The sequence below is a fragment of the Natator depressus genome, chromosome 24 (assembly GCF_965152275.1).
Source record: "Natator depressus isolate rNatDep1 chromosome 24, rNatDep2.hap1, whole genome shotgun sequence".
NCBI lineage: Eukaryota > Metazoa > Chordata > Testudines > Cheloniidae > Natator > Natator depressus.
The window spans coordinates 7622574-7749049 of NC_134257.1; the positions used below are offsets into that span (position 1 = coordinate 7622574).

The following is a 126476-nucleotide window of genomic DNA, read 5'->3' on the forward strand; positions in this document are numbered from 1 at the left end:
AAGGGACCATTATGATCATCTAGTCTGACCTCCTGCACAACGCAGGCCACAGAATCTCACCCACCACTCCTGTGAAAAACCTCTCACCTATGTCTGAGCTATTGAAGTCCTCAAATCGTGGTTTAAAGACTTCAAGGAGCAGAGAATCCTCCAGCAAAGTGACCCGTGCCCCATGCTACAGAGGAAGGCGAAAAACCTCCAGGGCCTCTGCCAATCTGGGCTGGAGGAAAATTCCTTCCCGACCCCAAATATGGCGATCAGCTAAATCCTGAGCTTATGGGCAAGATTCACCAGCCAGATACCCAGGAAAGAATTTTCTGTAGTAACTCAGATCCCACCCCATCCAACATCCCATCACAGGCCATTGGGCCTATTTACCATGAATATTTAAAGATCAATTAATTGCCAAAATCATGTTATCCCATCATACCATCTCCTCCATAAACCTATCGAGTCTAATCTTAAAGCCAGATAGGTCTTTTGCCCTCACTGCTTCCTTTGGAAGGCTATTCCAAAACTTCACTCCTCTATTGTGTATGTGTGTATACTTATACACAAAGAGTCTGAAACAGTTAATTAAAAAAATTAGTACAATATATTAAAACAGTTGTTGAGGGGCTGGAAGTGCTAAAGTGACGGAAAAACCCCCTTACATCGCTGTAGTCTGTGTCTATGATACAGTGGTATACCTGTGGTGCTTTTAGCCTAGAGATACCCCAAGACATTAGATCAGTAGTGACTCAGGAAGCAGACACCATCCATGTTTGTCATTCAGGCTTGACAAAGCCCTGGCTGGGATGATTTAGTTGGGGATTGGTCCTGCTTTGAGCAGGGGGTTGGACTAGATGACCTCCTGAGGTCCCTTCCAACCCTGATATTCTATGATTCTATGTTCCTTCGAGGTCTCCCATCCCACCAGTGTCCCAGGCTGACCCTTCAGAGCGTTAGCAGAGACACCGGCCTGGAAAATTTAGCTGTGCTTGGGCACAGCTGGCATTAAGTTTGAGAAAGAACTAGCTAAGTGATGGGCACATACATACACGCTGGTGCCAGCTCTTGCAGTTTTGAGTGTCATGCAATAAGGTGCGTCACTTAAAGTCACACCCACATACAGTTTCTAATCCTGTGGCTGTGGAGAAAAGCTTCAAAACGTGGACTTGATTGAAACCTAGAGGCTCAAAAGCCAGAACGCAAATAGAAAGAACCCAACTTAAAAAAACCGCAATAAAACCCCCTAATTTTTTAACATTTGGAGTTGCCTATACTGGATAAACTTATCTATAGCAGCATCCTCTTTCAACCTGAGTTTCAGGGTCACTCAGCATCCCCACTGGAAATCCCCGGTTCCTGGGGTTTACGCTTTGGCTGGAAATGAATCGCTCTGCGTCAACACTTTGCACTGAAGAGATCTCGCTCAGGATGGATTTGTGCGTGAGTGGGACACAACACTTAGCTCTTAAAGAGCCCTCCTCCTCCATAGGGCTCAAGGCACTGTTCAGTATCATTACGCCCCTTTTTATGCATGGGCAACTGATGGACAGGGACCTGCTTCACGGAAATAAGTTGGTGGCAAGTTTGGGAAATAGAACCCAGGTGTCCTGAGTCCCAGGTCAGTCCTCTGCCTTACTGGGGAAACACACACACACACACACACACACACACACACACACACACACACACACACACTCTTTCTCTCTCGGGGGTGGATATAGCATGCATCCAGGTGATCGAGGGACTTTTGGACACACATCGCTGGCCATAACCCAATTTTGAAGCCTGGAGCTGTGGAACAGGAAGGGGTGCAAAGCATCAGGGGTTTCGGAGGCACCTAACCACAACTCCCGTCTCTCCCTTGAGCTAGAGCCGTTGCTCCGAGAGCTAACTTTTGCAGTGTCTTATTAATTCCTAACGTAGACTGGGGCCTTTGGGTGCTATGGAGGATACATTGAAAGTCCCAGGTCTAGCTGAATTGCTTCATTAGCAGCACTGGGAGCCCAAGGTGGGCTGGGAACCTGGCCGGGGTCGGGGATATGCTCCCCACTGCCCCCACCTCCCTCCTGCCCTCTTAGGGGCAGTATCCGCCTTTGGCTCTGATGATAGGCCACTCTGACACGCTCCCCCCCCCCCCCCGTGCCCATTAATACCACCTCATGGAGCCCACAGAGCCCTCCTCCATCACCCCCTCCCCGAGCCCCAGTCTAGTGACCTCTGCCCTCCCAGCTGCCTGCCCAACTCACTAGCCCCCATCTTCGATGCTGCGGTCTCCTAGCAACCGTATCTGACCCGGCGTCTCCAAGAAGTGGCCTATTGATTGTGTAGATAATAAATGGACAGCAGCGATGTGCCATCCCCAATCCATTTTTACTCTTCCTTGTGGTTCCTTGATAGATTCTTGCTCTGAACCTCGGCTGAAGGGATAAGTGGGTTAACTCTTTAGGAACCAGGCCTTCCGGAGGGCTCCCTGTCTTCTGTCAGGTCACCCACTCCCTCTGACGGTGTCTTTTCACCTTGTTCGCCACGCTGCCAGGCCCAGATGCTCCTGCTTGCAAATCAGCGTAGCTCAATCGGCTCCAGTTTACACCTGCTGAGGCTCTGGTCCTAGGCTATGTTGTTTCTGTGATTTGCAGGCAACTTGTATATGTTTATTCAGGGAGATGGGGAGATCTTTGGGTTATCAACCCCCTCTCCTTTGCGTTCTCGCTTTCATAAATTCTTAGATTCTAAGGCCCAGCAATCCTTTAGTCACATATCGCGGGCTGGAGACCTTCCCGGAAATAATTTGTGTTTAGACTAGGATACATCTTTCAGAAAAGCAGCCAACCTTGCTTTAAAGATTCCCACCACGAGCCTGGGGAAGTGGCGCCAAAGGTTAATTTCCCTGGCCATTAAGAATTCCCGCTGTATTTCCAGTCCGCATTTGTCTCGCGAGACCACAGGTGAGAGGACCGAACTGACGCACACTGAGGAATGCAGATCGGAATCCCCATGACACTGGAGGGAAACGGGATGACTCTGGATTTATACAGGTGTTGCTCAGAGCAGGACCCTGCCGTCTGAGAGGAGACAGAAGCAGAAGGAGGTCAAATGAATCAGTGGGCAAGGCCCAGATTTTCAAAAGGGCTCAGCACTCAAAATTGGGGGCAACTTGTCAGAAGAGCTGTGCTCCCAGTTAGCCACCAGACGTTCAGAAATGCTCTCACGTTGGGTGGCTAAACTCTTTTGAAAATCTGGCCCAAGTGGAGCCTGTTGGGGGCTGAGTACACAGGGAAATCTGGCCATTGTTTAGGTGCCTAAAGGGTGCAGAGCTGGAAAAACTGGTCGTAAAAGAGCAGTTCACAGACTTTAAAGCCAGAAGGGACCGTTACGCCCGTGTAATCTTAGCACAGGCTGGAGAGCGTCACCCAACAATTTCCACATCAAGCCCATCACTTCAGGCTGAACTATAATCGATCTTTAAGAGAAGCAGCTAGTCTTGAGTTAAAGTCTGCAGGGGATGGTGGACCCACCATGACCCTAGGTAAATTCTTCCAATGGCCTGTTACCATCCATGTTAAAATTCGGTGCTTTAGTTCTAATCTGAGTACATCTAACTTCAATTTCGAACCCTGGAAGCTCATTGGGCCTTGGCCTGCTAGATTAAAGAGCCATCTATGGTCAGAAAGCCCTTCCCCATCTGTGTAACTTTAAAAGATTGGTCTCTTGAACCAGGCAAAAAAATAACATCCAGGGTGTTTACAGCACCCAGACCCTCTGGAACCAGTCTGGCTCATGTTTCCAGATTGTCCTGCACAGGTAAACTGAGAGCAGCACAAAAACTGTCCACTTCTCACTCCAGGATCATGTCAAAATTCATTGATTTGATCAAAGATGAGACTTGCAGGTAACATTTAAAAAACAACAACAACAACCCTTCGTTACTTAGGAGCTCAAAGTCCAACTATTCAAAAACACCTAAGTGATTTAGAAGCCTCACTCTCATTTTCAAAAGCCACTTAGGACCAGAATGTGGCAGGTATTAGGGGACTTAGGCACCTATCTGCATCTTAATAGGATTTTAAAAAGTGCCTAAGCGACTTAGATGCCTAGCTCGCTGTGATACGTTCCCCAGCACATGAACCCCCACCACGGCCAGGTCCCTGGCGCATGGCTACTCCCTTCTTGTCTAGCCACAAAGCTAGGCCTAACCCTTACTGATGTTTGACAGACTTTGATGGCTCGGAGATCCACCTAACATCACTGCTGGGTTCAGGGCGGCCAAGAGAACGTTCCATCCCCTTGGGGAGTCAGGGGTGTGGGCCTCTTCACCTGCGCCAGCTCTTCCACCCCCATTGGCTGGGAGAGAATGGAAATATTAATCAAGGCCTGGGGGTATCCATCCGCTAGGACTGCCAGCCCCTCACCCTGCTGTCTATGTGATACTCTCTGCATCCATGATGTTTGATTCCACCTAGCACCACCAAGCTTGAGGACAATTTCAAAAAACAGCAGCAGTGCCAAGGGCCGGTTGTTGGGTTCCTGCAGTGAGCTGGTCAGAATGGGCCACGGGCAGAGGGCAGACGAACCACTGCCTTTCCAATGGGTATTATTCTGTGTATTGTAGTAATGCCTACAGGCCCCAGCTGAGATCAGGGGCTTATTGTGTCAGGCGCTGCACAGAGAGTGAGAGACAGTCGCTGCCCCAAAGAGCTCACAGTCTGAATAGACAAAAGATTGGAGGGGAAACTGAGGCACAGAGCGGGGACGTGACTTGCCCATGGTCACACAGCAGCTCAGTGGCAGAGCCAGGAAGAGAACGCAGATGTCCTGACTGCCAGTGCCTTACCCACTGGACCACGGTGCCTGTCAATAAAACACAAAGCCAAGGTCCTCACCCACCTGTGATCACTACACATCCCAGGAGGCTGGACATGACCCTAGAGACAAATGAGCTGGGGTATTGCCCATTTGCTCTGCCACTTCTGTGCCTGCTGGCTAGAGCCAGGGCAGAGACAGGAGCTGAGAACACTCCACCAGAGAAGCTGTTTGCGGTGGATTTTCCTGCAGCAAGGGCCAGGAATCAGGCGAGACAAAAACCTGACGGGGTGAAATTTCCAGACTTAGGTCCCAATCCTGCAAACCGCCCTGTGTCAGCGGATCCCCCGCTGTCCCTTGGAAGATTAAAGCTGGGGTCTTCAAAGGAGGTTTGGGGAACCAGGGGAAATTTGAGCATCTTGCTCCCTTAGGCTTCTTTGCCTGACGCAGTAACGTGTGCAACAAATCCAAAAAGGAAAGGAGTACTTGTGGCACCTTAGAGACTAACCAATTTATTTGAGCATAAGCTTTCGTGAGCTACAGCTCACTTCATCGGATGCATAAAGTGAGCTGTAGCTCACGAAAGCTTATGCTCAAATAAATTGGTTAGTCTCTAAGGTGCCACAAGTCCTCCTTTTCTTTTTGCGAATACAGACTAACACGGCTGCTACTCTGAAACCAATAAATCCAAAGGCACTTAAGCAAATTTTAGCACCTAAAGTCCACAGGATGGTTCATGGGCTTCAAGTTAGGCACGTGCTTAAGTGCCTTGCTGAATCGGGGCCTAAGTGGAAAGCTAAACATGGCCTTAGCTATGGAGTTGGTAGCTCTGCCTCTTTAACACACACACTGCGGAGTATAAAACAGCAGGTAAAAAAGGGTTAAGAGCCAGGCATTTTAAAAAACACATTTTAGGGAGGCAAGAAGGGGCTGTATCTTGGGAACCCCTTTGTCAAATGATCCCAAATTTTCACCATTTACTCTACCCCAACCCTTGATGTGGCAAACAAATTTTCAAGGCAATTTGCCCATTCATGTGCCTTTTACAGCGTGTTGAAAAAAAATCAACCCTTAAAAAGAAACTGCTACAACCGTAAAAGTGTGATAACTCCATAGTTCAGTTCAGACTTTCACTCTGTATACACACACATACACAATTGTGACCTCACACTCACTGCATATATGCAGCTATACAAACACACACACAGTCTTAATCTTACACATTCACTCACTGCATATTCACACGCATGATCTCACAGACCCACATACACACACGTATGATCTCTCACACACACTCACTACATATACACACGTATGACCTCACACATGTGATCTCTCTCTCACACACACACGATCTCACTCACACACACGTATGATCTCTCTCTCACTCTCACACACACACACAATCTCACTCTCACACGTATCTCTCACACACACACACACGTATGATCTCGCTCTCTCTCTCACACACACACATACACACACACACGTACGTACGATCTCACACACACATTCTGCATATATAAACACATGTACAAACAACCGTTTCCTGGCGACGTCACTGAAACACACACACAGGCCAAGGCTACAAGCCAGAGCTGTTGCCCAGGTCTCTACGGCATGCCTCGCACCTGATGAAAGGGGCGGCTGGGCTGCTGGCGAGATCCATTACAGACCTGCTGTTAAGCACTTCAGCGCTGGCATGGGTCACTGATGGAGCTCCCTGGGCCAGCCACTGGAGCCCAGCTGCGCTCGCGGGCGGCAGGGAAGAGCACATCATTAGGAGCGAATCGGCAGAGTTACGGTCACCAACGCTGCTATCAAGATTAAAGAGAGGGCCCCGGTTAGCTGGGCTAATGGCCACTCCGGCTCCAGCGCTGTGCAGAGTGGGGTTTGGAGGGCTTCTGATAAAAGGCCCAGAGATGACACAGACCTGCCTCTGAGGGCGCTTCAGAAACACTCCAGCCTTCGCCTGGGGGAGATGGGCAGGCGAGGAAGAAACAGGAGCAGCACAAGGAGCCTTTCACTCAGGAATCAACACCCACCCCCCTGTTGCTAAAGTGCCTTTCGCAGACAACAGCGGCCAGGCCTTCTTGCCTCCCTCTCTCTCGGTCTCAAAGCCGGCTCTCTTTGCTCCCAATCCAGGGCTTGATCCTTCCAGGCGCTTCCAGCCTCCACCAACTCCCATTGAGACCCCTCCCACACCTTGCAGGATGCGTCAGGTCCACGGCCAGACGATTGGGATCACCTCATCTGACCCCCTGCATGGCACAGGCCAGAGACCTGCCCCCAGATAATTCCTGGAGCAGATCTTTTAGAAAAGCATCCAATCTTGATTTTAAAATGGTCACTGATGGAGAATCCACCATGACCCTTAGTAAATTGTTCCAATGGTTAGAACCCCTCGTTAAAAAGGTTTCAGAGTAGCAGCCGTGTTAGTCTGTATTCGCGAAAAGAAAAGGAGGACTTGTGGCACCTTACGAAAGCTTATGCTCAAATAAATTTGTTAGTCTCTAAGGTGCCACAAGTCCTCCTTTTCTTGCTGTTAAAAAGTTACTCCTTATGTCCGGTTTGAATTTGTCCAGCTTCAACTTCCATGCCATTGGTTCATATTAGATCTTTCTCTGCTGGATCAAAGAGCCCATTATTAAATATTTGTTCCCCATGTAAGTACTTACAGACTGTGATCAGATCACCTCTTTATCTTCTCTTTGTTAAGCTAAATAGATTTAGCTCCTTGAGTCTCTCACTATAAGGCAGATTTTCTAGTCCTTTAAATCATTCTCGTGACTCTTCTGTGACCCCTCCCCAATTTATCAACATCCTTCTTGAATTGTGGACACCAGGACTGGATGCAGGATCCCAGCAGCGGTCACACCAGTGCCTAATACAGAGGTAGAATAACCTCTCTACTCCTACTCAAGATTCCCCTGTTTACACAGCCCAGGATGGCATTCGCTCTTTTCACCACAGAGTCGCACTGGGGGCTCATGTTCAGCTGATTATCCACCACAACCCCCTAATCGTTTCCAGAGTCCTTGCTTGTCAGGACAGAGTCCCCCATCATGTAAGCATGGCTGAATTCTTTGTTCCTAGATGTGTACATTTACATGTAGCTATATTCAAATGTACGGTTGCTTGTACATAGCTCACCAAGTGATCCAAATCGCTCCGTATCAGCGAGATGTTCTCTTAGTTATTTCTCTTCACTCGCCCAGTTTTTCATCTGCAAACTTTAGCAGTGATGATTTCATGTTTTCTTCCAGGCCATGAATCAAAGTGTTAAACAGCGTACGGCCAAGAACCGATCCCTGTGGGATCCCCCTAGAATTGCACCCAGTCAATAACGAGTCCCTGTTTACAATTTCATTTGGAGACCTATCAGTTAGCCAGCTTTTAATTCATTTAATGTGTGCCATGTTCATTTGATATCATTCCAACTTTTTAATCAAAATGTCATGTAGTACAAGTCAAATGCCTTACACATGTCTAAGTCTATGACATAAACATTGTTACCTTCATCACTCAAACTTGTAATCTCACAAAAAAAATTGGCATTAATTATATTACCCTCCTTATTATTAATCAAGTTCCACCTCAGCAGCTCCATTATCTTGCCCTGGAACAATGTCACCCTGACAGGCCTATAATTATCCAGGTCATCCTGTTTACCCTTTTTAAATATTGGCACATCATTAGCTTTCTTCCAGGCTCTGGAAATTTCCCCATGTCCCAAGACTTATTGAAAATCAACATTAACAGCCCAGCAAGGTCCTCAGACAGCTCTTTTTAAACTCTTGGATGCAAATTATCCAGACTTGCTGATTTCAAAATGTCTAACTTTAGTAGCTGCTGTTTAACATCCTCCTGAGATCCTAGTGAAACAACAATGGGAGCACTCCCTAGACATTCCCTGGCTGTTCCTACTCCATACCTGGGAACATGGGGGCATCGGGGCAGAGGGATTAGAACTCAGATCTTCCTGCTCCCAAAGCCCAACCCCCCCGAGCTACAGGACAGGCCCAATGACACATAGTGGAAGATCTCTGATTTCCTCCAGCAGAAGGCAGTGGTGCAACCACACGTCTAGCTAGTAAAAATTCATTAAAAAACTCACCCTTCTCTAGGAACTTTTCAGCCACGGATCTCAATGCACTTTATAGATGCTCATTAATTAAGACACAAAGATATACGTTATTAATCCCCTTTTGTGGCAGGGAAGAAGCTATGGAGCGGAGAAGTGACTTGACAAAGGTCACACGGCAAAGTCAGGAATGGAAGAATCCAGGAGTCCTGGCCTTAACCACTAGAGAACACGCTCTCCCAGAGCCGGGAGTAGAACCCAGGCATCCTGCCTCCCAGTCTCCTCTGAGCGCTTGACATTATCCTTTTCCAAAGCAGCTATTGAGTGCTGTTGAGCTCTTTTGAAAAAAAAAAAACAGGCCCCAGGTGATTCGTCCATGCAACCCGAACAGCAGACAGATGCCCACAGAGACCTTCTCTGCAGATCAGGGCTGTGTTTACACCCTGAACGGCTGGACGAAAACAGCCCTGAATGAGACAGGTCAGCTCTCCCGTCACCCAGCGTGCCCTTCCTACCTGAGAGCCGACGCGGCTGTCTCGGAGGCCCAAGACTGTGAACGGTCAGACGCATGCACCTTGTATTCCCGACAATCCCTCTGATGGAGGCCTGACCAGTGGGCACAACCCCCGGCTAACCAGGCAGAACTAAGGGTGATAACACAACACACCACAACAACACGGGAGGGGGGGTGCCGTTGCTGCTGCTGAACGGGGACCGGGCCCCTTTAAGGAGCCCCCCGAAGTGGTAGCCCTTGTATCGATTTGCAGCCGGGGCCGGTGACCTCTGTCAAACCACAGGGGTTAAAGGTCAGCAATCCCTTCTGCTCCCCTCCAGGCCAAAGGAAGAGGCTGCCTGGGCTCGTGTGGATGAGGCCAGGGAAACAACGTAGAGGAGAACGGGGACGGAGAGCTGGGGGCGGGATGGGACAGTAGGGAATACAGTGAAAACACACGCACACACCCCGTTTCAGTTGCACGTCCTTGGTGGCGGGGGGGAGGTCAGCGCTGACGGGGAGGTTACCCCCCAGTCCTACCAGCAGAGGGACCCAACTGAGACGCCCCCCAGCACGTGCTAGTGAGGGACGCCGAAGTTTTTCAAGCACTCGGCACCCACAATGTGGGACTTCCTGAAGTTCTCCGCTCCCAGAGCGTCCCTGGGCATCTGGCCCCGGCTGTGGGTGTTGGAAATCTGGCCCAGGGGGACATCAGACTTGTTTAGGCAAGAGAAGCATGCGGTGTTAGGATCACGTTTGCTATCATTCTCAGCCCCATGGCAAAACTCCCATGGACTACAATGCAGCCAGGATATCACCCCAGGTGAATTCAGTCACTGCCAGTCTTGCCTGTGTCACCTGATGTTGCCATTTCCCATAGGCTGTCTCGGCACAGATTATTATTCTGGGGTGTATTACGGTAGCACCTTGTCACCGCGCCCAAGATCAGGGCCCCACTGGGCCAGGTGCTGCACAGACACAGAGGCAGTCCCTGCCCTGAAGAGGTTGTGGTCCAAGACAAGACAGCAACTTGTGTCCGGGGACAGCTCATTGCAACAAAAACAGGTCTGTTCTCAGGACTGCAGGCTGGGAACCTGCCGTGGTATTTAACTGCATCACAACAGAGGGGAGGGGAGGGTCGAGTTGGGGGGCGAAGACTCCCATTCAGTAAGCAGGAAGTAAGGGAGGGGCAGAGCATGGCTCCAACCCATAATACGCTGAGTAACCCGCTTCCTCAGACCACTTTGCCTCTTCTAGCCAAGCATCCCGATGGGCTAAGCTTTCCCACCCCCCTGACCAGGTGGTACAATATCACTGTTGTCGTGCTATAGATGGGGAACCCAGGGGCCCAGAGAGTGGAAAGGACCTGCCCAGGTCACCCAGGGAGCTGGGAATAGATCCCAGGAATCCTGCTCACCTATTACCTATCTCCTCTGCATTTCTGAGGAGCTTTAGGGGATCTAGCCTCAGGGGTCAACTTCAGGAGGAATTCTCTGGCTTGGGCAGGGCTGGATTTCCAATTAAGCACAGTAGTCTAGGGGCGCCTTACCTCTCTAAAAGTGTGTGCAACACAAAGGTCAGCTGTAAGCGGGGGTGTGTGTGTGCTGAAAATGCTGTGGATAGGGGTGCGTAAGGTGAAAATCCGGCCCTGGGCCTGTGCTCTGCACATCAGACTACTGTATTTATCCCCAAAATCAGATCGGGGCCCTATCGCGCTAGTTCTGCATGGACGCAAAGCGAGAGACAGTCCTTACCCTGTAGGGGCTCACAATCTAGAGCGTGGGAAAGGAAACAGAGGCACAGAGAGGGAAGTGACTTGCCCAAAGTCATCTAGCAGGCTGGTGGCAAAGAGAGGAACAGAACCCAAGTCTCCTGGCTCCTATTCCAGTGCTTTAGTCACTAGACTGCACTTCCTTTCTATTTGAGGTTCACCCAGGGCTGTTTTTAAAAGGGCCTGGCAGAGGGACGGCTACTAGCCAGTCCCTTCTGGCTTCTCCTGTCCCCGGAGCGGATTTACCGTGAAACAAACCGTGCGGTGGCACAGGGCCCATAACGACAGGACAAATATCTGACATCCTGAGTCCCGGCCAGTGACATAGCAGAGCTCAGGCAGGCAGGCTGCCTGCATGCCGTGGCCGCTAGCCCCACACTGCTCCCAGAAGCGGCCGGCTGCTGGCACGTCTCTGCGCACCCCTGGCGAGGGCAGGGAGACAGCTCCGTGGCCTGCCCCTGCCCCAGGCAGCACACAGAGACCTGCTGCCCCACTCCCCCCAAGGGGCACGCAGAGACGTGCCCGCAGCAGAGCCAAGGCGGCTCCATGCCCGCTCTGCCTCCCTCCTGCCAGCATGTCCCTTCAGCCCCAGGGGGTGTGTGTCTCCATGTGCTACCCCCACCCCGAGCACCAACTCCACAGCTCCCATTGGCCGGGACCTGTGGCCAATGGGGGCTGCGGGGGCGGCACCTGCGGGTAGTGGTGTGTGGAGCCCCCCCCCCACCTAGGAACCACTGCCAGAGGGGTGTGTGTGCCGGTCGCTTTGGGAGCCGTACTGCCCGAGGTAAGTGCTGCCCACCCGGCCCCCTCCTGCACCCCACCCCCCTGCCCCAGCCTTTGAAAAATCTGACATGAAGCGCTTTGGAAAAATCTGGTCCATACTGTGCAAAAGTCACGAGCAACCAAAGTATCAAGGGCATTTCCTGTCTCCCACACCTATGTGCATGCTACACAGATGTCAAGCCAGACAGAGCACCTGCTCAGTACATCCCGGCAGGGATATGGGACAGGATGGTCCAACAGGTGTTTCCCAGCTCTGGCTCCTGTGGTTTAGATGCATCATTGCAGGTGAGAGCTGTGCAATAACTTCCACCACACGGCTCTGCACTCATATATTGTGTGTCTTTGACTCTTTGCCCCTGCATGTGCCCTCTCTTGCATCCCCACTTTTAACATTGCAAATCTCTCAGCAGCTTCCAGAGCAGCTGTTTAAAAAGTCACCTGCCAGAAAAAAATATTTCCCTTTTCCAAATGTGGAAATTCTCCTCAAAATGACCCTGGCTGCAGATGGGTCAGATTCTATCATATGTGAGGCATTGCACTGACACAGGTGCGTTATAGCATAGGGAAAGGTCCAGTTTCCCAATGGAAGCTCCAACAGGTCCAGCGATATTTGGCTCATGGTGCTCAAGAAACTTAGGTGGAAAGGTGAGGAAAAAATAGTGCCAAGAGCCACTTTAAAAAAAATAAGTCTCTAACCACCTTTCTGCAAAATCCATGGCAAATCCATGGCGGCAGACTGAAAATTTTATCAGAGTGTATTCAGGATTGTAATGACCTGTTTACATGCAGTATATTATTCAGTCACTAGATGGCTCTATGTGCTGTGTAGAGTGTAGTCCCTGGTAAACAAATGTAACAGAGCTGGAACACAAGCTGGGTAGAAACCTGAATTTTTATGTATTTAGTGTGTGCGTGCGCCTGTACTTTGTAGGTCTTTTCTTTAATAAGCGCCTCCTGTTAAGGAGATCTGGGATTCTACATATCACAACATAGGTAAAGCACATATCACAGGCCCCAGGAGATGAAACCTGTATGCTCTCCCATCCCATCGTGTATCTTCTGCCTACCCCGTCTCTCTCCGTCACCTGGCTGCGCTTCATTAGAAATTCACAGTCCTGATAACCAACAAACGTTTCTTAAAGATTGGCTGATTTTCCCCACTTCCACTCCTGCCCACGTGTTTCCATGGTTACTCCTGATGTATTGAGCTATTGATTAGACACGCCAACATATTCTGTCCACTCAGGGTTCTGCTGTGCTGGCACATTCTTCTCTCTAACCATAGGCCTAAATCAATATCAGACTCTGTTTATTCGGGATGACTATTCTTCCCCCACTGGCCCCCTCCCCTCTGCTACTTTTCTACTGCATTGGCTACGCCAAAGGTAAAGTTCAAGTGACTATTTGGATCCCAGCTGCCCGTCTTATTGCTCATATGGGAAATCTGCATTGTCTAGAAGCCATTGTGCAATGGGGGAAGGTGATAAAGACCAGGATGTGTTATGACATAATTTTGTTGAACCTCAGTACCAATAGGATGGGCGTGGTTCCATAGCGGAGGCGAGGAATAAAGCTTCCACCTGTTAGAACTAGACAAACATTGCGTATGCAGAGATCACTTTGCCAACTGCAGGGATGCGGCCACCTCTGGCGTGGAACTTCACAGTGCACAGTAACGTGAAACAGGGAGCATTTGCCCAGCCCTGAAATGCAGCCACCCCTGGGATGAAATGCAGCCGCTGCTTTACAGGGCACAACAATGCCACACGGGAAAGTTCACCCAGCACTGAAATGCAGCCACCCCTGGGATGAAACGCAACAGCTGCTTCACAGCCACACAGCAAGAACCATGTAAGCAGAATACCACAGGCAATTGATACAGCAGGGGGAATTAGGGGGATGCAGAATGTAATGAATCCCACACCCCCCAACTGGGCTCAAATCCCCTTTCCTACAAGAGGCAGGACAAGGGTTATAATCAGCACAAGCCATTCAGTCTCCTCTGACCAAGGATGCTTCCGGCAGCACAGCGCCCCCTTGCACCATGGAGGGTGATAGGTTCAGGTGCCCACGCAGAGCAAAGAGCACCCGCTACCGAAATAACCAGCATAGCTCCCTGCAGCACATGGGCCCAGCCGCTGGCCTGGCCCTGATGAAGCTGTTTTGGACGTGGGAAATCTGAAGGTCAGATCTCAGGGTGCTCTCCTTTGTGTATAGTGGCCCTTGCTCCCCTCGTCATCAGACTGCCCCCCCTTCCTCCCCCATGCACCCCGCTTGCCCTCCAAAATAACTCACTCACCCTATTGCTAGGAGTCCAGTTCCTTGCTGCCTGCTGGCCTGGCTGATGCTGGGACAATGACAGGCAGATGACCGAGCCAGAGAACAGTACAGCTTGGCGGGATATAAACAGGATATCCCCAAGCAGAAGCAGCCTTTTCATCTCGGCTCACGGAAGCCCACACCTAGCACAGCTCCCCTCACCCCGCCAAATTAAAGTAGCTCCTGCATGGTGCATGTGTGACCCAGAGAAACAAGTGTCATTGATTTCCCCCCCACCCCCATCCCTCTTCTTCCTATGGATCAATGCAGCCCCAATCAATACTCGTAGTGGGAGATTCACCCATCTGGCGTGTGCGCACACACCCCCCCACACACACAAACTAGCCCTTGCAGCTCTGGAGTGCCAGGGTAGGAGCGAGTGAGCTGACTTCGGTTACGTCGCACGTGCTGGGGGAATGCGACGCCCAGGCAGTGCCCCTGGATGCAGTGCAGCCGCTAACTTAACGGCTGGGGCTAATACCTTGCTCTTCTACATCACCTGCTTTTCATCAGTAGCTTTACGAACCGGGTCAGTAGCATTATCCGCATTTCACAGATGGGGAAACTGAGGCACAAGACAGGGAAGTGACTTGCCCAAGATCACCCAGCAGACCAGTGGCAGAGCCAGGAATAGAAGTCAGGCTTGCCCAGTCCAAGCCAATGCTTTATCCCGTAGGCCGCACTGCCTCTCAGACAGCCAGCTCTGGCAGCTGGACAGCCGAAAAGCCCTTGCTCCTCGAAGACTTTAAAACTGGGTGCCAATGACTTCCTTGCATGGTCGCTACACAAAAGCGGGATCTCACACGAGTGGCATGAGCTACATTGCTCAGCTTGCTGCAGCCAGGCACTTCTCCTCTCCCCTCCTCCTCCTCCCAGGGAGCTGAGCGGGGCCCTATCCTGGTCTCCCTCCCCTCCCCAGGGTCCTGATCCTGCCCCATCAGAAGTCCCAGAACACCCCCTTTCCTTTGTAACGAATTACAGCTGCTCCACACTCTTCAGGGTCAGGACTGGTCTATCAAGGTACTTCTGGGGCCCCCTGTCCCATACATGGCCCCTCCGTTACACCCCCTTCTGGGGTCACTTGGCACTGCAGTCACTCCCCCTCAGCGTTCCCCACACAGTTCAGGGTTGATGTGGCTGCTTAGCCCTGCAGCCCAGCCACCCAATAAACGTAACCATTTCCAGGGTAATGAGCGTCCGGACAAACAGCCGGTTCTTCTCTCCCTCCGGGGATACTCTTCACCCCCCCGGGCTTTTTAAGTCTTTCCCTGCTCAGAGTGCTGACCCCCCGGCTGCTTTCCCTGGAACCCCTCTCACCATGTCCTGCAGCCCCTATGTCAGGCCCTCGCAGACACCCAGGTAGTTCCCTGCAGCTGGCGGAGCCCTCTTATAAGGCCCAGGTGTTCCTCAGGCTGCCATCTGACCCCATTACTCCCACCCCCGCAGGCTGGGAGGCTGCTAATTATGGCACAGGCCAGGCTAACTGAACAGGGTCGGGCTGCCCAATGACACTCCCATGACTACGATATCTCAGTGCTAGAGACTTCGGCTCCTAATTCCCACCCAAATCAAGGGGAGCTAGGCTCCTAAACCCCTTTGAGGGCCTGAGCAGCTTGCAGCCTGGAAGGTCTCTTGCCCCGCTCCTCAAAGGCGCCTCTTTAGAACTGACCCTCGTCCCAGAGAGAAGGGAGTCAGAAAAAGCCACGGCTCGTTTGAAATGAGATCAGGTTGATTTTATTTAAAAAGCCAGTTCGAGCCGGTTCCACAACCCAAACTCTCTCCCGGTCAGCTCCCGATGGCCACGGAGATGCTTTTCCAGTTTTATTAATCCGTCCCCAGCCGCGGGCTCCATTTCCAAGCAGTTAATTGAAATTATCCGTATGGATACGAGCGACTACGTGTATTACGGTATCGCCTGGGAGCGCTGGCCAGTCACTGCCCTGGGGCACCTCAGGGCGCTTGGCAGCGTACAAACACAGAACAAAGAGAGGTTTCAGAGTAGCAGCCGTGTTAGTCTGTATTCACAAAAATGAAAGGAGGACTTGTGGCACCTTAGAGACTAACAAATTTATTTGAGCATAAGCTTTCGTGAGCTACAGCTCACTTCATCGGATGCATTCAGTGGAAAATACAGTGGGGAGATTTATATACACAGAGAACATGAAACAATGGGTGTTACCATACACACTGTAACGAGAGTGATCAGGTAAGGTGAGCTATTCCCAAAGAGACAGTCCCTGCCCACATACAGCCTTCTTTTGCCATCAGTTCTGAGGATGTGGGGCTTGATTTGCAGAGGGCAGCTGGAAATCAGAGCCCAAGTTGGGCTCCCCCCTACAAAAAGCAAGTTCACCCCAAATCACTTGGGAAACATTTGGGCCCAAAATCTTCATGTAAATGAACCCCCCCCCCCCGCTGACATCCCGAAAGCCGTAAATTGGACTGATCGTCAAAGGGTTATTTTAATTTGTTCCAGATCTCTCTCTCTCTCCCCCTCTCGCTACCCCCGAAATCCATCCAGCAAGTTGTAGCAGCTGAGAAGTTAGGAGCCATCTAGCAACCGCTCTTAATTCCTGTCTTCCCAGTTGCCATGGCTGCAAAGCAATTCCTGTTGTATTGACGTCCTCATTGATCCGTGCTTTGGTGCAGTGCCTGCCTGGACATGAAGCACGGCCATTGTTCTTCAGTACTTGACAGACACCAATCAATACCAGGCTGGATTTTCTACCTTCCCCTGCATGGGTAATGCGAGATGCTTTGCTTTGGGGCTTCTTACATTTTCTGTTCCTTACATAATTTCTCCTCTCTAGTTTTCTCCACCTCTTCCTGTTTTCTTTCTTTTCCTCTCCATCTGCCTACATTGGGGACGGGTGAGCCGGAGGATAGCTGGCATGGGTGGGTGGAAATCTACGAATTCTACCCTCCCCGCCCAGGAGATCTGAAAATAAAGGTTCCCTAAAGCGAAGAAGGGGGATGTTTAACCCCATGGCTGCTGGTTCCTGATGCACAATCCGGTGGCAGCCTTTTGTCTGCCCCAGTGTCTGGTCCACGTGCATGGAGCAGCACTGGAAGGCAGATTTTGCCCCAATTCCCTCAGTACTGAAATTAGGGTGACCAGATGTCCCAATTTTATAGGGACAGTCCCGAATTTTGGGTCTTTTTCTTATATAGGCTCCTATTACCCCCCACCCCCATCCCGATTTGTCACCCTTGCTGTCTGGTCACCCTAATTGAAATGGTTAGAAAGTTATGCCAACCATGACCTAGTTGAGGGACACGGATCAATGAAGCATTGTCCAAAGAAGCTGATTTTATTTTACAAGTTAAAAGAAAAAAAACCCATAAAACAAAAAGGACCAGATGTTTATGTAGCAGGTTTCATGCTACATGAGTCTGGCTAGGGGAAATGGCCATGGCGGGAGGCCCTGGGCTAAGAGACAGGAGACCAGGGGTGAGTTCCTTGTTCCGATGCAGAGCTCTTGGGTGAGCTGGGCTGAGTCACCTCATCTCTCTGGTTTTCAGTTTCCCATCTGTAAAATGATAAACTCTGTGTTATCTAATCAGCTTGTGAGCTCTCTGGGGCAGAGACCGTCTCTGTGCAGCACCTGGTCTTGTCTGGTCCCAATCTCAGTTACTCTGTGTCTGTGCAGCGCCCGGCATGATGGAGCCCTGAACTTGGCTGGAGCCAACGGGACTGCTGTGCTGCAAAAGAATGAAGTCCTATATGGAGACAGATCCTCAGCAGCTGGAAGGCAGTGTAAGTGATTTACTCCAGCTGAGAATCTAGCGCTCAGTGCGTAACGCCCCCTTCCGAGCATTTGTTTGGACTTTTGCAATTACGGATTTTGTTTTAAAACCAAGCCAAAGTAGCCCTGATCCAAACCATCACGGCAGGGAAAACAGGGGTGTTTTTTCTTTAGTTTATGGATTTTTGCAGCCTCAACCCCCATCAACCCTCCCCCCCGCACCCTTACACTCTCACTGCCCTAAGCCAAGCACATGATTTACAGGGTCATTTCTGAAGGGGAACGGCTGAGCATTTGGGGCCGGACTGCGCTGCCTTGTTACTCCAGATTTACACCGGTGGAAGTCCATCGGGCCTAGTTTGCCTCCCACTCAAACCAGTTTCACAACCATTGGGGCCTGATTCTCATTTACGCCAAGGCCCCTTTACGCTGTCACTGGTGTCAAGCAGCCTTAGTGTAAATGAGAATCAGGCCCAACGATTTGCACAGAGTCACTGTGGATTTACACTGAGCCCTGCTAAGCCCTAAACCTTTTTGACTTACACACTGCAACATTTCGGGCCCAGTGCCGCAGCCCTGATTCACAGCTGATGGACTGGACCATTATTTCCTAACCAGGGCAACACTTTACACATGGACTTCCCCTGCAGTTTAGGTTGGGTGCCTGGGTGTGCTAAAGAGAGGCAGGCTGAAGGACGGGTATTTTTCCCACCCCTCTTAAAAAAAATCAACAGTTGTACACTCTTTAAGCTCTGTTTGGGGGGTTTTAAGGAACATTTCAGACTGTCCTTGCTGGCCGGGCAAGGGAGAGACACACACAGGGTTTTAGCAGCTCCCAGCTGCATGGATTCTGTGTAAGTTCCTTACCTGGCCCCCATCACTGGAGTAGCTGAGAATGGATTTATCTTCACAGCCCCGTGGGAGGCAGGGCAGGGCTATTATCCCCATTGTACAGATGGGAAACAGACACAGAGCAGCTAAGGCCACGTCTACACTAGGGGCATTTCGCTGGTGTGGCTATGCCACTGTAGTGCTCCTAGTGTGGACGCAGCTTAGCCCAGCAAAGCTGTATGTTAACTTATAACATATATATATATATAACTTATATGTTAAGTATAGCTTAGTCCAGCCCCTACCCCAAGCAAAACAAGCAACACCAGTAACGGCATGCGGCGTATCTGGGTCTACACTAGGGGCTTCTGCTGGCACAGGTGCGCTGGTGAGGGATCGCACCCTGATCGACCAGCAGACCTGGCAGCAATCCTTCCTCAAGGTCGAACTCCCATTGACTTCAGAGAGTTGTAGAGCCTGATCCATGACCAAAGGCAGAATTTACCCAGTTAAAGCTCCCTGCTCTGCTGCAGCCCCCCCACGGCAACCTAGGGCCGGTCACTTCCCCTCTCTGGGCCTCAGTTTCCCACCTGTAAATGGAGAGAACAATCCGTCCTGCGTCTGTCCGATCTGTTTAGACTGAAAGCTGTTTGGGGCAGGGACTGTGGCAGTACAGGGCCCAACACAATGGGACCCTGATCTCAGCTGGGGGGGCCCTCTGGCAGCTACCATAATACACCTAATCATGAGACAAACAAGCCAGTGAGGAAGGCTGACTATTAGCCTCAGGAGAGGGGCCCGGATGGACAGACCTTCCCCTCTCGAGCGCAGAGCCCTGCCGCCAGACCCCTCGCTGGGTGTGCAGTTCTCATTTCCCTGGCTAGCCGGGGTGAGCGTGGGACGCTTTGAGGAAATCAAAGTGCCCTCCCAGACTCCAGCCTATTGGGAACTGCGGCAGGGGGCTTATGCTAACTGCCCACCACTGGCTCCTCATGTGCTCCCTTTGTCTACGGGTGTGTCTGCACTTAGATCTGGGTGCGCCTGATACATAGGACAAGCCGGGATTCTGGCAGGCAGCACTCAGCCCCGGGCTGGGCACTGCCAGCTGCCTCCATCAAGGCATCCCAGATACGAAGGGCAGCTGAGATTACACAGGGGATTTTGCCATTGTGCTCCAGGGTAGAAGCTGAACAAACACCAGCTGGAGGATGAGTCCTTCCCCCTTTCACGGGATGGGGGGTCAAACAGGGCTGTTTCTTAACAGCTCAGGAAGCCAGGGCTGGTCCCTGGAGGAGATTTGACTTTTGCACCTGAATTTCAGCTTCCATTCGTATATATATATATATATATATATATATATATATATATATATTTCCAGCCCTCCTGATTCCAAAGGAAACCTTCTCAATGTGCCTGGTGCAGCCGTGTCTGCCGGAGTCTGCAGAGAGCCCGAAGCAAAAGCTTCGAGGCCGGTGAACGGCCCCATTGGGGTGTGTAAGCTCTGCAGTGCAATGGTGACAATTGCTATGTTTATAGTAACTATTTCACTGCCAATCAAAGCATGCACTAAAGAGGAGGAAAGATCTTATTAAGAAGCTCTCCACAACCTACTGGGGCCCCAGGACAAGGGAGCGCATGGTTTGGGGGCGGAGTATCACTGTTCTCCCCCAGTTTGAGGTCTGGAGAGCGGGGAAGGGTTATACCTCCCTCGAGCCTGGTTTCAACAGTTGCTTCATCTGGCCCCTGTTGCAGCACCGCCTCCCCGCACCCAGTGTGTGTAATGCTACAGATCACTGCTATAGCCCCTTCCAGGTGAGGCACTCAGAGCGCTTTACGAACTTTCAGCCCTCCCCCCCGCCCAGCAGCCCCGTGATATGTCTGTATAATCATCCCCCCCTTTACAGTTGCAGAAACTGAAGCACAGAGAGGTGGAGTGACTTCCTCTGGGTCACACAGATAATGGGACCCAGAAGTCCTGACTCCCAGTCTACTGCTCTAATCACTAGATCACATTCCCTTCCCAGAGCTGGGGATAGCACCTGAGTCTTGACAGCCAGCTCCCCTGCTCCAACCACGAACCCTCCCAGAGCTGGGAAAAGAACCCAGGAGTTCTGATTCTCAGCCCTCCCCCACCCCACAATCTAACCATGAGACCACATTCCTCTCCTATAGCAGGGATGCGAAACCCGAGTCCCCTAACTCGCCAGCCCCTCTGTTCTAATTACCCTTCCATACTTAAAATTAAACTTGGGCATGCTGACTCCCAGGCCCGGTCAATAACCATTTGGCTGAACTCCTGCCAGAGACTAACGCACCTGGGGAAGGGCCCAGTCCTGGAAAGAGACACTCATCTGTATTTCAGCGGGGTACTGCCTGTCTCTGGAGGAGGAAACAGCTGGTTCTTGCCCTGCTGGGCAGGTAAGGTGTGAGCAGGCACTGAGTCCTCATCAAGCCTGACCCCTCTGACCTCCCAGAGCCCAGGCCTCCGAAGAGGGAGGGAGCCCAGGCCCAGCAGAGGGCGGCTCATGCCCGCATGGGGCTCAGCTACCATAACAAGGGACGTTGTCATTTGTCTGGTCTGATCTTGGAAGATGTACTCAGCCTTCCCCCCCGGCTCCTGATACTGGTGGCTGCACTGGCTCGCCGGGCTGACGGGAGCTGTCAGCACTCATGCTGCTAATCAAAGCGGAAGGGCCCAGGCTGGAGCAGCATGAGCTAAAATCATCACCCACTAGCCTTTTAACTTGGGACTAGGTTGCAATTAGAGCTTCCTCCTGCAATCAGGGGCGAGTGGTGTGTGCGGCTGGAAATGGGACGGGGAGGGAATTTGTTCATGGCTTGTATTCATCCACTTTGCCGTGGGCTGTGATTCCAGCTCTGCCACTGATTGTCTGGCCTTGGGCAAGTCACTTCACCTAGCCATGCCTCTCTGTGAAAAGGGGATGATAGTTATACACCTTGGGGGAGGGGGGGCTTATTATGTGTGCCTAGAGGCCCCACTGAGATCAGGACCCCACTATGGCTACCTTAATATGACTAATAATGCTCAGGCCAAAATGGGGCCCTGATCTCAGCTGGGGACTTTAGGTGCCACCATAATACTATTAACAATGCACATGCTCCTAGAGCCCCCCAGATGAGAGCAGAGCCCCATTATGGTATGTGAGTAATTAGTAGTACGAGAGTAGCATCTCACGGCCCCACTGAGCTACGTGTGAGAAGGTGCTTATGGAAGACAGGCAGTGTGGTCTACTGGGTCGGGTACTGGATTAGGATCCAGGAGACCTGGCTTCTATTCCCTTCTCTGCTACTGTCCTGCTAGGAGACCTTGGGCAAGTCACTTCCCCTCTCTGTGCCTCAGTTTCCCCTCCAGTCTTTTGTCTATTCAGACTGTGAGCTCTTTGGGGCAGGGACTGTCTCTCACTTGTGTCGGTGCAGCACCAGGCATGAAGGGCCCTGATCTCAGTTTGGGTCCCCTAGGTGCTACCCTAGGATGCATCACAGTCAACTGATGGATAATTCAGACTACTGGAGAAGTCTGAGACTCTTGATAGCTGAGGGTGGACAGGGAAAATCAAGGTGAAATAAGCTGAACACATTCTTCGCTGCTGCACTAGCCCCAACCAAGATTGGAGCTAGTTGCTGCATAGACAGATCAGGCATGTGTACACAGCCCGCGAGCCTCCCGCCTGGGCCGACAGACTCGGGCTTGTGGCTCTCCAGCTAGCTGTGTACACAGCACTTTGAAGTCACAGCTCCGGCTGGAGCTCAAGCTGTGAAGCCCTCCATCCCCTCACGCTGCAAAGCCCAATCTGCACAGCTAATTATAGCATGAGCCCCAGGCCATCAGCCTAAGTTGGGAGGCTCGCTGGCACCATGGGCTGGGTAGGCAGACCCATAGCACCAGGCAGTGCCCGGCCTGAAGAGCTCACAGGCTAAACAGACAAGGTGTGGGAGTGGGAATGGAGCCCCAGCCAAGGGAAGTGACTTGACCAAGGCCACCCAGCAGGTCAGGGGCAAAGCCAGGAATAGAACCCAGGTCTCCTAATGCCTAATCCAGGGCCCTATCCAACAGGCCACACTGCCTCGCCACACGGGGAGCAGGAGAAACCAGGGGCTTCTGCAGTGCATTATGGGGGGATGCTCCCTACCTGAGATTCCACTGATGAGTCACTGCTTGCTTCCCCCAGCTAAGGAATCCAAACGGAAAGAGAGAGACAGAAACCAGCTGATAGGGTGAGGGGCTCCCTCAGGCTAACAGCCAGGAGCACCCACACGCCGCTACAGGGGGTGGGAACCCAACAGCATTTCCAGCCCTGGAAATAACCCTACTAATGCTGATAACCAGACATTAACCAGCTCAATGCAGGAAACCGGGCGTATTCTCCACCCTCTCTGTGTTTTGTTCTGAAGGTTTTAGGCTACAGGTATCATCTTCAGGCAAAGCCTTTCCTTTCCTGCCAGCAGAGCTCCTGGTCATGCGTAGCGACAGGGCCTGTGGCTTTCCTCTGATTCTCAGCCGTGGCAGACGGCTCAAAACAAGACCAAAAAACGCACCTTTAGTTAAAGTCCTCCCCACAAGAAGAGATCAAGCAACAAAGTGCACACTCCCCATCCATCTTCCCCTGTGTGATTCAGCCTCTGGGCTAGATCCTGCTCATTTACACTGGTATAAATGCAGAATAACTGCAATGGGGTCAACTGCAGATTTGCACAGACGGATTTGCCCCCTGCACTAAGGTGAGTAGAGGTGAAATCTGAGTCTCGTGGCCCCTGAATTTGCCCTCCTCACCCGAGTGTCCCAGGGTGTAAAAGGACATTAAGAGCCATTGGAGGCTGTGGGGGGGGCAGATCCGCAGCTGGTGTAAATCAGTGCAATTACAACAAAGTCAAGGAAACGCTGCGGATTTACAATAGCCACTAGCTGAGGATCTGCCTCTTCATACCAAACCCCAGCCTCCTCTTCCTCATCATTGGGATGCCAGCTGACTGGAGTAGCCAGAGCAGGGCAGGGAGTACACTGAAGCACTGGTAATTGACTGGCTGCTGTCATTTGTCAAGGCCTAAACCCAGCTCCTCTCAGCCTGGCTTCTATCCACACTGCGGGGTAAACCCCACTGGGTCCTCTGGAGCCGCTCCCAGCTGCCAGCTATGTAAGTGCAAGAAGCAGCAGGCCCTAGGGCGGGAAAATTCAGACTCAGAAGGTTAGTTTATGGTTCAAGAGGGAGATGGAGAAAGCCAGTTTCTGGCCCAGGCACCTGTGACAGGGGATCATGCTCCAGTTTCTGATTCTTCTCGCTAACACCAGGGAAACTCAGTGGATTTCAGTTCAATGGGTCATCTCCCCCACCGGCGTGAACCGGCCATAGCACTATTGAGTCAATGGGCCAGATCCTCAAACTGGTGTAAATCAGCACAGCACCACTGGAGTCCAGTCACTTCTTTACACCACTGTAGCTGAGATCAGACTCTGCCCTGGCTGGGTCTGGGGAAAATGAAAATGATTTTTAAAATCAGAATAATAATAATAATAAAATCCCATGACTGTATCCACTGCTCCTCTCAGTAACAAACAGGTATTTTATTCAAGTCGTGCATTAGAGATCTGGAATGCCAGCTTACTAGCAGGGTTCTGTGCATAATGTTACAGATTTTTAACGGCTGTCTTGAGCAGACCTAAGTGTTAACAGGGACATTACACGAATTCACATGGCTCAGGGCACTCGCAGTCCTTGAAAGCGAGAGGTTGCCAGTGTAGATGCAGTTTTCAACTCACCTCCGTCCCTACTAACTTGTCACCAGCACGTATTACATAGGGGGGAGGATGATGATAGAAGGATCTGGGCTGAGACCTGACCAATTAATTGCACAATAAGCCACTGAGGGGGAGGGATAGCTCAGTGGTTTGAGCATTGGCCTGCTAAACCCAGGGTTGTGAGTTCAATCCTTGAGGAGGCCATTTAGGGATCTGGGGCAAAAATTGGGGATTGGTCCTGCTTTGAGCAGAGGGTTGGATTAGATGACCTCCTGAGGTCCCTTCCAACCCTGATAGTCTATGATTCTATGACTGAACATAGCTGCAGACGCAACTATCTGAGTATGGGTTTGCTGTGCTGTCATCTGAGCCTGAGACTAGGATCAGGACGCCTGGGTTCTATCGTGCCATGGGGTCGGTGTGGGATCCTGGTCGATGCATTCCACCTCTATCTAAAGTACTTATCTGACCCTCCTCACCGTAGCCTCTGAGCACCTCAGTGTCTTTGATGTATTTCTTCTCACAACAGCCCCATCAGGCAGGGCAAGGCTATTATCCCCATTGTACAGATGGGGAAACTGAGGCATGGGGCGACAGCACGATTTGCGCACAATCACACAGGGAGTCCGTGACAGAGCAAGGAAGTGAAGCGTGGTCTCCCCAGCCCCAGCTGAGCAGCCTAACCGCTGCTTCTTCTTGGGTCCTTGTCACAAACGAGATGTTTTTCCAGAACCGCGCACAAGCAACGGCTCTTTCCATCGCTGCGGCAAGCGACTCCTTCGTACAGGTCTCGCCATGGAGTCAGCAAATGAGCAGGCGGTCTGGCCTTCCCTGCACTCGCATGCGTTCGTGGCATTAGACCCGAACCCCTGGGCCCTCTTTGCCATGCAGGTCACTTTCTCCATCCATAGCCCCAGGAGTGCAGTGTTGACTCACAAGTGCTTTGAGATCTATGGGTGAACGAGCCCTCGGCCAATATTAAAATGTGGATGCCTGGAGCCAGACCTCTACATAAACCGTCCACCGCTCCCACTGACAAAACGGGCACCTCTGATCACCCTCATTAGGTGCCTCATTTTATGCAAATGTTTTCCCAGACCTCCAGTAATTAGACCGAAACACTCATTAAACTTTGTCTCTGCCCAGTTCTCCCCCCACCTAACTTCTGGCGTGGTTTTGAAAGGCCATCAGCGCCCCCCAGTGGCAGGCTGAGAGGTAGCAGCATGCCAGCCCTGTATCTGCAGGCTGGTAGTTCTGCTCAGGCATTGAACGTGTGGGAATAAATCGTAATTTAAAAAAACCCAGGCGCAAAGTCTCAGCTGCCGTACGTCCACGAAGCCGCGCTGTTGGCCATGGAGCTGAACCCGTTTACATCCACTGAGGAGCTGCTCTGGGGTTTTTGTGGTAATGAGGAGCTGTTACTCAGTATTGAGTCAATATCAAGTGTCGAAAATTAGGCTCCCAAAGCCATATTTAAGCTCCTAAATTCAGGCGACGCTTTTGTAGACACCCAAGATGGAAAACTCGGGCCTAAACTCCTGAAAGAGGCAGCACAATTTACTGAGCTGGGTCTCGAGAGACAGGAGAGCTAGTCCCACCGCTGAAACCAACCTGCTGGATGATCTTGGGCAAGTCACATCCCTGCCCTTGGTGCCTCAGTTTCCCCACCTGTAAAATGGAGATGATGATACTGACTTCCTTTGAGATCTATGGATGAGAAGCACTGGATAAGAGCAAGAGATTATTATTAAACACCTAGCACTTTTCAGGCCTGATTCTGATTTCATTCACACTGGTGTAAATCAGAAGGGACTCCACTGAAGTCAATACAGTCAGCCTGAGAGGAGAATAAGACCCAATGTACATGTGAGGCAGCTATTAATCCTGTTGTGTCCTGGCTCTTTACCCCGCAGTAAGAATATGGGGAAGCCTCACTGGCAGGACGAGACTCCAAATAACCATGTTTATTAACTATGTGCAAATATACCAGACTCAGGGCCTGGCGCCAGGGGGCCATTTGGGCAAGCTAACCGGAATTAATGAAAGGGGTGAATATGAAGTGGACTAGTTAAGCTGCTGTGTGTGACCACCCTCATTCCAAATTAAAGTGGCCTTAGTTGGGTTTAGCTTCATTCACTTCCAAAATGAATTAAACAAAACCAAATTCTGGCCTCTGTAATTTTGAACAACAGCATTCACACAGGAATTTCATGTGTTTTAAACCAATCCAAATTCACACCTTTAGTTAATTTGGATTAATTTTCCGAGATGGTCGTGTGTAGATAAGCCCCGAACTACCTAGGTACACGGCTGCTCTGGCAGGGTGCTGGTAGCTCCAGCAATGGAAGACAGCAAGACCCTTTAGAGGGCTCCCAAACTATTTAAAGGGATATTACCCAATTCTTCAATACTACAAACCCCATTGTAGGGGGTGGGGGCGGGAAATGAGACCCGGGACTGAGCATCCGCCATTCCCCCTATGGTCAATGGGATTTGTGGGTGGCTGAGGTCAGCCCGTAAGTGACTAGCCCAGATCGGCAGCATGAGGACTCAGATTCTGAGGTCAGAGGGGAATCTGATCATCCAGTTAGACCTCCTGTAGAGCAGGTTGGAATCACTGGGGAGAACCGTCCGGCACCGGGTGCCTTTTTGGGGCAGAGTCCATAGTTTTGTTCTGTCTGTACAGCACCTAGCACCCTGGTGCATGGCTGGGGTTCCTAGGTGCTACGATAATACAAATATAATAAAAACTATTTGGCTAACCTAGTGAGGAGGGCTTTAAACTAGGTTCACCGGGGGAAGGAGACCAAAGCCCTGAGGTAAGTGGGGACGTGGGATACCGGGAGGAAGCACGAGCAGGAGAGGGCTCCTGCCTCACACTAAGAAGGCAGGACAAACAGCGAGTTATCTCAAGTGCGTGTACACAAATGCAAGAAGCCTAGGAAACAAGCAGGGAGAACTGGAAGTCCTGGCACAGTCAAGGAATTATGATGTGACTGGAATAACAGAGACTTGGTGGGGTAACTCACATGATTGGAGTATTGTCATGGATGGATATAAACTGTTCAGAAAGGACAGGAAGGGCAAAAAAGGTGGGGGAGTTGCATTGTATGTAAGAGAGCAGTATGACTGCTCAGAGCTCTGGTATGAAACTGCAGAAAAACCCGAGAGTCTCTGGATTAAGTTTAGAAGTGTGAGCAACAAGGGTGATGTTGTGGTGGGAGTTTGCTATAGACCACCAGACCAGAGGGATGAGGTGGACGAGGCTTTCTTCCGGCAACTCATGGAAGTTACTAGATCGCAGGCCCTGGTTCTCATGGGAGACTTCAATCACCTGGATATCTGCTGGGAGAGCAATACAGGGGTGTACAGACAATCCAGGAAGTTTTTGGAAAAAGTGTAGGGGACAATTTCCTGGTGCAAGTGCTGGAGGAACCAACAAGGGGCAGAGCTCTTCTTGACCTGCTGCTCACAAACCGGGAAAAATCATGGAGCAGGTCCTCAAGGAATCAAGTCTGAAGCACTTACAGGAGAGGAAAGTGATCAGGAACAGTCAGCAAGGATTCACCAAGGGCAAGTCATGCCTGACTAATCTAATTGCCTTCTATGACAAGATAACGGGCTCTGTGGATGAGGGGAAAGCAGTGGACGTGGACTTTAGCAAAGCTTTTGACACGGTCTCCCACAGTATTCTTGCCAGCAAGTTAAAGAAGTATGGGCTGGATGAATGGACTATAAGGTGGGTAGAAAGCTGGCTAGATTGTCGGGCTCAACGGATAGTGATCAATGGCTCCATGTCTAGTTGGCAGCCAGTATCAAGTGGAGTGCCCCAGGGGTTGGTCCTTGGGCCGGTTTTGTTCAATATCTTCATAAATGATCTGGAGGATGGTGTGGATTGCACCCTCAGCAAGTTTGCAGATGACACTAAACTGGGACGAGAGGTAGATACGCTGGAGGGTAGGGATAGGATACAGAGGGCCCTAGACAAATTAGAGGACTAGGCCAAAAGAAATCTGATGAGGTTCAACAAGGACAAGTGCAGAGTCCTGCACTTAGGACAGAAGAATCCCATGCACCGCTACAGACTAGGGACCGAATGGCTCGGCAGCAGTTCTGCAGAAAAGGACCGAGGGGTTATAGTGGACGAGAAGCTGGATATGAGTCAACAGTGTGCCCTTGTTGCCAAGAAGGCCAATGGCATTTTGGGATGTATAAGTAGGGGCATTGCCAGCAGATCGAGGGACGTGATCGTTCTCCTCTATTCGACATTGGTGAGGCCTCATCTGGAGTACTGTGTACAGTTTTAGGCCCCACACTACAAGAAGGATGTGGAAAAATTGGAAAACGTTCAGCAGACGGCAACAAAAATGATTAGGGGACTGGAACACATGACTTATGAGGAGAGGATGAGGGAACTGGGATGTTTAGTCTGAGGAAGAGAAGAATGAGGGGGGATTTGATAGTTGCTTTCAACTACCTGAAAGGTGGTTCCAAAGAGGATGGATCTAGACTGTTCTCAGTGGTAGCAGATGACAGAACAAGGAGTAATGGTCTCAAGTTGCAGTGGGAAAGGTTTAGGTTGGATATTAGGAAAAACTTTTTCACTAGGAGGGTGGTGAAACACTGGAATGCGTTATCTAAGGAGGTGGTGGAATCTCCTTCCTTAGAAGTTTTTAAGGTCAGGCTTGACAAAGCCCTGGCTGGGATGATTTAATTGGGGATTGGTCCTGCTTTGAGCAGGGGTTTGGACTAGATGACCTCCTGAGGTCCCTTCCAACCCTGATATTCTATGATTCTATGGTTCATTTCTGCCATTCCTCCTTCCGGTGACACGAAGGCCAGGTAGCTTTCCTGGCCTACATCCCAGCCTAGCAGCACCATCTTCTCCTTTGTAGCAAGCTTAACCTGAAAAGGAGACTAGCTGTCTCCATGGCCCATCCTTGACTGCTCTGCTAAGACTAGTTTGAAACCTACCTGGGTGTACCAGCAGCAACAGGTCAGGAAACAGGCTGAGACCCAGAAAACTCATTGCACAACGTGCTACTAAACATCACCATTCCTTCATCACCAGAGCGAGTGCCTGCCCTGCTGCTATGAAAAGTGTGGAGGCTAACAACCAGCCCGACACCCAAATTTAAATGTTTATTATTCAAGAGCAGTTTAATCCACAGCAGCTAAACGCTACATCTGAATTACCCCACGTGTCCTTGGTGCTGCAAAGAAACTCATTCACAGTCACGCGATAAAAATGGAACAACAAAGAAGGGATCAGGGAGAAGCATTAAATTTTGTTTTTTCCCATAGAATTTGAGTCACTATTATGTCTGCAGAGTGAATCTACTACATACGGAAGGATTGTGGCCATGTAGGGATAGGAGTCACCCAGAATAGTCCCCGGCCAGAGGGGGGGGGCCAGAAGCACCCCAGAAAGCAAGAAGGTGTGGATGTAGATGTTAAACTGAAATCAAGTCTCCTTTACACTAGAGCAGAATTGGGAACCTACTGTTGCAACGAACCTACAATTACCATGTTTCGTAGATGAACACTCAGCCAAGAGGAAAAGTTATTTAGGTACAGGTTGACTTTAAAACACAAGCCAATCAGACCCCTTTGTGTCTAATCTATAGTCACAGGTTTAGGGGTTGGGATTTTTAAAGCACTCAGAATTAGTGTAAGAGTTTGGTCACCCCTGAAAATTTCACCTTCAGGCCCAGAGCCTGCAATCAGCTCTTTGGGGCAGGGACCAGCTCTTCATTCTGTGTTTGTACAGCCCCAGCACCATGGGGTCCAGGTCCATGCCTACAGCCCCTACCTAGGCACGATCACAGTACAATTAATGATCCCCACCTCTTATCTAGCGCTTTTCACCCTCGATCTCACAGCACTTTACAGGTGGGGAAACTGAGGCATGGGGTGACATGACTCTCAAGGTCACCCAGCAGGCCAGTAACAGAGCCAGGAATAGAACCCTGGTTGCCCAACTCCCAATTTGGTGCTTCACCCACTAGGCCACAGACTTCAAGAACCACACAGCTCCATCCGTATGGATCTGATTGTGGGTTGGGGGCCTTTGCAACTACACATTTTGATGAAGGCAGCCTGGACTCGACAGTCGTTTCCCTGCATTTACCATCCCCTCACCAGCTGAAGAGACACCCCGCAGCCTAAAATATTAAGTCGTTTCAGAGCTTTCTCCCTCCTGGAGCGCTAGTGTAAACTGGGGATGTTTTACAATCCCTCTGCTATTCTGCAAAAGTTCTCTCTCTGCTGTGCAAGAGACCCACATGAGGAAAACAAGGGCCTGGATCCTGCAAATGGACCCATAGGGATGGGTCCAGGTCGAGCCCCACGAGCTCCCTGGGTGGATCTCACTGCAGAGTCTCAAGGCCAAATTCGGACAAAAAGTCAAAAAAATCTTAAAAAGTGTTTGCAAACTCTGAAAAAACATTTTGGTTTAGGTCAAAGTGTTTCGTTTCCATTTTGACCAATTTTAACTTTTTTTTTCCCCAAAAATTAGAATTTGCGTGTATTTCAAATTGGAAATCGAAAAAAAACCCAGAATTTTTTGTTTTAAAATGCCAAAACATTTAGCAATCGCTGCTACGCCCCCCCCCCCCCCCCCAAATCTTTTCGAGGCGGCAAGGTTCCTGGGGAAAATTTTGGTTGACAAAATTGGCATTTTCCAACAAAAAAGAAGCATTGTGGAAAAAGTTCCTGACCCAGCGGTAGTGCTCACACCTTCACTGGAGAGTGTGCATGTTGTTGACATCCCTGCTCAGTTTTTGTTAGATTTTGATGTTAAACCGGTGTCAGCAAAAGCCAGACTGCTTGAAAGAGATGGCCTAAAATAAAATCCTTCTGCTTGCAGCTGCTCAGTCTCTTGCAATATCATAATCAGTCATTCTCTCTCCGACCTTCATCACCAGAGCAAAAACTTGTAAAGTAAGAATCATTTTAATACAATGCATTCAGGCTTTCTTCATCCATCACTAAGCAGCCCAAAAGGACACAAATCCCAACTTCCCCCTGACTTTGCAGATCACCTTTAACTGCAGCGGCACGTCCCCTTGCTGGTTTGCAGTTATCCTAAGGAATTACACCCGGATCCCCTGGGGTCGCTTAAAAACCCGAAGGAAGATGCTCAGGTTCTCAGATGTGTGGCTGCACTGGAGGTAAAATTCTAAGCAGAGTTCAGGAGGCTATTTCAGAGGAGAAACAAAAATATATCCATGTGGATTATGCATGTGCTCTGCAGGTCTATGACCGAGTCCATGGGATGGGAGCACAGACCTGGATCTATCCTCTATAAAAAAAGTGAGCTGTGGTCAATCAGGGATATAATTAGCACCTTATTAGGACAACAACACACAGCCATTCTACAGAACCTTCCATCCAAGATAGCATGAGCCAAACCCACCCAGTGTAGTGTTCTCTCTCCCTCGCTAATGGTGGATGGGCCACATACACAGTTGACGAGCCTGCTACACCGCTGGCTAATAGGGCAGGGTCTTCTAGCTCAGGCTAGGAGACGCCTGGTTTTAGACACAGAGGTTCCATTCCCGCTGTTGCCACTGCACCCAGGGGTGTGGTATTACGATAGCAAAGCGCCTCACAGCTCCCGGACAGGGTCGGTACAGTGAATATTATCATCCTTATATTAGAGGGGAGCTTCATAGATTCTAAGGACACAAGGAACCACTGTGATCATCTAATCTGATCTCCTGTACAACACAGGCCAGAGAACTGCCCCAAAGTCATTCCTAGAGCAGATCCCTTGGAAAAAACATCCAACCGCGATTTAAAAAATGGCCAGCGATGGAGAACCCGCCTTGACCCTCGGGAAATTGGTCCGATGGTTCATTCCTCCCGCCTCATTGCCAGTTGAAATTTGTGTGGCTTCAACTTCCAGCCATTGGATTGTGTTCAACCTCTCTCCGCTAGAGGGAAGAGCCCATTGTTCAATATTTCTTCCCCATGGAGATGCTGAGGGAATGTAATCAAGTCACCCCTTACCCTCCTCTTTGCTAAGCTGACTAGACTGAACTCTGGAGCCTGTCACGATGAGGCAGGTTTTCTAATCCTTTAATCATTCTTGTGGCTCTTCTCTGAACGCTTTCGAGTACATCCACTTCCTTCTTGAACCGTGCACATCAGAACCAGAGTCCATACTCCAGCAGCTGTTGCACCAGTGCCAAATGCAGAAGTAAAATAACCTCTCCCCTCGCACTCAAGAAAACTGGGTCCATGGAGGTTAAGTAGCAACTTACCAAAATCGCAGCGACAGCGTTAGAACCTTAGCTTCTGAAATCCCCGGGCCCGTTCTCTAATCTAACCACTAGACCGCACTGCTACTGTAACCCAAAATCATGACCAGTGCCCTCCACTCCCCAGTCCACATATCCAAAGTTTCTACTGAACAGAAAGCTCAGGATACCTGATCCTGTCTGTGTTTTCCCCATTCCAACTTCACTCTAGTGAATTCGCCCTGCAGAATCTCCTTGGGGGATGGAACGCCGATAGCCCACCACTAATGGAGAAATGCTCTTTCCCCTTCCGAGGCTGAAGTATGAGTCATCACTTTGATGCAAACTTCATCCCCCAGTGGCACAGGCTCTGCTCTCGGTTATGCCCGTGAAAATCATAGAATATCAGGGTTGGAAGGGACCTCAGGAGGTCATCTAGTCCAACCCCCTGCTCAAAGCAGGACCAATCCCCAATCAAATCATCCCAGCCAGGGCTTTGTCAAGCCTGACCTTAAAAACTTCCAAGGAAGGAGATTCCACCACCTCCCTGGGTAACGCATTCCAGTGTTTCACCACCCTCTTAGTGAAAAAGTTTTTCCTAATATCCAACCTAAACCTCCCCCACTGCAACTTGAGACCATTACTCCTTGTCCTGTCCTCTTCTACCACTGAGAATAGTCTAGAACCATCTAGACTAAATCCAAGGGGCCAGATTCTGAACCAATGTAGCTTCGCTGACGTCAGTGGAGTTAGGAGATGCTGATTTGCCCCAGCTGAGAATCTGACCCACTGATGCCAATGGAGACACTCCACATCTAACAGCGCAAACCATGTCCTGGAGTCTAATACAAGTCAGCTTCACATTGTGCCCCCCCCATGTATCCCCCCCAATGGACCACAGGTTCCAATTAGTGTTACAGTCATGCATGTAGGTCACGTGCAGTTCTCCTTCCCCCTCCCCTCCCCTCCCCTCCACCCCCCCATGCTGTTCACCTCAAAAGCCTGGCTTAGCTGGGGACATTCTGGCTTGGGGCAGCATGCCATGGGGCGGCTAGGATCGCGTCCACTCTATTAGCAGAGAAGAACCTGACTCTGTAAGCAAATATCTGCAGAGCTCACAGCAAACTGAGGACATGAATGAAAGACAACAGGTAGTAAATGCAAAATCTAGACTCTCTTTGCTTTGATGATCTCTGCTTGCAAGGCGCTATGAGTCCAGGACCTGTTTATCACCCGTGCTGCTAATATCTGACTAAAGTCAATGAGGAGTCAGCCCAGAATCTTCCTTTCCATTCCCTGTTGCTAACGTGTCTGTTCCTCCTTTGCATTGAGCAGGGAGCACGTGCTGAGAAAGGGATTGATCATCAAAAGGCAGAAAAGAATTTTGCAGGATTTAAAAAGACAGGGAGGGTCAGTTATAACCGAATTGAGTTGGCCGAATAGCATTCGCTCCCTTTCTCCTCTCAAGATGGAGATTGGTGGGCCTGATCCTGATCTCATTTACATTGGCTTTCCACAGCATAACTCCCTTCTCTCATATACACCCGTGCGACTGCAAGCAGAATCAGGCCGGTTGCTTCTAGGCACGGTTGTCCGATTTGGGAAGTTCACGGCCTCGTGGATCTAAGCGCAAGAGCTGGGTTCCCCTCTCACCCCAGTGTAAATCCGGAGTTACTTGGAACTGGCGCAGGTGTAACCCAAATGGAGACCAGATCCTCAGCTGGTGCGAACGGCTGTAGATCCACTGAAGTTGATGGTGCTAGGCTGGCTTATCCCAGACGAAGACCTGGCCTGTGGACTTAGGCGCTCATTCAGACATAACAGTCAAACTGGAGGTAGCTCAGATTACTCCTTACAGATCTACGTTGTCACCGGGTAACGCCTCCTCAACCTTTTACTTGGGCCTGTCAGCTTAAGAGGCGGATTCCTGCACAAGGGTCCTTTCAACACCCCAGTGGCATCTCACTCCGGACACCAACAAGCTCTGAAAACTCACAGACCTCACTGGAAACTCAGTTGCAAGAGGAAACACAGATGCAAAGGCAGGGGATGGCAGCATAGGATGATGGGGAAGTAAGAGACAAGCTAAGCAGAACACCGGTGCCATCTGTACAGCAGCATTGCCTAGAAATCCTACTGCAATTATTTATTAGCTCTGGGGATGTTTGAAGGAGTCCGGCACCCAATTCCCATTGAAATTCACAGTCCCTTAGATGACTTTGAAAGCTCCAGTCTAGATTTCTAAAATCCACCTCTCTACAGGGGAAGTTCATATCCTTCTCTTGGGCACAGAGGCTTCACACGACCACCTAGAAATCATGCAACACCATTAAAAGCTACTTATTCTTAAAAAACTCCCACTTTTAGACCAGCTGCGTTTTGTGCCTTTTCCGGATCCACTGCAAAGACTGAGTCAATTCCACTCATTGTTAAGGCTGGCTGAAAATTTTCCACCAGTGCACCATGGCCAATTGGCCATAGCGCTTCCCATCATGCACAGCTTCCCCTCACCAAGAGATGAGACCGTGGTGCATCATGGGAGATGTAGTCCAACTAGGGAGCCTGTAAAAGGGCGCACGAGGTGACCGAACTACAGCTCCCACGAGGCACCAGATATTTTAATTTTTGATTTTTTTGCTAAAAAGTTAAAAAAACAAAATTCCATGGAAAATGAGTTTTGTTTTGATTTTTCCTAAGCAGCTTTACCAGCAGTGCAGGCTCCCTTCCACAGGGCAGTCTCTGAAAGCCTGACCTGAGAGCTTAGCCATGGTCGTCTTCACTCACAAGTGCAGATGGGTGGTTATTCACACGAGCGAGGGCCGCAGGAGTGGATCAGTCGTGTTCACCTTTAAAGGGCTCAAGTAGCCTATGTGCACCCGTGCAACACGAAAGTAACCCACACGCTCACTTTGCACCGGTGCAGAAAGACCATGCATGACGCAGGGCAGGGAGAACTGGGCTCTGGGCATGGATCATTTCTGGGTCTTTCCCAACATGGCTCAGCCAGCCAAGCATTCTCCTTCCCGCGTTGCACTGAAAGGTCACAGCAGGTCAGTAGCCAGTTGCCCCATTCACCACCAGCTTTGCTGCAGGGTGACTGCACAGATCGCACTGGAGTTCTGCCAGGAGTCACGCGGCCGTAAATCGGGCCCTCCCTGTCCCAGCAGAAATTGAACGGGAAAGGTCGTGAAGAAGTTAGCCATGCTGCGGAAAGGGGCAGCTACAGCCCCGTGGTTTCAGAGGCCGTGATACCGATCTCTCTGACTCCAGTGCGTGCTAGGAGCTGCACCCCTGCAGGATTACACCAGCGCGAGTGTCAGACCAGGTCAGACTCTGCCAGCCTGGTTCTTGGGAACACCCAGGCCCTTTCGCAGTGCTCTGCAGCACAGGTGGGCCCCAACAATGGGGAAACACCCCCCTCTTCCTTGGCTACAGTGGAGCTGGCGTCATGGCTCTTCAATGGCCTTGCCCCCGACCCTGGAGACCAGGAGCATGTTCAGAGTACCCTGCGTAATAGCTATTCCCTGCTTCCCAGGGCCCGCTGGTCGCCATGGGGAGCAGAGCATAACGTAGAGCAGCCTCCGGACTGCTCTAACTTACACCGTGGGGGGGCCAGGCAAGCCTCAGAACACAGGGAGTGCAAAAGTGGCTTAAAGCCACCCCGTTCGTCAGTGCCCCAAGTGCAGGAATGGAGCAGGCCCCGTCAACTCAAGCTAACCCCTGCCCTCAAAAATCAATGGAGGGTAAAGAAGAGCAGAATACATGCCAACGGCAATTCTACATCTCCATTCTCCAAAAGGTGATGTGAAACGAGAGAGCCGACTGAGCCGTGAGCCAACCCTCCCCACCCCGGAGACAAAGGCCTTCACGTAGGCAAGTGTTTACGAGAAGAGGACATACAACATACAGTCGCTCATTCTACCAGCACAACAATCCCCAGCCAAGAAAGGTAGGTTGGGGCGGGCATGGACAGCAGTGAAACCCAGGTGCCACGTAGAACAGAGTTTGCGCTGGCCCGGCCCAGGGCAGCTCTCCGCCCAAAGGTCCCGTGCTACGTCGAACAGGCAAGGCGGTCTGGATTTAGGCTTTGTTAAAGGCCGCCAGGACAGCCCAGATCATCTCCGTGGCACTGGCTTTGGTGGCCTCCACGTCGGGGTCCAAGTCCAAGAGGTCCTTCGACCTGTTCATGGCCGTGTCATACTTGTCGTCCGCCAGCGGGGTGAAAACATTCTCCAGTACGTCCGAGGAGTGGGCCAGCACCAGCAAAGCCAAGGTCCTCCTGTCCATGCGGTGCGGGTCGTTCACCCACCGGTCCAGGACACTCTCCTGCAGCTTCTTGAGCAGGCGCTGCTTCTCGGTGGTGTTGGTGACTGGGTGGGTGGTCATGTCGAAGAGCAGGAAGTTCTGCTTCTCCGTGGTCAGGATCCCCTTCTCCACCAGGTTCTTGGCGATGCGCTCCCGCACATTGCGCAGCTGGTACTGCAGCTTGAAGGGGTTCCAGGTCTCGCCTGTGGGTCGGGGAGACGAGGTTTGATTTTTAGTGGCAAAAATCAAGGCAATAGGTGGGCACCCCCCAGGCCACGACATCCCAGGGAGAGCTCGGATACTGCACCTCAGCCACCCCTGCGATGCTGTACCAGTACTGGGACCCTCCACACCGCTCTACCCAAGTACCGCAATCCTCTTCCTGTCTCGCGCCCCTGCCCAGTTCTCCCAGGACACCTTCAATTTGATCCATAAGCCCAGACACAACACGTGCCTGCTGATAGTGGGGGGAGGGAGCAGCACCCTGGAACAGCACCAGCCCTGCCTGCCCCTGGGCAACCTCCCCCATCCCGGAAATCAGCAGCCCCTCCCTGCAGCTCCTACCTGTTCCTCCTGCTGCCTCTCTCCCTGCCTGGCACAGCTCGCTGGCTCAGCTGCCCCACAGGGAGGGGAGGGCCTGGCTGCACCAGGTGACTGAGCGATCTTGCGGGGGGGGGCGGGGGGGGGACGTGACCTTGTAACTCCTGCCCACGCATCGCCTCTGCCTAAGCCCCTGTGCTATTCCAGTACCAGGTTCCACACAGTTGAGCCGATGCTCCTCAATACCGACCCACAGCCCACGCACCCCGCTGCTCTTCCAGCCCTGGGCTCCCCGCTCAGATCAGCCAATGCCCCTCAATCCTGACCCACAGCCCCACCCGCGACTCCAGCCTTCAGAAGCTGCCCAGTTGCCCCAGGGAGAGAATCACGCATTGGAGCGGGATGATTAAATTACACACTAGGACAAGAAGCAGCGTGAGAGTGAGTGTGTGGGGGGGGGGGGACTCTCATGGAAGCCACAGAACTCCAAAATTCCCACGGCTCCCTCGCGCAGGGTGACTTAACTACGGTGCTCTGGGCGCAAAAGTTCCCACAGCCCTGAGCCACAGGGCTAGATTGAGCTAATTTTTACACGTGGACCAGGCCTAGGCGAGGCCGAGTATTTAGGAGGCAGATCCGCACGGAAAAAAGCACCAACGTTGCTACGTCCAGGGCAGAACTGCCAGCAAGTAAGAGGAGCACAAACCCACCCATGCAACCTGCCTGGCTGAATTCCAGCCCAGTCAGGGACGAGATCAGCCTCGGACCAGATAAGTGAGAGGCGGAGCGCTTGGCCTCTCCAGCATGCTGCACCGCCCTGACTGGTTTAGTCCTTAGGCTGGAGAGGGCAAACTTTTTGGCCTGAGAGCCGCATCGGGGAATAGAAATTGTATGGCGGGCCATGAATGCTCACAAAATTGGGGTTGGTGTGCGGGCGCCAGCTGGGGGTACGGGCGCTGGGGTGGGGCCAGAAATGAGGAGTTCAGGGTGCAGGAGAGGACTCTGGGCTGGGGTGGGGAGTGGGCTCTGGTTGGGGGTGCAGGCTCTGGGGATGAGGAGTTTGGGGTGCAGGAGGGTGCTCTAGGCTGGGATCGAGGGGTTGGGAGGGCAGGAGGGGGATCAGGGCTGGGGCAGGAGGTTGGGGTGCAGGGAGAGGCTCAGGAATGCAGGCTCCGGGCAGCGCTTACCTCAAGCGGCTCCCGGAAGCAGCGGCATGTCCCTTCTCCCACTCGGAAACGTGGCCAGGTGGCTCTGCGCGCTGCCCCGTCTGCAGGCACCGCCCCTGCAGCTCCCATTGGCTGCAGTTCCTGGTCAATGGGAGCTGCAGGGGCGGTGCTTGGGGCAGGGACAGTGTGCAAAGCAGAGCCCCCTGGCTGCCCCTATGCGTAGGAGCTGAAGTGGGGGACATGCCGCTGATTCTGGAAGCCGTGCGGAGTGGCCCCCCATCCCTGCTCACCAGCTGGAGCACTGGAGCGGGGCAAGCCCCAGACCCCATTCTCCAGCAGGAGCTTGAGGGCCAGATTAAAATGGCTGGTGGGCCGGATCCAACCTGCGGGCCGTAGTGTGCCCACCCCTGCCTTAGGCGATCAAGCAGGAACAAGCCAGGGGGACACAGAAAGTGGCTCATGGCAGAGCAGGCCACCAGGAAGCGGAGGAGGCTCCGTTCGAGACCAGGCCGTTGTACCTGTGAGCAGCTCTATCCATGACTGGACTGTCTCTGCAGGCTCTGTGGCTTTGATGTGCTTGAGGGTCTCGTCAAGCAGGACGTCGCCGGTCGGGGTGTCTGACTTTAAGAGCACCTAGGAGGACAAAGAAAGACACACTGCTCGAGGCTGGATCCTGGACTGGTCGCCGTCCCTCTGTCCCAGGACAATCTGTAAGAGCTCGCCAGCCTGACATGGCCTGATCCTGCTTTGGCTGGGAGCTTTGAAACTGGTTCTAACGGGAGAAGCCCAGGAAGCAGCTTTGACCAAGACCAAGGGAGACGCCAGGGCACGTGTAACCCACTGTGCTGTATGGGCTACGTGCCCCACGCTGGGCCCAATCCACAGAGGATAGGACACTGCTACAGCCCATGTGATGTTGCAGGGGACTCTTAGCCCCACTGAAGCAATGAGGGATTGTCCAGTGGATAGAGCACAGGGCGGGGCATCAGGACACGTGGGTTCTATTCCCGGCTCTGGAATGTCCTCATACAGATTCAGTTAAACCACGTGCAACTCTGAACACAGGCACGGGCTCAAAGCCAGCAGACATCAGAGTTACGCCAGACTAATGAGTTACAACCGTGTGAGTGAAAGGAACATCAGGCCTATGCGCTAAGAGGAAGAATGGTCCAATGGTTAGAGAACCCGGCTCTCCAAAGCTAGAACAGTTCCCTGCTGTGACATTCTATATCTTGGGGGAGCACCCTGTAGCCCCCATATCCCTCAGTTATTCGTAATTGTGATTGTGCATATAAATCAAGCTATGTAAGGTATCAGGGGAAAGGTTATGATCTGGTGAAAGTCACTGTTCTATGTCATTAGTGCATAGGAAGTTATGAGATTTTGTTGTATGGTTGTCAGTAAGACATGGTGTAAGTTGGGGAATCAGCCTGATATTAGCTCCCTAGAGACAACAGCAAGGAAAGTAACCAACCAAAGCGCCCGGGTGCGTGTCAAACAACTATCAATAGCCTTGTCCAGCAAGGGAGTTACAGTGCAACGACTCACCTGCATGAGGCCACACCATGGGAATTGTTCAACCTGGCCTGGGGACTCAGCAATGCCCACCAGACATGCCCGGACTTGTGTTCTCCAAGCATGTGGACTGAGGGTATAAAACAGAACACAGGGGCCCCGTGCTTGGCCTTTCTCCTTCCCCCACCTATGCTGCAAGCAACAAGGACACTCAGAAGACTCCAACAGAGGAGACTGGGCCAGATTTAAGGGACAAACTTGTATATTACGGACTGCAATATCCAGTGGGGGGAGAAAACCTGCTTAATTTAGATTTTACCCAGTCTAATAGGGTTGAGAGTTTAGACTGCATGCTTATATATATTTTATTTTATTTTGGTAACCATTCTGACTTTTTGCCTATAACTTATAATCACTTAAAAAATCTATCCTTTGTAGTCAATAAATGTGTTTAACTGTTTATCTTTGCCAGTGTGTTTGCCTGAAGTGTTTGGTAAGGGTGTTTGCTCAGGTCTACAAAGGCTGGGGTATATCCACTTTCCACTGATGAAGTGGTGAACCATTTAATAAATTTGCACTGCTCATCTTGAGCAGTGCAAGACAGTATATTCCTGAGGTGCTGGAAGCTGGGGGGATTTGGCTGGTGCCTTTCTCTGTGTGATTCATGAGTGGTTCTGGGAGCATTCATGCAATCTAGCTGGGTGTGGGGCTCCACATGCTGTTGTGCTGAGTGATAACAGCACCTGGAGGGTTTTGCTGCTTGTCACTAGCAAAGCATTGAGAGAGACAGCCCAGGCTGGAGAGTTCAGGGGGCACAGAGGTCCCACAGTCCCAGGCTGCACCCCGGGGATCCCATCACGCCTGCTCTGCCACAGACTCCTTGGCCCAGACACTTCACCGCTCTGTGCCTCAGTTTCCCCATCTCTGTACTGGGGATGACAGCCCTGCCCTGCCTCCCAGGGGTGCATGAGGATAAATGCATTAATAACTGAGTGCTCAGGCGTTATGGAGACAGAGGCCACAGGTGCACCCGAGACATCCATCTGGACGTAAGCTGCCATTGTCCATACAAACAGTCGTTATTCCGGAGGCATGGGAAGGAGAGAGATGCCTCCCCACTTCCCTCCAGACAACCACAGGCCTGGCTCACTCCCCACATCTGGCCCGACTGCCTACCTTGCAGCCTCCCCGTCCCGGCCTCTCTGTTGCGTTCTTCCTCCAAACCCACAGGACGGACGCGGGGCCCAATCCACACAGCGCCCCCACCCCACTGTAAATCTAGAGTTACTCCATCGCTTTCCATGGAGCGACTTCGGATTTACCCCTGCGGCGCTGATCAGAGCCAGTGTAAATGGGCTGGATTCTCCATTGCCCCGCGCTGTCGTTGACACGGGCGCAGAACACTCCCAAGGTGGGATGGCGGCGTTCTGTAGCCACGTCACGCTGGGCTGCAGGGCAGCGGGGAATCAGGCCCCATGGGTCTGAAAAGGTAGCAGGAGGGGATCTCCCCAAGGCTCAGGGCCTTGTCCTCCTTGTTCGCCTAACAGGCACAGAGACCAACCCCCCAGGCAGGGTACCTTTCTGTCCAGCAGCCTCTTCTTCCTCATGGTGAGCGGCTCCAGCTGGATGCGTCCGCGCAGCGCCAACTCGATGAGAATGCCGCCACGCAGGCCCGAGGAGATGCAGTCGTTCCAGAAGGACGTATAGCCCTGAGGAGGGGAGGAACGCCACCAGCATTAGAGACAGAGGAACCCTCGTGGGATGGAGTCGTCAAGAGGTTGCTACAGCTTCTTTGTGTCCCACCCACCCCTCCGAGGAACTGAAGGCAGCTCAAGGCCCTTCGCTTCTAACCGCTAGTGAGAATAGCACCACCGAGCCCTTATCATCAGCAGATCTCAGAGCCCTGGGGGTGAGGATCAGCAGCCCCATTTTACGGAGGGGGGAAACTGAGGCACAGAGCCGGGAAACAACTTGCCCGCAAGTCACCCAGCAGGTCAGAGGCAGAGCCAGTCCAGCAACAGCTACAGAGTCTCCAGTGGCAAAGGCCTGCCCTTTGGAGCAGGAGGGTCCGAGTTCTAACCCCGCTGCCCCCACAGCATGGGAACCACTGCAATGTTCGTTCCCCAGGGGGCCAGGGGGTGCAGCTGGGATGCTCTTTGCTTCGAGAGCCCTCAGGAGCACGTGGAGTCGAGAGGAAAGACAGAACAGCCAGCGGTTCTGAAACGCCAGGGCCCCTCTCCCAGCGAAAGCCCAGTCTGTCCAGCCTGCAATTGTCTGAAAGCGGCTTTTTTCGTATGATGGCGCCAGAGCAATGCTAGGCACCCCCCCCAAAATGGACAACAGGGCCCGATTTTCAGAGATGCCGAGCACCTGCAAATCCAGCTTATTCACACCCCTGAGCGACGTCACTTATACCGACGTAAGCTATAGCTTGTACATAGCCTAGCAAAGGCCAGATCTGCTCAGTTAACGAGACTTGGCCAGCACAGCGTTCAAGGGTTGGGCCAGCAATCTGTCGTTTGCCTCACAGAGCCTATCCTTCCAATATCAACCCTGAGCACCACATCACACGCCCTTTGCCAGCTGGCTCGGGTTCCAGCAGCACCTACTTCCTGCTTCGTAGAGAAAATGACCGCTGCAATGCGGCTTTCTTCTAGCACGTCCAGGTGTTTGTTGTTTGCAGAGCGGACGGGAAGTTTGCGTCAGCCCCGGCCTCGGACACCTAGCCTAGGAGTTGAGTAAGAGTTTTGAAAACGAATCTGACTGCAGCCCATGCTGGCCTGCCAAACCGGCTCAGAGCAGAGCCCTGCAGCAGTACTGGACTACGACTCAGGACTCCTGGGTTCTATTCCCACTCTGCCACCGAGCTGTCAGATGACCTTGGGCAAATCACTTTGCCTCTGTTCCCCTTCCCACCTAGTCGGTACATATCAAGGATGGTCTCATGCTATGCGAACAGGGCCTTGATCTCAGGGGAGCTACTGTAACATAAATAAGTTTCATGCTTCTGCAATTCTGGGACTAGTCAACATTTGAGAGAGGGGTTTGTGAGCAAACACCCCACCATGGAAAAGAGTTGAGACACAGATGTTAAGGTTTCTGTCGCCTTTGGATGTGACCCTATAGAGAATTTTATTCGCCACAATAGGAAAAAAAAAAAATCAAATAAACCCACTACAGAGCACAAGTCTCAGTGCAGTTCTATAGATTTGAAAGAGTTAGGACCCGTAGGAAATTCTACAGGACCTTTTCCCATAAGGGACATTGCTTTCAGCATGGTGAGGGGAGCGGGGAGAAGACAACGAGAGAGAGACAGTATCTGACTGTAATGGTATCATTGCTTGGCCCCATTTGCCTGCCCACAGCCAATTCTTCCCCATCCGCATTAAACCCATGGGGAAGCATGCCAGAAACACACCATCCACCCTTTTCACGATGAACTAGAACTGGGTCAGCGGCTGGCACGAGAACTAACCAAGGAGCAGTAACCGTTTTCCATCAAACTAGCTTTCCCAGAGCTTAACGAGATTTCTGAATAACGAGGCCGCTCAGGAAAACATTAAAGCCCTGACAACTTCAGACATGCATGCCGAACAATTAGCTGTAATCAGAAATTGCTTGTAAGCCCTGTCGTAAGAGCGCTCCTGGCTGTCTGCAGCTTTATCTTTAAGCCCAAGGTGTACATCTTTGAAGAGACTTCCAGGAAGGTTTAGATAACAGCACTCTCCCCAGTGTCCTGTCCGGATTGCACTCTGGTTAATTACATTCTGCCTCCTTAAATCCACCAAGTCCATTTCCAGCTAGCGATGGCATTACTTGCTCGCTTGGGATGGGAACTTCTGAAATTGTTGGGCAGCGTGGCTGCATGCTGTTAAACAGCTGCTGCCTTCCACCCTAGAAGTGGCTGCATTTCGATCACGGGGCGGGGCCAGATCCTCAGCTCAAGTAAACTGACGCAGCTCTATTGAAATCAGTGGAGCCACACTGATTTACACCAGCTGAAGATCTGGTTCTGTGTATCGGTTTATAGTCACTCTCTCAGTTCTCTAATGCACTCCATCACCAACCCTCCACACATTATAGCTATGAGACACAGTCATTCAGACTGTGCAAAATTCACCCTTTTCAGCACCAAGTTCCATGCACCCGCCAGAGCCCTACTCGGAGTGGGTAAGTGATGCAAAGGCCTCTACACCAGGGCGCATTTCAGCCTAGCTCAAGGGGTGTTGAATAATGTCCCATCCCCCCCAATTTAATAGCAAAGGGCCCGATCCTGAGATGCATCAAACATCTGCCACTCATCCCGTCTTCAGCATCATAATTAGAGTAGGACCTAGAGTCGCCAGCCAGATCATGGCCCTTTTGTGGAAGGTGATGTACGGACACTTAGGGAGAGAGAAAGACCTTGCCTGGAACAGGTCAAAGGGGGCAGGAAGAGAAACAGAGGCACAGAGGGACCTTGCCTCCCTGCTCCCAGTCCAGTGTTCTACCCACTAGATGATACCATTACACCAAATCGCTTCGGATCAGACCCAGACTTAAAAGTTTAGTGTCAACTGAGCAGAGGAGTATGGGAAATGCAATATACCATAGTCACACTATAACACAGACACAGGGAAAAGGCCCATGAACAAGACATCCTGAACTCTAAATCCTTAGTCGCTTGTCCTCCAAAAGCTAAGATGCTGCTCACAGAAGTCACCAAGGGAGAAGTGTCAAAAAAATCAAGAGGAATTTTCTTTCACTACCTCTAGCTGAGGAGACAGATCAGCTGAGCACAATGAGGGAAATCAAATATTTTAAAACCAGCCAGGTCACTGTTTTCTGGGAGACCCATTCAAATCCCGCAAAGTGTCTTGGTTGCAGTCCCTGACCCACGAAGGCCCCGATCCTGCAGATAGATTCATAGGTTCAACAGCCAGAAGGCACCGCGGTGATCCCTAGTCTGAGCTCCTGCATGGCACAGGCCAGAGAACTGCCCCAAAATAATTCCTAGAGCAGAGCTTTTGGAAAAAACATCCAACCTCGATTTAAAAATGGGCAGATATTTGTGCGCATGCTTCACCTGCGGCAATGAGCCTGATCCTAACCACAGATGTCAACAGGAGCTTTGCCATAGACTTCAACAGATATTGCACCAATCCCTAAAGCTGAACAAGCACATAAAAGTATTTGCAGAACCAGGGGCAGGAGGGGTAAGGCCTGAAACAGCATCTAACCAGCTTTCAGGCCTCTCAGCTCCAAATGGATCATTAGGGAAAGATGAATAAGCCCCGCAGATGCCAAGTTTTGAGGATTAGAAATGGAATAATAATTTTTAAAAGTATACAGATTTAAAAAAAAAAAAAAATGCACCGTTCTGCAGCCTACGAAGGGTTAATCCATAACTCCAAACATCTATTTATACAGCAAGCCTTGACACATGCACTGGGTGTGTTTGGCAGGGCAGAACAATCGAACAATAAAATAAAAAGTGAACCTTTATTTGCTTTCTTCATTTCCTTGTGGCAAGGGATCAAACAAAGCAGGAATCAAGAGTTCAGAGGATCTGCTGGGTGCTTTCTACAAAAGAAACTCTCCTTTTAACTACACAAGTTTTTGCTCTCCAGAAAAGGGTTTCAAGTTCACCCTTTCTTTTTAAAGCAGGATATTTGCAACCTTTGGAATTCTGTCCAGATTTGGTTTCAGATTATAAATGCCAGACTGATTGCCTACCCCCAGATGGATTGGATCTGTGACAAACAGATATAGTGAAGCTGGAAGAAAACGAAATGGTGTCATGGGGCTTCCAGACAGAAAATGGGCAACATTTTCTCTCTCCTACCACCAACCTCTCCCTCCTCCCCCATACACACGCCTGGTTTTGGTCAAAACTTTCCCCTAAACTTTAGGCTGCATCTTTATCATCCCTCAAGGACTCCATATGAAGCTGGAGCAGTTTACAGGCAAAGAGATGGTTGTTCTTCCTGCTGGCACATCAGATTCAACCAGGATCTGAGAGTCAAGCTGGGTTCTTTCAACTCTGGTCAAAGTGGACCCTCTATATTCTTAGCCTAGCATGAGACACACCCAAGATATGGTTCAGAAGTATCCTGTGTGCTGAATACACCTCAAAACAAGGGCTGGCCAGAAAACAAGAATTCCATTTCAGGAAATATTGAGGTTTTGACATTTGTTTCCATTCCGACGAGGAATAAAACCAAGATCTTGCAAATTTGATTTTTGGGGTGGCGGGGGGGAAGAGAGAGAGAGAGAAATGACAGCAGAATAGCCAACTGCCTAGTGATTACGGCACTCACTTAGGATATGAGAGACCCAGGTTCAAGTCCCTGGTCCAAATCAAGCAGAGCAGGAATTTAAACCTGGGTCTTCCACATCCCCAGTGCATCCCCCAACCTCCAGATTACTGGCCATTCTAGAATCTCTCTACTTCACTCTCTCTCACACATACGCACACAAATGTTGACCAGAAATTCCATCATGGATCCCAGAAACATTCCTGACAAACGTTTCATCCAAACCAATATGTTTCCTCAAAAAAGTTTTGGTTTTCACAAATGGGCATTTTGTGACGAAAACCATTTTGCTGAAAAGTTCCCGACGGGCTCAACTCAGAGCATTTTAACCAAAAGTGGGCAACTTTTATTCTCCACGTTGTACAAATAGGGAAACTGAGGTGCACAGTGGGGAAGTGACTTGCTTAATGCCACGCAATGAGTTAGTGGCAGAGCAGGGCATAGAAAACAGGTGTCAGAGAATCACAGAACTGGAAGGGACCTCGAGAGGTCATCTAGTCCATTCCCCTGTACTCAAGGCAGGACCAAGTATTATCTAGACCAGGGGTGGGCAAACTTTTTGGCCTGAGGGCCACATTGGCGTTGTGAAACTGTACAGAGGGCCGGGTAGGGAAGGCTGTGCCTCCCCAAACAGCCTGGCCCTGCCTCCTATCCGCCCCCTCCCACTTCCCGCCCCCCTCAGAACCCCCGACCTATCCAACCCCCCCTGCTCCTTGTCCCCTGACCACCCCCTCCTGGGACCCCACCCCCTATCCAAACCCCCGGCTCCCTGTCCCCTGACTGCCCCGACCCCTATTCACACTCCTGCCCCCTGACAGCCCCCCCGGGACTCCCACCCCCTATCCAACTGCTCCCTGTCCCCTGGACTGCATCCTGGAACTCCCTGCCCCGTATCCAACCCCCCCGCTCCCCAACCTCCTTACGATGTTGCTCAAAGCAGCAGGAGCTTACAGCCCCACCGCCCGCGCGGCCGAGAGGAGCAGCGGGCCAGAGCGCTGGCGGTGTGGCGCGGCACGCTGGGGCTGCGGGGGAGGGGCGACAGTGGGGGAGGGGCCGGGGGTAGTCTCCCCAGCCGGGAGCTCAGGGGCTGGGCAGGACGGTCCCGCAGCTGGACGTGGCCCGCAGTTTGCCACTTCTGATCTAGACCATCCCTGACAGGTGTTTGTCCAACCTGCTCTTAAAAACCTCCTTGGGCAATTTATTCCAGTCAGTGGCGTAGCTGGGGTGGGGGTGAGGGAGCGGCCGCTCCCCCACTGAGCACAAGTGGCGCCTTGTCAAGGCGTTGGCGCCTTTTAAATGTTCCCCTGCTGCGGCGCTTTTACTCAGCCGACAGCGCTCCGGGTCTTCGGCGGCGGGACCTTCACTCGCTCCGGGTCTTTGGCGGCACCTCGGCGGCGGGACCTTCAGTGCCGAAGACACCCAGAGCGAGTGAGGGCCTGCCACCGGAGCGCTGCTGGGTCCAACCTAAACTCAGGACTCTTAGTCGGGTGCCAGGGCTGCTGGAGCACACGGTTTCTGCCTTTTCTTTGAGAATGACGAGAAGACTATCGAGGCGCAACATACAAAACACAGAACGGTCTGATCCATCGCCAGGGGGTCCCCTTTTCATCACATTATAGAAAGCTGCTTGCAAGAGCTTATCAGCATCAGAGCTACAGTCTAGCCCACCCCACTGGCACTTGGGTTCCAGGAATATTTATAGGGTGAGAGAACCACCTGCATCAGCCAATTTAAAAACAGGAAGGAGAAAGAATTTCACAGCAAGAAGTCCCCCCACCCAGCCCAATGGCATTGTTAGCTCCCTAGGACTTGGCCCCTTTCTGATTCATCTTCCAGCCATTCTATAAAACATTAACTCAAGAGACAATGCCACATCCCTACAGAACAGTAGTGTTGCAAGAACCAGTTTGAATGAGCCATTAATTAGGAAAGACTCGCTCCGGTTTTCATCCCTGACATCAGAGGAGAGGATAACAGAGTTTCTTAAGACTGGTCTACACTAGAAAATTAGCTCAACCCAGCAACTGGGCTCGGGGCTGTGAAAAACCCACACCTTTGAGCAATGGGGTGAAGACAGCTAAAGGGCTTGGTACACTTGCGAGTTAGAGCGCATTAAAGCAGCCCCGGGCACCCTAGCTTGCTACCCGTCCACACTGGCAAGGCACGTAGGGCTACAGCGCTGCTGGTACTCCACCTCGGCGAGAAGATTAACGCTTGCTGCGCCTTGGCTGAAACACCCGGGGGTCAGCGTGGATGAGGTGTTGCATTACTGCGCTCTGATCAGCCTCCAGAAATGTCCCATAATCCACTTAAGTCAAGTGGCCAGTCTTCTCATTGTTTTGGAATCGCTGCAGGAATGCGCATATGCCCTTTGAAAGCTCTGTTTCTGACAGCCAGTTGCTTATCTGCTCTGAGACAAAGCAACCATTAGTGCGGAATGCTGCGTGTGAGAGAGCGAGGGGGTCTGCTGCTGTCTGAACTTACAATACAGCATGCTGACATGCTCTCAGCCCCCCAAAAACCCACTTTCTCTCCCCCCACATACACACAACACACTCCCTGTCACACTCCACCCCCCCTCCCCCACATTTGAAAAGCATGTTGCAGCCACTTGCATGCTGGGATAGCTACCACAATACACTGCTCTCTATGGCTGTTGCAAGAGCTCCTAATGTGACCTGGTGCCCAGGATCACAATGCCCAGGAACACTCATCAACGCTGAAAGAGATCCTGTCCTGCAAATGTTGTGGATATTAAGGTATGTGCTTCGACAATATTTCCCAGCCTAGGCACAGTTGGACATCAGGGTCAAAAGACTGATTTATTTAACGCAGAATCCCCTTTATGTATTAATGACTCCAGGTCCATCTAGATTACACTAGACAGTCCCATTTTGTAAGGGGGCGAGGGGAAAGAGCAATCCAAGTTAAAAAAGGGGGGGGGGGGAGGATTGTGGGTTCATGATTCAAAAACCGTTCAGAACCTGGTTTAAAGAAACCTACATCAAGCTGAAGCTAAAGGGTTTGGTACCAAAAGAGTTAAAAAGAATAAAAGGTCACTGCACTGCTCAAATTACATTTGTACCTGAGTGGCTCTCAAATATTTGCGAGGTTATCCCCAACATCCGGCTTATCACCCTGCTTGCCTACAACGTCCTCCCTGCTTGCCTACAACGTCCTACTTAGATTAGCAACCCCGAGATTTTAATTGGTGCTATTGAACCAGAGGCACTGTCACCGTTTGATCGGGTAGCGCCTCGTATCAGCACCGCCTGCTCACGTATACAGCACTGGCAGCAGGCCCATGTCTGCGAGCCACGTGTAACTGGGATATTGCAAAAAACCAGGATATCCCCGCAGCTTGATTTCCAGAAGCGCTGACTACTGCTGAAGTTACCGGGAACAGCGGGTGCGCTCAGCACCTCTGAAAATCAGCCCCCTTGTTTTACAGGGGCTCAGTTTGGAGGACCCAGGAGGCAGTATGACCTAGTGGATAGGGCACCGGAGTAGGACTCAGGAGACCTGGGTTTTGTTCCTGGCTCTGCCACTGGCCTGACCCTGGCAAGTCACCTCACCCGCTCTGTGCCTCAGTTTCCCCATCCATAAAATGGGGAGAATGATCCTGACCTCCTTTAATACCTAGGGTTGAGAAGCATTATGGAAGAGCTAGGGGTTATTATTTCAGTGCTGAGAGCATGCATTACACCCAACAAACTCTGAAAATATACTCTCTTCAGGCTAGGAGGAAGGATGGCCTAGTGGTGAGTGTGCTAGCCTGGAATTCAGGAGACCCGGTTTCAATTTCCTGCTCTGCCACACACTCCCTGTGTGACTCTGGTCAAGTCCCTTAGCCACTCTGTGCTTCAGTTTTCCCAGCTGTACAATGGGAATAACAGCGCTGCCCTGCCTCGTGGGGGGTGCATGATGAGGGGATCAGATATTACGGTGATGGGGCCAGATAAGTACCTGAGACATCAAGAAGAATCGATCCAAGGGAGCAGACAACTCAGTAACAGGGTTTGCAACTGTTCACTTCTAGGTCAGCAGCTTACTCTGGGGAGCGTCAAATGGCAAAGCTAGTTCCCAGATGCTAAGCTGGATCGGAGCTGGCTGTGTCTCAGTCCAGTCCCTGGTAGCCCAGTTGTCCACGTCACAGAAAGCCATCCCCACAACTGGCCATCTCCGTAGAGGGGCCAAGAACCAACTCCCCTCCAGATCAGGGTCAAGACACACGGGCAGGGAAGCTGGTTGTCCATGGTGCATTTGCCCTTCTAACCGAAGGGCTGTTAAATCAGCACCTTTCACCTCTTGGGAACCAATAAAACAGTAGCCGAAAGGCCGCAGCAACAGCAGCCTGAAGACGGACGTACCAGTCCGGCAGAACAACCCACCTGAAATGCAGCCACAAAGAGCCACCCCTCGAGACTTGTGAGCAGAGAGACACGTGTCCAGTAGAGGAATCCATGGCTGTTTTACTCAGGGAATGAGAACAGCTATGGAAGGACACTGCCGGCACAAGGAGAAATGGGAATCAAATGGGCAAGAGTAAATGTAAAAGGTTTGTAACCATGAGAAGAAGGAGGTGCTGGAACAGCTTCCCAGGAGGAGCGGAGAGGGCAGAGGGAAGACACAAACAACCTAGCTAGTAAAAAGAAAAGGAGGACTTGTGGCACCTTAGAGACTAACAAATTTATTTGAGAATAAGCTTTCATGAGCTACAGCTCACTTCATTGGATGCATACAGTGGAAAGTGAGCTGTCGCTCATGAAAGCTTATGCTCAAATAAATTTGTTAGTCTCTAAGGTGCCACAAGTCCTCCTTTTCTTTTTGCGGATACAGACTAACACGGCTCCTACTCTGAAACCTAGCTAGTGTGAAGACGGAGCCTGATAGGTTTATAAGTGGGAACACAAGATGTGGTTGCCTGTGATAGAAGAGATGACAATAACTAGGAAACCCCTTCCAGTCCCGTGTCCCAGGTGAATACCCAAATTCAGCAAAGATGTATGCATCTCACTCGGCGGTGATTTTCAAGTCTCATGTAGCTGGTACTTTTTAAAAATAAATATATAAAATAAAAAAGCAGCTTCCTTTCAAGTAATAGAGGGGAAAAAAAATATTTCCAGCCCTTGGGGCTGCAGAGAGATGCCTGAAAACGTCAGAAGATTTTTAAGACAATCTTGATTTCAGGTGGGCCTGACTCATGATTTTTGCACACTTAGGGCTGGCAACATGGCACATACTCAACCTTACCCGCACGAGTAACCCCACGGATTTCAAATGCAAATTTAGGCACAAGGACAGGATCTTGGCTTCAAAGTCTAAGCCCCACAGGGCGGGGAACTGTATTTAACTAGGTGCCTTTACAGCACCAAAACACAACGGGGACCCGATTTTGTTTGGCAGAGCTGGAAACGGAACCCAGGAGTCCCGACCCCCAGTCTCTTGCCCGACCCCCTGTGCAAACCGAAAGTCAACCCGCGCCGCTGGTTGGAACAGTCTCAGACATCTGGTTACCACGTTAGCAGCCACAAACACAGACAGCCCTTCTCAGGAGCATTGCAGCCAGAAGTCCCAAAGCGTTCCTTTCAAAGATGCTGCACTGCCCCCTTCCATAGCAAGAAGCCGCTCCCGGCGGCGCTGAACACAAAGGGTACAGTCTAATGATTTTAAATGGCACCTGACTGCAGGCAGGCAGAAGAGATCTGTTGCTTCAGTGAGATGAACTAATAACAACTACTAAAGTACTGAATACCTTGTGCTAGAATCGCTACAGATCCAGGTGAAGGGGTGCACAAGGGTCACCCTGACCAGTAGATCTCACAGCAGAGGGGAAGCTGTCTAGCAGCTGGCTTTCGTCATCATGATTTAGTTATATTTAAGGCCCTACTTGAATCGCGGGATGATTATCAAATAATTGTTGCTGAGCTGCCAAGACATGGAAAAAAAAAAAAAAAATCAGGGAAAAATAATAATGGAACTTTATTAATTGAGGACATTTGGATAAGCCAGAGAAGCCCTATTTGTTTAAGAAATATTGCTGGAACAATATAAACCCTCAAGTATTATGTTATGCCTGCTAATTTTTTTTTGGATGACCAGACATTTTGCTGCAGCTATATTACAGTCATTAATGCACAGGGCCGACAGCCCGAGCCCCGGCCACTATCAGCTCAGATACATGGATTGCTACTGTACTAATGGGGGAAAAACGTGTGTGTTGCAAACCTCAAAATGTGTGCAAAAACCGTGGGACTGTGCAAAGTAAGCTAATTAAAATCAAACCTGCTGTGGAAGTCTAATATTGCGGGATCCGCAATATCACAAATTAAGTAGGGCCTTGGTTATATTACAATAGCATCTAGAGGCCTCACTGTGTGGGCTTTGTACAGCCACACAGTGAGAGACAGTCCCTGCCCCAGAAAAGCTTATCATCAAACAATATTTAATTATTTGTATTGTGATAGCACTTAGAGGCCAGATCCCCAGTGTACAAGACAGGCAAAGGGTGGGAGAAAATGCCATTATCCCTGTTTTACAGATGGGAAACTGCGGCGCAGAGAGATTAAGTGATTTGCCCAAGGTCACACAGGGAATCTGTGGCAGAGCCAGAGCTTGAGGCGCTTCCGAGTCCCAGCCCAGTGGCTTAACCCCAAGACCAAATTTCCTTTCTGACATTGCTCTGGTATCGCAAAGATTACAGACAAAATGATGGAAGGAAACGTTCAGGAAGACAGAGCTACCCATTTCCACACAAACAAACCTCCCACCTGTAGTTTCAAAGTTGTTGGATTTTTTTTTTTTCACTTATGTGCTAAAAATACACCACCACCAACCTCTGACCACCGTTTCTGTGTGCTGCTAAACAGCTGCTGAGTTACATCCCAGAGGGGTTCTTCGATAATGGAAACATTTATTTCCTGCAGCTATATGGACATTTTAATCCTGCTTTAGGGCCAGAACTTGCAACCTTTTCCTCCCATCAGGGTCAGGCTTTGTTAGTGTCACATATTTAAGGGGCCTTGCTTGTCAAATGAAAATAACTCCCCCCAGCCCAAGAAAATCCTGTACCGTGCAGGTTTGCACATTTCCACCTGCAATATAGATTCGATTTTGCTTCGGTCGCAACGGAGACGCGTGTCTGTTCTTTGTAAGTACTATGGAGTGTTCAACAGCTGTTGGGATCCTGCTTGGCATAGATATGAGGCGTTATAATGCAGGAGGAAAGAAGAACGCCTGTGCACTGGGGCAAGGAATTCACTTTTCAGAGACCATTAGGGGAAAGCCAAGAATTAATGGGTCCAATTTCCTGTTGCCCAAGGGCCCCTTTGTACAAATGAGATTGGCACAGAGGGTCTGCAAAGCCGGTATTAACAAACAACCCTGGTGCAGGTAGCCGCTGAACCTGGCATAGAGCCAGATGTGCCTCTGAAGCAGCCCAGTGTACAAGGTGGGTTATTCTGCTGAAGAGTGTGGGCGAACCAGAGAAAGGAGGGGGCCTGACTAGGGTGGACTGGTAGGTTGGCAAATCTATGTGCCATTTAGGGCAGCCCTAGCCTTTGCTGAGGCTGCACCAGCCCCTTAATAGGTGTAAATTGCCTCTCACCTGTTCGTGCGCAGGGATGAATCCGCCCACTGTATTGGGAGCACAACCCAGCCCCACTCTCTCCAAAAGGCTCACAGCTTTCTTGCCTATGGACCCTGTCACAAGTGCCTTGTGCAAAAACGGCTGAGAGGCATTTTGCTTCTTTATGCCAGGCCACCTTTACTTCCTAAACAGAGCACCGATACAACGAGCAGGCCCAAAAGGGTCAGGCAGGAAGCAGGCAAAGAACCAATCACGATGCCAAAATGCCACAAGACCCTCCCACTGCCAGGCAGTACAGCTGCAGCGGACCTGCCCCGTGGAAGATCATCTAGCCAGCCTCTGGGGCAGGAGAGAAAGAGCTGGGGATCCACCAGCCTCATCATCATATCCCCTGGCACAGCCGTGCCTTGTTGTGGCACTGGGCTTGATGCCACTCAGAGGGTGCTTATGCACCCCTTTGCTCAGAGGAGCTGCACTGGTTCTGCTGCAAAAGGGCCTCTGGATTCACAAAGGGGGCAGGTATCGCCCCCTACAGCACTTTCCCACAAGCAAAGCCAGGAGCAGTTGCTTCCATCCATGGCACTGCCCATGTAACTACAACGCTGGCAGCCAGAGACCCGTTACCTCCTTATCCTTCAGTCCCAGGAGCAGCACCTCCTCCATGAGGGTCAGGCGGATATCTTTGGAGTCACCAGACTCCTCCTCATCCAGGTTTCTGTCTTTCGAGTCATCATCCTCGCCCTCCAGCCTCTTGTCGGCGTTCTTGCCCACGTCAGCACGCCGCCCTCTGTGAATGAGCGTCGTCATCCTTTCCCACAACTAGGAGCTAGCAAGGGTAACCAAAGGAAGTGTTAATGGGTGCACAGGTTCCAGAAAGGATGGCTTAAAGGCACTAAATTACACGGAACCAAAGGCTGGAATCCCAGCCAGGACAGCCCTGCCCCTTTACAAGGGGAATATTCTTAGTCCAACACTGCTGAGCAGCATTTACAATGCAGGAGTGGCTGCATTGCACTGGTGCTGTGTGTTTAAAAGGCCAGATTATGCAGGAACAAAATCTCCGAGCAGGCAACAGAACATGTGGCAAGCAGACAAGGTCTGTCCCACCTAGAATGGGAAGAGGCTAGGGGCTCGCCTTTCTACATCCACTGATGGCCTGGTATCTGCACAGACCTTGGACCCATCTGGAGACTTAGGTCTTCACATAGATTTTCATCCTTCCTAGCCTCATGGAGCCAGGCTGTTGTGGCTTGGCTGCTTATGGCTTTCGCTGGAGTCCCCCACCTCTCTTGGGAACGGATAAATGTAATCAGTAATCCCTGCAGGAGAGGGGGAAATGGAGGTACACCAGAGGGGCTTCCCACCTTGGCCTAATCCTGCCAGTACCCCAAACCCCCAGCTCACACCTCTACAGTTTCTAGGGCCAGAAGGGAACGTGCTCACCCTCTCCCCTGCCCACCTCCATTTCACATATAAGGGGCTTTTGCTTCCTACAGCTGAGGGGACCCCATGGCCCAGTTTCTTAGGCGAGTTAGGGTAGGAAGGTTTCAGAGTAGCAGCCATGTTAGCTTGTATCTGCAAAAAAGAACAGGAGTACTTGTGGCACCTTAGAGACTATTTGTTAGTCTCTAAGGTGCCACAAGTACTCCTGTTCTTTTTAGGGTAGGAAGGAGCTATAGAAAACGAACTGGGCTCAGGCACTGAACTTAAAGAGGCAAAGAAGGAGATGTTCCCAGCAGCCCCTTTCCATGCTGGGGGGGGGGGGGGGGAGGTCCTAGGGAAGAGACACAGGCACCCCCCGCACACACACACACTTCCCACTACCTCTGCCAGGAAAACTTAAATTCCAGCAGGGGAAAAAATAATTTAAGAGGGAGAAAATCCTCCCCATGAAATTTACAAATTAAAGGAGACCACTGTGAAATTTACAAGTGAAATTCCCATTTATTTAATGTTGCTGCCTAAGTATTTAACCCTTGTTGGCGATTTTCCCCAGCCTCACCTGTGACTCTGATCTCCTCTTCTGGGAGGCCTCGTCCACTCCCCGCTTCCCCTCTGCTTTGCCTGGTATTAAACTTCTGAGCCCAGAGAAAATAGAAACTTTACTTCCTGGTTGAGCTGGAGCAGGGGGGAGGAAACACATCAGCTTCCCTATCCCTGGGTAACCTATCCTGGTGTTTGTTAATGCCCAATCAGAGGCTGTTCCTCCAATAGGGATTGCAGAGGGGTGGGTCCCTGCTGGTAAAGACAAACTTGTAGGCTGGGACTGCTTTCTTTCTTTTTCTTTGTTGGCAGCTGAGGACACCAATAGGACGATGCGGGGGATGGTGGTAGCTTGTTCAACCCCCCCAACGCCACCGACCAATGGCAGATGCAGAAATCACCACCCTGAAGACTGGAGTCATAAAGGTGTATTGTTGCGAAGCTTGGTGGGATTGTGTTGTATTGTGTGTGCAGCACGTGTGCTGGGTTACCTTGCATTGTGTGTGGTGAAGTGGTGCAGCATTGCCTCGTATTCTGCACTGACAGGTTTCAGAGTAGCTGCCGTGTGAGTCTGTATCCGCAAAAAGAACAGGAGGACTTGTGGCACCTTGGAGACTCACAAATTTATTAGAACATAAGCTTTCCTGAGCTACATCCGATGAAGTGAGCTGTAGCTCACGAAAGCTTATGCTCAAATAAATTGGTTAGTCTCTAAGGTGCCACAAGTCCTCCTGTTCTTTTTTGTATTCTGTACTGTGCAACAGAAGAATATTGCATGGTATCTGATGTGGAGCAGCTTTGCCTGGTATTGTACCATATGTTGTTCAGCCATGCAACGTTACAAGGTGCAGGTTGTGCAGCACGGAATTGTTATCACATCGTTTCCCCAGCCCTGCAGTGTAGCATTGTGCTGGACAATACAGATAACAGCCAGGCAGTCCTGCGTTATTTTGTAACAGTTCTGTTGTGTAGGTGTGCCGTGGTATTGCACCAGAATCTGTGTCACAGCCATGCAATATTGCACAGCATCTGCTAGGCAGCTATGCAATGCTGTTATCGTATTGTACGTTGTGCCGCTGTGCAATATTTTAGCATATTGTATATTGAACGACATGTAGAATGCTGGGCAGCTACACAGTGATGTATTGCATTTGTCATGCAGCATTTTGATCATAGCGTTTATCTGCATTTCACTACATTTCAGCTGCGCAGTATTCAGTGGAAAGCTTCTGTTCTGAAATCATGTGGACAGCAGAACGAGAGGCAGAAAGGGGAGTCTTGGCTGTAAAAAATGTTCGGGAGATAAATCTTGTTTAAGCCGTCTACAAAATTTGCAAAGTCTGAGGCTATGCAATAATAGCTGTTCGTCAGTTAAATCCCAGTCATCTAGCTCAGTCCACTGAAATATGAATGAATGTGCTGTCAGGAATGTACAAATCCCTCTGCAAATTATTGACAACTCCCTGTCCACAGAAATATAGAAAACTGAAGCAAAATTCTGCTGTATGGTAAATTACAACTAGTTGGCTATTTAAAATGGGCTATCTTTTCAGTAGTTTTCAGCATCAAAACACGAATGTGTTTTAAAGTATTTTCCTTTCTTGGTCCCAGAGCTTATTCATAAGCATAATAAGATGGCAAGAGGGAAAACCCCCTTCTATAGGAACTCTTGGGAAAAATTATTTGAGTGAAGCACAGGACTCTGTATGAGTCCACTAGGAACTTTGCTCTTCCTATCAATTACATGTGGAAGGCACTCAGATAGAAAGCTGGTGGGAGGCAGGGGAAAACCCTGGAGGTCTGGGTGTAGTTTTTGTTACATAAATATGGGCGCTAAAGTGTGATTATTTGCAGGAATTTGGAGAACTCCACTTTCAGGGCCTGTTTGATGACTGAGAACAGTATATGGGGAGGAAGGATTAAAGACTGAATGTTGCACTGTCTTGTCATTCTCTCGCTCTTGTAATGCTTTGGGAATAGGACCATGTGAAGAAACCCCATGATGGCATATCACGGGGGAGAGGGGAGCTGAGACCCAGCTAGGGTTACCCTCAGACACAGAAGTGTGAAGGGAAGAGCCCTGTTTCAGAGGCATCAGCTCCCACCCTCTCCCCACGTGAGCTGGGGTACAAAAGAAACTGAGGGGCCACCCAGAAGCTCAGCTGGAGGGATCAGAGACCAGCAGTACCTAGGAATGATCCCCTCCCTTCCATCCATCCCTTTGATCTCCCCACTTCAGTCTCACTGCCCCTGCTCCCCTTTTCATTTGACCCTTGCCCTCTTGCCCCTCTCTTCCTCTCTAACTAATTCCCTCTCAACAACCCTCTTCCACCTTTCAGAAAAGAGAAACCAACAAAAAAAGTATGGCACATTTGTGACCATTGCATCATTCACTCTGTTGGATCATATTAAAGAAGTTCTGTATTAAAATCACAAATGAGTTTGATTCCCCATAGTTTAAATTCCAGGGTATTACTAATTAAGAGGTCTCTTGGTTTTTGGTACTGTTTCTCTCCCTCTGTATGTGAAACTTGCAAGCTGCTAATTGCGTTAGTACATTCTAAGACAGAGTCTGTTCTCAAAGCAATTCACAGAGAGAGACTCAAAGCAATACTCTAACAACAGACACAGCACCCAGAGACTCCCCGCCCTTTTGTTGTATTAACAACTGTGATTAAAATAGAGATAGAGGATGGATGTGGATGGATGCTTGGTGTGGATAAGAACTGAATGATCAGGGAGGTGCCAGCCTAAGAATCCAGTGTCCATCGGCTGAAGAAGGCGTCAAGTGGAAATAACCAGAGGACCCCGGAGGGCAGACTGGAATCCACCCAACAGCCTCAAGAATGGGAGAACCAAAGAACAAGATAACATCTAGCAGCACGGAGCCGTCAGGAATGTGCTATCTGCTGATTGATTCAGCAACAGCATGATGAAGCAATTCCCATAGACTGGCATAGGAAGAAATTCCTATAAAAATAGACTCTAAAAAAGTGAGAACTTTGGGGTCTGATTCTGCAAACCAACTTCCAGGAGCATCAGATGAGCATCTGACAAGGCCCTGCTCCCTCCTCATGTCCAGGCCACCTGGCCAGTGGCTTGGCATGAGCAACTCTAAGGCTGGTAACTATGATGACAACCTTGCAGAACCTGTGTGTGTGTGTGTGTGTGTGTGAATGTGTGAATAAATATGAGATTGAATGGAATGTTATAGCTATAACTAACTGCTTACTATGATAACAACCTTGCAGAACCTGTGTGTGTGTGTGTGTGTGTGTTTGTATGAATGAATGAGTGAATAAAGATGAGATTGAATGGAATGTTACAGCTGTAACTAACTGCTTACTATGATTCTTTCTGTATTCACAATAAATGTGGTATTTTGCCTTTTTCCCTTTAATAAGATCCTGCTGGTTTTTAATTTATTGGTACAACATTTTGGTGGAGAATTGCGAAAGGGGGAATATTGGTAAAAAACCTCAGTTATTGTAAATATTGGTGTGCACACCGCCAGCTCTAGTGAGCTAGGCATTTCTATTAGGTTAACCAGACCTGCTGGCCTCCGAGAAGGTAGCAGGGGACCTGCTGGCCTCCGAGAAGGTAGCAGGAAAAACAGATTAAACCAGACCTGCTGGCCTCCGAGAAGGTAGCAGGGGACCTGCTGGCCTCCGAGAAGGTAGCAGGAAAAACAGATTAAACCAGACCTGCTGGCCTCCGAGAAGGTAGCAGGGGACCTGCTGGCCTCCGAGAAGGTAGCAGGAAAAACAGATTAAACCAGACCTGCTGGCCTCCGAGAAGGTAGCAGGGGACCTGCTGGCCTCCGAGAAGGTAGTAGGGAAGAACAGGTTAACCGGACCTGCTGGCCTCCGAGAAGGTAGCAGGGAGAAATAGGTTAACCAGACCTGCTGGCCTCCGGGAAGGTAGCAGGGGACCTGCTGGCCTCCGGGAAGGTAGCAGGGGAAAAACGCATAGATTAAGCTATGATTTCAGAATCTAGGCTGTGTCACTTGCTAAGTAATACCAGCAGTGACAAAGAGATTGAAATATCCATGTTAAGATGTTTAAAAGAAAACAGGGTAAGCCAGTACCAGAGGGAGGAATGGAGTCAGAAGGAACTCCAACCTCACCTTTTGTTAAAGAAATTACACCTTTTAAACAAAACCTTCAAAAATTTGGGCACAGTCCTTGGACTAAACAAGCCCTAGCTGATGTCTGCACTATTTCGGACCTGGAGGATAGATTGGCTCAGTATATCCTCATATACAAACCTTCTAGTGCTGCCAAAAGAGATGCAGCAGCAATTTGGTTGTTGTGTGAGGCATGTAAGGATTCTTCCCTCCGCTTGTCTTCATGTAAAGAGGAAAAGGCACAAACGGAAAAGGGAGCAGACAATTGGAAGGTGCTGGCTACAAATACCCAAAGCCAGCTGAAAATAGTGAAAGAGGCACTCCAGGAATACAAAAAGAGTGAAAAAGTTAACTCTGCAGAGGCTGGAGGGAGGCAGCTAAAGGGGGAGAAGGTCCTATGTACGGCACCCCCAGGCATAATTACAAAGAGAAAAGAGAGTAAAAAAAAAGTTAACTCTGCAGAGGCTGGAGGGAATTAAGCAGCTAAACTTTGTGAAAATGTTAAAAAGGAAAAGTGTTAGAGAAAGAGCATTCTTGGTTTCTTTGCAGCCATTCTGAGGGAAAAATGGGCCCTTTTCCAAAGGAATGTCTGTAAATTAGCCAGGCAAAAATAAACTATCTGATTAAAATCATTTGACTGGACAATTTAGTCAAATTTGCTAAAAGAACATAAGGGGGTTCTATTGGAACTTAACTGCCTCAAATGTATAAAGGGAATGTAAGATGTAAAAAAACCAGAGCAGTGTGGAAGGGATGTTAAAGAAAATGTGTATGTATCTATCTCTGTGTGTGTAAATATGTAAAGTTCTAAGGACCAGTTGGTTTTGTTTTAAATAATGCCACTAAAAATCCATTTGACTCTTTAATTCAAAGTTGCAAAACTGACAGACCTTTTTGCTAGACACAGGTAATTAGTGTTGTTTGGCTTTGGGATTTGGCATTTAACCCTTAAAAGGTAACTCAATGCTTTACAAAATTTAAAATGTTTTTAAGTTGTGGCTGCAGCAGTGCAGTCAAAATCAGGAGAATATAAAAAAAAAAATTCTGGATTCTTTTTGTTTGTTTGTTTTTGTAACAAAATAGCAGATGAGAGTTGTAGTACAAAAAAAAAAATTAAAGACAGTGCCCCTCTGAAGCAACAGCAGGGGTGAGGTGCACAAAACAAAAAGAAGCAATGTTAGAAACACTGAGTCTTAAAATGGCTCTGAGTAATCAGACTGTCACTTTGATAAAGGTACATGAAACCTCTGTAAGCAAAAAAAGAAATAGTGACACCTTATGTAAAAATGGATCTGGATAATGTTATAGAAGTTAAACTATGGAAGGAATGTGCATTTGCCCCAGAACATGTGCAGGGTATATTGTAGAAGGGGCAAAAGAAATGCAAACATACCATGCTACTTAATTAAAATGCTATTAGGGCTCCAAAGGGAGCCACAATAGGTTGGGTTTTCTTTTTCAGATTGCTGTGTGTTTTGGAAGCAGAAGTTAAAAGTAATCAAAACTCTGGTGAAAGTTGATGGTGTCCCTTTTAGTGAGCTGCTGATGGCTTTAAATCCAAAAGCAGGAAGCTTCTGTGAAAATGCAAATTACCTAAATGATAAAGGAAGGAAAGAATTAGCAGCACAAAGGAGCTGCAGATAAAGGACATACCTGGTCAGCAAACAAATTGTCTAAATAAAAGGCATGGGATAACAAGATAATTTTAATAAATTTAATGATAATAAGTATCCCTGTAACAATGTATAGTGTGTATGATTTTTGGAAAAACCCTTTAACGTCGTATGGTAATGATGCTTCTCAGTTATTACCTGTAAATAAAACTTAAAGCTTAACACAGCAGGAAAAACATTATTAACTTGGTCTGCAGTATAAGAAGGAAAACTCAGGGATTTAATGACTAAACAGTGGGATAATTTCCCCATAACCCTTAAAAGATAAAAGCCATTGAAACCTGGCCTGCCTATAGAACAAAAACAGGAAAATGTGGGGGCAATTCCTCTGTTTTGCCTGCAATCAGCAAGGGTATTTGTAAAAGAAATATTTTAAGCAATAATCTGCCACCCCAAAAGGGGTAGAAACATGTTCTTTTTGTCTTTCAGAAAATCAGGAAAAGCTAATGCCAGCTGAAAAGCAACCCAAAACCATGAATCTACTGTCACAATAGAAATTGTGTTTTGTGTTCTATGTTTTGTCTTGTGTTTTGTCTTGTTGCTAGCACTGTTGTGTGTTTAAAAAAAAAAAAAATACTGAAGACCTGCAGGAACTTAAAAATAAATTAAGCTTTCTGTCCCAGCTACAGGACAGCCTGATACAAAAACAAGTACATGCCAACGTAGACTTGGTCCAAATTGGTCTGGGTAACCTAAAAGCCCGATGGAATCTTTGGCAATGGCTTAATACTACCACATGGCTTATGCATAAGAAAAAAAAAATTAGAAATAGGAAACTACACAGCCATAGCTATGGGATGCACTGAAATGCAGAAACTTGCACTAGCTACTTTGGAACACAAAATGTTCTGGGTCATATTGGGAAATATTAAGGTTTGATGCATTTGTTAAAAAAGAAAGAGATCATTGTTTGACACTTATCAATATGAATGGATTCAATATGTTTCCAGTATTGTAAAACCAGACTTGTTAATGGGAGAAATTGTTGTCAAAATTGCACACCAACAGTCCCTGGAGGCAAAGGTATTGAAGGTTAGCCCACTCCCCATATTACACATGGGATCCTTCTGGCTACCCTGGACCTTGAGCCAGTGGGCTGGGGAGGGAGGGAAGCTATTGGACACTAGAGGTTGTACCGAATGGACTCCTCAAAAGTGGGTGTGCCTCACCTTGCCTGTTGCCCCAGAACCTTGTAGTAAAGATACATCACTAGGATCATGTATGTGGCATGAATTGGAATCACAAACTCAAATTGCCTCACAGTACCTTCTCTTGAATTGGCTACATAGAAAGTGACACTGACGATTATAAATCTTAGTGTCAAAAGGGGGATTATGTTGGATCATATTAAAGAAGTTCTGTATTAAAATCACAAATGAGTTTGATTCCCCATAGTTTAAATTCCAGGGTATTACTAATTAAGAGGTCTCTTGGTTTTTGGTACTGTTTCTCTCCCTCTGTATGTGAAACTTGCAAGCTGCTAATTGCGTTAGTACATTCTAAGACAGAGTCTGTTCTCAAAGCAATTCACAGAGAGAGACTCAAAGCAATACTCTAACAACAGACACAGCACCCAGAGACTCCCCGCCCTTTTGTTGTATTAACAACTGTGATTAAAATAGAGATAGAGGATGGATGTGGATGGATGCTTGGTGTGGATAAGAACTGAATGATCAGGGAGGTGCCAGCCTAAGAATCCAGTGTCCATCGGCTGAAGAAGGCGTCAAGTGGAAATAACCAGAGGACCCCGGAGGGCAGACTGGAATCCACCCAACAGCCTCAAGAATGGGAGAACCAAAGAACAAGATAACATCTAGCAGCACGGAGCCGTCAGGAATGTGCTATCTGCTGATTGATTCAGCAACAGCATGATGAAGCAATTCCCATAGACTGGCATAGGAAGAAATTCCTATAAAAATAGACTCTAAAAAAGTGAGAACTTTGGGGTCTGATTCTGCAAACCAACTTCCAGGAGCATCAGATGAGCATCTGACAAGGCCCTGCTCCCTCCTCATGTCCAGGCCACCTGGCCAGTGGCTTGGCATGAGCAACTCTAAGGCTGGTAACTATGATGACAACCTTGCAGAACCTGTGTGTGTGTGTGTGTGAATGTGTGAATAAATATGAGATTGAATGGAATGTTACAGCTGTAACTAACTGCTTACTATGATTCTTTCTGTATTCACAATAAATGTGGTATTTTGCCTTTTTCCCTTTAATAAGATCCTGCTGGTTTTTAATTTATTGGTACAACAACTCTGCTTGTACGGGATTGTCCTGTTCCCCAAACTCTCTGTCTCTCTTGTCAGTTTAGATGATAAGCTCTTTAGGGCATGGTCTCTTACTCTGTTTGTACAGTGCCTAGCAGAGTGGCAGCCTGATCTTGGGTGGGGTCCCTAGATGCTACCATAATACACATAATAAATGCAGTGCTGGCTGGATGTCTACCTGCAGTAGTTACTCCTGGGGGAATTCTGCACCATTGAGCATGCACGGAATTTATGTCCCCCGCAGATTTCTTTGCTTCCCCTCAGAAAAATGACTTTCTGACAGAGAAGCAAAGGGAAGCCACAAAAGCGGTCATGCGACTCTCCCCAGCAGCATGTTTTGGGTGCCCAGGGAAGCCAGCCGAGAGGTAAATCACTGTGGGGCAGGAGGTGGGACTGGGGAAGACCTGGCTGGTGGCTCCTACCCTTGCGTTAGGCTCAGCTGCTAGTCGGCCGGCTGGGCTGGGGAGGATGGGACTTTCTCTTCCCCTGCATGGCATCCGGGGCCAGGTCAGACCCACCCCGAGATTTCTCCTCCAGCTGCAGGAAGCGCTGCACACTCCCCCCTCCCGCACTTCCTGCACCCATCACTCCTCAGCTGCAGTGGGAGGGATTCCTATAGAGGGAGCTGCTTCCCCATCCATCCAACCCCCATGCCAGACTCCCTCATGCCCTGACCCTCCCCACGATGAGCACCACTCCCCCTGCACCTGGATCACCTTGACGAGCCACCCGCACCCAGATCCGAGCTCCACCCAGCTGCACCTGGATCCCCATCCCACTCCCCCAGCTTCTGGACCCCCCCATAGACCGCCTTGCTGAGCCCCAATGACCTTCACCTGGACCCCCCTGCAGAGTCCCATTACTGTTGCACCCAGAGGTGCGTCTGGCAGGGATGGGAGCGCTGCCATGGATCCATAACGTCTGCACAGTGGACAGCACTGAGAGGCTGCAGGGAGAAGATAGTATAAAATACACGCAATGGCAACCAGGATCATGAGCAGGCTTTTCGCAGACAATGCCTCCAGCCATCACCTCCTCAGATGAACCTGCCCCTCTCTATCCAGCACACAAATGGCACCTTAATTCAGCCCTACACAAGCAACTCTGTTGCAACTCCTGATATATTATGAATACTTGGAATGTGTTCATCTGTGCATACAAATTGCTCTGGTTGAAACAAACAAGGTTTAGCAGGTAATATTTATGCTCTAACATTAAAGCACAAGTCTAAGCTGAAGATGGGTAAGCAGGGGTTCTCCTTTAAAACTGTAGCATAGGTCTGACCTCCAGAGAGGAGCACAGCAGAATTCCTGAGGTGTGACAGGTAAAGTCAGAACACAGGGGAAATGGGAGAATAGGAAAGGAGACAGGGGTGTGCTTGTTCATTTTTATTTTTTTCTTATTTCTTTCAGAATGCAAATAATTGTAGGAATCATATTGCATCATTCCACATTATTATGCAAACTCTGTAAAACAATATTTTTACTATTGTTCTCCATTAAATTGTTCTCAAATACATTCAGATCCTGTGATTTTTCATCTTAAAATAAAACATAAACAGAACTACGTAGAGAGGCAATTTTTCTTCAACAGTAAATATTTTATTTGGGCTCTAAAACCGACAGACTCTAAAACAAGCAAGACACACCAAGTGAAAGTCCTCAGCCTTTATGAACTTTTCATTAAAAAGTCAATCATCTACTCAAATCAAATGTATGGATCATTATATTTTAAAAATATACAGTCACAAATTATTAAGTAACATTGTTTTAATTAGGAAGTACGATACTAAGATATTCTTAGTTTAAAAGTTAAAATTCAAGGACAGGAATGTTTAGCTATTCACATCTAATCTAAATACAGCAGTAGTTGTTACCTGTATTTATAAAGAGCATTACTCCAGTGAATTTAAAGTTATAAAGAGCAAACCAAAATTATTTTTTGAAAAAACATGCAATGGCACTGTTTCTGACAGCTTCAATTAATCATTTCACATACATAAAAGCTGAGCTGTCTATATTTCAGATATTTAGTTATAGCCTGTTATAATTGGTAATACTGTACTTGGCACAGCTGCTTAGCACACACAATATGATAACACTTAGCTGTTATATATATCTGGCATCAGAGCTGCATATAGATTCCTACATTTCAGTTCAAAATTAGGAACTAAAGAGGTGAATGGTGTTCTTTTTCAAGCTCGGGTAAGATACCAATGGGAGAAATGAACACAATCAGGCCACCTGAAGTTTGCTTCTTAGAGATAATAAAGAGAAGCTATAGTATTATTATAAAATGACTACACAATTTTCTTAACCAAATTTCCTGACGTATTCTACCAAAACTCAAAATTCCGGTTGAGATTTTAGTTTTCATGTTCAGTCCATAAGGCATGTTCTGAACAAAAAATTCTTAAGCTTCTGAGTATGGTCCAGGAAAAGACACCAGTGGAAACTTTGCATAGTTTCACTTTTAAGAGTATACATTGTACCACCAATAGGATTTCAGCAAAATCTCTAAAGAAAAGGTATTATTGAAGGCCTGCGCTAAAAATCTTCTTGCTTAAAAAGTTTTTCTCAGATCAGATGAATGGTTATGCCCTGTCTATCCTTCTAGACTGGAATACAACCCCCTTTAAAAAATAACTTTCAATTTGCAAAAATTGGGGCCTCTCTTGACAGAATTTTTCCTGTATATAAATTCTGTGTTTGACTGCATATAAAAACAAAAAAAGAACCTTAAATTATCTCTAATATTAGCAATACTCATATTAAACACCAAATGAAAGCTATATTGAGCAGAATTCGACACGTAAACAGCAGGGAGGTGATATCTAAAACCTCTCCTTTGGTTCACTAATTTTTCTCCTTTTTGGCACTGCATCTTGACTAGAGGAGAGTTCGTACTGATGAACCTACCAAGAGAAAATAGATTGCATTTCAGTTCCCTGTATTTCACAAACCATGGCTCTTTCAGTTGTGTTAGGTATCTTAACATGGAAAAAGAACTTCATAACAAGAATCAACTATATGAAACATAAAGCTGTTCAAAGAATATCTAATCCTTCCAATGACATATGTGCTCACGATTGCAAAGCTTGGGATAATATTTTGATAGTAATCAGTTAAAATACAAGAACTTTCTCATGTACTATTGAAAGGAGTTTAAAAGTTATTTATGATCTAAGGACAAAGGCTCTTTTGTGACGCTGCTTCAAATGCAAGTAAACTTTCCTTAGAAGTTCCACTTTAACATCTAAAGCTAATGTTAAGTAGGTAGTGCACATCATCAATCTGTCAAGACACAAGGTTTGATTCTGATTACATTTACATTAATTTTCACTGATTTAACTCCACTGACTGCAATGGAGTTACTTCTGGTTTATTTAAGTATGAAATAAGACCAGAATTTGGCCCTCAGTCTTTACTTAATTTGTTGTGTTCTTTCTTATCTAAAGTAATAATGTTTGTATATCTCTAACCCTAAACAGTAATAATAATGAAAGGTTTATTTTCACAGACAGATACAGAAGTAGTAACTATGTACTTACCTCCCTTTATTCCGTTTTCCCAATAACAAAAATACTGAATGAGGTTTTGGGGTTGGGATTAGAGAATGCTTATTTAAAAAACTGTTATAGTGATAAACAGCATCTTGAAAAATCACCAGAGCTTTTTGTTTCATATTATGCATTTTATTTTCCATTTAGAGATATTTAATGCTTGCCACTAAATGCACAAAATATAACAACAAATCATTTTGCTTTCTGCATGCAACTTTAAAACTTACAACCTTTTCAGACTCAGACCAAGTTCTCTTCTGGGTTTCTTTAGAACAGTTAGCTACTAAACGATTTTTGCAATGTTCCTGAGCCTGATTTTCACCAACCTTTACAGAAAGAAATTAACTATTAGTTTTAGAAGAAGACTGCAGACAGCTATAAAGCAACACATTGTGGATGCTATTGCTGTTCCCTAACCTGTGTTAAAAATTAATTAAGAGCTTTTCAGACTTGGGACAGGAAAGGCATGATTTTTCTTTATCTTGACATGTAATTTCCTTTCTTGACTGTAAATGATGAAGGCTGTTTCTTTATCTACTGAGACTGGCAGCACTTCTCCCAGAACTCTTATGAGGAAAAGTAATCCATATACAAGAGCTATTCAGGGGACCAAGGGTGAAGTGGCCATGCAGGCATACTTATGTACCCCCGGTCCACTGTGGAAAGCGTTTCTACACCAGCCCCATACAGGCCAGAGCAGAAGGCTGCAAGGGACTCCGGCCAGTAAAGGGGCCAAAGAATCCATGTTTACATGGATCAAGTGTCCCCCTAAACCTTACAAACTGGTGCAGGGGGCTAAGGATACTATTTCAGCCCATAGGCTTATAGCCACTGAGAGAGGAAGGGCACATGGACCACAGAGCAGCCCTGTACTATGCCCCTGGGCTGAGGGTGGCTTGAGGTTTTCACCCCCCAAACTCCTGTTCCACTTCTATAAAGCCCAAATACTCAGGCACCATGTAGGTGAAATGGATTTCAAAACTTTAGCTACCACGCATAAGCATGAATACGCAAGTAATAATGTTTTTTTCAAGATATGTACAAATCACATATCTGTGATTAGAATTCTGGCCCAGTATTTTATAAGAGATATGGAACAATACATTGGATTAAGTTCTCGCCTAGCATAGGTCCACATGGAATTAGGCTGGCAGAGAACATGGCCAAGCAAAGAATACAAATAAATCCTCATGAATCCCTCTGAAACTATACAATTAAAAACCAAACACTGAAGTAACTTTTAGAAATAGGCATTCACTTTTTGACATTAGGAATACAAAGGTGTTGTTCATATTCCTAAAATAAAAAGAGCTAAAAAAAATAATCTGAAGTGAATTCTGGTCCCAAAGAAGTCAATAGGAGTTGTCATTGACTTAAATGGGACCAGAATTTCAATCCTGGACTGTAAATTGTATTTAAGCACATGATTTCATTCTGTATTTGGAATAGAAAGAGTTTGTTGGTTAAAAAAAAAAAAAAAGGATACTGACTGTGTTGCTATGAAATATTTTTCCACTTCTTGTCCTGCCCTCTGACACATCAAGTTCAGATGTCTTAACTGCTAACTGATCAACCTAAAATGGAAAATTAGCATTATTTCAACATAAGAATCCTCTTAGAATTAAGAGGCAAATTAGGATACATAGGGCTCAATCATGCAAGATGCCAAGTGCTCGCCTGCCCCAATCCATCACAGTACTTAAGCATGTGCTTGACTTTAAGCACAAGTCGTCCTATTGAAGGCATGTGCATAAGTACCAGTGCCTGAATCAGTGCCTCCATTTTTTTCAGTTATAGTCAGTCACTGGCTATCACCAAGGGGTCAATTTGAATTTGAGCCTCAAGGATCTGTAAGAGAAGTACTCCTGTTCTGTATTTGCATGTTACTACTCTCAGTGTTGTTTTCAGAGAGTACAATATGAATTGTCACGATTACAATACCCAGATTTATCTTAGGCTTCCATCAACAATTCAAAGCAGAGATTTCTACTGAAGCTAAATGACTATTATGGATGTCACATACTTTTATGAAATTAAAGCCAAAGAGAAATTTTTCCAGATGGTTCTAAGTGGTTGTAGATGGGAGTTCCCAGCCTAGAGATTCCTTTTGATAGTGTTTCCTTGAGTCCATCTCCTAGTATAAAGAGTTGGAGGGTGTTATATTGACAGCAGAATATGAATGGATTCGTATATGTTTTCTAATTAAAATCTATTATACCATCTTTGGAATGTTGCCAGGCTGGACCTTTTGTTTAGCAAGAGAGACTTGAAATCAGTCACAAATAGTTTCATATTTAAAGGTTTGACTACTGCAATTCTTTACTTGCAAATGCAACCAGTAAATAGGTTTGTCAGTGTTAAAAAAATAAGTTTCTAGAAGGAAGAGTCTTTATTAACGATGCTTTATGATGATAGAACTCCCTTCCTTTTCTGCTCATATCACCCAGTCTGTCAGAACTTTTAAAACTGAAGAAACAGCTTTTTGCTACTGCTTTTAATTGATTTTTACAATTTTGAATACTTTAGTCATATTTTATTGTAAAACATCTTGTTCAGGACAAAATATACATGCATTTTATTGTTAATAATTATAGCTATAGCATACAATAACTTTATGTAGAGAGTCCCCATACATTAATTAATTGCTCAAGAGGTCTCAAAATGTTAGTTTGAATAATAAAGAAACTTCACAAAACCCTAGGAAAAGTATTTTAGGAGTAAGACTGGAAGAGAATATAGCTTTTATACCTGAGAATTAGAAACAGGTTTATTCTGGCTTTCTTCAGACCTCGTAAGTTCATTTTCTTCACAAGTTAAACTTAATTCTGTGAAAGTTTGTTAAAACATGTTCTAATATTAACAGCATTTTTACATTTTTGTTTTTAGACATCAGGGTGATATGCATATAATAAATGTGACAGCCAGACAGACAGGATAGCCAGACACTTGGAAAAGGCTCTATTCTGCATGCAAGTAACTATTAACATTAGTGGGAATTACTGTGCCTCATGTCTTTAGCTCACTGGGCCTCAATCTCATTTACACGAAAGCCCCTTTACACTGACAGAGTGCTGTAAAGGGGCATTAGTATAAATGAGAATCAGGCCTACTATCTCCTGTTATTGGAAACAGGCACGTAAAGAGACATACTTATGTCTATGTAACACAGATTTATACAGAATGCCCTTAGAATCTGTGGGCTTGATTCTGCAAACTTGTACTTATGTAAGTAGTCCTTACTAATAGTCCCAATGAATTCACTCACATTAGTTAGGACTAACTCAGAGATTAAGCATTACAGATCAGGCCTTGGGTCTTGCAGTCAGACTGTTGAAAACTCATGACCAGAGCCAACGGGTTTCTGCTGAACTGATTTTATGATTAAAATGTTAGAGCTAAACCTTGCTCCTATCGACTGAAATGGAATCAGGATTTGGCCCTTATGCTTTGTGCCAAGAATTCTGCATCACAAATTTGCAATAACAGGTAGTTGTCTGTTTTACGTCTGTAATGTTTCAGGGGGAAAAGTATTTTTTTAGGTAAAATCTCAAGTGATGTAGTACTCTTCTATTCTAAATATTTAACCTATTTTAACTGATAAGATATAAACAGAACACAGCAAAAATTCAGAATAGAAAAACGAAAAGTGACTTAAAAGAAAAAAGTGACATAAAACAAAAGCATAGCAAATATATTACTAGTATTGTTGTGGGATGAGCTAAAGCTTGTTATAATCAGGGCATAACCACCAACTTCATCCAGGTGGCTGAAACAACAGCAGTAGCACCCAAAACACAGGCAAATGGGAAAAAATTGAGTAGAAGCTGAATCATGTGGCCCAAGGGGTTTCAAATGTAAGGAACTGTTTTTGTCTAGAGAGAGAGAGAGAGAGAGAGAGAGAGAGAGAGAGAGAGAAGGAGGCAGTGAGACTAGAGACCCAGAAGTAGCAAGAAAGCCAAGCAGACAGTGCAGAAGTGCTGGTAATGTGGCCCGAAGAGAAAGCTATGAGAAAAATCTTTTGGGGGCATAGAGTGCTGGCTGGAAAGGCAAGTTTTGAATAAAAAGCAAAGGAATTGTCTCCTGCTGTTTAATTCCTACAGAATTCAGGGAAACAGGACTTTATGTATAATGTTTGTAAAGAAACAAGAAAATCTCTGGCTCTATCAATTTCTTCTCCTAATGGAAACAACATATAGAGGCCTGAACTTTGGCTGTCCTATGGATCAAAAGGGATAACGGTATTAAACTGAGTGTAGAACTATATGTTACATAGTCTACTTCTCATTTCAGCAACATAGGAACCAGGTAGCAAGAGCTGAGCTGTCCTGAACTGTATATTTATTACCTCCAGCTTTTACAGATGTATTTGCATTTTTCTTAACTTCCATTTTATTATCTGCGACAAAATCTTCCTACGTAAAAAAAGAAAAAGAGAGAAGATATTTTAAAATTTTATATTGGATTCTTAATGGAATAAAAATAATCATATAAAAACATTAAACTGAACTAATTAGAGTTGGCCCTAAACTACTAGGAGAAGGGCCCATGTCTTCAATCATGGCATCGTGTAATTATTAACACAAAACCTTAACTTAGTGATCAGGACATGCACCATCCACCCAAAATCTTAAAAGCATGTAAATAGGAAGTTAAGGGAAATTTTCTTATATTCCTTGCCACTTTTATATTGCCTACAAAACTGCCAATAACACACTCCAACACTCCATGAGATATTCACTTCCATCTCCAACCAATACCAAATACCAATCTGCACTCATCTTAAAACTTTAATGGCAACCTCTTACACTCCAGTGTCAACAGTTGGGCACATGTGACTGTCATACATTCCATGCCTGTGGGAAGTTAATCTGCCTTGGTTTTTGCTAAGGTTGCTGTCAAATAAAAACTTCGTTGCAACTTTAAATATGGCACAGCTATTTTTCCACAAAAAATAGTTTTGTCTGTGCTCAGGATTACAAATAATAATTCCTCATGTTTAGGCCCCAATCTTGCAAATGGTCATGCATGTAACATTATTCATGTGACTAGTCCAGAGGTGGGCAAACTACGGCCCGCAGGACAGTTCTGCCCAGCCCCCGAGCTCCTGGCCCAGGAGGCTCGCCCCCGGCCCCTCCCCTGCTGTCCCCTCTCCCCCGCAGCCTCAGCTCACTGCGCCGCAGGGGCAATGCTCTGGGCAGTGGTGCTGCGAGTTCCTGGGGCAGCGCAGCTGCAGAGCCCGGCCTGACCCAGTGCTCTGTGCTGCCCGGTGTGTGGCTGGCTCCAGCAGGGCGGCGTGGCTGCCTGTCCTGGCGCACCCACGCAGCCAGCCACCGGTGCTCCAGGCAGCGCGGTAAGGGGGCAGGGAGTGGGGGAGGGGGGTTGGATAGAGGGCAGGGGGGTTCAGGGGGTGGTCAGGGGCCAGGGGTGTGGCTATGGGTCGGGGCGGTCAGAGGGCGGGGAACAGGGGGTTGAATGGGGGCAGGCGGTCCGGGGGCGGTCAGGAAGGAGAGGAGGGGTTGGATGGGGCGGCAGGGGGCAGTGAGGGATGGGGGTTCCGGAGGCAGTTAGGGGACAGGGAGAAGGGGTGGTTGGATGGGGCAGGGGTCCGGAGGGGCAGTCAGGAAGGAGAGGGGGGTGGATGGGGAAGTGAGGGGCAGTTAGGGGTGGGGGGGTCCAGGGGCAGTCAGGGAGAAGGGGTGGTTGGATGGTGCAGGGGTCCCCGGGGGGCAGTTAGGAAGGAGAGGGGGGGTTGGATGCGGCAGCGAGGGGCAGTCAGATGGGGCAGGGGTCTGGGGGGGGCAGTCAGGAAGGAGAGGGGGGTGGATGGGGAGGTGGGGGGCAGTTAGGGGTGGAGGGTCCAGGGGCAGTAAGGGAGAAGGGGTGGTTGGATGGTGCAGGGGTCCCGGGGGGGCAGTTAGGAAGGAGGGGGGGGGGGGTTGGATGCGGCAGCGGGGGGCAGTCAGATGGGGTGGAGGGGTTGGATGGGGCGGCGGGGGGAAGTCAGGGATGGGGGTTCCGGAGGCAGTTAGGGGACAGGGAGAAGGGGTGGTTGGATGGGGCAGGGGTCCCAGGGGGCAGTCAGGAAGGAGAAGGGCGGTTGGATGGGGCGGCAGGGGGCAGTTACGGGAGGTCAGGGGACAGAGAGCCGGGGGGTTGGATGGGGCAGGAGTCCTGGGGGCGCTGTCAGGGAACAGGGAGGGTTGGATGGGGCAGGAGTCCCGGGGGGGCCGTCAGGGGGTGAGAAGCAGGGGGGTCGGATAGGGGGCAGGGGCCAGGCCACACCTGGCTGTTTGGGGAGGGACAGCCTCCCCTAACCGGCCCTCCATACAATTTCTGAAACCCGATGTGGCCCTCAGGCCAAAAAGTTTGCCCATCCCTGTCCTAGTCCATTAAGTTCATTTATGTTAATCATGTGCATAAGTGTTTGCAGGATCAACGCCTTACATAGCAAGAAAATCCAAAGTTAGACACAATCTCCCACCTACTACTACGATGCTGCACAAAATTTACCAATGCTAGTAACACTATATGTCAGTTTATGATATAAAATGAAGTATAACTTGTTCAATTAAAATAACTGGGGAGATGATTTATAGACATAATGTAACTGAGTTGGAATTTATCCAGGACACCATGACTATCATATACTCCCTTCCATTTTATGAAACATTGTATGGGATTTCAGATTTAAAAATTTTATTAAAGCTAATGTTAAAAAAATTATATAATACATAGGTTGCAAAAAAAGTGTCTGTACATCTAGGTACAGTGCTTACATTATCCACACCTATAAAGTTAGTTTTTAAAAGTCATATGATACATAGAGTAAATAATCAGCAATAACCCAAATTTAGGTGAATAGATTAAACAATACAGTTTAGATATTAGAATCCGAATACTTGGGTACATCACTCATGAAAAGTTGTACAGAGATTTGGTTGTGGAAAGCAAAATATAACAATGAGTGGAGAATGTCCCTCAGTAATTGAGAATTAGGTAGGTTGTCCATTTAGAAAATACAATCCATGACGAAAGTATTTCAGTTACTTTCCTGATGGCACTTCTCATTGGCAACTAAAGATACTGCAGCCCATCAGCACCATACTGTTGCACTAGTTCAATGTAGATCTCTATTACGAAAATAAAAATAAACTGATTGCCCCAGTTTGAGCAGTAAAATTAAGAAGAGAAAAAATCTAAACGACTGTATGTAATTTTATCTGAATATCTTCGGCAACTGAATGTTTTATTAAAACTTTGCAATAGTGGACAATATAAATGGTTATTGACCCTTTTCAAGAGAGTTCAAATTGTAAAACATTTTAGATATAAATAGCATGTAGCAACGTCTGAGCCCTTACATTTATTTGCTGGTCCTGTTCTTCTGGATCATCTTTGTCTAGTCTGATTAATTGCGTAGGCACCTTAGAGTCTCCTTGCTTTAGCATGTTTTTATCAATATTTTCCATTCGTTCTCTCTCAGTTGTCACTTTAACTTTCAGCATATGAAAAGGGGTTGGCACCTCACCCACATTTAGGTAAATAGGCTCTCCCTCAAATATCATTGTGTCACAATCACCCTCTTTAAAACCAGGAGGCTGGTAATCAGGTGGTGTAACTGCAGAAAATAATTCAGGAAATATGCTGCTTTAGGATGAAGTGTGTTCTTACTCTTGGGGAAAAAAAATTATATGTATTTGAATGAAACAGATTTTTTTTCCTTTGAACAAAGAACGTTACCCCAAACCACAGGCTTTTTATTTATTTTGTTCCATTTTTTATATTCCATATTCAGTTTGTACTAAATAAAACCTATTTTTCTACACAATAGAAAAGAATCTGATTAGAACATTTAATATGCACAAAAAGATAACCTCAAAAAAACAATTACTGGTATAAAACTGTGATATATTTAAAAAATTTAAGTTACAAAAGCCATTTAAGCGGTATACAAAACTAGGTCTAACTTTCCCATCAAGAGTTTGGTCCTTATTTAACCTTTGAAATACACTCCTGTGTTTTCCTTAATAAAAATGCATCATGTTCAGAATGCTTCTGAAAATTTCACACAGTCAAATTTCTCACTGTTTTAATTTCCAAATGAACATACTGAGCTGCAGTTTTTAAATATTGAAGGTGAAATCTTGACTCCACTGAAGTCAATGGCAAATCTCCCAATGATTTCAATATGGCCAGGATTTTACCCCAGGAACTCTGAAAATTCAGGACTATGCAGAGGTAAACACATATGAGAAAGCTAACATCTGTTTACCTTTAACATTCATAAAAATTATATGAAATGCTGTTTCAATCATTTTTAAATATTTATTTATACACTAGATAAATCAAGATAATGTGGAAACAGTACCTTCATCATAATAAAAAAGCTTCATAGTCAAGCAGATATCATTAGGTAAAGGGCCCAGATTCTGCATCAGAACATAAATCTTACGAATGAGGAGGATACTTGCTTTCTTGGTGTCTGTACATGTGATGTTGGAATCATTTCCTTTATTCTTACTAGGAATGAACAAAGTATTCAGATCTTTTATGGGAACGAAATTGTTTCTAATGTTATAAATATACTGTTAATTACTTATAAGTTACTATAAATATTTCAGGCAAGTGAATATCACACTATTAGCTAGGTAAATCTTCGTAAAGTAAATTAGACTTGTGCATTCTCAGCACATCTTAGGATCAAGTCCTAAATCAGGAGCTTCAGCTAGTTATGAAACCCACTACTATACTTTATTAGAGAGAAAAGGCAGGTGAAAGAAAATCTTTTATTGGACCAACTTCTGTTGGAGAGAGAGACAATCTTCGAGTCACACAGAGCTTTTCTTCAGGTCAGGGAAAGGTACTCTGAGTCAGTGTCACTGCAAAATGCAGGGTGGAACAGATTGCTTAGCATGAGTAGTTAGCACTCTGACTGCACACCACTAGTTGTCATCTCCCCCCACCCCACTGAAACTCATTTGGGGTATCCTCAACTACAACCCGTTCTCAATGGGGATCCCATCCTGAAAGAAATCTTTCTTGAAGCCCCACTTCTGGCCTTCAAACTACCCCCCAACCTCTCCAAGCTCATCAGAAGCAAGCTCCCCACAGACCAATACACACCAACTCAAAGTGGCACCAGACTCTGCCAGAAGAACAGATGCAAAACTTGCAAATGTATCTCCACTGCTACAAGGATCAACACCCCCCCACAACATAGACCCCTACACATGCCTATCACAATACTAGATGTGTTGGTTAGTCTCAAAGGTGCCACAAGTACTCCTTTTCTTTTTGCGAATACTAGATGTGGTATACTTCATCCAGTGCACTAAATGTCCCAATAACAACTATGTGCATGAAATCAGACAATCACTATGCTGTCAAATGAACTCACATGGAATGATAAAAGACAAAAACACCGTATCACCTGTGGGTGAACAGTTGTCATAAAGTGATCGCTCTATATCTGACTAGGGCTGTCAAGCGATTAAAAAAATTAATAGCAATTAATCGTGTGATTAAAAATTAATTGTGATTAATTGCATTGTTAAACAATAATATAATACCATTTATTTAAATATTCTTGGATGTTTTCTACATTTTAAAATATATTGATTTCAATTACAACACAGAATACAAAGTGTACAGTGCTCACTTAATATTTATTTTTGATTACAAGTATTTGCACTGTAAAAAAACAAAAGAAATTGTATTTTGCAATTCACATAATACAAGTAATGTAGTGCAATCTCTTTACCATGAAAGTTGAACTTACAAATGTAGAATTATGTACAAAATAAACTGCATTCAAAAATAAAACAATGTAAAATTTTAGAGCCTGCAAGTCCACTCAGTCCTACTTCTTGTTCAGCCAATTGCTCAGACAAACAAGTTTGTTTACATTTGCAGGAGATAATGTTGCTCGCTTCTTGTTTACAATGTCACCTGAAAGTGAGAACAGGCATTCTCATGGCACTGTCCTAGCCAGTGTAACAAGATATTTACATGCCAGATGTGCTAAAGGTTCATATGGTATGATGGGATAACATGATTTTGGCAATTAATTGATCTTTAAATATTCATGGTAAATAGGCCCAATGGCCTGTGATGGGATGTTAGATGGGGTAGGATCTGAGTTACTACAGAAAATTCTTTCCTGGGTATCTGGCTGGTGAATCTTGCCCATATGCTCAGGGTTTAGCTGATCGCCATATTTGGGGTCAGGAAGGAATTTTCCTCCAGGGCAGATTGGAAGAGGCCCTGGAAGTTTTTTGCCTGCCTCTGTAGCATGGGGCACGGCTCACTTGCTGGAGGATTCTCTGCTCTTTGAAGTCTTTAAACCATGATTTGAGGACTTCAATAGCTCAGACATAGGTGAGAGGTTTTTCGCAGGAGTGGGTGGGTGAGATCCTGTGGCCTGCGTTGTGCAGGAGGTCGGACTAGATGATCATAATGGTCCCTTCTGACCTTAGTATCTATGAATCTATGTCCCTTCGTGCTTCAACCACCATTCCAGGGGACATGCGTCCATGCTGACGATGAGTTCTACTCAATAACAATCCAAAGCAGTGCGGACCGATGCATTTTCATTATCTGAGTCAGATGCCACCAGCAGAAGGCTGATTTCCTTTTTTGGTGGTTCGGGTTCTGTAGTTTCCGCATCAGAATGTTGCTCTTTTAAGACTTCTGAAAGCATGCTCCACACTCCGTCCCGATCAGATTTTGGAAGGCACTTGAGATTCTTAAATCTTAGGTCAAGTGCTTTAGCTATCTTTAGAAATATCACATTGGTACCTTCTTTGTGTTTTGTCAAATCTGCAGTGAAAGTGTTCTTAAAATGAACCACATGTGCTGGATCATCGTCTGAGACTACTATAACATGAAATATATGGCAGAATGCAGGGGACATACAATTCCTCCTCAAGGAGTTCAGTAACAGATTTAATTAACGCCTTATTTTTTTTAACAAGAGTCATCAGCATGGAAGCATGTCCTCTGGAATAGTGGCCAAAGCACAAAGGGGCAAATGAATGTTTAGCATATCTGGCACATAAATACCTTGCAATGCTGGCTACAAAAGTAGGAGTGTTCCCAGCAGATCGAGGGAAGTGATTATTCCCCTCTGTTCGGCACTGGTGAGCCCACATCTGGAGTAGTGCGTCTAGTTTTGGGCTCCCCACTACAGAGAGGATATGGACAAATTGGAGAGTTCAGCGGAGGCAACGGAAATGATTAGGGGGCTGGGGCATATGACTTATGAGGAGAGGCTGAGGGAACTGGGATTATTTAGTCTGCAGAAGAGAAGAGTAACAGGGGATTTGATAGCTGCCTTCAGCTACCTGAAGGGGGGTTCCAAAGCGGATGGAGCTCGGCTGGTCTCAGTGGTGGCAGATGACAGAACAAGGAGCGATGGTCTCAAGTTGCAGGGGGGAAGATCTAGGTTGGATATTCAGAAAAACTTTTTCACTAGGAGGGTGGTGAAGCACTAGAATGGGTTACCTAGAGAGGTGGTGGAATCTCTATCCTTAGAGGTTTTTAAGGTCCGGCTTCACAAAGCCCTGGCTGGGATAATTTAGTTGGGGTTGGTCCTATTTTGAAAAGGGGATTGGACTAGATGACCTCCTGAGGTCTCTTCCAACCCTAATCTTCTGTGATTCTAAGAAGAGGGCAGCATTATCTCCTGTAAATGTAAACAAACTTGTTTGCCTTAGTGATTGGCTGAACAAGGAGGAGGATGAGTGGACCTGTAGGCTCTGAAGTTTCACATTGTTTTGTTTTTGTACACTTTTTGATTTCAGTTACAACACAGAATACAATATATATGAACGTTTAGAAAAACATCCAAAATATTTAATAAATTTCAATTGGTATTCTATTGTTTAACAGTGTGATTAAAACTGCAATTAATCGTGATTAATTTTTTTACTTAATCGCGGTTAACTGCGATTGACAGCCCTACTTTTTACATTTTTAATTATTTGTCTTAATATATGCAAATTCCTAAATCTAGACAGCACTTTTAAAAAGTACTAACCCCAAACTATCTCTGTGTGTGCACACTTGTGTAGGGGAAACCAGAAAAGGGCAGACAGAGGGCACTGTGAAATCTGTACGTTAACTAGCGTACTAAGTAATATATCCTGCTAAAATGGTAATGTACCTTCAAGATAAGTACATCTGGAAAGTATGTTTCCTTACTGAACTTAATCTTAAGATTCAGCTTCCAAAATCAAACAACCAGTAAGAAATTACACCAATATGTTAGCTCAACCTATTCTAGAAAGATATTGTTAATTGCATAGCAGAGAGAAACCAGGAGGACAATACCTGGTGAAATCCATTACCGGCCCATTGTTGGTGTATTTGAATTTGAACTGATAACATTCTGTAACTGTCTAAACACAAAACACAGTAATTATGGATCTAACACATACAGTATCAATTGTTAAGAAGTGAAATACGATATTGTTTCCTGTTTCCAGAAATATACTAGCCTTGCATGCTTTTTAAACTGATGTCTACATGTCAAACAAAAGTTAGAATCCATCGTTACAATGACATTTCCATGGATTATAGCAGTGGTTCTCAACCTATTTATCATTGCGGGCCACATTGTTACCTTGGCCGCAGGTTGAGAACCACAGCGCCCCCCCCCCCCCAAACCCGTCCAGCAGACCCCTATGCCCAATGCCCCAGCCTGCCTACAGACCCCTCCACAGAGTGGGACCAGGAGCAGGCCCCAGGCGTGGGGCCGCAGGGCAGCCCCTACCCCCCTGACGCCACCACGCAGCAGCCCTGAGCCCAGACCCTGCTTGGCGGCAGGACAGGGCAGCCCCGAACCCAGATCCCACCACACGGGGCAGAGTGGCCTGGCAGCCCCGACCCTGGACTCCACTGTGCAGGGCAGAGCAGCCAGGATCCCGGGCATGGGGGCTGGGACCCCAGACCCCAGCCAGAGATCTGGACCCCGTCGTGCCAGGTGGTGGAGCAGCCTGCAACCCAGACACCATGGGCCCAGCGGCCTTTAGCACACAGCTGCACCACAGCTGTGTGCTAATTGGGCTACATGCAGCCCACGGGTTGAATACCACTGGATTATAGCTTTCTAATGTTATAATGATTCATTCTGACTTTTTTTATGCATGGCTTATTTATACAATTGTTGTCGCCATCAAATAAAATCGATGTCAGTAGTCTCGTCCTGCAGCCATATAATAAAAGAAAAAACACAAGTTTGAGCTGAAGTTTTTTAAAGAAAATTTTCAGTTCAAATTCTGTAATATTCTTAGTCACTGTCCAACAAATTTCATATACACCATACAGCACTAGGGTGACACCCAGTGGCTAATAAGATTATGTTTTGCTTGAAAGAATTCATGGAATTTACTGTAAAGAATTAGAAAGAAACTCCTGAGCTGTAGCTCACGAAAGCTTATGCTCAAATAAATTTGTTAGTCTCTAAGGTGCCACAAGTACTCCTTTTCTTCTTATGGGCAGTTAATTCCATAATTGTTCACTATGGGATTTTTTGCACTTTCCTTTGAAGTGTCTGATGCTGGTTACTGTCAGAGACAAGATACTGGCCTAGATATCAGGTATGGCAATTCTTGTGTTAGGATATAACTTCTTTAGATAAATAATAGAGTGCATTTGGACGAAATGTGAAATATTCTATCTGCCTGTATATGCAAATTTTAATGTGAATGTTACTATCATCAGTCAACCTTAAATATTATATTAAGCTTACCTGAGGGTCTTCTGCATGGGTGTAGACCTATATTTTAAAAATAAATAATATAAATATGAAAATAAATAAAATAAATACAGTGTATATAAATACACTTATTTTGAAAATTGTGTAAACATTTTAAAGATACTTACTGCTAGGACAACCATTCTTAGCTGTTTAAAATATAATTAAGGAAAGAAAAACAACAAATAAATTAAAATAATCCTGCATACTAATTTATAGTGCAGATTCAAAAAAACAAAATAACAAGTGGAAATTAGGACTCTGGTTTAGGAAAACATGTTTACATCCATCTCTGTGTAACAAAGGATATATGCATGTGCTTAACTTTAAGCAGATGCTTAAGTATCATTGACTTCAGTGCTTTGCTGAATAGGAATGCTTTCCTGAATCACGGCATCAGAAATTTTTCCAAAGCCATATATCAGTCATCTAGTGCCAGATCCTCAGATGGTATAAACTGGGCAGAAGTCTTTACCACCAAGACTTATGGATCACATCCTGTGAGATGCTGAGCACCTGGAACTGCCATTAATTGTCACATCTGGCTAAACTGAAGTTATTTTGTAAACAGTAGCCCCAAAACCATAAGAGGCAGCTATTAGAAGTATACAAATGCACAATGTTACAGTATATTAAAATATAACAAAATTATACTGGAAGACTTACATATTTTTTCTGCAAAGCATCATAGCATCCTAACATCCTGCAAAAATCAAATAATATTGTCTATCTACTACTAATTACCATTTTTATTTGCTTCTGATTACATAAAAATTCCCACAAAACAAAAAGAAATCGTGTCAAACCAACCTGATAGCTTTCTTTGACAGGGTAACAAACCTTGTGGATGGGGGGAAGCAGTAGACATGGTATATCTTGACTTTAGTAAAATTTTTGATACTGTCTCGCATGACCTTCTCATAAACAAACTAGGGAAATGCAACCTAGATGGAGCTACTGTAAGATGGGTGCAAAACTGGTTGGAAAACTGTTCCCAGACAGTAGTTATCAGTGGTTCACAGTCAGGCTGGAAGGGCATAATGAGTGGGGTCCTGCAAGGATCAGTTCTGAGTCCGGTTCTGTTCAGTATCTTCATCAATGATTTAGATAATGGCATACAGAGTACACTTATAAAGTTTGTGGACAATACCAAGCTGGGAGGGGTTGCAAGTGCTTTGGAGGATAGAATTAAAATTCAAAATGATCTGGACAAACTGGAGAAATGGTATGAAGTAAATAGGATGAAATTCAATAAGGATAAATGCAAAGTACTCCATTTAGAAGGAATAATCAGTTGCACACATACAAAATGGGAAATGACTGCCTCGGAAGGAGTACTGCAGAAAGGGATCTGGGGGTCATAGTGGACCACAAGCTAAATATGAGTCAACGGTGTAACGCTGTTGCAAAAAAAGCAAACATCATTCTGGAATGATTTGCAGGAGTGTTGTAAGCAAAAAGACAAGAAGTAATTCTTCTGCTCTACTCCACTCTGATTAGGCCTCAACTGGAGTATTGTGTCCAGTTCTGGGCACCGCATTTCAGGAAGAATGTGGACAAATTGGAGAGTCCAGAGAAGAGCAACAAAAATGATTAAAAGTCTAGAAAACATGACCTATGAAGGAAGATTGAAAATATTGGGTTTGTTTAGTCTGGAAAAGAGTGAGAGGGGACATGACAACAGTTTTCAAGTATGTAAAAGGTTGTTACAAGGAGGAGGAAGAAAAATTGTTTTTCTTAACCTCTGAGGATAGGACAAGAAGTAATGGGCTTAAATTACAGCAAGGGAGGTTTAGGTTGGACATTAGGAAAAACTTCCTAACTGTCAGGGTGGTTAAGCACTGGAATAAATTGCCTAGGGAGGTTGTGGAATCTCCATCATTGGAAATTTTTAAGAGCAGGTTAGACATGCACCTGTCAGGAATTGTCTAGATAATTAGTCCTGCCACAAGTGCAACGGACTGGACTAGATGACCTCTCAAGGTCCCTTCCAGTTCTATGTTTCTATGAAAATGAAATTCTTGTGTTTGTACTTCTTAATTTTACCACTACAAAAGTAATTTTTCATCCTGTTGATAATAGGCCACTTTAATTGAATTGTCTCTACCCCCTACTTGGTAAGACAACTCCATCTTTTCATATAATACTATATAGATCTTCCTACTGTATTTTCCACTCCATGCATCTGAAGAAGTGGGTTTTAGCCCATGAAAGCTTATACCCAAATAAATTTATTAGTCTATACGGTGCCACAAGTACTCCTCGTTGTTTTTGCTGATACAGACTAACACAGCTACCACTCTGAAACCAGTCTTATATACAAGATACTTACTAATACATATTCAGCTACAGATTTTTAAAAGCTGAACTCTTCTTTTCTGTCAAGCTTGAGAACATAATCCTCAAATTTAAAAGTCACAAAAATACAACAGATGTAATGTTAATGAAAATATTGTATCCCAACTTCGACCACTAAAGAATGAGGGAACTTTGGGCAGTCATTTATACCAGTGAAAATATTCTGATTTGGTAGCATTTTACATCCACTTTGTACTGGAGAAAATGACTACAACACAAGATGCAGAGCAACAAAGAAACAGATCTTGAGAGAACCGTGAGAACAGGCAACAGTGGATATAGGGACACACGTTCTTAGCATGAAAATAATTTTTGCATTAACCTGTTTTACCCCAGTTCAGCAGGATGCTTATGGATGTGCATAACTTAAAATGTTAATCATCCCATTGGCATCAAAAAGACTACTCACATGTTTCAGGTCACAAACACGCTTAAATACCTTGCTAATATGAGTTCCAAGATCGTAAATCTTTCCATAAAACCAAATGTGCAAGTTAAGCCCATTACATGGTACTGAAATGTATAAATTCTGATTTTTCAATGTGCAAAGTCTGTATACCAAAACAGTAAATACTAAGCATTAAATACATCAAATGACCATTACTCACTAACAGGGAGCGAACAATTTTTCTTTGACTAGAGAGCTAATTTTGAGATTTGACACATTATAATACTGTTATGTATGCTATAGAATCTACGTACCATTTCACCAACTGAGTGGACCCAGGACAGTTCTTGTCTTCCCTCAAAATTTTGACACAGAGGTCTGAAACAAACAAACAAATTTTAGTTAGAAAATTACAGATACAACACTAAAAAAATTACATTAGCTTAAATAAGCTCTCTAAAATTATTTGTCACAAAAACAAAGAAATATCTTAGGTCAAAGGAATCTGAGAAACAGTATGTTACCATCTAGATATCTTGTTCCATAGGCACATTCTGGAAAAATTCCTCTTAGGTAAGTAATGCAGGATACTGATACTGCTAGGAGTCTCTTCACCAATATCAAAGACTGCTGTTCAGTACATATTTTATTAGGAAATGTTACTGCACTCTAAAATTTAAAGAGAAAGAGAGGGGAATAAATCTCCAGTATGCAGGGGGGGTTATTTTCATTCACTTGCCTTTCAAATATTGAAAACAAATAAAATGTTTTCTCACTAGCCAAATGTACACAGGTCTACTAATTTTATTTTATTTTAATGTTAAAGGAACTAACATGAAGCATTTTTCAACAAATAATCTCCATCTTTCTCTTGTTCACCTCCCTTGCTGAACATCATCTATGTTATGCTATGAGTCAACAGTGTGCCCTTGTTGCCAAGAAGGCTAACAGCATTTTGGGTTGTATAAGTAGGAGCATTGTCAGCAGATCGAGGGATGTGATCATTCTCCTGTATTCGGCATTGGTGAGGCCTCATCTGGAGTACGGTGTCCAGTTTTGGGCCCCACACTACAAGAAGGATGTGGAAAAATTGGAAAACGTTCAGCGGAGGGCAACAAAAATGATTAGGGGGCTGGAGCACATGATTTATGAGGAGAGGCTGAGGGAACTGGGATTATTTAGTCTGCAGAAGAGAAGAATGAGGGAGGATTTGACAGCTGCTTTCAGCTACCTGAAAGGGGGTTCCAAAGAGGAGGGATCTAGGCTGTTCTCAGTGGTAGCAGATGACAGAACAAGGAGTAATGGTCTCAAGTTGCAGTGGCGGAGATTTAGGTTGGATATTAGGAAAAACTTTTTCACTAGGAGGGTGGTGAAACACTGGAATGGGTTACATAGGGAGGTGGTGGAATCTCCTTCCTTAGAGGTTTTTAAGGTCAGGCTTGACAAAGCCCTGGCTGGGATGATTTAGTTGGGGATTGGTCCTGCTTCGAGCAGGGGGTTGGACTAGATGACCTCCTGAGGTCCCTTCCAACCCTGATATTCTATGATTCTATGATCATTACTATCATATAATGATAGCCTCCAATTGTGTAAAGAGTAACACTTTAACTTTTTGCACTGTAAATAGTTCTATTGACTTGAATGTGAACATTCACTGTTCATAAAGCACATGCTTAACTCTTTGCAAATTGAGGATCTTAGTGTTTAACTGAACCCTGTGATGTTTTACAGCTGTGCATAGTTCAATGAGACTACTTATGGCAATAAGAACTGCTCCTGAATAACTTCTGTTTATACAGGAACAAATTATATGAATCTGAAATACTTTTTTCAAGTTTAATTAGCTGCAGGGGTAATTTTGGACAATAAAACAGTCCTAAAAATAATTACTTTGTATTCCTGACTGCTGAAATCAAGTGTGCCAAAAATACACTGAAATAAATTGAACCATACCATAGAATTTCTCTGCATCTGGGCAGTTGCCATATTGTCAGTCTTTTCCTATCTGTTAATAAAATTGGGATGTTAGTTTGCACTCTGGTGACACATACACATGTAGATCCTGTCCATTCAGTTTTCAGAACACAGGCCCAGATCCACCAAGGTATTTAGGCTCCTAGGTTCCATTGAAATCAATACAAGTCAGGAGCCTAAATGCAAACCTTTACTTACGTGAACAATTTTTATTCATGTACGTAATCCCATTGATTTAAGTGTGACTACCTACGTGAATAAGGATCACTCATGGGAGTAAAGATCTACAGTCTTTAGCCTGGTTTAAGTACACACTTCAGCTGACATAACTACGTCAGGGGTGCCATGAATGCAGGCAGAATTCCCTAGCATAGACACAGCTATACTGGCAAAATGCACTTTTACCAGTATAGCTTGTTTTGTTCAGGGGAGATGATTTTACTAATGGTACAAAACACAGCTGTGCCGGTATAGCTGCATCCACACTAGGTACTGTCTACACTAGAAAATTATATCAACTCAGCTACATCACTCTGGAGTTTGAAAGATCCAAACCTGAGTGACATAGTTAAGCCAATCTAGGTCCCTGTGTAGATACTGCTAGGTTGATGGAAGAATTCTTCAGTGGACCTAGCTACTGCTTCTCAGAGGGGCGCATTACGTATGCCAACAGAAGAACCCCCTCTGTCAACCTAAGTAGTGTCTATGCCAGTGGTTCTCAACCCCTGGCTCGCTTGCAGCCCAATCAGCACACAGCTGTGGCCCATGTGACATCCTCAGGGCCACACAGGTGGTATATATATTGTGTGGTTGCAGCCCACATAACACACAGACAGCTGCATATATGGCCCACAATGATAAATAGGTTGAAAACCATTGGTCTACGCTGTAATGTTTCACGTGTGGCCAAGCCCTAGAAGTGCTTTGCCAGCATAGTATGCAAGTAAAGGGCTCCTAGTGTAGTTGTGGCCTTAGGCCTGGTCTACACTTAAAAATTAGATCATCCTAGCTACATCGCTGAGGCCTGTGAAACATTCCACATCCTAAGCCGGGGCGGACAAAATTTTTCGTCCGAGGGTCACATCTGGGTATGGAAATTGTATGGCGGGCCATGAATGCTCTCAAAATTGGGGGTTGGGGTGCGGGGGGGGGTATCCGGCTGGGGGTGCAGGCTCTGGGGTGGGGCTGGGGGGTTGGGGGAGCAGGAGGGTGCTCTAGGTTAGGACCAAGGGGTTTGGAGGATGTAAGGGGGATCAGGGCTAGGGCAGGGGGTTGGGGTGCGGGAGGGGAGCAGGGGTGCAGGCTCTGGGCGGTGCTTACCTCAAGCAACGCCCAGAAGCAGCAGCAGCACGTCCCCCCTCCAGCTCCTACACGGAGGCGCAGCCAGGCAGGTCTGCACACTGCCCCGTCCGCAGGCGCCACCCCCACAGCTCCCATTGGCCACAGTTCCTGGCCAATGGGAGCTGCAGGGGCTGCGCTTGGGGTGGAAGCAACATGCAGAGCCCCCTGGCCGCCCCTACGCCTAGGAGCCGGAGAGGGGGACATGTTGCTGATCCCAGGAGCCACACGGAGTGGGGCAAGTCCTAGGCGGGAGCTTGAGGGCCAGATTAAAATGTCTGGAGGACCGGATGTGACCCTCAGGCTGTAGTTTGCCCACCCCTGCCCTAAGCGCTCTAATTAGATCAGCATAACCACCCGTGCCCAGCCCCGCGCAGGTTGGCAGAATTCTTCCACTGACCTAGCTACTGCCCCTCAGGTAGGTAGATTACCCACACAGATGAGGAGAGCCCATTCCCATCATCATAGGGCATGGCCACACTACGGTGCTACCCGCAGCTGTGCCGCTGTAGCTAGGGTGACCAGACAGCAAATGTGAAATGTCAGGACGGGGGTGGGGTGTAATAGGAGCCTATATAAGAAAACGACCCCAAAATCAGGACTATCCCTATAAAATCGGGACATCTGGTCACCCTAGCTGTAGTGCGGCCGTGCCCTTACGACCTGGGTTTCTGCTTTAAAGGGCTCCTTCGGCGTCAGACGCTGCCCTAGCCAAAACAGAGGGGGAAGAGACTCACTGGCCCAAGGCAGGACTCTGCAGGGCCCAAGGAGCCGGGGTGGGGCAGTGTGGGGAGCCTGAAATTAGAGGAGTTGGGGCCAGTGGGGAAACTGAGACCCATGGGTGCGGGGGGCCGGGGAAACACGGGTCGCACCTCGTTGGAGCAGACGGGGGAATCCGAGCCGCCTCATGGGGCGCAACGTGCCGCGTGCGCTGGCCCGGGAAAGACCCGCCCTTGCCTGGCCCGCGCTAGTGCTGCCCGGCGGCCGCCGCTCCCTGAGCCCGCCCGCGCCGCGCGCAAAGTAACCGCCCCCCGCCCCGCCCCGCCCCGCGCAGGGGCATAGCGCACCTCCCCTTGGCCCGCGCGCCGACAGCTTTCCCGCCTTTTCCTCTCACGCTGTCGACGCGCGCGCGCCTTCCTCGGAACGGGGGCCGTGTGCATCGTAACCGGCTTCCCCCCATCAGGGGGCCGTGTGCAAAGGCTTCAACGCCTCTTTGCCTTACACCTCAACTGACTTCAGCGCCGCTGATCCCTCCGCGAAGGGCCGTGTGCAAAGAGCCCGCGCTGCCTACCCCAGCCCCTCCCAGAGCTCCGTTCTCACCACGCCCTGGGGCTAGGGTGCAAAGCCTGCCGCCTTTCCCTATGGTACCGTTGTTCCCCCACCTCCACTTTGTGTGGGGCCACATGCAAAGGCTCGTCGCACCTTCTTCCCCTCATACTTTTGCCTCCCCACTACCCTAGGGTCACATACATAGGCCTGGTCTACACTGAAAAATTAGATTGCCCGAGCTGCATGGCTCCGGGCCGTGAAAAATTTTGCGCCCTGTGCTCTGATTTAAGGTTGCCCTAATCCTCTGGCGCAGCCAGATTAACCACAGCAGTGGGAGAAGCCCTTCCACCCATGTCGGAAGTGCCTATGCTATGGCGCTGCAGGGGCACCGCTGTGGTGTAGACAGAGCCAAAGGCTCGTTCTTTTTCTTCTCCTGCTATGGCCTCCATCTGTCTGCCCCGTCGCACCACGTGCAATGGCTCTTCCTCGTGCCCCATTGCCTCCCATCCAGTGCCACTTGCAACACGCTTTCCCCCTCTCTAGTCATTGCCTCCTGCACCCCTCCTAGGGCCATGTCCAAAGACTCCACACCTTTCCCCTTCCCGCTGCTATCCTAGACTTCACAGAGGCTGGCCTGGGGAAGGGAAAGTGGGGTTGCAGTTCGCTGGAAGAGGGGGAATCTGAGCCCACTCATGGGGATGTGTGTAAAGCACAGAGCCATTGAAACACCCACACTTGTGTAATGGTATTAGACTCATATTCTGTAATAGTTACAGACTGTAGGATGACAGGATCATAAAAACATTAGATCATATTGGATAGTCCCTCTCATAGGGTGTATACACGATAGGACAGACAGGCTCAAGTACAGCCTAATAAATATGGCAATTTCTGAGGGAAAGTATTAAGAGAGGAATATATTCCATGTTGTTTTTTCATCATTCTACATTTCTTTGCCAGAAATGGAATTGGGTTTTTTTTTAAACTATTTTTGTGACCTGTATTTTGAAAAATATTTATTGTGCAATATTTAAAAAACAATAACATCTAAGTTAAAAATTAAACTAGCCAATTATCAAGCCTTGTCTTTCAGGTTTTGCTTTTATTTAGTAAAAAAGGACAAAAATATCAAAGTTTCCGCTAATAAGCACTCTGATTAAGTGTCCTTTACTGTCCTGGTGCTATCTACACAATACTGTACCGACACTGATCACCACAAACTAAAGCTTCTGTGGGAAGTAATGCATGCAAAATCTTACAATCAGCCTTTTAAGTAAGTTTTGAGAAAACATCTTTGATTGTCATTTAACAATACATAATTTTAAATTAATAAAAACCTCATACTGAAAGATTATACTAGCTGTTATCCCAGTACAATTCTTGGGGAATTAACATACTAAGACATTAATTACCAAGAAACACAGGAAGCAGGACAAGGTAGAACACCTAACATAGGTTCTGAATTATCATGCATGCATCTTTCTGTAATACATCACCTACCAAGATTATAACATGAGTATTGTCAACCCCAAGCATTCAAAAATGATGAGTCACGCCCCCACCCAAAATCATGAGATGAAAAATACATTTGGGGTGCTTTTTATTTGCCTTCTGGTCTTTGAGCCTGTAGGGTCACTTGTATCACATTTTCAACCTTTTAGCCACAACCATGAGCACTAGAAACACATTTTAAAAAATAAAAAGAAGGCTGAGAGTCTCACATAATCACAAAACTCCAAGATCTTTGAGAAAAAACACCAACTGTTGTGATACGTGGGATAAAATTTTGAGATTATTTACTGCCAGTAAATCTGGCATTTAACATTGACTTTGGTGCCATAGTACATCATATCATTAGGGTTGCCAGCCCTCCAGGATTGTGCTGGAGTCTGCAGGAATTAAAGATTAATCTTTAATTAAAGATTATGTAATGTGGTGAAATCTCCAGGAATTCGTCCAATGCTATTTATCATACATCATGTCCAACTGTTTTCAGGTGTGTTTTGAGGTTCTTAAAAACCTGAGCATTAAAAAATGGCATTTTTGGCAAATTAAAAAGCAACAGTTTCACTAGCAAAACCTTGAGAAACTTGATTGTAGAAAGGTTCTCAAACTTTCTGAACTATCTATCTTGGTAGTTATATGGCCTCCATCATTACAAAAATTAGCATCTATTCATAGAGTGGACCATACCTTAATAAAGAGATTGTTTTGAGGACACATCTCCTTCAATTTGTGAACACATGCCCCACCTCCACTCCTGTTTGTGACACTAATAGCAATTGCCTACATAGGAAAGTAATATTAGATGCTTTCCTAATATGTTTTTAACTTCTTTTAACAAAACAAGGAGAACCAGTATCATGTGACTAGTTGGCTGAAGTAGTTGGTGTAGATGATTTTCTGAAAGCAACTCCAGGCTGGTTAGGGAACATGAAAGCAATATGCCAAGAGGGCTATAACTAGCACTCATGAAGTTTTATAGCAAGCAAAAAGAAAAGGAGTACTTGTGGCACCTTAGAGACTAACCAATTTATTTGAGCATAAGCTTTCGTGAGCTACAGCTCACATAAATTGGTTAGTCTCTAAGGTGCCACAAGTACTCCTTTTCTTTTTGCGAATACAGACTAACACGGCTGTTACTCTGAAACCTGTCATATAGCAAGCAGTGATTCTTCTTACAGTAGTTTTTTGTTCTTGCATTTAAAAGGTCTTTTGGGGTCCATCAAGTTTGTATGATTCAAGACAGGACTTATTTATTGAAGGCTACAGTTCTTTGGGGAACTCAGAACAAAATGAATTTAAAAGCATGTTTGACTCTTCATTCCTGCCCACCAGGATTAAGTCTATTTTTCACATCAGTGGATAGCTGGCAAATGAAGCTATTCCACAAAGGTTGCCTCTGTTTTTTGCCATCCGGATATAACCTTGATCACCCCATCTGGTTCCCCAGCTGCAGAAGAGAAACAAACAATATATGTGTTTTTATATATAATGTTAAATCTTAATACAGGTTCCCTGGTATTTTTTGTTTTGGGGAGGGGGGGTCCTATCGACTTTTTATAGTATGACCATCTTAGCAGGGCAAATCTTGTTACTGCTGTTCCTGACACAAAATTTAATTGTTACAGTTCCTTTTCAGTTCTGGCTGAGTGGAAACTAGAGATGCAGAGCACTTTTACAGATCAGAGTCTGAATGTTTTATAAAAGGAGAGGTCTCCATGAAAAGCAAGATTTTAAATTAAGCATAAATAAGCCTTAGCAAAAATAAAAGTGTGCTCCTAGAACTCAGAATACAGCACTTCTCTGAAACCATTGCACACTAGAAGTGCATTATAAATAATAAGAAATACAAATAAGCATACCCAGAATTCACTTTGCAGACAGGGATGTATCAATAAACACATAATTGTTATCTTTGTCAGAACACAGATACCCTGTTAAAGCTCAATAGTTGGGTAATGGTAATAAGCTCACATCCACACTCAAAGAAAAACTAAAAATGGGGAAAAGACTTCCACAACCTTCTTGAAAAGAGTACTGGGCATGCCCATTAGTTTCATAATTATTATCTGTTTGGTTTGCATTTGAGAATTTTGCAGAATTATCTCATATTTTACTTCAGACCCACACAATGTATTTATTTCCTCTTTGTAGGCCACTAGTCCAGCAATACATCAAAATTATTACGCATTGGAAATCATTTAAAAAACATAATGTCAGAGTTCAGGGCCAAAATCTAGGTCTATAGTAAATCATATGAATACATGTTTTTGTAATTGAAAAAGTTCAGTGAAATTTCAAGTAAAATTAAATGTATACACTTGTCTTCTGGAATGAACTATTCCTCTCTGTTTTTGAAACTCAAAGTCTTTAATCTTGTGCTGGTCCATGAGAATCAGAAAGCAAAACTGATTAGAGAAAGGGAATGAAATTAACTAAACTAGTTTGCGTCAAGCTGCCTGTCATGTGCAAAACCTAAACAGAATTAATAATGAGAAGTAAATTAGAATTTTAAAATATTATTTTATTTTTAATAATCAGAGATATGGCTAACAGAACAGTTAAAGACTTTTAAAACATATTTTATTTATTTTGATGCTGTCCTTGTAAAGTACTAAACCAGTTCTTTAAGATGAAATTATATTTTAAAGAATTTTTAGGAAAGGTATTTTAATTAAAGAAAACTCATCCTTACCTGTTTTTGACGAGCCAGTATGGCACACCTCTGTCCACACAATATCCCACAACAAGAATGGCATGGTTTAAATGTGAGGAACTGCATTCTGAGTCGTAGTACACACCTGAAAATGTTTTATTTATTTATTTATGAAACAGCAGTGCCCAGAAGCCCCAATCAGGAGCATTGTGCTCCTGTGATAGGCATTGTATAAACGCATAGGAAGACAAAGTCTCTGTCCCAAAGAGGTTACAGTCTAAAGCCCCAATTCTGCAATGAGTTCCACACAAGTACAAAGGTACACCCATGTGGAGCTCATTGCTGGACTGTGGCCTAATTTAAGACAAGAGCTAATGAATGAGTATGTAACTGTAGGACAGAAGTGGGGAGGGAGGACAAGGGTGACAGTTCAAAAAAACCAATGGTTGCATAGGTTAACTATATATACCACTTAAGGTTTCTAAATCATTTAAAAGAGAGAGATGTAAAAATGATATAAAACAGAATAAAGATACAATTGGCAAATCTGCATTTGATTTTGAAACCGTTTTCCTAAAACAGGTAACAGGTCAATGGGTTGCTGTTTTGGAAACCTGAACCTCACAGGTACAGGATATACTGTTTCACCAGTGCTGTAAATGGAGGTAGCCTCATCACTTAGTCTAATCAAAAACAATTTGGGAATCTGACCCTGTAATCCTTTCTTATGTGAAGCTGATGGATCTACTTCTAAATCGGCTTTGCAGGACCAGATGTTAAGATGAATTTTTTTAAGTTCCCAAGCTTCTCTCACTGTTGGAGCACACACAGGAAGACGATTGATTGGTTTCCTTACATCTTTTCCTCAAGTCAGAGAGCCCCTAGTATATCAGTAGAATTATTTCTAAGTAGGATGTTTCCCCACCCCCAATAATTTAATAGAGTCATAGATTCCAAGGCCAGAAGGAATCACTGTGATTATCTAGTCTGACTTCTTGTATAACACAGGTTGTAAAACTTCCTCAGAATAATTCCTAGGGCATATCTTTAAAAAAAAAAAATCCAATCTTGATTTAAAAATGGTCCATGATGAAGAATCCACCATGACCCTTGATAAGTTGTTCCAATAGTTAATTACACTCACTTAAAAATGCATGTCTTCTTTCCAGTCTGAATTTGTCTAGCTTCATCTTCTAGTCATTGGATCTTGTTATACCTTTTTCTGCTAGTTTGAATAGCCCATTATTAAATGTTTGTTCCCCATGTAGATATTTACAGAATGTAATCAACTCACCCCTTAAATTTTCCACGGCTGCTCTTCGACCCTGAATCAGCAAACCACTTACTAGCATGTACTTCACTTTAGGCATGTGAGCAGTGTGACAGACTGACATGTACAAACTTTATTGAATTCAGTTAAACCTTACTGAATTATGTTTAACATATTTGGAGTTGTATTAAAAATGCAAATATGTATGCACTATTGTGGGATTGTATGGAACTTCAAAATACTTTTTGGAACACTACTTGTAAAGTGAATTTCCTAGACTGTACTTGAGAGGAGGGAAATGCAAATTATCCCCTCCTGAGCTTGCCTATTGAAGCTACACCCTGGGGAGAGACCAGTTACCTACTCTTGGAAACTCCAGATGAAGGACACTGCACCTGACAAAAAGTGGACTAAATACATTATGAGAGCACTTGTTCTGAGCTGAAGCTGTGATGAACTTGTAGCCCAAGGAATCCACTTGGGTCAGAATCTGAATGACTGCTTCTGCCAGAATCTACGTTAGGGTTGTTGGGGTGAATTCTGGTGAGCTTATTAATATGCATGTAGGTTCTTTTATTGTTTTTTATGTGTTTTCTCTGTAATGCTTTTTACTGTAAGAATAAAATAGGCTTGCATAGGAAGAACTGTGTGGTACTTATAACTTTTGACAATCATTCTGTTATCAAGAAGTAGGTGCCTTAGGTGCCACAAGTACTCCTTTTCTTTTTGCGGATACAGACTAACACGGCTGCTACTCTGGAATTCTGTTATCAGTCTCTGAAGAGAAAGCAAGCAGGTATGGTTGGGGAGCGTATTTCTTCTGGGAATAATAAAGTGAAGGCAGGGAACTGTGTGCATCCTGGAAATAACCCAGTAAGAAGGGAGAGAGACATGTGTCTGCACCCAAGAGAGGCAATGGCTGGGGAGCTGGAAGCCTAAGAATGGTACCCTTGCTAGACCATTGAGGAAAAATACAGGTGCAGTTGCCCTGAACCGTGACAAGTAGTTCTGTTCATTTCAGTGGAGCTATTCACATGCTTGAAGTTAGGTTTGTGTTTTGTTGATTCAGGGTCTTTGTCTCTAATTTTGTTAAGAACTATTTAGGTCTCAGAAATACAGGGAAAGAGAAAACTGCTTACCACTGTGGTATTGTTGGAAGGATCTCAAACTTGCATCTATAGCAACAGATACTGGTCCCACTGAAGCCACTGTCCTTTCAAGATAAGTTTCATTTCCCTTAGGTATGCTTTTATAGCTGACACAGGTGGCAGCCCGTCCAGAAGTTTTATAACGGCAATTCTTGTTCTGTAGAAGATGGCAGACAGAGATATAAGGGCACAATAAGTATGGCAAGTAAGTTAATGCCAAGTTTTATTATCATCTTCATTAATTAACAGAATCCTGTAACAGCCCAGAGGTATATAACATACTGGTTTATTCAGATCTGTTTGTGTGTTATAGTTCCTTTCCAGTAATTTAGCTCATCCCAGAAAATAGAACTTACTTTTTCACTGTACATGGTGAGTGAGGTAATATCTTTTATTGGACCAACTTCTGTTGGTGAAAGAAACAAACTTTTGAGCCACACAGAGCTCTTCTCCAGGTCTGGTAAAGGTAATTAGAATGTCACAGCTAAATACATGGTGAAAGAGATTGTTAAGGATAGGGAGTTAACACATGAAGAGGAAGTGGGCAATTAACAATTTATCGTGGGACCAACACAGCTACAACACCACTGCGAACAACTTGTTCACTGTACACACATGTACTAGCTTGACACACTCCATCCAGTAAATGCCAGTATAGAATATATGTATTAGCCAATATATTACAATATTATCTGACTCTGTGGTATGCTGGTATATGAAATGGCACCATTATTTCCAGGGCCCCATGTACAGGATGGATATAAATTCTGATTCAGTGGCATGGTTTCCTACTTTCTGTGGCACTTACACTGAAAATGTTGCCACAAATACAGGTAACATTCAAAATGTGGTGTTTGATTCAATTTAATTAAATGAACAATGTGAACTTCAAAACAATCGCTCTTCTGTCCGAATTGTTTTAAACCCGTTGTTACAGAAGGTAACACCTGAAATTACTATAATTGAAAAAGATCTCAGAAAAAAAGATTTTTTTCTGTTTTACAGTTTGTTTGCTTTGCACATTTGTCAGCTCTTTATGTGTAGTCTGTTTCACAGTTTCCCCTGTATACTCAGTTACCCCTGTTGTTTGTGTGAATCTTTCACAGAGCAACAAGACTGACAAAAAGCATTTTTAAAAAATAGGAAAATGATTGCAAAACCACAAAAATTGGCAGGTGGCCTCATGCAGCTAGCTTATCTGATCTTATCATTATATTAAATTGAATAGAATTCAGGAAGATGGTGCTCCTTTAAATATGAAAATATACTAGACAATAGTACAATATCCCTGGTGTTTTTTTAAATATTAAATTCAATCTTATTGATTTTCCAGTGCTTTGCACCAAGCTTGTTTCTGCTCTCACACGAGTTTTAAACAAGAGTAACTCTCCTGACTTCAGTGAATTTACTGCTGATTTACACCAGGGCAACATAGAGCAGTATCATGCCTGTCTTCTGTAGTCATGTATACCTGTGCAAAGTCAGTATTAAGTTGGCATACAATTCTACCAGATCAAAAGGACATCATTGTACACCCAATTTGCACTGACTTCGAACAGTTGCAAATGACTACACAAGGTGCAAGGCAGTGGAAAATGAGGTCCAGTTTATTTGGCTCCCCCACTGCATTTTCAGTTTTCAGTATGCAACAGTGTTTGTTCTTTTTAAATTAATAACACATAACTGCATGGTAGAAGTTGTCAATAGGAAGCTGGAAGTGTTGGCAGCTGGCTGGTGAACAGCTTTGGGGTTTGGACACTCCAAAAGTTGTGGGAAGCAGTTGAAGATTGTGAAAAAAGCATATTAGCTACATATGTTTGCTAAAATAATCAACAGTGAAATAGTTAATGCTTATTTAAATTGCCATAATTATGAATGAAGTGGTTCACACTTCTCTGGGAATTGTTCTTTCAAGCACTCTGCAGACTCAAGAAAACAACACGGTATTAGGATTACACTTGGGTCCTGTTTGGAAGGTTTTCATAAACATATAGAATTTTGTTGTTGTTGTTAAATGAAAGTTTATATTCTGAAACCCAGATCTGTGGTAAGGAATGGATTCTGCTGCAAATTTTGCAGCCACAAAATTGTGGAATATTCAAGGCCCTAATTTTTTCTAGATGATGTTAAAAAAAGACATCACTGTGTGTTTAAATTGAGTTAAAATATGCAGCAAGCAAGAAGGAAAAAAACCAAATATATTAAAATGTTAATATAACCATAGTATAAAGTAGAGGTTTGAGTCCTCCCCCGATTTGTCTTTTAGATAAAACAGTTTATGGTAAAATACAGACTTTTCCAATGTTTTTCCTCCCCAAAGAAACACCTCTGGCTAAGGTGATACTCACCTGACCTTCATATGGGTACGACGTTTCTGAGTCAATGCCACTGTTGTTCATAACATATCTGAAAGCTTTAGTCATAAAGCCTCCATTGCAACCATGGTTGCCATATCTCCAGGAGCAGTCTACTAGGTTCTGGGGACTAAGTGACACCAAACGCCCTGTTTTCTTCTTCAGTTGTCCTTCCAAGGCCCCCACGGCACTGAAAGCCCAACAAGAACCACAAGATCCCTGTGGCACATTGTAAGGTTCAACAACAACAAAAAAGGAGAAACGTTATGGCAGGTGTCATTAATAGCTTAATTATACATTTAAGACAGCAACACTGGGGTAACTCCACCGGCATTATTCCTGATTTACAGCAGCATAAGTGAGAGAAGAGTGAGGGACACAATGCAGTTGTGAGATAGGTATCTTTAACGGACTGAGAAGTGAATATAACTAGTCTACTTGCAATTCTTGGAGACATATAGCTTCCATAAAATAAGTTTGATAACAATTTTTGCTAACCCAACCCATGAAGCAGTATGAATTGGATACATTAAGTATTGGAATGATAAGTCTTAGTTGAAAATGGGTTATGCAGCTTTTCAGATGACAGTTAAAATCCAGTCGATGGCAACAGTGACATTTTTTTTTTCTGTGCAATGGCTATTCAGTGTCTTATGTGAATTGGGCCAGATTCCCCAGGTTCTTTCGCAGCACAAAGTGGCCTTAAACCAGCCAGAGATTTTCAACAAAGAATTCTCCTTGTGTAGGAGGAATGTCTGCTGATGAAGAGCTGGATGGTATAGCTGCCTCCCCAACCCCATGAAAGGGGGCAAGAGGCCGCGTAGTGGAGCTGAACTCCAGTATGGCTAATGATCCTATGCATAAAGGGTCTTATTCCTTCAGTGCCATCCTTTACACAACAACATAAATTAGAGCAGGATCCAGCAGTCCTGATTCAAGGTGGCACAACTATCTCCCTGCAACCACTACTCTTCACTACATTCAAGCACTGCTCGGGTGTAGTGCAAATCAGTGCCATTGAGTTTAGTGTCCTCGGTCCAGTTCCTAGCTGACAGGTGTCCACCCCACAAAAAACACTTCCATGTTTGATACTAAGATCAACCATCCCCTCTCCTTTCAGACCAGGGCTGATGCATGTTGGTAGGAGGTCAGCAGGGGAGAAGCTTGCATTGCCATTGCCTATGCCGTACTCTGTCTTCTCTGTATAAGAGCAAAGAATTTAATTCTCTGCTTTTGTTAATGACTCTTTTCACCTACATTAATGCTAAAGTTATTTAAAAAATAAATTAAATTGAATGAACAACTTCAAAGGGAGAGGCATGTTTTTTGCATAAAATAAATTACATGTTGACATGGATAATGCAGATATATAGATATTTTCATAGAATGTCATTTACAAAACATTGTATTGGTGTGCCCATGCAGTTCTTCCTCAGCAATGTGAGGAAGGGGGTGGGAGATTTGCACTACTCTGCAATTATGTGGCTTGCAGTATTCATTCTCCACATACTGTAATTTCCACCTCTGAGTTCGCACCTGGTTCTTTACATTGGTGACATAACCACTCTTCCTCCAATCTATGCAGTCTGGGCCCTGATCCTGAATACTTTCTCGAGGCCAATCAACTGTAAGGTTATCCATTTCTGAGTCGGATACCCTGAGACCTGTCATTGTAGCCGTTACTTCCTCAGATGTCTGTTAAAATAAAAATTAAAAAAGGAATAGAGTATATTAAATCAGTAACTGGTCATACTGCTGTCAGGCAAGTGCCCTAATTGGCCAACTTTGTAGCAGTTGACAAATACATGGCAGAAACCGTCTAAGATTTAAACTGTAGATATACTATAAAGAGTGGCTGTGTAAAATGGCACCTCCTTATTCAGTGGGGCTTGATCCAAAGCCCACTCCTTTAACAATTCTCTGCTCTTTTTACTTGAGGATCTCAAAGCACAGTGCAAAGGAAGGTAAGTATTATCCTCATTTTACAGATGTCTAAGGCTACACAGCTATTCAGTGGCAGGATTGTTAACAGAATCTAGATCTCTTGATTCCCAATCCAGTGTCCTAGCCATTGAACTATGTTACTACCCTCTGCGCCCATGTACCTCCTCAGGATCATATTACTTTTGATCATTTACTTTTAAAAATAATCAGAATACAGGTAACTAGTTAGTGTAATTAATTACACTAGCAATCCTGACGAAGGTGAGGGAAAATCTTTTTACAATTATTATTACTTCTTTAAAAAAAAAGAGCTTGAAATAATAACGCCTAGATTAAAATGTCACTACATAATTTGAGAACAAAGTAGCATGAGGAAATTTACCATGTCTGCAAAGCCATTCATGGCCATTGTGTATGAATGCATTCCCTTTGACTCTTCCAAGTTATGAACTGTAACAATTTTCAGGGTTTTTTCCCAGATCAAGCGCCTGGAAAGCTCTTCCTCCTGAAATAATGAAAGAAATGGGAACATTTTTTGGTCACAAAAATCAGGTTAATAAAAAATTAATTTTTTTGGCAGGATAAGGTTGTTTTTGTGATTATTTTCCAATGGGAAATTTCCCAATGAAACTACATTTTTTTGTTTAATTTTAAATAGAAATTTCATTTTGTTTTGTTTTTCTTCTAACATTTTCACTGTCTTTTCTTCTTTTTTTTCCCTTATTGCCACAATAAGATGAATAATGTATAGTTTGGGGGAAAGAGGACTCCCAAGTTTTCCTTTTTCCCTTTTCTACTCTAACTTTTTAAACTTCTTCCATTTTACAACAGTTACATAATGGCAAAAGGAAAAATGAAATATGCTATTCTAGCTTTTCCAAAGTTGGAGAAGTTTTGCCAAGTTACAGAGTAGAGAAAGGAAAAAAAGAAAGAGTAAAAAGTGGAAAGAAAAAAGATATCTTTCATTATTACATTCAGTAGCAAAAATAAATAAATAAATAGAGAAATAGAGAAAAGGGAAAAAACTAAAATCAGACGTTTCAAAAGTTTGAATAATTTTTAGGTTTTTAAAACCACAACAAAAATCTCAAAATGAATCCGACACAATGAACATTTTTTGTTTCAAAATTTTCAGGTGACAAATTGGAAAATATCAAATGAATCATTTGAAATGAAAATTTTTCATAAGGCAAAAAATGGGTTCAGTTCTCATTAAATTGTCGAGCATGGACAATGTAATTACAATTTTTAAATATTGTGGAGCACTCTGCTTCTTTCTGGTAATTTCCATGGGCAGGAAATATACACCAGATTGAGAGTGAGTAAAGTTATTTTTTTCCTTACAGGAATTTGAGGAAATCAGATCAAAACATAATTGCTTTGGATGAAAAATATTAAGAATGTTTCTCTCCACTTGTGGTATAGTCCAAGAATGTAAATTAGCTTATTAGAAACACAAACTCTTGAGCTGCACTTTGTAGGCACATTGAAGCAACCTTCAGCTGGAAGTGTAAGTGACCCTTACCACAGTTCGGACATCACTAATAAATCGTTGTGGAGCTGCTCATGATCATATTTAATCCAGATATACCATGATGTTGAACATTTCAGTCTCCAGAACTCTGTTCAGTTCTTCTGTTTGTCTTGGCCACTAAATTATTAACCAGTAAAAAGAATCAACCAGGTAGTAGTGGGTATGGTTCTGCCTATGAGTGTTTAGTGCAATATACCATAAAAATAAATATTTAGAATGCAAAGATAATTACCTCACTGCTGTACTGCTTTTGGTAGATTGTCTTCCAGCGTTCCCAGTCTGAATCAAGGGTAGGATCCTTGCCTATGTTGGCAACAGATGCTGCTATCAGAAGCAGTAAAACACTGCCCACTGTTAGCATCTTAAACTGCAAAAGATATAAAAAAGATGTCATATAACACAATGTATTACTTTCTTCCCATCACAATCCAGGATCTTTGAAGAGCTCAAAGGAATGGCACAGGCACACAGCAGGTCCTGTGTCTGTGCCTATGCTTTCTCCCCTCACAAATATGTATCCAGTGGGCCTGATTCTCCACTGCCTTGCATCTTGTCATTTCCACATGTGCAGAATGTAAAATGTATACCAAAACAGAATTCTCCACTCACAGCCGTGGCATTGTGTAACATTCACATTGCAGAGGGGTAAAATGACAGCTGTGGTGCAAGGCAGTGGAGAATCAGTTTCAATATTTAGAGAGAGTAGAACTTTCATGGTAAATTTACAGAATTGCAAAGTGTAGAGGTGGTGCCGTTGTCCCTTCCCCTCTGGGTCGGAGGGAGGCCACACCGCCTCACTTCGTCGTCGGGGCCTCCACCTAGTATCAGGGGAATTAGCATAGGCGTTAGCGTCCCGACCGGTTTAGCGGGTTGTGCAGCCCACCGCCTAGGGTGCTCAGGCCCTACAAGCATGGACTGCGTCCACCTTAGTCTATGGCCTGGGGCCCTTGGGGCAGGGCCAACACTGGCATTAAGTCGCTCCAAACCCATCAGCCCAGGGCGGAGCAATCCCAGCAGTCAATTAGCTCTGGCCTCTGGAGGCAGAGATAGGGTAAACACAGAAATCACTCAGCTCTGGTCCGTTGGTGCAGAGACAGAGCAGCCTAGTAGTCAGTTCGCTCTGGGCTCTCGTTACAGAGCCAGAGCAAATCCAGGCATCAATCAGCCCTGGCTTCGTGATACAGCCAAAAGCCCACCCAGCGGTCAATGAGTTCTGGGCTCTTGTAGCAGAGCCAGAACAAGCCAGCAGTTAATTAGCTCTGGGCTCTGGCAGCAGAGCCAGAGAAAACCCAGGGGTCAGGCGTCCTACCTCCAGCGGATGACCAACAAACCCAGGCTGCTGGACCTGGTGAGGGGAGGCTGCCACCCCAGGAGTGGGGTGGCAGGTGGGGTCTGGTCCCACCCTACTCCACCGGACCCCAACCCGGGGCCTTAAGAGTAGTGGAATGGTCTGCCACTGGGTCAGAGGGAATCCCAGCCACAACACGCTGATTGTCCCTCAGGTAGAGCTATAGCCAGACTAAGGTCGGCTGTCCCTGGGCCACTTCCTCCCCTCCCCTCCCCTCGGGGTGTACCTGGAGTAGCAGGCGTCGTCTGCCTCCTCTGGATAGGTGGCCCACAGCAGTCCTGACAGGTCGTGGCAGCAGTAAGTTCACTGGGCTCCGCAGCAGGGTTGGTGGTCGGGAGCGAGCTGGGTCCGTCTGGTGTCTGGTGTCTTGGCCCCAGCTCTGGTGTCTTGGCCCCAGCTGAGCAGGAGGGAGGCCACACCACCTCACTACACAAACATTTTAATCAATATTTGAAATATTCCTCCAAATAGTCACAAATAATAATACCCTATGAAAACCAGTGAAGTATGCCCAGTATTTGTGAATCTGCTTTCTGATCATTTCCAATGTTTACTCCTAGATCTTTAAAAGAGAAGAGCAGCTAACATACTCACCACTGGACCCCCTTATTGGTCAAGACCAAAAACAGAATAAGCCATAGAAATTTAACCCCCCACTTATCCCATGAGGTGCTCCCTCTGGGATAGCGTGGAGTCCCAGTGAGCAGGGCAATGTGAAGGAAGCTCACTGAGCCATTGTGTCTATTTTGTTATAGACAGGAGATGTCACTTCTGTCTTTGGGACTGTTGACCCTGCACCCTTCACTGCACTAAATGTTCGAGGGGGCAGAAATAGAGAAAAACAGAGAAAGTAAGATAAGTCAACACACGTAGCATATATGCAAATTACCTGTTAAATTGCTGTGATCCTGAGACAGTACTCCTTCTTTGCACTTACGGACCAGGCTGAGGACAACAGAGCACAGACCAGGTTTACCAAGTCTGGATGTAGCAAAGGTTCTCGCGTGCTTTATAAAGTCAAGGATCCAGCGGTCAACTGGAGAAGTTCCCTATGCAGAGATTTCATTTTCTTTAAATGTGCTTTCTATCATGAGAACAGACTATTTCTTGCTCAAGACTTGTTTTGTAATGATTAAGCTGGCACAAAAACCAAGTGGAAGGGAACAAAAGCAGAACCCTTTGGAACTGAAAGCATATAACTGAACTCAACCTCTCACATCAGGATTGAGGCACTTTTCTAGGGGCCACGGTGGGAGATGCTTACAGTGCCACTGCCTTGTCTCTCTCACCGACGGAAGTTGGTCCAATAAATGATACTACCTCACCCACTTTGTCTCTCTAGTTCTATACTTCAGTTTTTCTACACTAAACCAAGAACTTCACCCTCCAAGTTATGCATCTGACACTTTTCAACTACATTATCACTAGATTTGCTGAAAAACACATTAAATAAAGGTTTCAGAGTAGCAGCCGTGTTAGTCTGTATTTGCAAAAAGCAAAGGAGTACTTGTGGCACCTTAGAGACTAACAAATTTATTTGAGCATAAGCTTTCGTGAGCTACAGCATCCGATGAAGTGAGCTGTAGCTCACGAAAGCTTATGCTCAAATAAATTTGTTAGTCTCTAAGGTGCCACAAGTACTCCTTTGCTTTTTACATTAAATAAACGAATTCTCAGTGAAGAGGCATTTTTAAATGAAATCAAACTAATCTACATTTTGAGGTGATTAATGCAGATAAGTTGATAATTTCACAGATTTCCATTTGCAAGCATTTTACTGGAGTGGGCAGACGATCCTTAGCAATGCAAGGACGGGGGTAGGAGATTTGCATAGCTCAGTAAACATGGTCATTTCAGTTTTTATTTTCCACCTGCTTTAATTTCCAACTTTGCATTCACAGCATGTATTTTACTTTGGTGACATAACCTTTCCTCTTTTGTTCCAGGCTCGGTGCTGAATAGTTTCTTCAGGTCAATAGTCTGTAAGGTTATTCATTTCTGAGTCAGAGATCTTGAGCCTGATGATCATAGAAGCTACTTCCTCCAAAGTCTACTTAAAAAAGAAAGAAAGAAAAAAAGAAGCGAATACAGAAAAAAATTACCAGTAATTACCAGTGTGCGACGGCAACATGAGTCAATGGATCTGCTTTCTTTTAGTATCCGGAGTTTAAATGTGCTGATTTTAGTGACAAAATGAAAGTGCTTTATTCTCCTATTGGCCCTAAAGATCAAACACAGCTAAGTGAGCCGGATTCTGTTCTGGTTTGTATCAATAGAACTGTTAACTAAGTTCCAGTCGCAGGAACTAAGTTACGTCTGCAATTCCATCAGAGACATGGAGTCAGACTGGGATAGCTGGGGGCATAATTTTAAGACAATGAGGTTGTGGAGGTGTAAGTGAGGGCAGAGTTTGGTGAGCAAGTTCTTTATTCTTGGTGATCAAGAAGTACCCAGCTTGAATTTCAGATCCCAAGTCCAGTGTGCAGTGGCAGCTAGGAAAAAAAATCTTTTTATTTGTAAACTGATCAGATTTGCTCTGTAGTTAACATGGAGAGCCACAATGCCATTTTTAACATGACTTATCAGCCACACTTCAAGCCCTTGATCCTGCAACCAAGGTTGTTGTGTTCCGTTGCAAGTCTGAACGGAGGCTATGCATGAGCACAAAGAGGGTTAACTGCTCGACATAGGCCTCCACGGTGAGAGAAAATCAATCTCAAGTTTCTTGCACACTTACTCCCTGAGGCCAGGTGTACACTACAGACCTACGCTGGTATAACTACATTGCTCAGAGTGTGAAAAATCCACCCCCCTGAGCAACATAGTTATATCAACCTTAACCCCCACATGCAGACAGCACTGTGTCAGTGGGAGAGCTTCTCCGGTCGACATAGCTACCACCTCTCACGAAGGTGGATTAACTCTGCCGACGGGAGATCACTAAAGCACTATAGCAACACCGCAGCATCGGTGCAGCTGCGCCAATGCAGCCTTTTTTGCATAGACCTGCCCTTACTCTGAAGAGTGCAACCTTGAATGAGATTTTAGGGCCTTTTTCGTAGTCACGTTAAGGCTCACTTACATTGCTCTGGCAGCCTAAAGTGCCTTAAAGTGGGTACAAATGTATTTTATACCTACGGTGAACCCTCTTTCAACGGCCAGAGTGGTGCAAAAGGGGCTTAGCAAAACTGAGAATTAGACCCATGGTCTTTTGTTGTCTGATCATGCAAGAAAATTATCTTCACGAACAGGAGAAATGGTTGAGAAACTAAATAGGATGAAATTCAAAAAGGACAAATGCAAAATGCTATACTTAGGAAGGAATTTGATAGCTATTTGGAATTTGATAGGGATTTGATAGCTGCTTTCAACTACCGGAAAGGGGGTTCCAAAGAGGATGGCTCTAGACTGTTCTCAATGGTAGCAGATGACAGAACGAGAAGTAATGGTCTCAAGTTGCAATGGGGGAGGTTTAGATTGGATATTAGGAAAAACTTTTTCACTAAGAGGGTGGTGAAACACTGGAATGCGTTACCTAGGGAGGTGGTAGAATCTCCTTCCTTAGAGGTTTTTAAGGTCAGGCTTGACAAAGCCCTGGCTGGGATGATTTAACTGGGAATTGGTCCTGCTTCGAGCAGGGGGTTGGACTAGATGACCTTCTGGGGTCCCTTCCAACCCTGATATTCTATGATTCTATGATTCTATGAATAATCAATTGCACAAATAAAAATGGGAAATGACTGCATAGGAAGGAGTTCTGCAGAAAAGGATTTGGGCATTATAGTGGATCACAAACTAAATGTGAGTCAACAATGTAATACTGTTGCAAAAAAAAGCAAACATCATTCTGGGATGTATTAGCAGAAGTGTTGTAAGCAAAAATACGAGAAGTAATTCTTCCACTCTACTCAGCACTAAAGCCTCAACTGAAGGATTGTGTGCAGTTTTAGGCACCAGACTTTGGGAAAGATGTGGGCAAACTGGAGAAAGTTGAGAGGAGAGCAACAAAAATGATTAAAGGTCTAGAAAACATGGCCTAAGAGGAAAGATTGGAAAAACTGGGTTTGTTTAGTTGACAGAAGAGAAGACCCACAGCGAGGCCATGGCTGACCTGAGTTGTCTGACTCAGGCTCATGGGCTTGGGCTGTGGGGCTATAAAATTGCAGTGTAGACATTCAGGCTCGGGCTGGAGCCCGGGCTCTGAGACTCGGTGCAGTGTGTCTTTTATCACACTGTAGACATACCCTTCGTCACTGCTTCAGCTCTTGCTCACCACTCTCTGCTAGCACAGGCAGGTGAAGGTGCAGACACTATTATCCAAGTCTGCCTGCTCCACGGACTTTATCACTGATTTAGGGCTACCACCTTTTCTTATCTGTCCTGGAGGATAAACTAATCCCATTGTGATGATGCCTTCATGTGATTTCACCGAACTTTGCAACATTTTCACTTCCCAGTTGCACTGATGGGTTGGTGGGGTTGTTGTGTTGTAATGGAGGGTTGCATTTTGGCGCAAACTAATCCCATTGTGATGATGGCTTCATGTGATTTCACTGAACGTTGCAACGTTTTCACTTTCACAACGGAGGGCTGCATTTTGGCGCAATGGTACCCTGTGTGGAAATCACACAAGCCAGTGGGTGGCTGCTATCTCATGACAGAACATCACATCATGATGCCAAAAGGATACTAGTGACTCAAACTGCCTGTGAATGACAGGGCATCATAAGGCCCCATGAAAAGTAAGGCTAATCCAGTGGATAATTATGAAAATTCAGCACCTATGACTTTCAAATCAACCCCAGCTTTCCCAAAATGTATTCTTGTCATCCCTACTGTTGTTTCATTGTCATGCAAGAGCAAAGAAGTCCTGTTATTTCACATAATTTTGGTCTAGAGTACAGTAAATTTAACTAGATGAGAGCATGATTATTAAAATTTTCAGTTTTAATCCCTTTAAGTTATTTCTAAGAATATTGTTTCCTTTGGATTTAGCAACCGTTAAAACAAACTAATGCTCTGTCCAAACTCACATTTTGCTTATTACTCTCCAGTAATAATTGCCCTTCCACCATCCGACTTGGGCTTACCTCACCTCGTACTGTAGTGGATAGACTGTCGAAGTAGGAATCAGGAGCTTTGGGTTCTATTCCCACCTCTGACAGTAGCCTGCTGGGTGAGCTTGGGCATGTCACTTCCCTGTTCTGGTTTCAGTTTCCCCAGCTGTAAAAAATAGGGTTAATGATACTGACGTTTGCAAAGTGCTTTGAGATCTACTGATGAAAAGCAATAAATAAAAGCTAGGGATTATTAGTATTCCCCAATTACTTCTCTCAGAAAAGGCCTGTAGGCATGAGGCCACTGACCTACCAACTTCAGTAATAAGTAATAATACATAATACCCAGTACAATAGTAATGATAATGCATAGCATACTTATAATGCATAGTATTTACATAGTACCATCCATCCAAATACTTCAAAGCACTTTACAAAATTGAGTCGATAGCAGTGTCACCATTTTAGAGGTGAGGAAACTGAGGCACAGAGCATAAACAGTTTATCTAAAGTCAGTACAGGCAGGCCTTTTTCTCACTGGAATTAAAGCCATTATAATTATTTCAAAGGCATAAAAAAGACCCGCGGCTCAGCGCCTGAGCCCAAATGTCTACTCCACTATTTTTAATCAGTTGACCTGAGCTCTGAGACTTGCCGCCGTGGGTTTGTTTGGTTTTGGTTTGGTTTTTTTTTGGCTGTGTAGATGTACCCTGAGATGAAAGGTTCTATAGCAGTGCAAAGGCTAATCGGGCCAGATCTTCAGTTGCTATAAATCAGCATAGCTCCTATTATGAATAACCCTTGGAACACAAAAAGAAAAGGAGGATTTGTGGCACCTTAGAGACTACCAAATTTATTTGAGCATAAGCTTTTGTGAGCTACAGCTCACTTCATCGGATGCATTCAGTGGAAAATACAGTGAGGAGATTTATATACACAGGGAACATGAAACAATGGGTGTTACCATACACACTGTAACGAGAGTGATCAGGTAAGGTGAGCTATTATCAGCAGGAGAGCGGGGGGTGGGGGGGAGGGACGGACCTTTGGTAGTGATAATCAAGGTGGGCCATTTCCAGCAGTTGACAAGAATGTCTGAGGAACAGTGGTGGTGGGGGGGCGGAATAAACATGGGGAAACAGTTTTACTTTGTGTAGGTTTCAGAGTAACAGCCGTGTTAGTCTGTATTCGCAAAAAGAAAAGGAGTATTTGTGGCACCTTAGAGACTAACCAATTTATTTGAGCATAAGCTTTCGTGAGCTACAGCTCACTTTTCTTTTTACTTTGTGTAATGACCCATCCACTCCCAGTCTTTATTCAAGCCTAAATTAATTGTATCCAGTTTGCAAATTAATTCCAATTCAGCAGTCTCTCCTTGGAGTCTGTTTTTGAAGTTTTTTTGTTGAAGAATTGCCACTTTTAGGTCTGTAATCGAGTGACCAGAGAGATTGAAGTGTTCTCCGACTGGTTTTTGAATGTCATAGTTCTTGACGTCTGGTTTGTGTCCATTTATTCTTTTACGTAGAGACTGTCCAGTTTGGCCAATGTACATGGCAGAGGGGCATTGCTGGCACATATCACATTGGCAGATATGCAGGTGAATGAGCCTCTGATAGTGTGGCTGCAAAAGGTTTCCCCCCTGTCCCCGCTCCTGCTGATAATAGCTCACCTTACCTGATCACTCTCGTTACAGTGTGTATGGTAACACCCATTGTTTCATGTTCTCTGTGTATATAAATCTCCCCACTGTATTTTCCACTGAATGCATCTGATGAAGTGAGCTGTAGCCCACGAAAGCTTGTGCTCAGATAAATTTGTTAGTCTCTAAGGTGCCACAAGTCCTCCTTTTCTTTTTGCGGATACAGACTAACATGGCTGCTACTCTGAAACCTCGGAACACAGACTGCATAGCAATGAAATGCTTGCAAGGATGAATATATTTGCCTGCTGCAGCCTCTAAAGTGTCACATATCAGTTTCCTGCATTTTTGTGCCTGCTTATTCACCACAAAACAATGACTGAGCAAGCTGGGAAGTTCAGAGAAATAATAACCCATGTTCTTATGGTAAAGGACTGAAGAAATGAAAAGGAAACTTCTGCATTGGGAATTTTGCCAGCTGGATTCCTGGCTTGATAGCGCACCTGGGTTACCCTCGCTACATCCAGACTCTGTATGCCCAGCATGTGCTCTGCGCTCCTGTTGTCCTCAGCCTTAGATAAAGGAAAAAAGTTTCTTGTAGTGCAGCGATACAGTTGTGTCTGGGGATCACGGCACTGGAAAAGGCAATTTTCATCCAGGCTGCTTGGAAACGTCTTTCATCTGATTTTCTCTGCTTCTTTCTCTCCATTCTCCCTCTGCCTGCTTTTGCTGAATGCATGTGGAGGGTGCACAATTCACTGGATAGCCCAGGTTGCTAGTGCTTGCTTTGCAGCCTTTGGGTTAAAAAAAAGATAATCTACACACGTGGACAGGGCAGACACATGTTGATCCATCGACGTGGCCCTTGCTGCCATGCAGCTGCACCAAGGGAGTGAGGTGTTTTTCCCATCATAGGCACCGACTCTGTAGGTGCTTCGGGGCTCAAGCACCTGTAGACAAAAAATTGTGGGTGCTCAGCACCCACCCACCAACCACAGCTGTTTGGCAACACTCCCGATGAGCCGTTCCAGGGTGCCACCGATCGGCTGTCTGGCGACTGGGGGAGGCGCTTGGGGGAGGGCAGAGAGCAGGGAGCAGGCAGGGGCCTTGAGGAGGAGTTGGAGCTGGGGGGCGGGAAGAGGCGGAGCAAGGGTGGGGCCTCAAGGCCGGGCCGGAATGGGGTAGAACGTGTGTGAAGCACTTCCGGGGAAAAATAAAAGTCAGCACCTATGTTTCACACCCGACACAGCCTTCGTTCCAACCCAATTTGAGACAGCAACAATGCCAATGAGCACCATGATCAAAGCAGTGTAGACAGAAAGCAATTAAGGCTCACAACGTCCTGGGGAGGCTTGTGGATAGCGAACTAAAAATACCCTCCTCCTTGGTGAGGCCTGCTGCAATAAGTTCTAATTTCTGAGGCTTGTCTCAGATCCACAAGATAGATCAGTTGTGGGGATTTTCCCCTCAGAGACTCTACAACGTTCTTACACAAAGCAATTAGATTAAAACGTGCCTAAGGTTAGCATCGTGTGTAGGGCTAGGGTAGAACCCCTTTAAATAGACCAGTGAGTGCTTCTCGAGGGCTCGCAAACTATTTAAAGGCTTGCATAGCTGTTGGTATTTTAACAGGCCACATTTCCAGCTCTCAACAGACCATTCTGGAGTACAGAGATCTATATTTGTGGCTGGCAATGCTGCAGTGGTTCTCTTGTTCTCATTCTGCATATACACTCTTGGTCACTAAAATATGCACCCCAGGCTTTGGAAGGAGAAAGAACCTAGAATTAGTTTTAAGAAAAATAAAATATTGTTAATTATCTTCTGATTTTTACATGAAATTCCAGGGTTCCTGGGGCTCTAGACAGGTGCCTTTGGAGGTGGAAGTCTTCAGAGACCAGCAATGAAAGAAGTAAAATAAAATATCTGTGGTAGACCTGATTCCCCATTGCCATGCCCTTTGTGTGGCCACTTACAACACCTCAAAGTGGGCAGAAAGTGCTACCAGAACATTGCTCCTGAAGAGTTTTTCACCCACTTTGCACTGGTGCAAATGACTGAACAGTTATAGAATCCTCCCTTTGCCCCTCAGATCAGAAAGGAGGCTGATGCAGCCATAGCTAGTCTGGATTACCCCTCTCAAGCCCCCTGTCCTGGTCTCTCTCCTCCCAATTCTCCCCGTGCTGTGGCCACAGCACCCACTAGAAGGGCCAGGGGCTGTCCATATTAGAGCCATATACTGGGCTGTGGGCCTGCCCCCTCACTTCCCAGCTCAGTTGTCAGCTGGGCTGGCATCCATCCGGGGCTTGATCCTCCCCCCCACAAGTAACAGACTGATCCTCACTGCTCTACCCAGTGCAAAGAGGCCATAATACAAACGGGAGCCAGGCCCGTATTGTGACTGGGTCCACCCTGCAGAGCTCTGCGTGTGTATGTGTGCAAGTGAGAAAGAGAGAGAGAGATCCCCAGTGATCTTCCAGCAAAACCATGAGATGGCAGCACTGAGGGCCCCTTCTGCACCTCGGCCAGAGGGGCATCATAGCAATTCCACACCCCAACCCACCTTTCAATGGTTGATGGAACTGAAGCTTAAAATCTATGAGCCCAGCCCCTGCTCTCCCAGGCCTCCCCCTTCTTGCTCGACCCCCACCCCCATTCCATCTACCCCATCATCCATTTATTTCCTCTGCTTCCTTCCTACCCCCCTCTCCACCACTCCCTTTCACCCCTTCGCTCTGCAAGGCAAAGGAGAGAGGGAAATGGTGAGATGGAGCAGTGGAGGGGATCCCATGCTGGGGTAGTGGGAGCTGGGGTGCCCCATCTTTTTTGAGGGCTTAGTTGGGATGTGAGTAGGGTTGCCAACTTGGTAATATTTAAAAAACAGACACTCCAGCAGGAGTGCCAGAGCCTCCCCTGCCGCGCCCATTCCCCTGAGGCCCTGACCCATCCACTCCTCTTCCCTCCTTCCCCCGTCGCTCGCTGCTTTTCCCCTTACACTCTCCTCCACCCAGGTCAGGAGGGACTCGCCTGCGGAGCCAGGGCTGGGAGCTGCAGCCACCCAACGAAGGTAGGAGGCGGCCCCAGCTGAGTAGAGGCTGGTGCAGGTGATGACCCGGCGCCTCTCCACCTCGCTCACCCGCAGTAACCAGACTTTGAGTGTCCAATAGATCTGACCGGACACTATCTGGTCCCCTTTAAAACCGGACTTTCCAGTCGAAAACTGGACACCTGATCACCTTAGAGTGGTGTCTTGACCTTGTGCTGGCCCTCTACACAGGGTGAATTTCACCCTAAAAGTTCAGGTAACATACAGTACAGAGTCAGATATTGCCTAGCAACAGGGGCTGCCCAAGATCCATCAGTCACTCACCTGGTGCTCCCCCAAAACGTGGGGAAGCAGTGACACAAAACAGCCTCATGGAACCACCCAAGTACAACTGAAAATTTAGCCCAGGACAAGAAATGCTTTGGTGGTTGTTGCAAATCTCATGAAATTTCACCATCAGGCGATGTTGCTCAGTTGTTCACATTCATCCATTGGTGGGGTTTTTTGTGGGTTTGTCAGGGGTGGTTTTTTTTGTTTTCGGGTTTTTTTTGCAACTGACAGATTATATTTTGCTAAAACAAGCCACAAAAATGAGGAAATAATTGGGGACAACTCCCCAAATGGTTACATTTTCACAAAGATGTGATTTCTCACTCCTGTCCCACCGGTGATCATTTTTCTATCTGGCCCCTGCAACACACTGATGGATCCCACATTTTTACTGGCTTCCCTTTGATTAACTAAAGCCCTGAGCTTGTAACCTGATTAATTCAAGCAGACCCTTGTGCCCATATGGAGCCGTCTTGGGACTTTGCAGAGATTCAGGGCTCCACCCTCATGAATCAGATTTTGCAGCATCAGGGCCTGAGAGTTTGTTTCATCTGTAATCTGTGTGGTTTTGCATTTCTGTCACTCGCTAAGTATCCCACACCTGGCCCCGCTGAACAGACTGAGCCTAAACTTCTCAGACAATTGAATATATTTTTTTCCTTTCAGAAGAGGATGTGTAATTTATTTTACATGCATTGCTTACAGATGAGATTAGATCTGGAGCATCATAGCAACCTCACTGCTGAATTGGAGAGAAGAGAATGCATTTCATGTGCTGTAGAGATGTGTGACGTCACTCTGAAACTGTATCCCGCAAGGATTCGATCAATAGGTGTCTGCAAATCATATCTCGAAGTAGGGCACAGTAGGTCAGATCCAGAAGCAGGGAGCCCCTGGCCCGCAGCCTGTGGAGTAGAGCAGGGCAGCAGATGTGATTCCTGGTGCTGTGCTGGCATTTGCAGCTGGGGGTGTGGATTCCAGGTTCACCCTTTCCCTGCTTTCTTGCTCATTCAATCACTAGCACTCTACCTGCAGCTAGATTTACAGCCTTTGGGCCTGACTCCCCGCTACTGTGCATCACGTGCAGTTATTTATACCTCAGCTGAAAACTGCTGCTATTCTGATTCAGCAACATTATACACCTACTTTGCACAGGGGTAAATGGCTGTGCAGTGGCAGAGAGAATCAGGCCCTTCATCTCTGCACCGTGTCCTTGGTCCAAGCGCTGCGGGTGGCAAAGGCTGGCTTCACTCTCTAGGTCACATTTTATAACAGCAGAAGCACTTGGTTCCATGGCTGGGCTTCTCCACGGCACAAGGCGATCTCAGGTCGTTTCTGATGGCTGGTGTGTAATGGCTTCGCAAAGACTTATGGGAGCAGCATTGCAAGATACCAACCCAATGTTGTGTGGCCATGGGAAACGTTCCCTCCTCCAAGGAATGTCCATAGTTTGCTTGATCTCCTAGGTTGCTAATGATTGCTTTGTGACCTGTATTGGGGAAAATCCATACATGTGGCTAGGGATGTGCTGATCCATCTACTTCGCCTCTCCACCTCTGACGTGGCTTCGGCAACTCCACCACGTGGAGTAGCTTTATCCGTGCGACATGGCCTTCAGCCAATACGTTTTGAGACAGTGGCAGTGACAATACTTAGCACTGAAATAGCACTTCACATGCGCAAAGCAATGTATAGACATTAATCAATTAAAAACACCCCTGCGGGATAGGGAGAGTGAGCTACAAGTGCCCAAATTCTGGACCAGACCAACCACGATCATTCATCATTTTGGCTACTTATCTCAGGTCCGTCAGATGGATCTGATGGGAGGATTTTGCCACTACAGCCCGTACATTGTTCTCAAACAGAGCAGTTAGATTACAGCAAGGCTAAGATTCGCAGTTTAACAGACCACATCTCCAGAGTGCATTCTGAAGCAGAGCGTCCCTCTATATTTGTGGATAAGAGCCATAACTGGCAATCCCACAGTGGTTTCCTTTGTTCCTGGACATTCGAATGTACCCTTTGTCACCGAAATATTCACCCCAGCTGTTGGAAGGAGAAAAAGCACAGAATTAAACATTAAGAGAATAAAACACCTTTCTTTATAGGCAGGGTTCCCCTCCCCCATTTTCTCATGTGTTTCAAGCTGTTTAAAAAGGGCATCCAATTCACATCAGTACAGACACATACGTGCACAGCTCTACACAGCTCACTTATACCCCACGCATATCCCAGGAGCATGTTATTCTATAGATAAATACAGCTCAGTGATGGATTTTCTTTTACCTGTTTTTCACAAGCCAAAAGTCCTTCCCATCCAGGGTGCCATAGCCGATAACTAGAACCCCATGATTCACATCATCAGTGCAGCGTGGATCATCGTAGACTCCTGGAAGGAAAGAATACGCAATCACATGGAAGGAAAAAAAGCCAGTAGTGACTTCTCTGCTCAGTAAAGTTGTTGTGAGTAACCCACATGGTACCAACATGCCTCTAACCTGATCCCCTGTAGAGGGGGGGTAATAATAACAATCCCTCACTCTTTTCATCAGTAGATCACAAAGCAGGTCAGTCTTATTATCTCCATTGTGCAGATGGGGAAACTGAGGCACAGAGCAGGCAATGACTTGCCCTGGGAATAGAACTCAGCTCTCGTAAACCCCTGGGCTGAGTTTGAAGCAGCACAAATTTGCAGCCAAAATATCTGACAATGCCTGGAATACAACCCAGTGAAAACTAATAAAAAAAAGCACAGTTTAATGTAAGCCTTGCCCACTTTGTGGGGCATTCTGTCCCCCTCTAGTGGTGGCTGGGCCACAGAAAGGTTGATGAGCCTGCCACAGCCTTGGTTAGAAGAGGTTGGGTCTTACAGATCAAGCAGGAAAGGCTCATGTGTTAAGATTCAGAAGTCCCACGTTCCTTCCCCGCTGCTCACCCCGGCACACTGGCATTACATTAACATGAGTGAAGGGTCCACCCTGGGGTGCTATTTTAATGACACCCTGTAAGACACCAGCAGGAATTGAACCCGGGGTCGTTAACCCTTGAAGCACCTTTCGAGCTAAAGGAGCATCTCCGGTCATTTGTTGTTACTATTAATCTGCGTCACAGGAGCACCTGCCAGCCCCAGACATAGACCAGGGCCCCACGGCGCTGTACAAACGCAGAACAAAAGGATCGTCCCTGCCCCAAAGAGCTTCCAATGTAAGAGTATGTCCACACTGCACACTCCTTATGGCAGCGTGTAGACTGTATACACTACACACACACCCCGCATAAACAGCAGGGTAGACGGCTTAGGGGAGTAAAGACATACCTGAACCCTTAGGGTATATGCCCTACACGGCTCTCTACACGCCCAAGCAGGGCCTCCCCTATCTGCACTGCTCGTTTTAGCAGTGTCATACGTCGCTACCTCCCCGCTGCTGGGGCCTTTTTCTGCCACAGGGAAAGACTCCAGCAGCGGGAGGTAGTGGGGAAAAACTCTGACAGCTCCCACTGCGTCCAGCGCCAGAACCTTCCAGTGCTGTGGGTAGCTACACAGCGCAGTGCCTTTAACAGCCATGTGTAGCTACATCTACCCTACACACCACCATCACCGGTATGCAGTAGAGATATATCCTAGGTGTAAGACAAGAGACATTAGCTTCTAGCAGTAGTAGGCTTTTATCCTCTTGCCAGCTGCTAGAGGGGCTGGAGCACCCATGGGGGAAAAATAGTGGGTGCTCAGCACCCACCAGCCACAGATGATGGGCGGCACCACCAAAGGCACCGCAGATCAGCTGTTTGGCAGCTAGGGGAGGCACTTGGGGAAGGCAGAGAGCAGTGAGCGGGGAGGGGGCTTTGGGGTAGAGGTTGGAGCGGGAAGAGGTGGAGCAAGGGCGGGGCCTCAGGGGAAGGGGTGGAGTGGGGGTGGGGCCTCGGGGCGGAGCGGGGGTGGAGCACCCCTGGGGAAAAATAAAAGTCAGCTCCTATGAACCAAGGGGTAACAGGATGGTGTCACTCACAAACAGCAAAACATGCATTCAGCTGCCTGTGGTTTTTGTTTGATAATGACTGTAACTTATTGCGGGGTCAAAAGATTCCAGGAAATAACAAGAAAACAAAAGCCAGGTCTCCATGGGAAGAGCACAATGTGCACGTCTCCTCAGTAACAAGCTGCAGAACAAATAGCAACTTCCTCCACATTCCCCTTTACATTTAAAGAGACAGTCCACAGAAAGCAAAGGCATCAGTGCTTCAAACTATGTACAACACCAGGCACGAGGTGTTCTAGCTTAGAGAACGTACCTGATCTGTACAGGAAAAACGAAGGCTGTTTCGCATCTATGGCGACAGACACAGGTCCGATATTGGCTACAGCATCCTTCAGGGCTGCTTCATCGGCATGCGGGAGCTCAACGAACTTGGAGCAGGTGGCGGCTCGTGTGGCAGGGTTATAGTGACACGTTCCGTTCTGGCAGTGGCAAAGAGCAGATGAAACAGGGACATTTCAGCCTCTGGCATGAACATCTGACCCACTCGCAACATTTGTTTATCTCCCTTCTATTCCCCTCTGTTGTCTGAATCCCTCTGGAGCATTCCTTCTGCCTCTGGGCATCAAGATCAGAGCTGAGGGACTAATTCATTTTTCAGTTCAGTGACTTACCCAGAAAAAACAAAAAAAAAAATAAGAAAACAAAACAAAAACATAAAAAAACCCACTGGTTTGTTTCAAACCAATATTGCATTTTTCCAGGTTTTTTTGCTGAAACAAAAAATCAAAGAAATTTCATTTGGTTCAAATGAAATATTTCGAATGTTATTTCATTTCCAAATGAGCTGTCAAAACGGTTCCTTTTGACATTTCCGGGGGGAAAAAATCAGGGGAGGTTTTTGGCTGAAAATATTTGCCAAATAGGTCAAATTCACAAATAGTTTTGGTGCCCTGAAAAGAGCATTTTCAGCCAATTTTAATTCACTCAGTGTTAATCTCTCTCCTTTCCCATCACTCAGGTAAGGAGAAATATGAGGATTCAGCTTTCAATGACAGCAGTGAACATTTGCAGCACGCATTTCACCGATGGATTTATGAGCCTCCATGCCTCTGGGACAGAGGGAAGTGTGATTAGCTGGGTTTCACAGAGAAGTCAGAGGAACAAACAGAGCTAAGATTACAACCCAAGTGACCTGAGCACAAGTCCCTCTGCTCTAGCCATTAGGCACCAGTCTCCACCCAACATTGGGAGTGGACGTCAGGAATACTGACGCCAAGTTTTACTGCTCTAACGGCTGCCTGCAGACCTCTTCTCTTGTTCTTTGTGCTGACACAAACAGCACAGGAAGACCCAGCAAAACAGGCCACAAAGAACAGAATGCTACACACTCGCCAGAAGAGATGCCAGCAACAGACTACAAAAAGGACTAGGGAGTCTCTGTGTTTTTGGGGGATGTCTACACGGCATTCTTAAACCTGGGTCTCTGGGACCCAGGCTTGCCGGCTCAGTGTTTCCAAGCCCACTCTTCAGCATCCACACTGCACTGTAAACCTGGGTTTACAATTGCTGGGCCCAGGTCTCACAGCTGTGCTAATGTGTCCATACTGCCCTGCACAGACCTTCTGACTCAGGTCTGCAGCTTTTGCTGCACCCACTCTGCAAAATGACAAGGCTTGGACGCAAGTCAGCAGGACTCGGACTCTGACCTACCCCTCTAGCAGAGTCCTAGGACCTTGGGCCTGAGCGCTTGCTGACCTGAGTCAGGCTGATTTGTGTGTGGATAGAAGGGGAGCCTTAATCAGAACCCGAGCTTTGCGTGCAGTGTAGGCAGACCCTCTCTGTGTCTGTCTGAAATCTGGATACCAACCTGAGCTGTGTACGGATAGGAAGCGTCCGAATCAATGCCGTCATTATCAATGATGTACTGGAAGGCGTAGGTCATAAATCCGCCGCTGCAGCCGTGGTTCCAATACATAGTGGAACAGTCAACTAGGTTCTGTGCGCTGAGAGACACCAGGTTTCCAGTTTTCAGTTTTACCTGGGCTTCTAGGGCACCGACAGCACTGAAAGCCCAGCAGGCGCCACAGGGCCCCTGAAAAAGCCAGAGAGATGCACTGAGTCACTGCTGTGATGGGCACCCATGTCAGCAAAGGGAACAGATTGAGCCTCCCACCTGATTCTTCACATCAGTAACACATCCTTTGTCCCTCCAGTCCATGGAGTCCGGCACTTGGCTGCCAGGGTGTGGCTTGTAGGTGGAATTCCGGTCAGGTCGGTGGGGAATTTTCACTCCAGTTAACAAAGCAGCCACTTCCTCGCTGGTCTAGTTAAAAGAACACACACACCCCTTCAGACTGACATCCCCAAGGAGTTGTGAGATTGCACAAGAATTTCAGCCTTTTTTTTTTTTTTAAGTTTCCATCTCTCGTGTAGCTGTGGAGACCTGCAGGAAAACATAACCCTTAAAAGCGCAAAACCCAGAGGCAAATAAAAAGAACCCCCAGACTTAGACTTTTTTTTTAATGCCAGGATTTTTAAGCCCCCCATGATTTTAGGGGCCTGACTCCTGAGTTCTGAATGCTTGGCGTTGGCAGTAACGGGATCTGAAGCACAAGCCCCTGCAATTTCAGTTAAAGGAGCAACTTCTTTAACCCGCAATGGCCTAGCAGACAGGTTGTGTGTTATTCCACACGTGACATTCCTCATGGGGGTAAGGGAGGGTGGCAGACACAGTAAGGTAGAGAAGCAGGAACCTGCGGGAATGGGATTCCCAAACTTTTGACCTCACATGCACTGTATGTGCAAGGTCAGACTCACACAGCTTGGAGGATGCCATTTGATACAGAAACATTCTGGGGGTGAGGGGAAGTATCACACCAGCAGCGGGCTAGCAGGGTGTTGAGTCCCTGCAGTTAAAAAACCAGGACTACCCCCCTGATGGCAGATTTCCCACACACACCCCTGACCCAAGCAAGTAGAACAAAGATCTGCACAGCTCTCGGGAGCGGTGATGGGGGCAGGTTTGCTGCTGGAGGACGCACAGGGGTGCTGTGGTTTGTGGACCTACCTCTGCACTGCTCATACTGACACAGGATTGGCTGGAGCTTATTCTGCCCCTGATTCAGTTACATTCTCTGTCCACAGCACTCCCAGGGCAATACAGATAATTCCCAGATGCCCGGTCACTTGGTCTGTAGCGATATTTTTTTACACTTACCATGTCTGCCAGGTGGTTCATGCCCAACTCATAGGAATGCAGCCCCAGTGAGTGCTCAAGGTTATGCAGCATAACGAGCTTGAGGTTCTTTTCCCAGATCACGCGCCGTTCCCCTTCCTCTTTCTGGAACCAAAGCACAGCCCCCACAATACTATGCAGTAGCCCAGAGGAAACCATCTGCAGTATAAATGAGTTATAGTTCTACAGTGCTTTTTTATCCCCCACGAACCTGAGTGCTTTGCAAAAATCTTGCCTAGATCCTACAACACTCACTCAAGCAAAACTTCCTAGGAAATCAAGGGGAGTCTTAACAAGTTAAGCGTGGCAAGATTGAGTCCTTCCCCACCCTCGAAATGCAGCCAGTTCTGGAGTAGTGTACAGCAGCTTTTTAACAGCACGTAGCAACACTACACAACAGGGTAGGACAAGAAGAGAAGAATCACATTGTATCCACTTAAATCATCAGGGGGAATTATAGGGAGGCAGAATGTAATTGCCACCAGGACAGTGATGATACCCTGTAATTTAGGAGGAAAGTACTGTAGGATTCGCTAATGACCCCAAGCAGTCGGGGCCTTCAACTAAGCCAAAGTAATTAAGGAGCTGAACATACAGTTAGGATGCAAAACAATATCAAGACTCAAACATTCACAATACAGCTTACAGCTGTACAAATCACTGACTTTTTGGTTTGGCAGCCAAACCGAACAATGTTTTAAAAATCACTTGAAGATTTTTGGATTTGGGTCAAACGTTTTGCTTCATTTTGGAGCTTTTTAAACCTTTTTATTTAGTTATTGTGAATAGAACAGAGGGAAATTCCAACACGAAATGGCTTTCCAAAAGAAAAGACAAAACAGTTCATTTATTAAACTCTGAAATGAACCATTTTTTCCCACCTTTCCATCTTATTTTTTTTAATTTGATTAAAACAATTTGCCAAAATCGAGCCGAATTCCCCAGTTGTTTCTGTCAACCCAAGTCTGCATTTTTCCACACACACAAAAAAAGAGTTGTGTGAAAAACGTCACCTGGTTCTATATCCCAAATAAAACACGCTTTAAGAAATCAGCTAACCCCCTGGGATGGTGTAGGCAAGGTGGAGGGTAAATACAGGGCCCAGTGCTCATTGAAGCTGAATGCACTTCTGAAAGCAGAGAGAGCTTTACAGTCTCCAGGAGAGGAGCAGGAGGCTCTGAAAGCAGTGAGAGATGCCAGAGGGCTGGCATGCCAAGGTCCTGGATACCTGCTGACCGAAGGGGAGATGGTGATGGAAATCCCCCTCCCCTACTTCGAACCCACAGCTGCACAGACCCCACCTTGTGGCTGTATTGCTTGCCATAGGTTTTCTTCCAGAGCTCCCAGTGGTTGTCCAGCGTCGGGTCTGAGTGTAGATGTGCAGTAGCAGCAGAAGCAAGAGAGGCCAGGAAGATACAAAGCAACAGCTTCATTCTGGTCAGCTAGAAAAAAAAAAAAAAAAAAAAAGAGCACGCTGGTGAAAGATAATATCTGCATGGTTAAGTCAAGTGTCTCAATTTCCTCCACTCAGTGATGGTGCAAAAGATCCAACACTGACTTGCTGAGATTTCTCCACTCTCTCTGCCAGGAGCAAAGTGTCAAGAAGCAAACCCTGACCCTGCAGCAGCTCTCACACTTGTACCTCTTGGGGGCGAGGGGGCAGGGGAAGGGGCTTCCTGGAACCCCATACGACAACAACAGACGTGAAAGGAAAACAGAGCTAGGTGAATGGATAATATCCCCCGGGTACTTCCACAGCTCCTGAACTGGATCTTGGACCTGGACCTGGGCATCAGAGCCTGGTATAAGGGATACAGCGGGGAGGGAGGGACAGAGCTAGCGAAAGTCAGAGACATTCCCAGCTGGGGTGGGAATTGATGTAGCTTCACTGAGGTCAATGAGTTTGATCCCAAGGTGGTGTAAACTGGTGTTGCTCCATTGTGGTCACTGGAGCAAAGCTGATTTACACCAGCTGAGGATCTGGCCCAGAGAGATTTGGGTGAAGAGGGCTTGGATTTTCAAAGGAGCCCAAACAATTTTCAAGGGAGTTAGGCAACCATATCCCATTAACTCTCACCTAAATCCCATAGGTTCCTTTGAACACTCCAGCCAAGATAGGAAGATGGAGAGGTTTATGGAGCTAGAGAGACAGAGAGAGAGACAGAGCAGGTGTATGAGAATAGATAGATAGAGAGGGTGTATGGCAAGTGAGAGAGAGGGTGTTGAATAGATAGATAGGGGGGTTATTGGAAGAGAGAGACTTTTATATGGGGATAGAAAGACAAGACTGATACACGCTGGTGTCTGCAGATGCAAACTCTCTACAAGCAAAATACAAAACATCATTTCTTGATTTTACTTCCTCAAACACATTCTTCCAAACATGACGAAGAGGAGATTTAAAGTACAAGGGGGAAAATAAAAAGCCAAACATACCTGACGGGAGTTCGCCCAGTGGAGATTTCTAGGCAGGAATCCTGAACTGATCAGCAGGCAGCAAGAATTCCCCTAAATTCTCCTCCCAAGGTTGGCTCCTGAGTGAACCCTAACACCCTTCCTGCTCTGACTGCATGCCTAGAAGAAGGAGTTCGGTTTGCTCTCCCAGGCTCGTCACATGGGACTGTGAATGAGGAAATGGCAGGACCTCTGCTTTCACTTTTACTGTGACTGTATCAAAATAGGGATGTTCACTATGGCTGCAGGCTGATTTTCAGTCCCCAGCCCCGGAAGACTAAAATCAGATGTTTTTCCTTCCCTTCTCAGACCCTACAGCACATGATTTGGAGAGTTATAAAATAAACTAGTAGGGTCAACATTTTCAAAAGCTCAGACAGGTGCAAACAGTCGCTGGGACCTCCCTTTTGGGGTTTAAGTTACCATCCGTATTATGGTAAAACCTAGAGATCCCGGTTGAGATCAGGATCCAGTTGCACCGGGTTCTTCATGAACACAGAGGGAAAGACAGAGCCTGCCTCCCTGAGTTCACAAGCTAAATAGATAAAGACAGACAAAGGGCAGGGGAAACTGAGGCACAGATCAGGGAAGCAATTTGCCCAAGGTCACACAGCAGGGCAGGGCTAGTGCGGGAACTAGAACGCAGGTCTCCTGAGTTGCAGTCCAGTGCCTGCTTCACTGGGCATTTAGGCACCCAGCACGCTCTCCGAGCCGGTGTTTGGTTTAGCCTCAACTGCCTGAGCACCCAGCATTGACTGGGATTTTCAGAGCACCCGGGCACTTTCCTGAGTGCACAGGGCTGAGCAGAAATGCCCTCTAGGTGCAGATTATTTATTCCTTACGCCACCCGTTCCTAAACTGAACTTCGCACCCCTTGAAAATCTGTACCTTATTCCCTGATAACCAGAAACTTCTATGCTTAAACTCTGTACCGTTTTCTTTTTATTTTAACATCTTAATAAAATTATTAAATCTGAATGCAGGGTGGTGAATGCTGTTATCATAGAATCATAGAATCATAGAATATCAGGGTTGGAAGGGACCCCAGAAGGTCATCTAGTCCAACCCCCTGCTCGAAGCAGGACCAATCCCCAACTAAATCATCCCAGCCAGGGCTTTGTCAAGCCTGACCTTAAAAACCTCTAAGGAAGGAGATTCTACCACCTCCCTAGGTAACGCATTCCAGTGTTTCACCACCCTCTTAGTGAAAAAGTTTTTCCTAATATCCAATCTATACCTCCCCCATTGCAACTTGAGACCATTACTCCTCGTTCTGTCATCTGCTACCATTGAGAACAGTCTAGAGCCATCCTCTTTGGAACCCCCTTTCAGGTAGTTGAAAGCAGCTATCAAATCCCCCCTCATTCTTCTCTTCTGCAGACTAAACAATCCCAGCTCCCTCAGCCTCTCTTCATAAGTCATGTGCTCTAGACCCCTAATCATTTTTGTTGCCCTTCGCTGGACTCTCTCCAATTTATCCACATCCTTCTTGTAGTGTGGGGCCCAAAACTGGACACAGTACTCCAGATGAGGCCTCACCAGTGTCGAATAGAGGGGAACGATCACATCCCTCGATCTGCTCGCTATGCCCCTACTTATACATCCCAAAATGCCATTGGCCTTCTTGGCAACAAGGGCACACTGTTGACTCATATCCAGCTTCTCGTCCACTGTCACCCCTAGGTCCTTTTCCGCAGAACTGCTGCCTAGCCATTCGGTCCCTAGTCTGTAGCGGTGCATTGGATTCTTCCGTCCTAAGTGCAGGACCCTGCACTTATCCTTATTGAACCTCATCAGATTTCTTTTGGCCCAATCCTCCAATTTGTCTAGGTCCTTCTGTATCCTATCCCTCCCCTCCAGCGTATCTACCACTCCTCCCAGTTTAGTATCATCTGCAAATTTGCTGAGAGTGCAATCCACACCATCCTCCAGATCATTTATGAAGATATTGAACAAAACCGGCCCCAGGACCGACCCCTGGGGCACTCCACTTGACACCGGCTGCCAACTAGACATGGAGCCATTGATCACTACCCGTTGAGCCCGACAATCTAGCCAGCTTTCTACCCACCTTATAGTGCATTCATCTAGCCCATACTTCCCTAACTTGCTGACAAGAATACTGTGGGAGACCGTGTCAAAAGCTTTGCTAAAGTCAAGAAACAATACATCCACTGCTTTCCCTTCATCCACAGAACCAGTAATCTCATCATAAAAGGCGATTAGATTAGTTATCAATGTGTTGTCATTATGGTATGAATGAAGGGCTTAACCCTGTCCCAAATTAGGGGGGGTCTGGGGATCAGGACTGGTTTAACCTGTTCCTTCCCACTGCTGCAATGACAAAGTGCTAGTGACTGCTGTACCCACCTCAGGGGCACCTGTTTCCAGGGGGTGGCATCTCTCCCCGGGGGACTCCTGCTCTCAGCGGGTGGGCATAGCAATTCCCCACCCCACGGTCCAATGGTTGACGGAAATGAAGCTTAAAATCTGTGAGCACAGCCCCTGCTCTCCCAGGCCTCCCCCTTCTTGCTCCAACCCCATCCCCATTCCATCTACCCAATCATCCATTTATTTCCCCTGCTTCCTTCTTGCCTTCCAGCCCCCCCTCCCCCACCACTCCCTTTCACCCCTTCACTCTGGAAGGCAAAGGAGAGAGGGAACTGGTGAGATGGAGCAGTGGAGGGGATCCCATGCTGGGGTAGTGGGAGCTTGGGTGCCCCGTCTTTTTTGAGAGCTTAGGTGGGATGTGAGTAGGGTTGCCAACTTGGTAATACAGTAACTCCTCACTTAAAGTCATTCTGGTTAACGTTGTTACATTACTGATCAATTAGGGAACATGCTTGGTTAAAGTTGTGCAATGCTCCCCTATAAAGTCGTTTGGCAGCCGCCTGCTTTGTCCACTGCTTGCAGTAAGAGCAGCCCGCTGGAGCTAGCTGGTGGGGGCTTGGGACCAGGGTGGGCCGGCAGCCCCCCTATCCGCTCTCCGCTCCCCTAAGTTCCCTGTGTGGCAGCCGTCCACCAGGCTATCAATTGCCGGCAGTTCAGCTGTCCCTCCCCCCACTGCCATGTGCTGCTCCTGCCCTCTGCCTTGGAGCTGCTCCCAAGAGCCTCCTGCTTGCTGTGCAGGGGCGGGAGAGAGGGGGGCTAATGTCAGGGTGTCCCCCTCCCCCCTGCTCCTGCACCCCACTTACCCCATCTCCATGAGAGGAGGGGGGTGGACACAACAGGGCTCAGGATGGAGGGAGCTTCCTGGGAGCAGCTGCTGTCTCAACTTGCTGATCTACTTAAAAGGCAGTGTACTTAGGGTGTGGTCAGTGTGCGTCTCTCTCTCACACACAGGGTGTGTGTCTCTGTCTCTGTCTGCCGCGCTGTCTCCCCTCCCTCCATTCGTGCTGCTTTGTAGAGTGTGGGGCTACATTAACAACAATGGGTTAACCCTTGAGGGCTCAGCCAAAAGCTAGTTCATCATTTAGCAGTAAGGCATTCCCTGGGAAATATCCCACGCTCTGACTCCTCCACCTCAACCAAGCTTCACAATCATCATCACTGTGTACAGTATTAAATTGTTTATTTAAAATTTATACTGTGTGTGTGTGTGTATGTGTGTGTGTGTGTGTATATATATATATATAGTCTTTTGTCTGGTGAAAAAAATTTCCCTGGAACGTAACCCCCCCCCCATTTACATTAATTCTTATGGGGAAATTGGATTTGCTTAACATTGTTTTGCTTAAAGTCACATTTTTCAGGAACAGAACTACAATGTTAAGTGAGGAGTTACTGTATTTAAAAACCGGACACTCCAGCAGGAGTACCAGAACCTTCCCTGCCCCGCCCATTCCCCTGAGGCCCCGCCCCATCCACTCCTCTTCCCCCCTCCCCCTGTTGCTTGCTGCTTTTCCCCTTCCATCCCCCACCACCTGGGTCAGGAGGGACTCACCTGTACACTGCTCTACCCAGTGCAAATAGGCCATAGTGCAAACAGGAGCCAGGCCCATAATGTGGCTGGGTCCATCCTACAGAGGGCTCTATATGTGTGTGCGTTTGTGTG

The 126476-nt window shown here is 46.6% G+C and overlaps 4 protein-coding genes and 1 long non-coding RNA gene across 5 annotated transcripts; 1 reads left to right on the top strand and 4 right to left on the bottom strand.

The window, feature by feature from the left end:
• Nucleotides 1-16835: 16835 nt before the first annotated feature.
• LOC141977304 (uncharacterized) lies at nucleotides 16836-40590 on the top strand. The gene is made up of 3 exons (XR_012636198.1): nucleotides 16836-16983; nucleotides 17892-17998; nucleotides 39385-40590. It is a non-coding gene; the product is annotated as an uncharacterized LOC141977304 (long non-coding RNA).
• GOLPH3L (golgi phosphoprotein 3 like) lies at nucleotides 33823-56363 on the bottom strand. The gene is made up of 5 exons (XM_074938714.1): nucleotides 56229-56363; nucleotides 54851-55052; nucleotides 41920-42051; nucleotides 39346-39460; nucleotides 33823-37324 (listed from the first exon to the last, which is right to left on the bottom strand). The coding sequence occupies exons 2-5, from the start codon at nucleotides 55031-55033 to the stop codon at nucleotides 36897-36899; spliced, it is 858 nt and encodes a 285-aa protein (XP_074794815.1). The 5' UTR covers nucleotides 55034-55052; nucleotides 56229-56363; the 3' UTR covers nucleotides 33823-36896.
• Nucleotides 56364-67112: 10749 nt separating this feature from the next.
• HORMAD1 (HORMA domain containing 1) lies at nucleotides 67113-86329 on the bottom strand. Its single transcript, XM_074938496.1, has 14 exons — nucleotides 86297-86329; nucleotides 84868-85012; nucleotides 84658-84721; nucleotides 82264-82300; nucleotides 81726-81746; nucleotides 81592-81618; nucleotides 80172-80239; nucleotides 76210-76361; nucleotides 75203-75459; nucleotides 72187-72253; nucleotides 70590-70666; nucleotides 69332-69415; nucleotides 68069-68167; nucleotides 67113-67193 (listed from the first exon to the last, which is right to left on the bottom strand). The coding sequence occupies exons 1-14, from the start codon at nucleotides 86327-86329 to the stop codon at nucleotides 67113-67115; spliced, it is 1212 nt and encodes a 403-aa protein (XP_074794597.1).
• Nucleotides 86330-91777: 5448 nt separating this feature from the next.
• On the bottom strand, nucleotides 91778-101694 carry LOC141977027 (cathepsin K-like). The gene is made up of 7 exons (XM_074938234.1): nucleotides 101566-101694; nucleotides 100182-100304; nucleotides 99392-99550; nucleotides 97850-98074; nucleotides 95493-95658; nucleotides 93123-93228; nucleotides 91778-91877 (listed from the first exon to the last, which is right to left on the bottom strand). Exons 1-7 carry the CDS (start codon nucleotides 101692-101694, stop codon nucleotides 91778-91780), a joined length of 1008 nt encoding a protein of 335 aa, XP_074794335.1.
• An 11760-nt stretch (nucleotides 101695-113454) lies between these two features.
• On the bottom strand, nucleotides 113455-122552 carry LOC141977096 (cathepsin S-like). Its single transcript, XM_074938401.1, has 8 exons — nucleotides 122405-122552; nucleotides 121270-121410; nucleotides 119951-120073; nucleotides 118907-119056; nucleotides 118601-118825; nucleotides 117047-117212; nucleotides 115043-115145; nucleotides 113455-114802 (listed from the first exon to the last, which is right to left on the bottom strand). The coding sequence occupies exons 2-8, from the start codon at nucleotides 121399-121401 to the stop codon at nucleotides 114703-114705; spliced, it is 999 nt and encodes a 332-aa protein (XP_074794502.1). The 5' UTR covers nucleotides 121402-121410; nucleotides 122405-122552; the 3' UTR covers nucleotides 113455-114702.
• Between the last annotated feature and the right edge of the window lie 3924 nt (nucleotides 122553-126476).

Coding starts and splice junctions, on each gene's coding strand:
- LOC141977027 (XM_074938234.1), bottom strand. CDS start 101,694: ATGCTAACAGTGGGCAGTGTTTTACTGCTTCTGATAGCAGCATCTGTT. Junction 98,075..99,391: donor TCACCAATGTAAAGAACCAG/GTGCGAACTCAG, acceptor AATGTGCCACAG/GGATCTTGTGGTTCTTGTTG. Junction 93,229..95,492: donor CTTCCAACAATACCACAGTG/GTAAGCAGTTTT, acceptor AAACATTTTCAG/GTGTGTACTACGACTCAGAA.
- LOC141977096 (XM_074938401.1), bottom strand. CDS start 121,401: ATGAAGCTGTTGCTTTGTATCTTCCTGGCCTCTCTTGCTTCTGCTGCT. Junction 120,074..121,269: donor GCAAGCAATACAGCCACAAG/GTGGGGTCTGTG, acceptor CTTTGGTTCCAG/AAAGAGGAAGGGGAACGGCG. Junction 115,146..117,046: donor GTTTTTCCTGTACAGATCAG/GTACGTTCTCTA, acceptor CTTTCCTTCCAG/GAGTCTACGATGATCCACGC.
- HORMAD1 (XM_074938496.1), bottom strand. CDS start 86,329: ATGGCAACTGCCCAGATGCAGAGAAATTCTATG. Junction 81,619..81,725: donor TAAGAATGGTTGTCCTAGCA/GTAAGTATCTTT, acceptor TTTAAAATATAG/GTCTACACCCATGCAGAAGA. Junction 68,168..69,331: donor AAATATTTCATAGCAACACA/GTCAGTATCCTT, acceptor CTTTCTGTAAAG/GTTGGTGAAAATCAGGCTCA.
- GOLPH3L (XM_074938714.1), bottom strand. CDS start 55,033: ATGACGACGCTCATTCACAGAGGGCGGCGTGCTGACGTGGGCAAGAAC. Junction 42,052..54,850: donor TGGGACTGAAGGATAAGGAG/GTAACGGGTCTC, acceptor TCCCCTCCTCAG/GGCTATACGTCCTTCTGGAA. Junction 39,461..41,919: donor AGAGGCTGCTGGACAGAAAG/GTACCCTGCCTG, acceptor TTGTCCTCCTAG/GTGCTCTTAAAGTCAGACAC.